Source organism: Python bivittatus, unplaced genomic scaffold (genome assembly GCF_059951505.1).
Source record: "Python bivittatus isolate LINGU-HERP-01145 unplaced genomic scaffold, Pbiv_v1 ctg000700_np1212, whole genome shotgun sequence".
NCBI classification, from domain to species: domain Eukaryota; kingdom Metazoa; phylum Chordata; class Lepidosauria; order Squamata; family Pythonidae; genus Python; species Python bivittatus.
Window position 1 is genome coordinate 16,099,364 of NW_028277098.1, and position 144,179 is coordinate 16,243,542.

The following is a 144,179-nucleotide window of genomic DNA, read 5'->3' on the forward strand; positions in this document are numbered from 1 at the left end:
GACGCCTGGTTCGCCCAAATCGACGCGACCCGGCGAGCGGCGCACGCGGCATTGCAAAGAGCCAAAGCCGACTACAAGAAACACGCGGACCACAAGAGGCTCCCCGAGGAGCAGTGGAAAGTGGGGGACCAGGTGTATCTGTCAACCAAAAACCTAAAAACGCACCAGGCATCGAAAAAACTCAGCCCGAGGTTTGTGGAGCCGTTCCCCATTGCAGAGGTCATCAATCCAGTAACCGTCAGGCTGACGCTCCCGAAAAGCCTCGGAAAGATCCACCCGGTGTTTCATTGCAGCCTGCTAAAGCTGCACCAGCCGGGGAATGCCTGGCACAAGACAGAGGGAGTGCCACCACCCATCATGGTCGGGGGGGAGCAGCATTTCGAGATCAACCAGATACTGGACGCCCGGAGGCACAAGGGGCAGACCCAGCTCCTAGTGCAATGGAAACATTTTCCCAAGTCCCACAGCGAATGGGTGAGTAAAACCCACATAAGGGCACCGGACCTAGTGCGGGACTTTTACAAGAAATACCCCGGGAAGCCGAAATAGAGCCGGGGGGGGAATTGTCTTCAGGGGGGCGGTATGTCAGGTTTGGTCAGCACGGGGCTTCAGGGAAGCACGGGGCTTCAGGGAAGCTCGCAGCCAGACCACGCGGAATCCACCGGCGGTAGCTAGTGGGGAAAAGAGGAACTGAAAGCGCCGCTAATTAACGGGCCACCTGCGCCCAGCCAACCGGAAAACCGCAGCGGAAGCTTTTAACTATAAACTGATAACGGCGCGAGCCAGCAATGAACGGGGCCGCAGGCAGCGAAACAAGATCGCAACGCAGCACAGAACCCGCGGGCTTGCACGTAACGGGGAGGAACCAACCCAGCCGGAGGGGGACTGGCAATCAAGGACAATAGACCCTGACCGATCCTGCCATCATGAACAATCAAGGGGGATTATTGGGGGCCCATAATCCGCAGCTGCAACGTGATCGCGGGGCGGGAAAAAAGCGCAGGAAGGGGGGAATATAACAAGTGATGCAATTGTACCAAGCCAGTCCTGGCTTTGCTTGTGACTACTACGTTACGCATGAGTAAACCTTCTTTGTGAACCACACGTGTCACGAGAGTTTCTCTGTCGAACGGGGCAAACCTTACATGCTGCACCCTTCCCCCAATTAATTTTGTAAACCAGCCTTTGTGTGCCCTTGCTATCTAGGATTGTGGTTGCAGCTGTAATGGCCAGGAATACCAAATGTAATTTTATTAATGTTACTTTCAAATTACTTCTTGATTCATCTAAAAGTCTAACTGAAAGGACAAAACACTTCAGAGCCAGAGACAAAAATCACCATGCAGTCATGGAGATCTTCTAATATATTTAAAATGCTGGATTCCTTATAATGATTTATACGCTAACAACTTTCTTTGGGTGGCAACAGTGTTATTTTTCATCCAATTATAAAATTCGTATGCCATAAAACTAATTTTTTTTTGACATGATAAATATATTTCATTGTGTGTGTGCTTTTTTAAACATGGAAACAAAGGAAAACATTGAAGCACAAACCCATTAATCATCTTTAATCAGCCCATCATTTATTGCCTTTTCAAAACCGAAAATATTTTCCTTACTATGGTGATTTTATTATACTGAGCTTTCAGATGTCTTAGAAAAAGCTAATGATGGAATGTCAGATATAAATATAGCTTATGTCTGCTTACTTACTGTTGTGAATGTAGTAAGTAAACACTGTTGGTTTATAATGAACAAGGAAATTGATAAATTCTCAGCATGCTCTAATGTCTCTGAAACTTACTTCTAGACTGATAATAATTCATTAATAAGGGTAGCTTTCTCATAATGTATTTATTAACAGATTCTTACTGCTCTGCTGAAGTACTTCAGAATGATTGTCATTTAAAAGTTGAAGATTTAAATTATTTTTCCAGTTTTTCTAGGGTTTTTCAATTTTTTGTTGCATGTTCCAGTTGGGTGCTTCAGAAAGTTTTGATGCATGGCAGATAAACAATTCAGAATTCTTTTAAGCAGCTAATGAGTTTCCTACCTATTATTATCTGTGTGGTTCCTCTTCCACCCCAGGATCTTTTATTTCCCATTATACCTATAGTGTGGGTGAGGACATGAACAGGTTTTCTTTATTTTCTTTTCTTGAGCTGCTGCTATTATTATTATTATTATTATTATTATTATTATTATTATTATTATTATTGACAAATTTGCAGCAGTCAGAAAATACCATTTTCTGGGGAAGTTAGTTGAACAATAGATGAATGGCCCTCTTTATTTCAGTTTACCTAGCATATTAAATGATTAAATAAAGTCCATTTAATTTGTAATATCCTTCAGCCTTATATCAGTGTCAGGTTAAAGGTCTAACAATATACCTCTTCTCAGTCCCCACTTGCAGTGATGACTGAGGATCAGGATATTGCATGAGCGAGTCACACAGAAGACAATATGCTTCAGGGTAGAAGCTGTGGGACCTGATGGTTTCCATGTGCTTCAATGTATGGGATAGTTAATGCCCATAGAGAGAAAAGCTATGAGCCAAATGTCATAAGAGAGAAAAAGAATTTTACTACTTCTTTAGGAAAAAGTTGCTAATAGTAATAATAATAATCTTGCACAATATGGCAAACTTTGATTCAACATACCAGTCTCTAGATTCAAAGCCTTAAATTTCAAACTAATCCCAACCAATACTGCATAGGCATAATTTTACCTACTTTAGAGCTCAGCTGGGGGGAAAAGCTGACAAAAACATTACATTCTTTGTGTCGGGCTTCTCTGTTGCCGTCTTATGGGTGAGCCCATGTCCTACATGTGTTTGATGGGAGTTTACATAAAGGTAAACTCTGCAAGGTATACTGTACATGCAGAGACAACTGTGAAAAACAACTTTTGGATGTTTGCCACTATGTAATATGGGGGATCTGTCCAGTATGTGTTTCAAGAGTTTTATTTGTTAACATGGTCAACAAGTTCCCTAAGGACTTCTATCTGAATTGTTACTTAAGGAGGGCTCCCTGATGGGCTTTGTGTCTAAGTTAGAGCTCTGCCTTTTACTGATTTGCTGTCAGAAAGCTCCATAAGGGTTGTGACCAGTACATAGAGATAGGTCTGTTCTAGCCTTCTTTTTCCTGGAAAGCTAGCATTCAGGGCTAGCTGATGCAGTAACCAAATGGCTGATGAAGTGTCTTTTTGGATATGATCTTCTGACGTCAGTACATGACTCTGACTCAAGAACATTGCCTTTCATAGTTCTAGGTGATCAATCAAAGCAGTTTATCAAGTCCCTGATAGGCCAATATACAAGGTGGATGGCCTGTAAGATTTATAGTTGCAAAATGTGGGCTTTGAATTAAAGGATTGCAGAATCTGAGACAGAATATAACATTTTGCCACATGCATTTCTTTTACTGAAAGATTAACTACAAAATCAATACAAAGCTAGATCAAATCAATATTAAATATAAGCAAAAATGTATCTTTTATGCCTAATTTTAAGCTACAGTAACTCCTGAAGTATTCTGTAATAGACTTTACAAATGTGCAATTCAAGGTAGTGGATATTACCTATAAAATCCTGCATGGCTCAGGGCCTGGATATCTCAGAAGCCATCAGTCCCAAAACTATTCTGCCCATCTGTCCCAAATAATAATGAGCAGCTATTAAAGGCTTCCTCCTATCAAGAGTTATGAAGGGAGTAGGCATGAAAGTAGGCATTGTCTCTGTCTCTTTCTCTCTCTTTTAATTTGGTTTATTTATTTTGTTAGTTAGTTTAAAACACAATGAATAATAAAGTCAGTAAAAAGTAAAAAAGAAAGAAAAGATGAAAGATTTACATGCACCATAAAACTGAATAGAAATTTCAAAGTGACTTTAATTTGCTGATTCATATTAAGGTATCTTGTATCAGTTTAAGATTCAAAAGCATTATTAAAATTCAATCTTCAGAAATTGATAAAGGTTGTCAGTATGATATGAATCATAAGTCAATGAAGAATTAACAAAAGTTTCTGTCTAATACAGAAATTCTATTCTAGTTTAACAAAACTAAAAAAAAAAAGCCAATATATTAAGACTTTATGTTAAGAGAAACCCACATTTTGGAAGGCAGGTGTTTTCAGTGGCTGATCCCCTCTTTTGGAACAGCCTCTCCTTGAGGCAAGAATAGCCTCCAATCTCATGGTCTTCCAAGTATAGTTAAAACCCAGCTTTTCCAGAAGGGCTTTGGAGATAAGACTGCTGGAAAAAGATCCATGCCATTGCTTAGAATTTTACTCGTGTTTTATTATATTGTGCTTTGACCTTGTACAGCACCTAAAGCCTCTAAATTGAAGTGGTTTATATGTCTTATAAATAATAAATAATACTGGGTAACTATAAAATTTGAAATTCTGGCATTTCTTTAGCTGTTTAATTTCCTTTTCCTTTTCTCCCCATGTGCATGATGGAAGGGGGCATATGCCTCTGAGGATGCATAAGACTGTCTTAGTGCAACTTCCATTAGATGTTAGAGCTCTTTTTTTTTTAACATGAAGCCACAGATCCAAGGGGGGCACAATATTTTTATTCTTTCCCTGTCATGCTTGATGTACTTCAGTGGTAGTTATTGATTAATGCCAGCGTCAAGAATATTTTAGCATAAGCGTGTTACTTGACAGAATCAAACTTCACAGAAATCGAAGTTGACAGTCTGGAATACATTGCTTGAATGTATTATATAAAGTATAAAGAATTTACCACTTCAGGGATGTACCCCAAAGCACAGTCCTTGTGTAAGCTGCTTTCCTTAACTTCTATGTTTTGTAAGTGATTTGTAAGTAGTAAATACATTCTACAGCAGCTTTTCCCATTCAGTTGTCTCCTGGAGATGTTAGGTTGTCTGTCTGTCTGTCTGTCTGTCTGTCTATCTATCATCCCCAAACCACATGAGCTATGACCATGTTGGTAGGGATAGTGGGGATTATAATCTAATATTTCGAAGGACAAACACCTTCCTTTGATTATATTCCTAGAAATATAGGGGATAAAAAACAGAATATGGAAATATTGTTCTTGAGCTGCATCTGTCTGGGTGGCTGAATCTCAGAAGCTTACCTGGAAGGTATCAGGATATAACAACAGGGAACTTTCACCAGACTCTGCTTACAAAATGAACCTCTGCCACAGAGGGCAGAGGACTGTAGCAGTGACAACTGGAAAGCTTATCAGGCAGAAAACTGCTGCTAGCAGTTCTTGTATCAGGAGTGGTAGCCAGGAAGCTCTGAAAATAAAGCACTTCAAGGCCAGCTCAGAAACACTTTAAAAGTTCAGGATGGAGTGATGCTAGAGGGAGGATACATTTTAAAAAGTTCCTCCAGGGAAAAAGAGGAATAACAGTATCTCCTTTACAGTATATGATGACTGCCCTGAACCCAGCGAGGTTGGGGATAACCATAACTTAGAATGGTTTTGTCCAGAACAACTCTAATTCTGTGAATTTACTCTGTAATAGAAGAAATGCCTGCATACATTTGATTTAAAAATTGACGTTCCAGAGCTGGTGTATAAATTAGTTAGCCTTAGTTATTTGAAGCAAGCATATCTTGCTTTTAATATAATATTCACAGATGTCCTATGTGTAGAAATCTTGACATACAATGATGTAACAGTAGACAACACACACACACACATACACACATACAGATATATACACAGAGAGAAAGATGGGGAGACAGAGTGCTTTGTGTAGGTTTACTACAGTATGTATGTATGAATAAATGTATGTTACAATGTAAAAATTAAATTGAAATCCACAGAGAGAAGTGTCACTTTGAAAGGACTAAACTGACCTTAGGGGAAAGGTTTTATAAATTACTTTTTATATGTTTTCATGTTGCTATAAATATTCTGGTCAGTCATTATTTACTTTTGACAGAAAGCTCGCTTTTGAAATGAGCAACGGTGTTAAAACTGCTAAAGGTTTTGTAAAAAGACATGGAAGTAGAAAGCTGGGGAAATCACAGTTATTCAAATTAAAAGTTAATAACCATGAAGTCTTCTTTATTATTATTTGTGGAAGCCAAGACATCTGTTTTTGTCCTTATGTATTCCTTATTCACAAAGACTTCTTCCTGAATAGATGTTCTGAATGCACTGAAAAATAAATATCCGGAATAGTCTTGTCTCTTTTGTTCTAAAGCTTTGGCCTAGTAGTGGGAGTGAATTCCAATTAAAATCCTTTTCTCCATATCTTAAGATTTTTACCCATTTTCATTACTACTGTAAGATGATCTGATATTGAACTTAAATGACACTCTTGCCAAAGGTCCTACTGTCAGAACATGTGCTGTCCAATTATCATTTTTGCTTCCTTAAAATAACTTTTTGTGGAAGAAAAAAGATAACAAAACATAGGAAGCTTCTAAATGAAAGACACTTAGGTCTGAATCTCTTTAAAAACCGAGTGAATGGAGTAAACAGTGCAAGGCATAATAAAAAGTTCTTCTAGAAGTAGACCAAATCTGACTGTTTAAACTCACCATCATACTTTCCTGTCATTTATTCTGCCCTCCTAATGTCCTGTCACAAGATGAAGCCCTCCATCATCCCAATAAGGAGAATACAAATTAATATTTTAGGCAGTGAAGAAAAGGATGTTAAAGATCTCAATATTCATGCTAACCAAGACATAGACTGCAATACATTTCAAGCATGTTTGTATGTGTGTACACACAAACACGTGTTTGCATGTTTTCATGAAATAATAAGGCAGAAGGAAAGATGAGAAAAAGAAAGGGAGAAACAAGGAACTTGAAAGTGATGATTTCCTGGGAAGAAATGGCGAACGATGGCTCTGCTAGAAGTGAAGCTGAAGACTGCAGTGGAATGAACAGCCAGCGAGCAGACCAGCTCTTCATAATTTCTCTCTGGACAAGGAGAGGACTTGAGTGCTCCAGACAGTTGCTCCTCATGAGGAGACTGCAAGACTAGTACTATTATCATTTTATATGTCTGGTAAGAATTGAAGAAGCAAGAAAGGAAGAGTATTGACACTTTTGAACTTTGGTGTTGGAAAAGACTCCTGAGAATACCATGGACAGCCAAGAAAACAAACCAATGGATCATCGAACAAATCAGTTCAGAGGCTTTTCACTTGAGGCACAAATGACCAGGCTCAAATTATCCTACCTCAGACACATTATACAAAGACTTAGCTCTCTGGAGAAGGCTCTACTGTAGGGAAAGGTGGAAGGAAAGAGAAGAAGAGGATGACTAGCAGCAAGGTGAATAGACTCTGTTACAGCAGCAATGAGTGCACTGTTGGAAGCCCTGAAGGACCAGATTAGGGACAGATCATCATGGAGAAAATCTACTTATGTGGTTGCTAAAGTCAACAACAACTTGATGGCTCATCATCATCATCATCATCATCAAGAATTGAGAAATAAGTATCATTACACAGATTCATCTTGTGCACCAGCTGTGCCCATTCCTAGATTGGGAAGCTTTGCTCAGGGTCACTCATGTCTTGGTCACTCCTGGTTGGACTACTGCAGCCTGCTCTCCATGGGACTGTCCTTGAAGTTACAACTGGTCAAGAATGAGGCAGCATGTGCAGTGTTGTGTGCCTCTTGGTTTGCCATATTGCAAATCTGTTGTGAAAGCTGCAAAGGCTCCCAGTGTCTTTCCGAGTGCAATTCAATGTGCCGGTTATCGTCTTTAAAGGCTTACACAGCAGAGGGCCAGATTATTTTGGAACCACCTCTCCCTGAGGGTATCTGCTTGTTCCATTATGTTGGACAGAGTGGGCATTTCCCTTAAAGGTTGTCATTTAGTGGGACGCAGGAAGTGTGCCTTTTCAGTAGTGGTCCCTGCCCTGTGAGGCACTCTTCCACCTGGGATCTGGCAGGCCACCACCTTCTTACCCTGCTGGAAGACCATAAAGATGAAGCCTGAGAATGGTTGGGTTGGATGCATCAGAGGAGAATGCCACCTTTTGGTTGCTTTGTTTTTATTGTGTTTTGTTTTTTATTGCTGTTGTGAGCTGCTCAGAGTTGTGCTTTCTAAGATGGGCAGCCATATAAATCTTTTAAATAAATAAATTGATCTAATGGTATGGTTAATTAGTAGTCTTATGTGAGCGGGGAATAAAAAAATCATAGCATTTTCACACATCCCTTCTGAAAGTAATCAGTCTGCTCCTGTCTCTTCCAAAAGAGTACAAACTTTGGAAAGCTTGTAGCTTTGACATCTCTGAATGACATAAAATCATTGTTTGCTTGTATTTTGCCTTGTGCACAATGTTTTTTTTTTCTCCTTTGAGATGTATTTGTCAGGAAAGGGCAGAACAAGACACACATCTAGAATAAATGGTTGAATCTTGAAATTAAGGCAAATTATCCTGATCTATAGCTGATTTATATCTACATCTATATCTATATATCACTGATGTCTGAAAAAATATTCTGTGCCTGATGCTAATTAGTTCCATAAAAATGAGTGGCATAGTATCAGTGTAGAGTAACTTTTTCCAAACTGCTACCCCCTAAAATTCCAAAACATCTGAATGGGATCAGGTTAGAGAAGGTCAACAACATCTATGGTGTGTGTGTGTGTGTGGGGGGGGGGGGGGTTAAAACAGGGAAAATGGTGTACATGGCAAGGCAAGCATAGCAAAGGGGTAGGGCTCGCATTGCAAGCCATGTGCACCATCAAGTAAAGGATGGATGTCTAGGACCACCACCTTGCCTAATATAAGGCTGATATAAAGGATTGGAAGACAGAAGAACAATCAACAGAGACAATGTTCCCCCTGAGTGAGCTGTCAGGGTATTAAAACCCATCAAGAATAACAGGATTATGAAATGAATGCAAACAGTGTTTTCCTATTTGCAGAAAAGCAAACATTGTTGCATTCAATTTTCTGCCATTGTTAATTTCTACTGTCTGTTTCTAGGCATGTTCTGGGTTCCGCAGCAGGGGTGTCAAAGCTCTACCCACCGCGTGTGACAGAAATAAATCTCTTCAGAAACTCAGTTCAACTGCGCTCAGGAGCTTGTAGAAAAGGAATCAAGGACAAAGCTTGGATGGAGATAACGTTTATAATTCATCAATCTGCTTAAAATACTTTCAAGTTATTAACAGTAGAATACCTCTAAGTACATAAATCAATCTTGAAGCAATATCCATTTTTACGATATTTGTCTTCCTCCATAAATTCACTGGGATTTTTCACCATTTGTTTATATCAATGTGTGACGGTTCTTTTGGGGAAATGGTGCAGATCACAGACAAGGACTCATTTTTTCCCTCCCTTTGTGGCAGGGCAAGATTTAATATGCAAATATAATGATTCTTTCCAAACAAAATTGAAGATACCCACTTATTTTCTAAATTTTATCCCTCTCTATATGTATCTAACAGATATATTTATATAAATATACAGAGTTTTTAACTACGCCTGTGATTTCTATGTGTTTCTATATTAATTATGAGTCTAAGAATCCTTTATCTATAGTTTCTATGGGTTTCTATTAACTACTCACACCTGTGTTAATTACCAGGGCTTAGTTGGCCCCATCCTTGGCCACTTTCTCATGTGGGGAAACTCCTCAGCCTGAGTTTTAGTCATGCTTTAGCCATCCCAAGTTTGACTATTTTGGCTGCTGGCTGGTATTTATTTATTTATTTGATTTACATGGCCACCCATCCCTCACAGGTCACTCTGGACAGTGTACAAGGACTAAAAAGACAAAAAACCCATGACATTTGTAGCTGAGGTACTGCAGGGACTTTAGTGTCTCGTAGACTCTGACCTGGGAAGGGGAAATTTGTAATCAGCACTAATTTGGCACCCCTGGCTGCTAGGCTCTACCTCTTACTCAGTGTGTAACTGCTCATGCTTCTGAATCAGTGTCCATTTTTTCCCTGCCTCTAGTCACCCACTTCATGCTGGATCCAGGTGTGCATGTCCTAACCCAGCAGACTTTTGGAATCTTTTGTTTTTCTCAGCTCTGCAATACTATCCTTTTCTTCTCTCCAGTACACACAGAGGCAACCTCACCTCCCAATACATCCACTTCCAGGTCAGGAAGGCATTATACTTTTATGGTTGGAGTACAAGTGGGGTCCAGCTAATTCAGCTGCCTTAAAGGACTGGAGAGAAAGAAAAGGAAAAGGGAAGGAAGGGCTTGTGATGACCCATAATGGATCTCATTTTGTTTTGGCTTAACATTTTAGTCAATTCAGCCATTGTGATTTGCAAACTGCATGTTCGGAAATTGCATGTTGTATGAATTCAGCCAATTGTGATTTGTTAACCATGGTTAAACAAATTATGGCTTAGAGCCATGCTCAAACTAGGTTTACAATTCAGTTCTAGATCCAAAAAAGGCAGAACATTGTGGTTTCTTACCATGTAGAAATACTGTAGAGAAGAATTGTTTAACTGGTATAAATTACTTGAAAATATTTTATAATAAAACTTAAATAAAACTCCTCTGTTGACATTTGCTGTGATTTTGCATAAATGACTGTAATTGGAAAGTTCAAAAGAGGCTGTTCAGTAGTTTCATGTTCTGTATCACTTGGAATGTCAGTTTTGTTTATTATATTTTTAAACCAGCCATTGAGCGAAGCACATACATATTAAAAATATAATAAAATAACCTATAGAATGTATTTATTTATTAAATGTTTATTCCACTACAGTTTAAAGACTCTTGTTTCACATAATCAGAAATACAATATTAAAATGCTATATATAATAAACAATAAACCTGCAGCATTAGGCAAAGCAATAAGATCCTCAATAATAACAATAGTGACATAACAGCAGATATAGCTCCCTCAAACTAGCAGTCACTAAATCAATTACAGAAACAGAAAGGTATTTGCCTGATGTCAAAAAGATTATAACGTAGTCAGCAGGTGAACCCCTTTAGGGAAAATCTTTCTCAAATAGGGGATCACTATTAAAGATGTTCTTTCTTTTATCTCTACCTACCTTACCACATTCTCTAGGGCAGAGGTTCTTATCCTGGGATGCCTTGGGGGTCCATGGATAGATTTCAAGGGGTCCATGCACTTGGATGGGGAAAAAATCAGCACTTTATTTTCACTAAGCTCTCACAGAAATTTAGCTTGTTATTGGTTTATTGGATTAATAAATCTCATATATTACTCTATTACATTTTTATTTATTTATATTTCAAATCTACTCACCGCCCATTTCACTCAACAAGTGACTCTGGGCAGTTTACAATAAAATAAGAATAATAACCAATTAAAATTCAATAAAAACGGTAATCAGAAATAAATAATATGATCCAAGGGATAGATGATATAAATAAATTATCAACCTCTGGGAGCATCTTCAGGGTGCTAACCACCCTGGGTTGGGTACCTCTCCTTGAGCCCCACGGGAGCTGGCAGAACCAGGTCTTCATGCCTTTCTGGAAGGCTAGGAGAGTGGGGGCCCTCCTCACCTCTAGGGGGAGAATGTTCCATAAAGCGGGAGCAATGGCAGAAAAGGCTCTCTTCCTGGGACCCACTAAGTGACATTCTTTAATTGACGATGCCCATAACATACCTTCCCTGCCTGTCTGGGTAGGACAGGTCGATGTAATGGGGATGAGATGGTCCCTCAGGTAACCTAGTCCCATGCCATGTAGGGCTTTAAAGGTGCAATAACATATTAGTTATTTTTAATATTTTGATAACTGTGTTTGAACATCATTGGATTCCTTTGTAATACAATCTAGATCTATGTATTTTATGCATTTAAATATGTATTTCTGAGAAGGGATCTGTAGATTTCACCAGACTTTTGAAGGGTCCATGACACAAAAAGATTAAGAACTCCTGGTGTGAGGAACCTGGAGAAGTGACGAAGATCTCACTGTCTGGGTAGAAAAATGTGAGAGGAGATGCTTCTTTGTGTAATCTGGCCCCAAGCCACTTACGTCTTTGTAGGACAGCACAAGTACTTTGGACTGAGCCTGGAACTGTAGTGGAAGCCAGTGGCTGCAATGCACTGGCCTATGATTGCACTGGCCAACCCAGCTAGTCATTCAGCTGCTCTGTTTTGAAGTAATGGAGGTTTTTGAAACCATGTGCAGTCACAATCCCAATTCAGCATATTGCGATAATCCAATTAGAAGTCGTCGGAGTGTTCTGCAAGGCTCTCTCTCTCCAGGTGGAGTTATAGCTGGTGTTGTAGCTGGTGTATCAGTCTAGACTGGTACATAAGCCCTCACAGCCACTGAGACTGCAGTGATGAGTCCAGAAATAAGAACATAAGAATAATCCTGCTGGATCAAGCCAAGGGTCATCTTCGTCCATCACTTTGTTCCTTGTAATGACTAACCAAATACTGCTAGGAGGTAGAGAATATGGCATTTGGAGGAAGGCTGCTTCCAGCCCAGGGGTAACATTGCATGTTAAGACAAGCAGTATCTATGGGAGAGGCAGGTAAGGAAGGGGCAGAATGACCAAAGCAGTGTACATATAAAAGATATGGAGTGATGCTGCACATATGTATGTGCAGCTTGCAGTGCAATGACACATTGTTTCCATCATTTTGATGAATGTAGCAAGATCCTTTGAACACCCATGTTCCAGAAGAACAGATCTCTCCTATAAATGTATCCAATCCCCCTTTGAAAAAATCTATGAGCAAAGCTTGTCTTTAGTGTTGGGAACAAATAGTAGTTCCAGCAATGTGATTTTCACCAGGGAAACAGCATGTGAAGTTAAATCTCCTTGTTTTACACTGCAGTCTGGATCCCCCCCCCCCCCAATCTTTCTGGGTGGTTTCTATTTATAAAAGTTCCAGTAGAGGATTTGGGAAACTCTAGATTTCGCTGAAAAAAAATCTCAGCAATTCTCATAATTGGTTGTGACATCTAATGGAAAATGGAATTCAACATCTAGAGGGCCACAGATTCCTCATTTAAGACAGGATGGAGAAATGCATCTGTGTGTTTCTATTGGCATATGGAAGTAAGGTCCAACAGGCTTGGCTATGAAATGTAGGCATCAGGCAGCAACATCTTTGGGTTGTCTATGACAGCTCCTCGCAGATGAGCCAAAAGCAAAGAAAGGCTTCTTGGAGGGAAAAAAGTGTTATGTAACACGACAAGTACAGTAATAAAGTAAGTGGTCCAATTAGCCAGATGTGCTTCTCATACCAGGTGAAACACTGAAGGAATTAAAAACATGTATCTCTTATTTTGCTAAAATATAACAGTCAACAACACCATAAAGATATAACTTCCTTCTTCAGGTGTTTAATACTAGTCTTCCTTTTTAGCAACTTCGAATTGCAGTCACAGAAAAGGAAATAAACACCGTGGCTATCCCTTGAGAGGGTTATCCGAAAAAACCGCACGGCCAGGTGGCTACAGTCTACGAGTGTGTCCCTGTCAGAGCTGAAACAAAAGTTCAGGCGGACAAGATCTTAACACAAGAACGACTCTTTCCGGGCCTTGAAAAGCTTCTGCTTCCGTCGCTGCCAACCCGGGGCCGGGCGCTGCTATCCCACCGTCGCCCCTCCCCAGACGCCACCCCGGGCCGAGCCAGCGCGCGATTCCCGGGCGTCCCGTGACGCGTCCGCTCTGCTGAGCTTCCCCGACTCCTCCTCCGCGACTCGTCCCCGCTGGCACCCTTCGCCGCTCTTCGGGCGGTAGGTAGCCTCTCCTCGCTTGCAGTTTTCGGAGATGGTGGCAGGGCTTTCTTTGCTCACGTGGTGGCCGCCGGGAGGGAGGGTCTGTTTACTCCTTTTCTTTCTCGCTGGAAAGAGGAGAGAGCAGCTCGCGCGACGCGAGAACCGGCGCACCTTTCCTTCCTTTCTTTTTTTCTTCTCTCTTTCTTCCTTCAGCCCGTGGTGTCGCCAGTCGGCGGCACTCGCAAGAAGGACCCGGACTTCCTGCGACTGCAGCCGGCTGGGACGGTAGCTTGAAAAGAGAGAAAGAGTGCTCGGCGGTTGTTGGGTTTTGGCTTTGCAAGAAAACAAGAGAACAGCCAGCCAATTAATGCTTGGCTAGCTAGTAAGTAAAGTACGCAGACGGGCACCCCCATCTTCCCCAGATTTGTGGGGATGGCATCCGCAACTGACGGCTGGAAGCGGAGGTTTCTTGGTGGGAATGTATCCCCAGTCCGAATTTGGTCCTTGCTCCCATCCTAGTTTTAAGGCAACATGTAGGCCTTACGGCCGCAGACCTACTTCAGTATTTAACCCAGCCTTATCAGGTTGAGGCTAGTAGAGAGATGCGTTTTTCCGAAGAATGTGTTGCCAGGTTTTGCAAACCTAGGTTCATTTATCCAGGAGTGAACCCCACTAAACTCAGTGGGAATTTGACTTATGAATTCTTTGCTGTTTTGAAAGCGTTGTGTTGAGAATACATATTGGATCTTGCAAAGAATTGACAACAAATCCAGAATAGTTTGTGCTTGTCAAAAATGGGGTGGGGTGGGGTGGGGAGACAGAGAAGGAGAATAATGATTTCTTTTGACTTTCGTTAGTTAGATCTCTTACAAAATTCTCAGGCCCTTTACTAAAGGAATTAAAAGGAGATGACATTCATGGTCAAACATCTTGGAGTTTTAAGTTGATCAGTGTGTGTAAACAAGCTGACCTAAACTTGGAGAAACTGACTTCTAAAGGCATTTTCAAGTGAAAGTAGGCAGGCTTCCAAAAGTAAGTTTACAGTGTGCTTAGCCAGAATCTGCTACTTCTCTCTCCCTCCCCCTCCCCTCAAATATATTTTTATTCGGTTTGAATTGAGATATTATGTCGTAGTTAAATACTGGAGAGGTGCACTGGCATTGTTTGAAACTGTGATTCTGGATTAAGTGTTCAAAGCAAGTAAGAAAATGAACTGCTTGCCTAAACTAGTGGTTTGCTGACTCATTGACACTGTAGAGCAGTGTTTCTCAGCCTTGGCAACTTCTCCGCACTAATTGGATGCTGGTCTGGTGGAGATGCCTGGGGTAGGTTCTTGTCCAGTTATCTGGGTACGGTTTGACCCTGATGCTCCTGAAGAAGTGGACAGGGTCCTAGGGAATATGAGCTCAGCCACCTGTGTGTTAGATCCATGTCCCGCCTGGTTTGTGAAAGCCTCCCAGGAGGTGACCTGTGGGTGAATACTGGCGGTGGTTAATGCATCTCTGGAGGAGGGGGTGGTGCCTCAGCCTTTTAAAGAGGCTGTAGTTTGCCCACATCTTAAGAAATCATCCTACCTGATGGACAATTTTCATCCTGTCTCCAACCTTCCCTTTCTGGGGAAAGTTATTGAGGAGGTGGTCATGCTGTAGCTCCAGAGGATCCTGGATTAAACTGATTATCTGGCCCCTTTCAGTCAGGATTCAGGCCTGCATATGGGATGGAAACAGCATTGGTTGTGCTTTTTGATGATCTCTGGCAGGAGCGGGATGGGGTAGTGCATCCATCTTTGCTGTGCTTGACCTCTCTGCAACTTTCAATACCATTGGCCATGGTATCCTTCTGGGTTGGCTTTGGGGGTTGGGAGTGGGCGGCATTGTGTTGTCCTGGTTCACTTCTTCCTCTGAGGCAGTTCTCAGTTGGTGTTGACTGGGGGCAAGAGGTCCAGCCCTCGGCCCCTGCTTTGTGGAGTTCCACAGGGGTCGGTGCTTTCTCCACTCCTGTTCAACATCTGTGTGAAGCCACTGGGTGAGATCATCCGTCACCATGGGTGAGATATCATTAGTATGCAGATGATACTCAGTTGTACATCTCTGCCCATGGTGAGTTAAGCGATGCCATGACCCCCTTTCTCAGTGCCTGAAGGCTGTTGAGGTCTGGATGGGGAACAACAGGCTGAAGCTGAACCCTGGCAAGATGGAGTGACTTTGGGTTCAGGGCTCTTTGGTTTCTGGATAATTACCATCTTTGGTCTTGGTTGGGGTTGCACTGGTCCAGATGGACCCAGTACGTAATCTGGGGGTTCTCCTGGACTAGCGACTCCTGCTCAAGGAGCAGGTGGCAGTTGTGGCCAGGAGGGCCTTTGCGCAACTCCCCCATTCCTGGACCAACCTGCCCTTCTCACAGTCACCCACGCCCTAGTCACCTCCCGCTTGGACTATTGTAACGTGCTCTACATGGGGCTGGCCCTTGTCAGTGGGCCTGGGGACCCCAGGCTGGTTCAGGGCCGATCAAATGGTTAATTTGATTTGTGGCAGCTGGCAGGGGGGATGTGGGGATTTATTGGTTTTTGCACTATGGGTTTTAATTTTGTAAGCTGCCCGGAGTCATTGTGCTTGAGTTGGGCAGCCACGTAAATGTAATAAATAAATAAATAAATTTGAATAAACTTTCTCTCTCTGCCTCCAAAAATCTATATTAATAATGGAATTCTTTTAGATTGCAGAACATTCTGTTCTAAGAGCTGCTCTTTCGGTACCTAAAGTTGAAACAAGGCCTCTCTTTCCCCAGAACACATATTGGTCTAAATCAGTGACAACGATCAGATTTTTGAAAGCATCTGTAACCTCAGGATTCCTTAATACAAAGTTTATATGAGTGGCTGGATAGCATAGTGGTTAGAGTGCCGCCGTTTGATGCTGATAGCAGGTTTGAATCCCAGCTGGTACCTACCTTATCGGTAGGGGTCCTTGGGCAAAGACCCCTAATGCTTCACCTGCCTACCTAGGATATGAGAGTGACATGAACTAAGAGAGTCATGCTGCTTGATGTCACCCAGATTAACAATGTCCACGCCAGATGTTGGGGAACCAGGACAATCTGACAATAAGTGGGCTACTGGAACAAACCATACATGGACAAGACAAGAGAACCTGGAATTGATATAATTCTATATAAATTAGAATTATACATAATTCTATATACAATAGCAGGCCTAATGAGAGGGGATACATAAAACACATGAGGAAACTACAGAAGATCTACATCCACACTAACTGAGAAACAGTTAGTTACCCAGTGCTTCAACATAGTGAAGAGGAAGCTGCTGTCACAACTACACATTACATCCTGGACTCAAGAAGACCTGGAAGAACAACTGGATGTGCACCCAACACCTGAAGCTGGAATGTCACTGCTACCCCCTCCATTACAGAGCACAGCAGCTGATAGGAGGCATAAGATCTTGGATAAACTAGTTACAGTCAACCCTCGAGACCAATTACCAAGGCTCAGTGGAGAAGTGCCATCAGATAGTATGCTAGAAGATGCCAATAGAGCCCTCCAGACAATCCCTACTACCACCATAACTCAAACCAATGAACTGGTATTTGCTATAGCTGCTGTAACCCTGGAGACGCCTAGCTACACGATCAAGAACAGCAGTACAAAATGAGATTGGAAAATGAGATTGGAGGCTAAGATCAACGCAACTTGGAGAAAAGTTAGCTTGTGGAAGTACAGAAAGGTGTGGAGATTAAGGATAAGACTTAGTTACTGAAAAAATACAAGGGCCTGACTCCATCTGAAGCCCTAGAGACTGCTCACAGCACTGGCTACCAAGCTAAGAAGATACACTACAGAAGCAGAGGCCAAGAAGATAAATACCCTGTCCTCCAAAGAACCATCCAAGGTGTACTCCCAACTGCAGTGCAACAACACAGTAACAGCAGAGCCATCAACAGCAGAAACTGAACAGTACTGGAAGAACATATGGGAGGAAGAGAAGACACATAATACCAGTGCAAAGTGGCTGCAGGACCTGAGAGCAGATTACAGCAATCTCCCAGAACAGGAACCAGTCACCATCCCAGTAGCAGACATCCAACAGAGGTCAAGAACATGAAGAGCTGGACAGCACCTGGTCTGGACACCTACTGGCTAAAGAAATTAACAACAGTGCATGAACCCTTAGCAGCACAGATGATCCGGCTGGTAGCAGCAGGCTCCCACGCAGACTGGCTAACACAAGGAAGGACAGTGCTGATCATGAAAAAACCCCACAAGGGAACAGCACTATCCAACTACCGGCCAATAACCTGCCTCCCTACAACATGGAAAGTCCGATCAGGCATCATAGCTGCCAGGCTGCAGGGCCATATGGGCCAGTACGTGAGCACAGCTCAGAAGGCTGAGGTAGCTAACATTGGGAAATCCTACCAGTGGCTGGAAAGGGCTGGACAGCACTGAGGCACTGATGATAGCAGCAGCAGAACAGGCAATAAGCACCAGATTCATAGAAGCAGGGGTCTCCCATACTAGACAGGTCCCAAGGTACAGGTTGTGCAAAGAGGCCTCAGAGACAGTCCAACACATAGTGGCAGGGTGTAAGATGCAGGCAGGAACAGCATGCATGAATGGTACAACCAAGTAGCTGGCATTGTGTACTGGCTAGACCCTCCCAAGTCCAGATGGGAGATTCCACAGAAGGTTGTGGAGAATAATGGGGCTAAGATCCTGTGGGACTTCCAGATCCAGACAGATAGACACCAGTCAACCAGACATTGTGGTAGTAGACAGCAGTGGTGATAGATGTACAGTAGCAGTGCCAAGTGACAGCAACATCAGGAAGAAGGAGTATGAGAAGCTGGAGAAGTACCAGGGCCTGAAGGAAGAACTAGAGAAGATGTGGAAAGTAAAGGCCAAAGTGGCCCAGTGGTGGTAGGAGCACTCGAGGCCGTGACTCCTAAGCTAGGAGAGTGGCTCCAACAGATCCCAGGAACAACATCAGAGCTCTCTGTCCAGAAGAGTGCAAACACTCACAAAGGTCTTAAACGTACAGGCTGTTAAGATGCTTGCTGCTTGCCACAGTGACAATTATTTTGAGATTAAAAGCAGAGGGAAATAACTGCTGTGGAACAGTTTTCCTGTCATATTTCAAGCACAGTGTAAAGGCTTAAGGTCTAGCTATACAGGCCAGCTGTAGAAAAACAGCTGGTTTAAGAATTAAAAGGTGAAAGTAGAGATGTTGCCTAAAAACGTGTAGGAATGATTATTTGTACTGTAGCTTAACTTACATTATTTACAGCACCTTAAAAACGTTAGAAAGGAGTTTTCAATTTTAAAAATGCAGTAAGGCTGTTACGTGTTATTTCTCTGTTGGACAGAGTTTTTCAGTGTTTCTAGGTTAAATATATTTGCGTTTCTGGCTTGCCTTTAATAAGGAGCTGTAGAAATGTATTTTTGTTATTGTTCTTTGAAACAATTTTTTTCATATCCACCATAGTGTTTTCACATTTAATGCTATTTCAGATCTACATGACCTGAGGCAATACTATTGGGAAAAATTATAATTAACAAAATGTACTCATTTTTTTCATTTAACTTGATGCTGACTTTCAATCATAGTTTCTTCCTGAACAAATGGATAATAAGGAGTAATCTTTGTGGGGATATGCAGTGCCTTTTAAAAATAGTCATTTCATATTGCTACTGGGAGAATATTCTTATTGCTTGAACAGAACTCTCACATCTTGCTCCAAAAGCTTCAGATGCCCATTTGGTAACAAGACTGGCAGGATAAAAACATTGTCACTGCCTTTTTTTGATTTGGGAAAAACATTTCCTCTCATTGCTTCCAATGGGAAGAAATATATTTGGACCAACTGTCAAGCTGATCTAAATGTTTATTGCCTTTGGGGCTCTGGAAGTGGGAGAAACTGAAGAAATCCTGTTTCTCTGGGAACCCATCCATATGATTTAATTCTGGGCAAATCTGTATGTACACTTAACCTTTTATTGTTTTATAGTCACATGTCTCAGAAAAAATGCATGCAGATCTACAATCCTATATACCCTTAATTAGAAGTACATCATTGGCAGTACCTACTTGCTCTGCTGGGATTTGCATGAGAGAGTTACACATTTACAGCGGATTTACCTGAGAAAGTTTGTTAAGCAAAATTGTGTGTCTGCTCACCTTTGAGAGGATCCCATTTATTTATTTATGAATGAGAAAGAGTATAATTGAACTCTTATTTCTAATCTGTTTACAGGGCTTCACTGGCAGTAAAAATGTCCTCTGGAACATTTTTTTCCCTATTTCAGTAGGATTTTTTGTGATTAAATGGATTATAGATTACATTTACAGATTTTTTGCTTGGCCCTCAGTTCCTTCGAGAAGTTCGTTTCCTATGGAACAATGTTCCTCCTGAGAGCTGAATGGTCTTGACCTCTTGGCTTTTCATAAGGCATTAAAGACCAGGATGTCCCCTCAGGCATTTGCGCTGGGAAGTTAAGTCATCACTGTTAGTGAATTTGTCTGTTCTGGTCTTTATCAATTGAAATGGAATGATTTTTAGACACCAGGCATATGCTATATTATAACTACTATTTTAAATTAGTAGGTTTTGGATGTTTATTTTTTGTACATGGTTTATTTTTTTGGTTTTAATCCTTTATGTGGCATCCAGAGTCACTGCTGTGAGATGGGTGGCTATATAAATAAAATCAATAAATAATTCATGGGATGCTCTTGCCAGTGGAATGCTGCTAGGCAATGATGATGATTGCCAGTCCTTCTTCCCCTGCTATGCTTTAAATCCAAGCATCTATTCTGGAAGGTATGAGGAAAATCTAAACTATTTTTCACAGGAACTCTGTGCAGGATATATTGGCATTTTTGAAGTTGAAAGATGCTCAAGTGGTATGAAAGCTTTCATGAATTCTCTTATGAGTTGTGAAGCCAGTAACTCTGTAAAAGTTGCTGACTAACTACGCCCAGCATCCTTCTCCATTGGCCATGCTAGCTGAAGCTATTGGAAGTTGTAGCTCATCAATATCTGGAGGTTGGTATATTTCATGTCTTTTTTTTTTTTTTTTAGCACAGTATCTTTGTATTCTGAAACTCCAGGTTGCTTCTCATCCTTTTAAACTGCTTCTGCGATTGCTTGAATGTGAAACTGAAAATGAACTCTGTAGGAAAATTATGAGGCAATTAGAGGAGATGATCAATTACTATGGTGACTTATTTCACTGATTTTTAACATTTGGATTAGGACTTATTTCTTGTACAGGTTAAAGAAACAGCTAAGTATTGTCATATAAGTGACTATGGCAGATGTTGAAAAGTCATGGTCGCATCTTGTTGATTCATTGATGTGGAACGATAAGGAATACCAGGGTTGTGGCTAGACTGGGAAATTAAATATCCCATGAAAAGGCAACAATAAATGATGTCTGTATTCAGAGCTATCCACTGGGGAGGGGTGTGGAGTAGCAGGGGGCAAATGATGAAAGCAGTGTTGCTCTGTTTGACACAACCCCCATTCCTTTTGTGTATATATGTTATAATATGGCATGTACAGTACAATGTTGGTTTAATCATTTTGATGAATCCCTTGGATCCTGCAGATGTCTCTGTAGTTCCAAAAAGATTACATGGATGACATTGTGAGCCACCAGGGCTCAAGCTTTTTATTTTTAGAAAATGAAAAGAAAAGGGCACAGATATTTAAATACATGCTTGGGCTAAAGGTTATATGCAAAAGACCACTTGATGTTTCTTTGGCTGACTGAACCTGCTCTCCCTGTATGTAAACACATTGACTCATTGTCTTCACTTTTATGTAGCTTCCTCTTTTGTCAGTATTAAGATTATAATCCTTTGCTCATGTTAACCCTGTAAAGTGTCTCATAAAAATGCAAGTAAAAATCTGTTTTCATTGTATCCTGTTTTAATACAGGTTATTCAGAAGTAGTGTGATTTGAAGCAATGGATGAACAGTCACAAGGCCTGCCAGGTCCTCCTGTGTCTCAGTTTCAATCACAGGTAAGCTAATCTAATAGAAGCAAGTAGTCAGGAGTACATTAATATTAAAGGAACAGCTGCCACCTGAAAGGTGCTTTGAATGCCAGTTCTATATCTATCTCAGAATCTCTGAAACACTGATTCCCTTCTCTAGAACCAGAGGGGACATGGGTGGGGGGATATGGACAGGGCTGAATGGGGTAATGTAGTATGAAGAACACTGTTGGAAAAAAAGAGCAATGCAAAAGTGAAGCCTTTTATTAATGAGTTAAAAAAATAATTCATCCAAGAACAGAGTTCTTTCGGAGGATTATATAATGAAAACAAATCACAATAAAATTATTGACTTTTGAGATAGTTTTTTTTAAGCCAAATTGAAATAATTCTCCTGAAACTAGCAATCTCATTAACAGAAATTACACAAATTTTGCATTTGCAAGGAGTGTGTATTTATTTCCTTGTCTTAAAATTAAATCTGTAGTGCTATATTCTTTTATTTCTGATTTGGGCAAAAGTTCGGCTATCCAAATTGATAGAAGAGGCTTTGTTAAACTTCTCTGCATATATATGCATCCCAACCTCATTCCTCAGAGAATTGCCCCTTCTACCCCCAATTTTTGCTCTTAGTTCAATACATCATAATGGTGATTTTAAAAGTTTTGGTGGGGGGGTTTTTTTGGGGTGGGTGGGTACGATTTTCCTTTTTTCCCATTTTTAGTGATGTGGTAAAAAGTTTGGTTTAAGCCAATGGTCAGTTTTTTCAAAGAAGGGAATTGAACTGGAGCTCCATAATTTAAGCATATGATTGCAATTAACTGCTTCAGTTTTTTCTTTGGAAATAGTGACCTTATCTATACTGTAGCTCTAACAAAAATTCCCATTGCGTTTAATGTTTGTTTATTTATTCAATTTATATAGCCGCCCATCTCAGACCAGTGACTCTGGGCAGCTAACAATAATAAACGCAATCAAGCACTTAAAACAATACAGAAAATATAAATACAGCCAAGAGATCTTAAAAATGTTGAGGCTCGTGAGGTGGGCTCATGAGGTGGGAACCGGTGATTCTCAGGCAAGAGATAGGCATTCTGTAAATATATCACAATTGTCCAAGGCCATTAAGGGATGTGTCAGATATGTTGTTGTGGGCTGCCCAGAATTGTGTTCTGAGATGGGTGGCCATACAAATATTTTAAATAAATAAGTTTATTTGGAAGGGCAGTAGGAAAAAGTCTCTTGAGAAAATATAAAAGTCCCTTTGCATTACAGTGGGCTATCTGTGTGTGAAAATTCATTCTTGTCTGCAGTAAAAATTCTCATCTAGCTGAGCGTTGTCTGTGAGATTCTGCCAAGTTAAGCTGAGAAGCTGTAATAAGGGTTACATAGCTGGAGATTGGTGATTTACAGCTAAGTCTGGCTGTGAAGCCTAACAATTTATCCCAGGAGGGACCAGGTTATGGAGAAAAGGGATTTTTGCCACAATGGTTTCAATACCACAATTTGTATACCCCGGTCTTATTCTTGGTCTGTCCTCCTTACTTTGGTTGTCTTTTTTGTTTGTTTGTTTGAAAAAACCCTTCAGCATATTCTCTGTAGTGAGATGGGCAGTGACAAATTTAAAATATAAATAAATAAATAAATATTCATATAGCTGAACCTGTTGCCTTTCTGCTGAAGTGGATAGGAATAGATTTTGTTATTTGGCAATAGAATGTGCTCTTGCTCAAAGGTACTTTGGTTTCTACTGATATGTTCTTATATTAGTATTCAGGCAGGTTCCAGAATTGAGCATTGTTTCAAAACGTGGAGACAACTGTTGTATTCTGAGAAGAGTAGAAATGTGCAAGTGGGTTGAAGTTGTTCAGTGCTCAGTGTAATGTAGAGAAAACATCTTGTACCTTCAGTTTGTGCTTGGAAGTGAGTATTTCTGCAGGCTTCATATTGAAAGTGACATAGAAATTTTATTTTTCGGCAACCTAAGCTTCAAAAGTGTATTCTGTTTTGAACAGGACAGTTCTTTAAAGTGCTTCAAGACTGATGAAGATAAATATAATGAAAGAAAAACTAGCTTAAGATACAATTATGATCATAATTTCTGTAGGGGTAGAGTGTGATTAAACATCTGCAAAGGATGATTTGGCCTTCTGACTTTTGCTGCAGAGCATAATGTTAAATCATAATTTTGAAGACTGTCCTTGCTCTCTGATTTGTGACAGGGTTTGTGTCAGACAAATGTTGAAACCTCAGCTGACTGAAAAGAGACATGTAACGTGCATGAATAATACCAGAGATGAAAATAGAGACTGGAATATATAGAATCGGAGCAGCAAAATAGTGTAATGAGGAGAAAGGCAGTGTGTAAGGTGATTTTTTAGATAATGTGCTAATACAGTATAACTGGAATCCCTAGAGCGTTTTTTTCATAGTCCCAAGGGAAAGCTACATGTTAGAACTCTTTTTTATTGTCAGATATTGCCCTAAAAGAGAAAATGTACTATGTTAGGTCCCCAGAATGTTAAGTCAGTGCAAAATAGTGCAGTTATAAATAATTGAAAGAAATGGTTAACAAAGCAAAGTTGCCTCTTGGATTTTGGAAATCATTAGCAAGAATGTGCTTCTCTTAATCTTTTGCAAGCATAATTTTCAAGGAGCCATGAAAGTGTTGTGCCCTGCCATTGTTGGAGTATTGGACCTCCACTGTGGTGGAATTGAACCATTTAATTAAAATGTTGAAAACCTGATCTATAGTTGCAGTTCTTCAGTGAGGAGCGGAAAGGTTTTTGACAGGCACCAAATTTGACAAAGCAGTTGATTTGGACTGGAATCACATTTTACATATTAGTCATGTTTTCCTCCCTATAAAGATAAAGTGAAAATATTCTTGATATGCTGTGCCTGCTTGTTTGATCATTTACACTTTTGATGGCATTTCTGCAACATTTTCTTCTTTTTTATAGAGTTTACATGTAAAAAATGGGCAAATCATGACTGACAAGGGAAAGGAGGAAAGAATTCATGCAAAAGAGGCAAAGAGAGTGGGAGTGTATTCTTGTAGCTCTCTTCTTATCTCATTCACAAACTATGGGTTTATTTTGAACATGGGAGTGAGTTAAAATAGGTCATTTTAGTTCAGCATATGAATTCCTGCTTTCTTTGAAAAAAAAAATGAAAAGCACCTTGTTAGATACTATAGAGGATACTGCCATTAAAAAAAATATGCTGGTTTATTAGTGCAATCTAATCATTACAATATAATATGTTCTCTGACCAACTGATGGCCCTATTATTCATGAGTTTATTCCTTTTCCAAATTCCTTTATGTCTGGGAGGGAGTCCCGCAATACAGTTGGAGATGTGCAGCTATGTTGCTTCTCTTGTCAGGTCTCTGTGTCTGAATTGTATGACAGAACAAGGGAGCAGATGAGACAAGCTGTCAGTCAGCCACACTGCCCTTTGAAGGAAGACCATTGGGGTTGGGGTGGGCAGAGAAGATGCTGCAAATGGGCTGTGAAGTTTACATACAGTGCCCACTGTTAAACAGATTACCTCTAATGAACTGTCTAATGCTCAGGCTATCTCAGTCTAATGCTCAGTGGCAGTTCATCTCTCAACTGCCAAAAAACCCCACCACCCTCTGGCCCTCTCTCGCCACTCTGGCCGCCAAGCACAGAGAGGTGCCCGGTCTTAATAAAGCCAGACAGTGTGTGATCTGACATGCAAATGTAGGTCATTGCATATGTAAATGTGTGATTACAAACCTGCATGCCAAAACACATTAGGGAGACTTTGCTCTCAGCATGCGGCTGTCACACTGCCTTAGTAGTTCATGCTAATGTTTGTCAAGTTGCTGTGCAGACAGAGGATGCAATTCCCTATTCCAATTTTGAAATATATGCTGGTTAAACAACCACAAAAACTCCAAACTTAATGAAGCTACATCCTGTTTCTCTGTAGCCTGAACATTTGAATAATAAGTGAACTCCCCAACTTTCAGTGTTTTTCTCTTAACTGCTAAAGCTAAACTCATTAAACCTGCATAGGCACTTGGAATATAGTTTCCTGAATTGGTACACTGCCATTCCTATCAATGCCACTCGATGTTTGGATTCGGGTTCATCTGGTGAATATTTTTTATTGTGGGGCTGAGTAACTGATGAGACAAAAGTCTAGGTAAATTTTTAGTAGCCACTGAAATTTTAAGAAGAGTATTTGTGTTCCCAAATCATTTTGAATTGCTACTCCTTCTTTTTTGGAAATTCAAACATAAAGTCTGGAAATGAGAAAGTTGTTGTTATTCTCCAAATCTTTATTTTGTTCTTGTTATTTCTATTTGGACTATTATATTTAGTGGAGAAATGTGCAAAACTTTAATATACGGACATACAGGATAACGGAACAGAGTAGAGTCTGCAGTATTATCTTAACTGATTGTCTTGCCCTGTACATTTAAAATGTCAGCTGTATATTAATCAAATGGAGTGTGAATCTGTTTAAAAAGAAAATTGTAAAAAAAACATCAAGAAGGGAAGTGGATGAAAACTGTAGATTCTATTACTGTGCTCAGCTTCTTGATTTGCTTAAAGTAGCATAGTAGTGGCTAGTTAATTTTGATCTCTTCATAACATTTTCACACAGGTTCTGATTGTGGTTCAGTACACATTCCTCCATCTATTTGCATTAGATGCAAATAGATTGCTAAGATTGCATTGCATTGCTTGCATTGCTAAGATAAAATTCTAGTTATTCTCTGGAGTAACTAAATGTTATGCTGTGTTTCATTTCTCTTTCATGTTTTCTGCTTCATCTGCTGTAGACCATAGAAAGCTTTGTTTTCTCTCTAGGAGATATCTTCTGAATGTAAGACCTATATGAACAATATTAAACTGACTGACAGACCAACATAGAATACATATATGTATTCCTCTCAATTTGCACAAGCATGTATGTATAGTCACATGCCATGCTTAAGGCAAAGAATTTGTGGAGCCTCCATTAGATGGAAATATTTAGAAGGAATATTCCAAGCCTGGCACAAGTCTGGCACCCACAGATATTTTGGAGTTCAGCTTCCACCAAGCCCATGCAAAATGGCAAATAGCAAGGAATGGTAACTGAAAAAATTAAGAGGCACCTTCACCTTCCATGGTGTCCTTTCTTGATAGAAGTGTAATCTGTAGCTCTTGAAGGTACATTTTCATTGAATCATAGAGTTGGAAAGGACTTTAGAACCCTCTAGTCAAACCCCTTGCTTAGTGCAGGAACCACAAGGGCAGTTTTTAAACAGATGATGACCCAGCCTCAGTTTGAAGACCTCCAGTGAAGGAGAACTTACTCCTTCGTATGGCAGCCTGTTGTACTGGCTGACAACTCCTACGTTCTTATCACACCCTTGAGCAGCCTTGTGGAATAGTTGGGCTGAGAAAGTGACTGACCTGACGTTACCCAGTAAACTCCATGACTGAGTGGGAACTTATATATCCGTTTTCCTGCATCTATTCAGAACCATAACCCTTGGCTTTTAGGACTTCAAAGGCCAAAGCTAGTAGCTTAAACTGAACCTGGAAGTATGTTGCAACTATCAAACTTTCCATTGCTAATACAGACATGTTTGTCAGTTCGGAGAAGACAGAGGGAGTTGTAGATCTTTAGATATAAAATTACTGACACTTAGAATTCATTATATAAATTAAATATATGCAGACTCTCAAGTTTGGATAATCCCATTTCTCAAGCGAGCATTTCAAACTCAGAACAAACACATGCTTGGTGTTTTTCAAGTAGCCACTTCAGTATAGCTGGCGATAAAGAGTATTTCCTTGTTCCTTCCAACACAACAACTTTCCTTGAATAGCTCCTCCCACATTTATGTTTCTGGAGCTAATATTCTGAACAGCTGGCTCTATTGGCAGAGAGAAAATAATGTTTATTTAATTGTTTGTTTTTGTATCTTGGACTGCAGAAAGCCTTACGACCTGACATGGGCTACAATACTTTAGCCAACTTTCGGATAGAAAAGAAGATTGGCCGTGGACAGTTTAGTGAAGTGTACAGAGCTACGTGCTTGTTGGATGGTGTGCCAGTAGCTTTAAAAAAAGTGCAGGTAAGCATCTGTCAGGCAGTAGGAAGTGAAAAACATCCCTGTCAATTCTGAGATGGTTGCTTAAATGTTATTTCATGTATTAATTTAATTATTCTTTTCAAATCTCACCACTTAGAGTCAGTTCTGATTGAAGAACTACAAATGCTTCATAAATAAATAAATAAATAATGCTAAGTTGCTGGAATACAATATTGTAAAAAGAATAGTGATTATATAAAGTGATTATCAGCAAAGGCTTTCCATTTTTAGGAAGCAGTTGGGTTGTCAGCAATAAATATGTTCAATATAACATTACATTTTATAATGGAATTTACTAAAACTGTGTTGTGCTTTGGAAAAAAATGGAAAATGGGTTCAAAGCATGTGAGAGTGCAAGTGTAACCTGTCTTTAAAAGAGTCTGCATCTCTTTTCCGGGGATCATGTGGTTGCTCTCTGCAGTTGCCACAGAAGAAAAGATGCAGCTGCTTTAAGAAGTTGAAGAAAGGTGCTATGTCTGCACTCCCATTTGTTCAAAGCAAGAATCCAAAGCATTTCAGAGCCTTAGGAATTATATCTCAACTCAACATCATGTACAACCATTGTGGGAAATTCTACCCACAATGAGTGCGTTTTATTATTCCTGTTTTCACTGTAAGGTTGTAGCTGTCTAGTAAACTTGTTTTACCCTCTCTAACATTGTTAAGAAAATCAGATCTAAGAAAAGGCTGTGCATCTCTGTTTACCATTTATTCCTTGGATAGCAATTTCTGTATTGCTTTTAGGTCAGTTTGTAGCAGATAATGTTTGGCACTAAATAGTACTACTAGCTATTGCTGGGGAAATGGTTAGGAAAGAAACTTAAGAGTTCTACAGTCTTCTTACAATAAAGCCAGATTGTGGACTAAAGTAAGAAATTGACCCTTCCACAGTACTGTTTGGCTTTCTGCTGATAACCATTATGTTTTCTGGTCCTAAGGCATCAGTGTCAATATAATTTGTTCCAATGTATTTGCAGTTGCAGACTAAAGCAATTAGGCAAGATTTGTAGAGAATCAAGATTAAGTTCGTTAGAACAGCTTCTTGCACTGCCAAATATGTAGATCAGGGTGTCAGGAAGTAGGCACTCTTGCCCCTTTTCCTAGATAAGAAGATTGCCTGTGTATGTATTTTGAGAGGGTGAGAGAGAACAAAAGCACAATGATCTCTGGTGCGTATTATGTCTCTGTCAACTTCCACTTCCTCCCCACCTCCCCACCCCAACTTTTAGGTTGTTTTTTTCCTCCCTTTCTACTTAATAGTTACAAAGTATTGTCAGTGTTGCTTCATTTTCTTTGTATTAATTTTTTCCAAGTCCCATGTGTGGTAGCATGGTGAGTAACTTTCAAAATGCGTTCTTAGCAGTGGAAAATCCCTGCCCATATTTGTCTTAATGAATCACTCCCTAGTCTTGCTGCCATCCTGTAATCAGGTTAATCCATCCTGTTACCTGTCGAGCCCTACTGTGGCAGATCATGACAGGATTTGGATGGGATGGTTTTATAGTTTAATCTCACTGTTTTATTGGACCAGTTTATTTAAAAAGATTATTCAATTCTTAAATTGAATTGCTAGCCTGCTTCTCATCAGGAAATCTGTAGATCAATAGAACATTACTTAAATATTCTTGGATAGGCCATGTTTAAGTCTCTTCCTTTCTTTTCCTTTTTTAAAGTTACATAACCAACCTAAGTGAACTCTTTTATTGAGGTATAAGAGAAAATGGGTGAAGAGGAGAAAGCAGGGTACAGTGTTGTTAAATCATCACATAAAGGAGTCAAAAAGAGAACTGCCAAAATAAACCCAATGTTGTGCGTTTACTAAACTCTTTTTAAACTTATGAACTTAGCAGGATTGTGCATTGCCCAGTAACAGCAATAAAAAAAAGTTTAAGATGTATTGCTCTCTGTACACTGTGGCGGTTTTTAGTATGCTTGGTCTTTCCAGGAACTTCGCCAGTTTCAAATTGGTACCTGTCTGACAACAGCAGAAGCGTCAGGCCTGTAGGGTCGAACATGATTCTGAGTCCTGACATTAGAATTCTGGTCCAGGCCTGGGCCTTAATACTTGGCACATTAGCTTCAAGCCTCAAGACTGCATTAAGGATTAATTTTGGGGTACTGAACAAAATCCTAAGGAAATTCAATTGCATAGTTTCATAAGCCCTTAGGTTTGTATATGGGCCAATATACCCATATCCTATGTAATAGTTGGGCAACTGTTTTAGTCATAAAAAGTTTGATTGCTGCTGGAATGTAATTTGCCCCTGTTGCCTGTAAAATTTAGTTATTGCTATTATGTTCTTTTGGGCAGTAGAAGTGGCATAATTTACCTGGGCTGTTAATTTCCTAGAGGCCAGAAATATTTTAAGAGGCCCAAGTATTTAAAACATTTGACTTGCTCTAATTCATGGGAATCAACTGTCCACTTGTGCCTTTGTCTTTTGTTGGAAAAAACTAAAACCTTAGATTTATCATAGTTGATTACTAATTGTTCCTCATTACAGTAGGAGGCAACACTTGAATATAGTTTCATTTGTTCAGTTTTTTTAAAATAACTTTTCTCTGCTTCTCAGCTTTTATGAGCATCTCTTAATACCTAAGATACTGTCAGGTTCAGCCCAAAGAACTCCACGAGACAGTACAGATATAGTTCTATAGCCTTCATTAGTTTTCACCTTCAAGACAGAATCTTGCGAGACTGAATTTAAACTTCCCAAGCCAGCAAGCAAACACTGTGAATTTCTTAGGGTGGTGCCAGTCTCATCCTCTTCACCTTCCCACGTTCTTTCTGGGGGCTAAGGAAATGCTTATCTCCCCGAGCGCGGCCTTCACCAAACCAGTCCATCACAGATGCAGTGTATCTATATCAGTCATCGCTAGCTTACGTTCTTAAAACATAGTCTACTGACTGTGACCAAAATCCTAATATCCCAGCAACTAACAAATGATAGATTCTTCACCAGAAACAGGTCTGTTCTCTGTGTGTGTGCTTTGGAGGCAAAATGAACTGCATTTAAACACATGAGAGTAAATATGTCTATTTTTTATTATCACAAATAAAGCCATGGTGGCCTGGAGGAGGCTAATCAGGATCAAAAATGATTTGTGGTCTTGCCAAAGATAATACCCCCGCCCCCCAGCTGCTTGTAGTATAACAGGAGAAACATTCTTTTGTGCTTTTGACTGCTTTTAAATAGCTCTTCTTAGTTCTTAGATGAGCTTTTTCTGCCCATGCTTGCTTGTGGGCTGTTTTGTATTAGTTATCCTAAAGGATGAAGGAGTGTCTCCAACTTTGTGTGAAAGGTCCCTTAGCTGCAGAAGTAAGAGCTCTCAGGTTCACAAAACTGGAATTCTGTAAGATGTTGAAGCTGCTGGAAAAGGCAGAAGCACCTGAAACTGATGAAGAGGGCAAGTCTGGAGGCCAGAATGATAGCCTAAAGTCATAATTGATGTGACAGGTGAATATAGTCATTCTGCAACCTCTAGAGAAGGAACTAGGAAAGAGATCCTCAGGAGAAGTTTCAAACCTTTCCCCTACCCCAGGCTGCTCAACTGAGGCATAAAACTCCCATGCATGAAGCAAAGAAAAGGCAACCCCATCATTTTCTGACAATTCAGCTGTTTTGAGCAAGTAGCTAAAGAAGCAGGTGAAAATGCCAAGTAGACAAGATTTAAACCTCATCTTCCCAAAGTTGTCCGTGCCTGCTGCCAAGCTTTCATTAGGACAGAGATTCTCAACTTTTAGTATCAAAGCTTACAAATTATATGGGTCCTTGCCAGATCCTATCAAGATATAAATAAAACATATTTTTAATGAGAAGGGCACATATTTATACAGGGATTCTGTTCTTACATTTATTAGTTCTGGTAAGTTTTAAGAAGAGAAATGCAATAATGCTGTTAACAATACAACTGGAATTGTAGAACGATGAGTGAAAGATAACTGGGTTTACCACTATGGGAACAGTCTTCCCCTCAATGATTCGAATAATCAGAGGAAGTAAACTTCTTTAGACAGCAAATTTATTTTGGCTCTTAAGCCCAAATCTCTCCAATCCTTGATTCTAGGAAATGCTGAGACCCATTTCCTTAGTAAAGTAGTCAGTTGCATGAAAACTGACATTTGGGGTAGGGCTATGAGGCAGGAGCTATCCTAATTGATAGAGGTCATAGTACATTTGTACATGCAATTTTGCAAATTTGTATGCAAAAGGGCATATATATATTGCTGTTTCTGCAAGTGGAAAGAGAATTGCACACATGGAAGCAGTTCACAGATTCTGCCAGTTAGATCAGAGTGTCCTTAGTTTGCCTCTTTTCTGTGGAACCTAGGATAGTCAAACAACTATTGTAAAATAAGTAAACAAACACATTAAGAGGCTTACAAACCTTCTGACCAACAGGTTTACAATATTCTCTTCTAGCAAAAGAACTGTAACAGGATGACAAAGAACCCAGTGTGCGTCAGTCTGATGGAAACATTATCGCTCAGTAATGATAACCCAGATACTTAGATACAATCTAATATTCTGCATTAGATTATATCTAAGTAAAAGAATATCACTACTGCTTCATAGAATCATACTGGGATTTTTCATGGTTTTTTTTTTTTTTTAATCTGCACTCAGTCGTTACCGACTCTGCAGTGACTGCTTTTGGACAAGTCCTTTGCAGTTTTCAAGGCAAGGTGTTTCGGAAGTGGTTTGCCATGGCCTCCTTCCTAGAGCAGAGCCCAGCTGGTGAGCGCAGGAGGGGGAATTTCCGTTGCTTCGCACCTTTTTCGGTCGAGCGTGGCTTCCGTGCTACCGGCAACTGCTCCCGACTCCTTTTGCAAGGCACCACCAGCATTTTTCCTCCCACCGGAGTGAGAGTACCCATTTATCTACTCACGTAAGTTTTCGAACTGTTGGGTTGACAGGAACTGGGGAGGAAGCAGGAGCTCACTCTGCTGTGGGAAGGCTGGGCTCGAACTGCTGAAGTGTCGACCATTTCTGGCCGGCAACTTTCAACGTCATTAAGCTGCTGCGCCACCGCGTCCCCCTCTTATCATGGGTACTCCCCAAGATATTTTTGCCTTTTTAGTAATTCATCTTTTATGAACTGATTGTGTATAGCTATAGCTTTTAAGTTGATACGGTGAAATTAAGATTGTTGTACTTTGCAGAGAAAAGTCACTTTTTAAAAAGTTTTTTTTTCTGTAATGCATTTGTAAAGTCTGTGATGTATAATTTATACAATATAAGATTTAGATATTAAACCATGTAAAATAATTTGTTCAGTTTATATGAACATTACAATTTTGAAAGGGAGAGGGACGCTGCTGGAGCAAATGCAAGTTCTCTTAAAAACCATGTATTCATTAATACATGATAATTAAATTTTCTTTGATTTCCCATTTTACTTTAATGTTTGATATAATTAAACATTAACATATTAAACATTATTAGATATTGCAAAGCAGGTTCCTGTTTCTTTCTCACTTTCTTTGAGTCTTTGGAATATTATGAACTGTTAATTACTTATTTGGGTGTCCTTCCTTTATAAGGCTGTCATGTGCCTAATTGATTTCTGGATTTTAGGTCAAGTGATACATTATGTTATACATATTAGTTCAAAATGAATCAGGGCTTGCCACTTCTGTTTTCTTCACAAAATGTAGGGTGAGAGTAACTCAGTCCAGATCAAGACCATGGTGTAGAAGGGAGCAGTTTTATATCTCACTAATGCCATTTTTCTGCCAGAAGCTACTGAGAGTTGTCATGAACTTCAGACATTCCATTACTTAGTTTATCGTTGGGACTATTCAGAAGTTGCCTACCAGAGAAAATAAAATTTCAGCTTCAAAGAGCTGTTGGAAGCTTCTCTTACATAGTTCCTCCCATTCAGTCTTCACTGAGTTTATTTGAACTAGTCTGACTCATCTCCCCATTTTTTAAAGCAATGGATCAAGAAGCTAGAGAGATAATGGTATACAAATACATTTGAAAAAGTCAGAAGTGCCAAAGGCAAGGAAATTTCTTTTTGGCAAATAATAGTGGGATGTGCCCATTAGATCTTTTCAGAGACAGTCAGATCTTTGGAACATGAGTATATGTGCCAGATCTTGGGATTGTAATGCCACAGTGCTCTAAGTAAGACAGTGTGTTCTGTATTCTTGTCCTGAGGGCTAAAGTAACTGCAGGTGTTTGCGCACTTATAGACCTGAAGCTGTAAATCTATTCTTCTGTGTTTTCCATCTACATTAGCTTTTTTTACAGTGCTCATTAAAAAAAAAAAAATCTGAATATACTTCCCCCTCCATTTGTCAAGTTTTAATCTTAACATTCCATTAAACTGACATATCCTACTATTGTACTGCTCTGTTACTCAGTCTTCTCCCTGAGTCATAACTTCCAGATTAGAGGAAGTTTATAATGTATGAAGGTGAGAAAACTCAGGGCTGTATTCCTGTTATTTTTTTTTTTTGACAATTAGATGCATTAGTCTGTTGGAGGGAAAAAAGAACGTTGAATATTGAAAGTTGATTATGAGACCTGCATCATCCTAATACCTTTTCAGTAATCAGAAATTTCCTTCTTCTGAAATACAACTTGTTCAGGATTCCTGGAAATTAAAAAGAACATTCTCACTGACATGTTTTGATATGTTGTTAACATTGAGACAGGGTGTTTTCAAAAAGTGTCAGTAAAAGACATCATATATCCTTGTGAATTTGATCTAGTAGGATCTTTAGGCCACACCTTTCTATACTGCTCTTCTTACAATGCTAGTAGGTCTAATCTTATTGTCCTCCTACTGGCTGAAAATGCACTGGCAACTTCTTTATATTGTATCTGTTAGCAGATAGAAATGTTTATCATGCATACTTATGTATTTATTTAATATACTTACATGCTACGTCCTATGCTGAAGCATCTCAAAATACTTTACAATAAAAAAGAGTAATGCAATACGTAGTAAATGATACATTAAAAAGGCATAAAACAATATGTTGATAAATTATGTGCTAGAGTTTGTTACCTCTGAAGGTTAATGATTACTCAGTACTGAATGCAGTCATTCTTGTCCTTTTAATTTGTATTCTTTCTACAGTATTTCATTCCTTTTGTTTTAAGGATTGAATGTGTACACTTGGTAGTGCTTACAGTGTCTTGTAAAATGAAATAAATGGAACTTATTGAGGATAGAAGAATTGGGAATTGAGTCAGAAGGAGAGAATGGTTGGAAGAATACTATCCTTTTATCTAGAGAGGAATCCTTGTCAAGAAAAAATACCGTGTATGGGGAGGGCTAAACTTTTCACTACTATTTTTTTAAAAGAAGATATGGACCCTTAATACCAGTAAATGTTGTTTAGTGCGTTATTGTAGTTTATGCACACACTGAAAAAGTGAAAACGAATTAAGCAGTCTTGTGCAGAAGCTAATTATGAGGATGTTTGGCTTTCTGGATTCTTGATTAAAGCTATGGGGGGAAAAGGAAATATTTGGATATTTTAAAAACTTCAAGGCCTTTTTTTGTTTGTTTCTGGCAGATTAAAAAATGGTATTATGAATATGTCCTAATATTTTCTTTTTAAATGATACATGAGGTAATTAAGATGAGAAGGAAGTTGGTCTATGTTTGGAATACTCACACCAAATCAAATTAACCAGTGAAAGGGTAGAGAGGCTTTTCTTAATATAGACATATTTTACAAAAGAAGTAGAAAATAGTAGTAGAATCAGAAAATAAAATTAATTATACAGTGCTTCATGTGGTAAAAAGTGTATACTGAGCTTTGGTTTACTCCTATCTATTTCCTCTGTCAATTAGTGGTTCCTGTATTTCTTAAAGATATGTCTCTTTGTTTTAATTATGTTGTTTACTGATGTTTTTAACATTAAATTTCTGTGCTTGCTTTTCCTAAAATAGGAAAAATGAAACAATAGTATTTTTCAACAGGTTGTATTTCATTTATAACAAAAAATAAAAAAATATTCAAAGTAAATTCAAGCAATAGGTTTAAAGTTATTATCTGAGCAAAGTGTACTTGTCAATTTATAAAGTGAACATACTTTTTTGAACAAACCAAATTACATGCAACACAGTTAATAATTAAAGTTACAATAATGCTGAAAATGAGCTGCATGTTTGCATTTCCTCCAACATTTCTAGTTTTTTCCTGGATGCTTCAAAATTTATAAAAACTTTGCATTTCTAATCATTACCCTGAGAGGTTAGTTTTAGACTAGGAGTGGGTGAATTATCCTCAGACCTCTCTCAGCAGTTGCAGAAAATTGGCAGCATAATTTCTGCAATTTTGGGTGGCAACACATAAAAAAGTAGTGTAAACCCTAAGTAGTCTTAATGTAGTTTAAAAAACAAACCCAGGAAGTAGAAAAATCATGACTCCACACAGATGTATAAGAATTGACCCTTCCCACTTGGCATCATCATCATGTGTGTAGTGTCTCTTGTTTTCCCCAAAGGTTGTATACACAGCCTCTGGTTTTGATCCTTATTTACAGGGCCACTGTAGAGGCATTAGAATCCCTATGTTAAAAAATTCTCCTTACATGAAATATGTGTATTGAAACCCAGCTGCAGAATTACATCACTACTGTATCTTATAATTCCAAATGCTTTTAGAAAATGAATGTCACACTTCATAATTTTGTACCTGACACTGTGTCTGAAATGTCATGCAGCTGAGATACACTTATTTTCTGAATTAAAATTTCAGGTACTTGTCTTAATGATTTTGGAAAGTTTACACTGACAGTGTATAGAACTTCCTGTGGTAGAATGTAGTTATGAGTTTCTGAACATCTCTCACGAATGGGAGGAGATGATAGAGCGCTGACTCCAGGATTTTCCTTTAAGAACATGAGTTTCTGCTGCATCACTGTGGCTGAATGATCCATTCATTCAGAAATTATTCATGAAGGAGGCAGAGCTGGAACAGCAAATCATGCTGAGGTGCTGCAAAGATTTGTGCTGTCTCATGGATTTATATCTTGGGCTTCCATAAGGCTTTAATTTAATTTGTGTAATGTATACCTCATGGCTCACCATTTGAGAATTTGTTCTTTATGCAGTTGACTGCTTCTATCTTGGACACTTTCAGTTAAAGAGAAAACATTGAAGATGCATATCCTGTAAATATATTATTACTTAGTAATTTTCCCTTTCTTTTCTTTAAAAGATATTTGATTTAATGGATGCAAAAGCTCGTGCCGATTGTATCAAGGAAATAGATCTTCTTAAGGTAATTTTGTCTTTTGTGGTATGAATCAAATATATTTCAGCATTACTGTTTTGATAATAAAAGAAGCAATGAGTTATCAGATACAGGTAATTTTATGCATGTCATTTCATATGAGTAGCAAGGTATATTAACTTAGAGCTTCACTGAATAGTCAGTAGGTCATCTTGAATTAAAATGTTTACATCAGACCCACATAAATCTGTGGAATTCGGAGCAAACTATATCTGGCCAGTGACTTTCTTCCTGGGGAAAGAAAAATGAATCATGAAAAGACACCACAGGTCTTCAGCTTCTTAAAACTATGACTGAACAGGCCTCACCTACTGATCTTACTATACACCTGGTGTCCTTGACAAAGTGAGCTATAATTTAAGAATTTTACACAACAATACATTGATCCACCCTTTAATCCAAAGATCTTTAATCTTTGATCTTTAAAATCAAATTTAAATTTAACCCTGTAATCTTTGTTATTTTTTTGCTACAGACTAATATGGCTCTCTGTTTAGAAATTAATTTAAACATGCACATGTTATCAGTTTTGGGGGCCTCAACCTCCACTTGATAATAGATTATATGCTGTCTTTTAAGTTAAGGTCTAAGAGTCACTTTAAATGGAAATCAGTATTCACCCATGGATTATGGAGTTCTTTTTTTAAAAGATGCTACCTCCTTCTACTGCCTTCCCTTACTTTGAAAGAGAAGTTTGTTTTATGGGTGGTGATAAAGGGTATAAGCTCACTGTTCAAGGAACATAGACATGTTCACAAAAAGAATAAACCTTTGGATTCAATATTAAAATCAAAGTCTAATGTAGCAGAAAAAAGTTGTGATTTGCAATAAGACAAAAACGATGCATATGCATACCCAAATCTTTTGCACTACTTTTAGCTATAAACTGTACAGATACAGGAATGTATAGGGGAGAATATTTATATATATTGTATTATACTTGCACCAATTTCTGTATTTTTTGTTGTCAAACCCTGCAAGGTGATGCGTTCCCATTTTTGTTTTATTTTTAAAATAATGTTTCTAAAACCTGTCGAATAGCAGATATTCTTTGCTAGAGAGAAATAATATCTCTTGCTTGTTTTAAAAGATTTAGACCATGTGATTTGAAAAATACGTTAGGTACGTAACCTGTTTTTAGTTCTTATATTTACAACTTTCATTCCTAAAAGGAACTCAAGGTAACGTACATTAATCTCTCCATAATTTTATCTTTTCAAAAGTTTCTTCTGCAGCAAGCTTGAAATGGTGTATCAAACATCTGTGCTTTACCCTGGAAAAGCTAACCCTTTTAGGTTTTAAATTATTTTATGTTATGCTGTAACATTCCATTAAAAAGAACAGCATTAGTTACAGTTAGTGATTGGAATTGGCCACTGCCAGGAAAAAAGAGAGGAATTTTTAAAAATTGCCCTCAAACACAGCAGCATTGGGCATTGGCAGAGGGTACATTTCAGCATAGAGAAAGCCTACCTCCTAATTGTTACTAAGCAGTTATTTATATGCTGCTGTACAGGCAAAACCTTCCAGGAAGATTGTATACATGTGGGAACTGGTGAAGTTGTTCTCTGAAGTAACATCATCCCAAATACTTCCAGTTTCTGTACAGAGGTCAGCATCTTGAAAGTAGTGCAAGATCTTTTAGCACAGGTATAAGAGCAGTAAAGCACCCCAGTCAGCAACCTAGCTGCTGCATTGAGTTATTATTTCCAAAATTGAGGCTATGAGGACAGTAAAAGAATTGGGGGGGAGGTTGTTGTGGTGCCTTGAGTCAGTCTTAATTCCTCATGATTATTTGGACAAGTCCCTGCAGTTTTCTGGAGAAAAATTTCAGAAGTGGTTTGCCTTTGCCTTCTTCCTATGACTGAGAGAAAGGTCACCAGGTGGCTTAGTGCCTAAAGCAAGACTTAGAACTCAGTCTCCGGTTTCTAGCCTCGTGCCTTTAACCACTATGCTAAACTGGCTCTATAAATAAAATATAATAAATATATGTTATATTTTAAAGACAAAATGCATTTTACTATATTATAACAAATATTTTAAAATATTATACGTATTTAAAATAAAATATATTTTATTATATTATAAAAATATAATAAAAGAATGATTAGATCATTGAAAACTTGAGCTTTGGTTTAGTTCAGCTTCCTTAACAAGGATTGCATTGATTTTTAAGGGGTTCTTTAAAATAGGAGTTCTGTTTTTTAAAATAACTGGTGAGTATGGAAAGAATGAATATGAAAATAATCTTTTAATTATAGAATAGGAAAAGTCCTCTTCCCAACTGGGGAGATTTAAATGGCAGAAGATACAGGTCACCATTTTTACTAGGCTTCTTCAGTCTGTGAATAGTAGTCTGTAGACTGAAATATGTTTGTTTTCCTAGCAATTGAACCACCCAAATGTGATCAAATATTATGCATCATTTATTGAAGACAATGAACTAAACATAGTGCTGGAATTAGCAGATGCTGGAGACCTTTCTAGGATGATCAAGGTATGACTTTTTCTTGTTAGAAGGAGTTACACATAGGTATTTATTTTGATTAATTATAAAAGAGTTTATTTTATCCATTCAATCTAAAAAGAATGAAATAGAAACAATAGCTGCTGCTGTATTTCAGATAATAGGTGTATGTACATCTTATCCAGTGAATTGATACTTCTACATATATAACCAGCTGCCAAAGATTATATCTTATTGTCAAGTAAATTTTATAATTATAAGAAAATATAGATTGAGACAAAAACTTAGAATTATTCCCCAGATTTGACACTTGAACCACAATAAAATAATTGGATTTCTATTATTAATTCTTCCCTTCAAATTTTACCCAGAATTCGGTTATAAAAACTAATTAGAAGTTGAACATGTGATGAATAAGAATGGGTCCATCAGACATATATTTGGGAGCAGTTGTGTCATCTGAATGCACATGCTGCCCCCAAAAAGACGTTTGGATACTTTGCAGTAGTCACTCTCCAGTCTAACATTTGAAAGGTGTTACTTACAAAAATTCTACAAGATTTTTTCTCTGTTGGGAGTGGGGAAAAGAGGAATTGGGAATCACCATGGCAGTCAGTAGAGTGTTTTAGCTGTTTTTGGATCCCCTAAAACAGAATTGGAATCAGCACTAGGCAAGCAATCTATCTCAGGTCCTTGTCTCTTCACCTATATTAATCTACTTTCTTCCCCTCTCCCCACAATTTTCTTTTATTGATTTTTTTCTATAACATTATAAGTGTATAACACTAACTATTAACCTGTGAAGTTTTATCTTACATGTATTGTGCTCCAAAAAAACCATAATTATTTAATGATCATTAAAAGTAGACTATTTATAATGAGCAGGCAAAATGAAACATTTCTTGGCTAAATTTTGTAAATCAATGCAGTATATATTTTATACAACATATAAAAAGGTACTCATCTTTCAGTGTTGTTTACTGGTCAGTGACCAAAATAAATATTATTTATGTTTGTACATGTGTGTGTATACACACACACACATGCACATGTACACACACACACTTTCAGTATTGCTTTTATTCATATCTCTAAGAGATTTTATATTGAAGAGGAAAAGTATATAAGTATATGAGGATTCTGTGAATCCCCAAAGAAATGAATACCAAAGAATCAGTACAGATTGTCCTTGCATATTTGCACTCCTCTGCTGTAAATGACAATCCTTAACATAGTTTTCATATTATTATTATATTTAATTCACATATTTCATTAAAATAAGCTAATTTATGTGGTTTACTTTTGATTCCAAGAATCAGATTAGCAAAATTATAAACAACTAAGTCTTAATATTTTTCCATCAACTTCAACGTTTTCACAAAATGTTCTTATATTTTGGTTCTCAAGAAAGTAGCAAAAGTGAGTAGAAAAATTTCTAAAACCAAGTTCTAAATCAAATTCTGTCTTCCTTAGGGTATACTCATACTCAAGAAGAAATACAATTCTTAGAGAACCATTGTTTACCATTCGTAGCAAAACAAATCATAACCCAGTTCTGCAAACTAGCAATCTATATTCACTGTATAAAGTTCAGAGATAGAAATTGGAATTACTTGGCAGTTGTAGACTGAACACGAATAGTCTATAACCCTACTACCATTTCATGTTACCTCTAATAGAGATTTTCCAGTGAATTCATATATTAACAATATGTAAAATTTACCAGTAAAACAGGTAATTATGGCAACACAAACAACTGTATTCCCAACTTTATAAAATATTTCAGTAACCAGATAGTAAATTTAGAAATAAACATTTGGTGAATGTACAGATAGACAACCTATATGAAATTATATTCTAAGGAAGTCTACTTATCCTTGTTTTTGCTAATTGATATGCTTTTTAAAAAATTACCCCCAAAAGCCAAACATATCATTTTTCCAATTTTTATATTCAAGTGAATAACTACAAGATGAATATATGTAGTGTATATTTCATAATTATGCAATTTCTTTGCTTCATTTCATCCTATATAATTTTTCTTCCACCATAATACATTGTTCTCCAGACTAGTTTAGTTAACAATTAAATACATTGGTGTCTCAAGTTTGTTGAATATAAAAAAATGAAGTATGATTTTATTTAGCTCTTACACTTTGAACATAGAAATTTATTTTGTGTGTTCCTTGGAAGAGAGTACAATAAATTTATTTTTTACTTTGAATAATGTTTCTTGCCAAAATGACAATTTTAAGTTAATTGTGAAGTCCTTGGGGTTGTCTGAGCTTCGTTGTTTTCTTGCAGACGTTTCATTACCCAGCTAGGTAACATCTTCGGTGGTAGAAGAGAGTGGGGTTTGCTCTCTGTTTATATACAGTAGCTTGCCTTGTCAGTGTTGTGGGGGTGTTGTTTTCTCCTTGGTAGTTCCTTAATCGGGCTGTTGTTTACTGCTTGATTGTCTGAGTTGGTAGTTCTTTGATTAGGGTATTGTTTACTGCTTGATTGTTTGTCTGGTGTTGATCCTAATCCCTGCTTATCTGGGTGTTGATTGCTGGTGAGGAGGTGTTCTGGTCTTTTTGTTTCCTTTTATTGCCTCTTTTGAATACTGTGTAAATGTTGTTTATCTCTATGTGTCTGTTGATGGCAGACTTGTCTGAATACCAAGTTTCCAGGAATTCCCTCACATTTTTGGATTTAGCTTGGTCTAAGATGCTGACAGTTTCCCAGTTGAAACTATGGTTAAGTCTGTCCATGTGTTGTGAGATTAAGGAGTTTTCATCGTGTCTTCTGGCTGCTAGTTGGTGTTCATTGATGTGCTCTGCTAGCCTTCTGCTTGTCTGTCCTACATAGTGGCTGTTACAGTCCTTATACTGTATGTTGTAGATGACTCCTGTTTTTTCTTCTTGGGCTACTACTGGGTCTTTTGGTTTACTTAAGATGTTTTGAAGGGCTTTAGTTGGTTTGTGTGCTACAGTGATGCCATGTGGTTGTAATAGTCTCTTGGTTGTTTCTGAGATGTTTCTGATGTATGGCAGTGTTAGCCTTTTTATTGCTTGTGTTGGTTGTGTTGTAGTAGGTTGAGTGGTCAGGCACTTTTTGATAAAGTTGTGTGGGTATCCATTTTGTTGGAAGCTGTTGTATAGGTGGTCTGTTTCCTCTTTCTGGTGTTCTGGGTTGCTGCAGTGCATTTATGCTTATCTGAATAATGTTCTTACACAGCTCCTCTTGTGGGAGGTGGGGTTGTTACTTTGGTAATGGAGCACTTGGTTGGTGTGGGTTGTTTTTCTGATAAACTTGTGTTTCTAATTTGCTGTTATTTCCTCTGCTGATGTGGATATCCAGGAAGGGTAGTGTGTTGTTGTTGTCTTCTTCCTTTCTTAATTTTATTTATTTGAAGATGTTGTTGATTATTTCATGTGTCTTCTCTAGTTGTTCCTTTTTTTATTATGAGAAATGTGTTGTCTACATACCGGATCCTTACTTTTGGTTGTATGCGTGGAGGTGCTATCGTTTCTAGATGCTGCATTACAATATTTGCAATGAGTCCTGAGAGTGGTGATCCCATGGCTGTTCCTCTGATTTGTTGGTATATTTGTCCCTCAAACTGGAAATAGGTAGTGAGGCAGAGGCTGATGAGGTCCATGATCCTGGGTATTTCAATCTTAGTGTATTTGGTTAGGTCAGGTGTGTTGGGTAGTGCTGCTGCCATCGATTCTTTCTCTAGTTCTGGTTCTTTGGATGTGATATGAAATGAAACCATAATTTCATTTTCATCTATTTGTAGGTCTTTGATTTTCTGGAGGCACTATAGTGGGGAGTTGATAGAATATTCGCTCCCCTCTGTGAGATGTCCAAGTTTTTTTGTGAGTTCTTTCACTATGTTGTAAGTTGGTATCCCTAAGCTAATTAAAAATAGGCCACATAGATGGATAATGCTTTGGTAAATTAACCAAACTGAATGCATTTGGTTAAGAAGTAATACTTTTTGACATTTTTCTCTTTTAAATACATAATACATATTAATTTTATTTATTTATTTATTCAGTTTATATAGCTGCCCATCTCAGACCAGTGACTCTGGGCAGCTAACAACAATAAAAACAGTCAACATTTAAAACAGTACAAAAAATTAAATATAAATATAAATACAGCCAAGAGATCTTTAAAAACTGTCAGTATCAGTACAACCATGAAGCAGGGCCCTTTACACGCTCAGGGTCCCAGGCCCGGGCATAGAGCCAGGTCTTCAAGGCTTTCTGAAAAGCCAAAAAGGTCAAGGCCATCCTAATCTCAGGAGGGAGGATGTTCCAAGGGGCAGGCGCCACAGCAGAAAAGGCACATCTCCTGGTCCCCGCCAGCTGACATTCCTTGGCTGATGGGACCCAGCGTATGCCCATCCTGCCGGACCAGATTGGATGGGTAGAAATAACTGGGAAAAGACTGTCCCTAATGTAATCTATCTCCCTGATAGATTTTATTTTGGCCTTTTTGTTTGGCAGAGACAAGGCATTAGGTGGTAACCTTGCTTTTAATTCCCTTGCTTTTAATATATTTAAAATAAATATTCTTTTATTTTGATTGCAGTGATATTTTTGAGGCTATCTAATGATGATTAGCAGTTCCTGATTGAAAAATTAGCTACAGGTATATCCTTTATAAAATAAAAAATTATTTTATATAGTTTTCTAGATTTACAGAATTTTTTTTTTACAGGAGCTTTCCATAATATGGCAATTGCAGGGATGTTAGGCTTCAGTTCCAATTTTTGGAGAGTACCAGAATGAGAATGTTGGTTTACCTTTAGTACTGTTAACTCTTAGGTAGTTATTCATGTTCTGATTATAATCATGTTCTTTTGTAAATCACAGTTTTAACCTATGGCTAGTGAATTTATCAGTTAATACGTTAGTCAACTCTATTAATTTTTTTCTTTGCTGTTTTCATCTAGAGTAGCTCACAGTCAGATTTGATTCCAATTTTTTCCATTCCATTCCATTCCATTCCATTCCATGGTATTTTAAGTTGCCTCTTAACATACACATCATGTTTTATATAGTGAATTCAGATTACCATTTGAAGTTAATGACAGCTTATCTGGCTATGTTTAAATATGCATAAGGTGTCATGGTATAGAAACATTTTCATAGTTCTTGTACTATGAATTTATGTTAGAAATATAGGATGGAGGGAGGGAAGTGCAGTAGATGCATTCCTAGCTACTTTTTAGATGTAGAGCAGAAAGGCTATAACACAATAGAAAAATGATAATGCCTCTGAATGTATGTTGCTTATTATGTGAATAGAGAAAATCAGTAATTATACTCAGGAAGCAGGCTCTTGGAATCCAATCAGGGTATTATGGGCTCCCGTCCCTACTTTCATTAGACTCTTGGTCAATGTTTACCATGGAATTGTGCTATCTTGTAGCGCTATGCATTCTTTGAAAACAGTTGGAGTTCCTGGTGACTGCAGGCATCATACCTCTTAGCTAGTCATTAAAGAGCCCAATCTATGTTAGGCTTCTGGGCAGGCCTGAAAAAAATGGTGCTATGTTTTAAGGCTTGCCTGAGCTATAATGAGTGGATTTCTTAAACCAGTGGCATCTTTTTTTTCAGGCCTTCATAGAAGTCTGGAAAAGATCAGACTCATTTAATGGTCAGCCAAGAGGTGCTGTGCTTTCATGAGGTCAAAACATTCCTTTAAAACACACACACACACATGCACATACACACACATTACAATAAATATTCATTTTGTAATATATATGTAATATTATGTCTATTTAACTAACTATATTATTATTATATATAATATTATATGCTTTAAGAGAAAAACCTCTAATTTATTACAATAATAAGCGATATGGCTTAAAAAAATAACCTTACAGTTCACTACGCAAGCAAAACAAAGAAAGAAACAAACAAAATATTTGGGGAAAAGTCTCATTAAACTGCTAAGCAAACAAAACTAGGAAACACCCTAAATTAGAAGAAAAGATATCCAACAAAAAGGGAAAAAAATATAAAAATCAGTCTATTCAGGTATTTTTTCTATTCATTTTTAAATATTCACAGCCCTCCTACCTTAATGAGCAAAACAAAATATGCTAGATTATATGCTAGGTAGGGTTATGAAAAATGTTCGAAAGAGATGTCTTGCAAAGTGCATTATAAGAATGAAGCACCTCTCTTTGAAGTATTAAAGCAGCTGCATCCTTCGAAGCTCATATGGCTGTTTTGAATGTTGTCCCTGGCTATCTTTGTATGTGTGTGCATGCATAATGCCAGGAAAAGTGTTGGCTGTATATGCATGTACACGCACACATACAAACACAACATTCAGATCACAGCTTTTGTGACAACCACAGAATAGTAACTTCAGATGGCCATTTTGAATGTTCTTTCCCTGGTGCAGCTCTGGATTTTTATGTTTGTCACTGAGTTAACCAATACAACAAATTTTGTTGTTTTTTGCCATGGTAGTGCAGGACGACAATGGTCCAAAGGATTTTGTGGCAAGTCTCATGTTCTGGTTATACAATTCTTGTGAAATTTGGGCTTACTGTGGCAGTGCTGCTCCGCAAGAGCATGATGACCTAATAAGATGGCTCCCTGATGGATTCTGGGTAATATCTGAGAACACTTTGAAAATTTTCTGTCAGCAAAGTTGACTTTCCCACCAGAGTGCTGGTTTAATATGGAAATCAGAAATGACTCGGAGTGATTACTCTGATGCATTTATTGTCACTAAATAGAATTCATTTGGCTCTTAGCATCTAGCAAGCAGTTGGTATGTTGTTGTGACGTAGTAGTAAGATAATAGAATGCAAATGGGGGAAAACTCAAATCAGGTGTGAGGAAACATAACTTAAGAGCTTAGCTTACTTCTGTGTCAATACAAAGAAGAAATATTTTTCCAGTGCTATTGCATCAGCACAGCACAGTCCAGTAAAGCTGTTTTGAGTGCTTGAGGGGTTCCTTTAATTTGATCCCATGGGTTATCTTAGAGAACCTCAAATGCCCGCTGTGAATATTTGCAAAGCACTTTCAGGATAAAATTACTCACACCCATCACAATAATAGGATATAAAAGTAATTCTTTTGTTTCTTTACAGTGAAGACTAGGCAGGCTTTAATCCTCAGAAAGCCTGAGTAAGGTTTGAGGCTGCAGGAGAAACCAGAAAGAGTAGGCATATATTTTAGTTATTTTTTGTGTAAATCCATCTTGATATCTGAACAACTCTGTATTGATGTGAGAGTTGAATAACAGTTTGAAAAGTAGTGCTGCTATAGCTATATTGTGGCTATACTGTCAAACTAAAACTAGCCTCCCTTCCTTCCTCTTCTCATATATGTTGCTCTTTGGCAGCATTTCCAGCTAGATATATACAAAATAAAAGAAAACCTAATTAGAATCTTGTGCATTATCTCATAAATAAATAATAATTCATTTAAACAATTGGGAAAGCAGCTTTATCTGGCACCAAACTGAAGTAGGGCACACTTCACTTAGAAGTGTCTGCCATGAACTTGATGCTACCACTGAAAGGATCCCAGACCTCAGAGTTTGGAAGCACCCGGAGGAGAATTTCTAAAGACAGATTTGGGACCTTGCTTGCTTGATATTTCAGCATTCCATCTGACATACTTGCAGGGCATGTGAAATGTGCAAAGGGAGCTCCTGTTCTCCACTTGTCCAGAAACACTGGAAAGTATAGAACAGGTGTAAGTTATACCTACCTATATTCTGGTGGTGTAACAATTTCTAATGCACTAAGAAGAAAGTGCAGCAACATCTGTTTTTTATGCCTTAAAGACAATGTAAAGAAAAATGTTTCAGTTTGGTTGTAAGTTATGATAGGTATCACAGTAAGCTCAAACGCACCACTAGATCTTCTGAGGATCTGGTAAGATGGTATTGGGGATGAAGATGAAGGGGCTGGAAGTGGGAATTGGTCTCAAGTAACTAATCCCCCTTCCCTAATAATGGCCCACTCCCCATTTCCCACCATATCTCCCTCTGCTTGTCACTACCCTAATTCCTGACTGTTCTTTAACACTCCTGTTCCATCTCCCAATCCCTGCCCCAGTATTGCCTACTAGGGGTTTCCATGTACTCCTCCAAACAACCACCCTTCCCTTCCCTTCCCTTCCCTTCCCTTCCCTTCCCTTCCCTTCAATCCCTATAATGAACAAACTCACTAATCCTCAACTTACATTCTCCTCTAATCCCCTCCAGCTGCACCTGGGAACAATTCTATAATCCTTCTCAAATCACAATTCACACAAACCCCACACCCCCCCAACTCTACTCTTTGATCTCCTTTTTAAAATAATACTTCTTGAGGTGCACCAAGCAGCTATAAAATTAGATGGCAAGATCTCAAGTTGGTGATGATTTTTGTAAGAAAGTTAAAAATAATTCCTCGAACTGTTTACTTGTATATTTGCTGCTAAGAGTTCTAAAGCTATCTCTAATTATTGTCGATTTTTGTGTCTTTATTCGGCCAGCTTTTTTTATTTTGTTTTGTTTTGTTTTAAATAGGCTGCTCTTTCAAAAAGATTTGTGGGGGCAGTAGATAATATACTGTTTCTGTTTACTTGAAGGCCAGTCCTTAACTCATGTACTAAAAGAAACATTTGCCCACCTGTTTGGTGCTCTTAATATAACAACCTTCCTCTTTTGGTCAGAATGGCAATAGTGGTGCTGCAAATGCAAGTTTCACCCTTTCGGAGGTGTCTGTGCAATGTTACAAAGCACACAGAAAAAGAATGGGGCTCATGCCACAATGCTATTCCCAATTTGATCCCCCTTGTCCCCCCTGCACATGCTTCTGGGTTCCAACTAAAGAAAAGCTCAGTTAATGTATGTCTAAAATGCCATATTTTCCCCCCTTTCTTAAGTAAGAAGAACTCTTGTTCTTGTTTAGAACTCTCAGCATATCCTCACTGAAATTGGTTTCTCTAAATTGCCTGCTTTCCTTAGTCCTGATAAACCAGTATTCTGTGATCTGGTATTCTCCAAATAGGAAGCCTCAACACATCTGCAAGGTGTCAGGTTAAAAAAGGCCCCTTAAGTAACCCACAGTGTTCTGGGTTTCCAGCTTGCCTTTCAAAGCTTGTGACAGATGGAATGTACTTCCTGGGATATTCTTGCTTTTCACAAGAATGGTTTACAGTACTTCATTGTCAAGTGCCATTAATATGCTTTCTTCTTCCAAAAGTGTTAGCTTAAAATCAAAGTTACCATTTTTTAATTTATTTATTGGATTTGTTCTAGCTGTCCAACTCCAAAAAGACTCTGGCCAGCACATAAGTTACAAATACACCTAAAAATCACGTAACCTTTATGAGAGGAAACCATATTCTGTTAACAAAAAAGCTGTTTCCAACCAAGCAGAAGAGCACTGAATAAGAAAGCTAACCATATTGAAACAACTTATTCAATTTTGCCAAAATTACCTACTGAAGTATATATTCTGTATTTCTTATTTTCTTAGATTGTAAGAGCATTGGAACCGTACATTCTAGAAGAACACTTCCTCTAGTTTGTGGGAGAGTTCATGGGGCATCACCAACAGAAGTGTCTTCTTCTGCAGTTAGATTCTGAGATTTTTGTTACAGTTCCTAACTATGATACATTGCATGATTTTTAACTATTTTGTTTTAATGTATTTATTAAAAAGTATTTTGTTTATTAGGGTAGCTTTTCTTTTTTCAATACCAAAATGATTCAAATAAATAATATCTAAAAATACACCATGAAGAACTCTTTGGAGTTACCCAAAATCAGAAAGCTAGATTCTTCCTTCTCACATTAGAATCTCTGAGCTAGAACAGATCAATGGCTGTCTAATCCAGGATTCTGTGCCCATAGCAGTCAACCAAATATCTATAGGAAGTCTATAAGCGGGATACAAACATAACAAGCTGCTCTTGTGCCCCTCATGCAAAGGTCAGCACTACGCTTTATGAAAATAGTGTAATCCAATGATGTGCTAGGTCAGGAAGTAACCTACCACCATTTATTCTAAATCTCTGACCACTCAGTTTCCAGCTCCTAGCATTACAAATGGAGCTGTTTTACTATATCGTATCATGTTACTATATCTTAATGACAGAGTTACAACAATTCTCCAATCATTTTCACTGTTCATCATGCTATGGTTGTTTGGTTGTTGTTGTTTTTTTACTTTTTAAAAATTGAAACATTGGAGGTTCTTGAGAGAATCTAGTAGTGTCAAGGATGAATGTTGCTCCCATGATCCCTTTTCCAGCTCTTTCTTGTGAGCAGGAGTCAAACATAACACCATCTGCATACAAAGTATGCCTTCCACTGTTAAACTTCTACTAAACTCTATATAGCACATTATGAGGTCAGACTCTGGATTTTTCTATTGTGGTGCTCTATGCCTATTTGTTTTTATTGGATGCAGTTAATTTTATCTTTAATTAAAACAGAGACAAAGAGAGATTTCATAAAGTCAGTTGGTAAGTTTGTTGTAAATGTTATAAATAAATATTAATTTAAATTTTATGTTGCCTCAGTTAGTGAAGCTAAATTTTCTGTTGTCTCTGCTCAATCAGTTTAGAATTCCTCTTACCTGCATCACTAGTACTGAGTCAAGTTCAAAGAGGGAAATACAGGTAGTCCTCAGTTAATGACCATAATTGGGACTGGGAACTCTGTTGCTAAGTGACACGGTCATAAAGCAAAAAATCACATGTCTGCGCTGACTTACGATGGCAGTTCTGGCAATTCCAGTCATTAAGTGAATCACATGTAGTCATTAAGCATGATGTCATGTGACTGCAACTTGCAACTTCCTGCTGGCTTTCCTATTGACTTGGCTTGTCAGAAGCCAGCAGTGAAGGTCGCAAATGGCAATCACGTGACCGTGGGATGCTGTGACCATTGTAAATGGGCGCTGGTTGCCAAACACCTGAATCGCGACCACATGACTGCGGGGATGCTGCGATGGCCACAACTTTAAGGACCAGCTATAAGTCTCCTTGTTCAGCACCATCACAACTTTGAAGGAGTCACTGAATGAGTGGTGGTAAGCGAGGACTACCTCTACATGCTAATATTGTATGCACTAATGTCCATATTATTTTGCATCACTAAGCTACTCAAATTCTAGTCTCTGCTTCAGGTTAGGAAAAAAGCCCTTTTCCATCCTGCTTTCAAGGAACATGAAATTGCCTCCTTTGGGTCAAATTAATTTTGTCTCCTGATGCAACGGCTACTTTTTGCAGATGAGAGAAGTAGCCATGCAGATCTATTTTTAACATTTTCCATTCAAGTCAGGCAAATGATGACTTGGATATTTGGTTAACCAATGGATATTTGATGTTGTTGTTTTTTGTTATATGACTGGTAAAACAGAGTTACCACAATGGAAATTTACCATAGCAAATTTTGAGTGGTGGTAATAATGGTGATTGCATTCCATGCAGTGTCCCAACCCAAAGAAACGTGAAGCAGAATACAAATACAAAATACAAATAAGTACATACTGTACTATTAAAGATGTAAGCAAAGGATGGGATATCCAGATAGGTAAGCATTTTGTAAGTGGTTGTTATTTTTAGGGAAGTTTGTTTAGAAGTACATGCTGAAATCTTCAGGGATAATTTTAAAAACAAAGAAGTACACTTTATATTCATATACTTGAAGCTGTGTATTCATTCGTATATAAAAAGAATTCTGGTCTCTGTCTTCTTGTCAACATCAAACAATTCTCTGATATGCAAATTTCAGCTATGGGGACAACAGTTCACAGAATTTGTTTGGATTCAATCCAGGTCTCAGCAATGGCACATTCAGGGAACTGGCATTTAATTGCCTCATTTGAGCTTTTAAAAATTGTAAGAGGAAATAATGTTAAAATAAATATAAAATACTTTTAAATATTTTATGCTACTGCCTGTCTTAAGGAAAGTGCAGCCATAATATCACTCTCTTACTCTCTCAAATGGCAATTGAGGGGTGAAAAACAAGTTTCAGGATTGCACCTCCCTGCCTGTTTCCTATTGCATGAAACTTTCTCCCTATTACTCTTTCTGTTATCCACTAATAAATGTTTCATTTGCCACAAGCCAGGCTAACGAGATTCCTTTCAAAAGCTAATTTGGTCAAACTACCAGTAATACCTGTGTCCAGATCTGGATTATGATCAAAGCCTGGTTTATTTAATTGGTTAAGAAAGAAATTGATGGGCAGGAGTGAAAACTCCTTGTTTTTGAAGCAAGAGGGTCCAAAATGCAATTCGTAGATTGCTGATCTCTCCTATTATGATCTGGCCTACACCAGGTGCAGGGACAAGCGAATTATGATGAATAAAAACAGTTCAAGGCTCTTTGTGCTTCTCTCAGTAAATGCCAAAGTCACAGAAAGCAGAGTAGGATAACTTGAATGATGGATGGAGAGCAGCAAAAGGATATGAACATCCAGCCATTCCAAGCAATCAAGTATCCTCATGGTTCTTACAAACTCCTATAAAACTTTTTGGAAACATCACTGAACTCTGGAATAATCTTTGCTGAAATACTGTCACTGAAGGTCCTGAGTAAACCTTAGATCAGATTTATAGTCTTAAATCTCATCCTCCCACTTTCAAATTTTTCTTTGTTGGCATTTTCTTGATAGAAGATTTGAGGAAAATATTTCGCAGATACTCTTCTGTGTCGTTCTGAATTCTGAATCACAAGTAAAGCTTCTGGAGGATTCAGTTTCAGACTGGCCTCCTTTAATAGCCCTATCTTAGCTTAACTTTTTGAGTTAATCTGATCTTTCAGCATTTAGCTGTCTCTGATGCACTTGCTTAATATGTGTACATATGCATATATACATACATGTTGCCAAGCTAGATGTACTTTAAATATTACCTATTGAGAATCCCTTTGGTATTTGTACACGGAGAGTTTCACTTGCAATTTTCTTTCAGCTTATGCTTTCCTCCAGGGTTGTTAAGAGGAAAATACTGGAGCAAACCCATGTATATTTCTTGGAGAAAGGGCAATATAGATTTTAAATGTATATAACAAAGAAGAATTGGGGCAACAAAACTGTGTCATTTCAACCAATTATTATTAAGATTAATTGCAATTTAAGATTCAGAAACAATATTAAATTATGATTAATTAAAAAATTGAAGCAGCGACTTCTTATTTCTTGCATGCAGTTGTACTGAAAGAATGCACCAGGAGGGGAAGGTGTGAGCCTGAAGTTTCCTCTGTCTCATTCATATTATTCTAAACCATGATCTAATATCTAATTATGTTCATTATTAGGAAGAGGGGAGAAGGCAGACCTAACCAAATGAGGGATTATCACTTGTGAAAGTAAGGGTTCAGTTTAAGTTACACATAAGTTTCCAGTCTCATCTTGACCTATCAGTCTTTCCCTTCGTCCAAGCTGTTTTCTTCAACTCTTGTTCTTTTCATGGAAAGCACATCCCTCGGGAACCATCTCTCTCTTTGTTAAACATGGTCCTGCCTCCTCAGTTGTGTTAATGATTTCTGGGTTGAAAAGCTGAAGGCTTGTTCATTTTAATAATCTTCTGCTTCATTACTTGAATAACAAATCCAGATTGCAGTATTATTTTATTTTATTATTTCAAAGCATTTTAAGAAGCAGAAGAGGCTGATCCCGGAAAGGACAGTTTGGAAGTACTTTGTTCAGCTGTGCAGTGCCTTGGAACATATGCATTCCCGGCGTGTCATGCATCGAGGTAACTTAAATTGCATTTCACCCCAACTGCTGTAGTACAGCTGTCGGGACGGAAGTATATATTACATGAACTGCAAAAGAATGTGATGGCCTCTTCCAGTTGTTCTTATTTGTTAAGATAGATAAGTAAGATACATTTTTACGTATGTAATTTAAAAAAAATAATTAACATATTCTCTATTCTCTAGTTACATTTGTTTATTTTTTTATGAGATATATCAGCTGCTCAATCAGTTACGTGTGTGTGTGTGTTTATAATATCATTTGAATTTATCATGTGAATTAAAATGAGTAATCTACATTCATATGCATGCTGTTTTATGTGTGGTAGATGTTTATTTTTATCTTAAAGATTTGTACCCTCCCTTTGATTACATGCTTCTTGGGGGGCCTATACAAAACCGGTAATGCTTCCAAAACGGAAACACTCCAGTCTCTGCAAACATATGCACGCATACAAAATCCAGGAACCCTTTTTACTGTTTCTGTGACTGGTGGATGGAGGCCAGATTATACCTCTTTGGGCTCTGTAGTCCTATTGCAACTGGCAGTTAGATCAAACTTTTCTTCCTTGCAGGAAGAATGGAAGCATGCTACCTCTAGCTGCTCCTTCACTGGCCAGAGATGCAGCAAGCCTTGTCTTTTCCTTGTCATTGGTGCCCTGGATGGTGGCAGAAAACCCAGGCCCAACTTTACCAGTGAGGCATCATGTATAGCAGACTGGCCCATCTCAAGTTTCTTAGAATTGTGTTTTCCAACTAAAAATGTGTAGGAAACAACTTTTCTGTTTATTGGCCTGCCGAATTATGAAGTACAGGAGAACATTTGATAAGTTCTGTGAGGCTAGATTTTAACATTATATCTTGGGCTTATTAAAAATCTTATTATATAGAAATCATCTAAAGTCATGGTGGAGAAATCAACTAAGGACAGTTGTAGCATATTGAGTAATTATACTTTGCTTCAGGAAATCTTATTCCTGGTCAGTCAGTAGGATTTTAATACGACAGTATGACAAACTGAAGTGCAAATATCAGTTACTGCTGGTTGAAAATAAAACTAATTCAATTTTAGAAATCTCTCCGATTTCTTAATTAAGTTATAAAAATTATGCTTGTGTTATTTGAATAATTGAACTTCTTGTCCAAGATCCAAACAGAAGAACCACCTATATGAATTTGGCTCTAAAAACAAAACAAAACAAAATGATATCGACATTTAATGGCCATCCTGAGGAATAGCTGAATGTAATTTAATCATTAGTTATTCACATATGGGTCTACTAAAATTAAAAAATAATAATAAAAAAACCTTGCTTCTGTCTTTTTGAAGGATGTAAGAATCATCCCCTCTTAATAAGGTATATCAGCCTGACTGGTTCTTTCCTAGTGGTCCAGTCAAACCCAGATTGGTAGGGCTCAAGTTCATATTGGTTAGAGGGTGCTTCCTTTCCAAGGTTTGCATTTTTGTAGCATCTCAGTCAATACTCATTTAAAGGTAGCTTATTCATGGATTGCTCTTGTACAGAAATTTCATCTAAGTCAGCATGGGTGTGAGCAATTTTATCCACCAACAGTTTAGCTAACTGTCACCAAGGACAGAAATACGATGAGTGCTAAGTCTAAGTTGTAATAACTCATTTACCTATCTGGAAAGTATGATATAGTCACAGTGATTGAATGAAATAAGATTTCCTCTCCATTCCTAGAATAGGCCTTCAAATGGTAGTTTGTTTTTGTAAAATTTGTTTGAAAATTTTCACCATTTTTGGATTGTAGTTCCTTCTGTTTCTTGGATAACCAAGATGAATATGAGCTCCAGCCTTTGAAATAGGAGTACCTTGTTGCTGAATATATATTAAATATGCATATTCCATCCTTGTTCGTCACTTAAGAGTTCCCATTCCATTTTAAATATTTTTTAAATAGTATAAACATAAGAGCAAATAATTTCTGACAGTGAGATGTGTAGATTATACATATTAGTGAGGTTGAAAGTCACTGGAGTGGATCTAGAACAGGTTAGATAAATTTACTTCTCTCTGACATCAGTAAGATGGCCTCATTATGACTTAAGGTTTTCATATTAAACCAACTTGGTCTAGATCCTGCTTTATCATTAAGGTAGCTGCCAAACAGAAGTCCCGAGAGTTCCATATCTGGACATAAGCAACTATGTTCAGAACGTGACAGAAAAGTGTCTTCTGTTAATCTGAGTGGACAGCTAGAATAATCACAGAGAAGACAATCCTTTGCATAATCTGGTTTCAAAATGGGTTAGGCTGTTATATCAACCCCTATATCAACTCCTTATTCAAACATTCAGCAACATAGCTGGCAGCCCAAAGAAGTTGTAGAAATCTCCCAGAACATTCAGGGAATGGATTATTTTAATAGGTCCAGCAACAAGAATGGCGCAATATGGTTCATGGGGTCACGAAGAGTCGGACACGATTTAACGACTAAACAACAACAAAAAGCAACAAGAAAGTTCTTATAACCACCATGATACTATTTTTTTTTTCAGGTGATAACATGGTTAATAAAGTCATTGTTACCACCCACAGAGCATTATTTTTTCACTATCTATAGAATATACTGTGCAGAACTATCCAATTCAGTGCATATCTTTTCAGAAGCAAGTCCTGCTGAATTCATAGTGTTTATTCCCCAAAAGTGGATAGAGGATTTCAGCCTAAAACTAGTGCAGTCATAAACATATTTATTGTTAATTAGTAACTTGCATGTTGAATTCAGCTGTGCATGAAGTTGGAATACTACTTGTCACAGATAACAGTTCATAATTTTAAAATATTTTTGTTGTATTTTAAAAAAAGGAAACAAAAATTGATCAAACAATAATACTTGATAATGCTGCAAATTGTGGGTTTCTTTTCTGTTAAAAATATAGTACAGTTCTTTGTTTTTTCCTTACAGACATCAAGCCAGCAAATGTATTCATTACTGCTACAGGAGTAGTAAAACTTGGAGATCTTGGATTGGGAAGATTTTTCAGCTCTAAAACCACAGCTGCACATTCTCTAGGTCAGAAAGTTTTCTCTGTGTGTATAATTAAATGTAGAAGTTAATATTATACATATCCAGAGTGTATGCAGCAAACCTTATGTTTGATGTATTTTTTAATTAAAGAATTTCAGTTGTCTGTTGGTATAGATTAAAATATGTTTAATTGTAAATCAAGTTCATTTACTATGGATTGAAAAATGCTCATTCAAAATTAAGCTGTTTTTGTAATGACTGATTGCGATGGCACTCTTGTTGAATGGGATTGTTAATAGATTACTTTACAAAACAATCTAGTTTTTCAAATGTGGCCGTCTTTACTTTTGCTTTTGAGTGCTTGATTAATGCAACATATTGTAGAGACTGTACTGTTTCTACAAGAAATGTGTTTATTGGTGAGGTGGGATCCAAAGCAGGTGGAGATCTCTTCACGTCAAGATTTCCTGCTATTACCCTGTGTACATTCACCATGTAAGGAAACCTATGTGGGTATGTGCTTGGATCATACATTCCTGCATTGATTGTATGGAGACTGGCATGTAAATTGTCATACTGTTAAGATAGAGTAGAGGTATTATTTTTATTTTATTTATTTATATATCAAATTTGTCACCACCCATCTTGTTGAAATGATCCTGGGCAGTTTACAAAACTCTTACAATCAATTAAAATTACAATGTACAATACTCTTAATAAATAGAAAATAGATCCCAGAATAGATATAAAATTGGCAGTCACTCAGGGAGCATCATCAAGGTGCCAGCCACCCCCAGTATTGGGTAAGATATATATCACCCCACACAACCTGGCATAGCCAGGTCTTTAATGCTTTCTGGAAAGCTGGGAGGATAGGGGCCTGCTGCACCTCTGGGGGGAGAATATTCCAAAGGGCGGGGGCAGTGACAGAGAAGGCTCTCCTCCTGGGAGAGGTTTCTCTCAAATATGGTATATCTGAATGAAATGAAAGCAACAATAAAACTTAATTAGAAAAAAAAATCATAACTTCTTAGAGCAGGATGATACATGCCTTACTAAACTTTCCTGTTTTTTATATGTATCTTATATTTCCTCTTTTGTTTCTGTTAACTGCAGTTAATTTTTGTTTTAGTTAAATTTAGTGAATTGGCAAATATTAGAATGATTTAAAAGGTGTTATAGACAGACAGACAGACAGACACACATAACCCATAAACCCATTATTTTAGGAAAAAGACTTTAAAAAATATTTGCTTTAGTAACATGAGGATGCCACTTCCTTTTAAAAGTTTTATTGATTATGATAGAAACAGCATTTTTCTGCTCATTTTAAATAATGTAAAGATGGGATTGGTTGTTGGATATACTTTTAAGACAGGATGTAGATGTAGTAAAATCATGTTAACTAGTTTCATTCAGTGAAGGAAATAAAAATAAATGAGAAACCATTTAGTTATGAAACTAATATTTGTTTTTATTTAACAAAGGCTGCATAGATAAAACATATTAATACAGAATTCCATCAGTCTGTGATTTGCAACATTGATAATATTAATTAATGTAATCTTAAATTGCTAAATTACTAAAAATTGAGTTTATTAATAATTATGGAAAACTTTATTATTACTTAAATGGGTTATCATGAAATTAATTTTATAAAAGAACATTTAAATTATTTGGAATAATTTTTCCATTACTTAAGTTTACCCTTTTGTAATTAAACATTGAATAGTAAATTTTCAAGGCAAATGTTGGTATATACATTATTTAAAGTTGATTTAATTTTTTGTGTATTATGTATTTATATTTGTTGTAGTGGGAACACCTTATTATATGTCTCCAGAGAGAATACATGAAAATGGGTATAACTTCAAATCAGATATCTGGTCTCTAGGATGTCTGTTATATGAGGTAATACTGACAACTTTTAATAAGAATAATTTGTTGATGTGTTTTGTTGATGAAAATGTTTTTCTACTTGTGTTACGATTCTATTGAATTTTCATTCTTTAAATCAGTACTAGCTGAAAGTATGCAGATATGCATGGTGAAAATTGCACATGTGCCTTAGTTCAAAATATAAAGAGAATGTAACACAAATATTTGTAAGAATTTGGGCATATACTTCTCAAAATGCATCACACCTTTCCTTAGAAATGATCTCTTTCAAGGTCTTCATCTTTCAGTATCAAGGATAGCTGCTAAGTTAGCAATTTGAAATTAAAAACTTTATCCCACATGAAATGGAGATACCAGGCTTGTAATAGAACCAACAGTTGTAGTGTCATCTGTTATTTCATTAATTATTAAACTCTTGTTTTGTGAATCTTAAAGTATAGCATCTTTAAACTTTGCTAAGTCTGACTGTAGCTTGGGAAACTGGTATTCTGTCCTTTTTATATGGTATATCAGGGGCTGCCCGTTTGTTTATAGCTGATTAAACACAAAATCATTAATACTTTAATACAGAGCTAAAGGAGCTATAGAAAAATAATACCAGGAACAGATATTCCTTCATTTGGCTTGCAGTATGCTAGTTGGAATTCTAGCCTGTAAAATGTTAATTATACAGAGATCAGTAAGATAACCAAGTTCTACCAAATCCTTCTGGATGTCTCTAACTACCTCTAAAAGTTTTATCTGCTGGCTTGCAAATCTTCTACTCAAATGTGCTCTAGAAAATTGCATTGCGATTCAGCAGAATTCACTAAAGCTCTGTATCAAAAACCCCCCTACAATATTAGGATTTTTTGAGCTGTTTATATACTGTGACAAGCACTTTCTTAAAAAAAAATTCAGTGCTAAAATGATTATCCTCTCTCACACTCATACAAAGTAAGAGACAGAAAGAAAGGACACTTGGTTTAGTTTACCCCTGTATATAATAGCTTATCTCAACTACCACTTGATGATTGAATTCTTAAAATTATACTGTGGTTTCGTTTTAAATAGATTCCTCTGCATTAGGTCCATTAAAGCAACTTTTCTAGCACCTACAGGGAAACCCATTGGAACAAGTTGATATTTAAGATTTCTTTTGTATTGGTATTGTGAATATACATAAAATGCATTTTTAAAACAGTGTGAAGGAGTGTTATAAAAATAACTTTGTCCTAAAGCTTTCATCCTTTTTTGACATAAAATAAATCTAACTGTGTGACATAAGAATTGGTAGAATTTAATAATGAGATAAGGTTTTTACTGAAATGTAATATGGATGCATATTCTGTTTAATGTGTAGTTTGGATTATTTACCAAGACATGTTCAATAATCAAATAAAAACTTAATGAGAGAATTCCTTTGGAGATTTATATATTTTAAATTAGGGGTTTTTTTTAGAAAAATCTCCTTTTTTCTGTGATGCTGCTATTTGTATAACTGCTATTTGTGAAATTAGTAACTAAGATTTGTATTTACATTATTCTTTCCTTTCTTACAGTTATCATGTTGCCTAAGTTTTTGACAGAGAATTATAATTATGTAGTAAGATCATGTTTTAAAGAATTTAATTTTTCTACTTGCCTTAAGAATAGGATGCTGTTCGCTCTTTAGATTTGCAATTTAGCAAGTATCGGGGCATATTAATGGCATATTATGCAGCAAAATGATAAAGAAATGTGATGTTGCATCTTAACTAGTACAATATTAATGTTATTAATGATTATAATTTTATTTTACTCCCTCAGTTTTTACTCACTCAAAATCCATTCAGCTGTTGTATCGGTAAATAGCAGAAACTTGTGGTCCCTTAGTTTTGTAATAAAAATTAAGTAATTGTAGGGTAGTTCACAGAATAGTAAGATTTTATTGTAGTGTAGGTACAATAACATCAGTGGGATAGAAAAGCACGAATATTGCAACTTAATTATGATACAGATTGAATTTTTAAATTTACTCTTGCCTTGCTCAATATGTCCAACATAAAATGCATTTAATGATTTCTAATCAACTTACATTAGTTCCATAGGTTTATATTCTCTTCAAATTAGCAGTAGGAAAATTTGTAGCATGTACATGAGATTTTCCTAAAAGATTACGTAGCTTCCCAGTAAATCATTCTTCAGTTAATGCTTTATTTGAATATTAATATCTGGCAGTTTGGTTGGACTTTAACTGAATCTAAAATGAAATTTACTTTCCATTCACTGCTGTTCTATGGTGTATCACTTCCTCAACCTGCTGCCTTCCAGATGTGTTCAGAATGCAACTCCTGGAGTTGCTGCTTGGGAATTCTGGAAGTTGAAGTCACAACACATCTGGAAGATACCAGATTGGAAAAGGCTGGTTTTACAGTTTGTTAAAAATCGCTCTCTTTCCTTAACTACTTACATTTTTTTGTTGTTGTTGAAGGTTCATTTTACAGTCAGAAAATTAGACTTTCAAATATTCTGGAACTGTTTTTTAGAAAAGCCATCCAAAACACTCTAATCACCCTGTGTTAATTGATATGCAACAAGGTAGACTTTACTAATTAAAACCAACATGCCATGCTTTCACTACATGGACCTTTACATGGAAAAGTAGATATTACACATTTTCTTTATTGTTAGCACAGTAATTGCATCCTTACAGGGTCGTAGGTTGGTGGCTTACAGTTTCCCCCCAAAAAAGAGAGTGAGTGAGAGAGGTGGTGGGGAGAGCATTGCCACCAGCCCTGAAGACAGACAGTGGGCTTTCGTCCCTCAGACACCCCTAGAATACTAATCAGGAAAGTCAGACCCTGGAGGTCAGGGAGCAAGTCAATCATTCTCGTGATCGTCTCAGTGTGGAGGATCAAATTAGCCTGAAAAATTCAGCTGCTGGGAGGAGAGGGCGAGCAGCTGTCAGGGGCAGCAGCAAGATGCACTAATGAACCAGATGAATAGTGCAAAAGCTTGAAAATAAAAACAGGACAGTTGACATTTTTCATCTGTCAAAGCAGGAGATGCATGAAAATATAGTAGTCCTGTTTTAACTCCTTAGGGGACATTCAGCTTTTTCTCTTTTTTTCCTTCATTCCTTCCCTTTTTTTTAAGCATTGAAACAGAAGTACTTTTTAATGAACGTGATTTCTACAGTGCTAAGTATCTCTGTGTTTATTTTGCAATTGTGCATATGCGCTGATTGTATGGTAAAACGTTCTAATTTTGTTTTTGATTGCACTGAAGGACAATATGCTGCATGAGTTATGTTGTTTCGAGATTTAATATTATGGCAATTGGAAAACGTTGTTTTCCTTGAGAGCCTTAACCCCCTGGTTTTCAGCAATTATGATATCCAATTAATGTGTGCAACTCTGATACTCTTTCAATAAAATGAATTTGTTATTTTTCACATTTTCTTTCCTTTATTGATGTACCATTATCAAAATCAGTACCCCTTTTTGGTAGGGAAGGAGTTAATGCTCTGTCTCAAAGACCACAAGACAGATGAGAGCCATTTTCAGCTTGTCCTGTCCCTGCTGAAGCTCACTGAGTAGCTCAGCGTGGACTAGCGTGTTTCACACCCGCTTTGCCTGTCTGGGGAATGTACACATTGTCCTTCCAAAATCAAACTTATTAGCACATGTAGAAAAGGGTGACTGACTTTGGGGCAGTACTGCACTCTGAGCGGTGCTCATGCTGCTGTGGTTCAGAGATTTAAAGGCTTTCAAAGGCAATGTGAACATTTCTGTACAAATTTCTTGAAGCTTAGCAGTATTGTTGCATTTGTTTGCTTTTGAAAAGCTAAGCAATAACATCTTGAAGTAGCAGTGGAGACACTAATGATAATAGTTCCAACATTGTTGAAGTGTTTTTAAAACAATTGTACCAAATATATGGAGTTTGGGGGTCCATGTAAAACCAGGATTTTACAAAATGGGCTGCTCCAATAGATTAAATTTTTTATTAGAAAAACACTAGACATATAACTTGGACATGCACTTGCACTGCATATGTTTAATTTCAGGGGAAATTCGGGGGAATTTCAAGGTAAAGCAAGCAGTTCTTTGCAGAATTGCATCCCCTGCCCCTTGTGAAGAGCAAAGTGCTTTCGAAATAGGGAATTACCTTCTGCCTTAAAGTTAGATGCTATCTTTTTCCATATTCCATTAAGAACTTAGTAAGATGTCTGGAACATTTTCTGTGTTCTTTGTTTGCCAAATGCAAACAAAGAGAGTAGTAAATGTGTAATTTATTTATCATTTATCATGGTGTTTTCAGCTTCTTGGTGGTTCTAGAAAAGTAATTCTTAAATTAATGGATAACTACATACATTCTTAATATATTTCAGTATACATCAGTTGATCACTTTTACAACCTTCAGAAATATCCTTATGAGTTGAAAGCTGACCAAGATTGTAGGCAAAAGATGGGCTACAAACAGAAGGAAGTTGAGCATTCAGTAATATTTATATTTATTCCCACCCCCATTTTAAATAATAAACTTTTTTCATTCATTTTTACTGCTTATTATTGGTTGTATCTTGGATTATAGTTGTATCTCTCATAACTTTTAAAAAAGGATATTTAAATACAATTTAGAGCAAATGCATCCAAGATGCAGAAAACACTTTTTGGTTTTGAATATAATTCTACCTGCCCATTGACAATTTGTAACATAGAATATCTTACTATATCCGAATTGTATTAAAAACTCCTTTCCTGTTAAAAAGTAGTTTTTCTTGCTACAAAGTATGTCAAAGGGGACAGAAAATTTATCAGAGAAAAACAGACTCAGAGCCTTTGTGAACTAGGTAAATTCTACCAAAGTTCCTCTGATTCCTGATTAAAATTTCAAGATATAGGTGTTTGCAAATGGCTCTTGGTTTTTCTATAGGGAAAATATATTTATATAATATATATTTTATAATATAATTATATAATATATAAAATATAATTATATAATATATATTATATAATATATATATATATATATTATTTCACAAAATAAATTTGTGAATAATCTGGGTTCAGAAGAAATTTCAATTAATTTATGCAACAGGGATAAGTGTAATGCTATAGAAACAACCTAATCCAGTATTCTGAGTGTCAAATTTAAGAGAGAGGTGACTCAAATGAATAGGATAGAGAGGAAACAAGTATTTACCTCAAATTTAAACTGGATGTTTTAAAAAACAAAGCCAAGCTTCTGCATTTGTGACCTCTCGGCTACACCAGTGCAAACGTATGTCCTTTCTATCACTCCATACAGATGGCTGCATTGCAAAGCCCCTTCTATGGTGACAAAATGAACTTGTATTCCTTATGTAAAAAGATAGAACAGTGTGACTATCCACCCCTTCCGTCAGATCACTACTCAGAAGAAGTAAGTAACTTCCTTTTGATGGGCTGTTTGAACTTGTGTTACTTTATAACAGCATCCTATTTCTCCTGGGATCTGGCATGCAGTTTCCCACAGCTGGGATATTCTTCCACAGCTCTCATTCATTTCAGGACTTTGCATGAGAGGACGTTCCCATGGTCTCTTCCTGCAAGCAGAACTTTCTTTCAAAAAAATTGTCTACTGTTTAAATATGGCTGCAAATGTGAACTTTAAATGTGCTATAGTTCTGAAATAACTGGTATAATGTTGTACATAGTACTTTTTGTATCTTCTGCTTGTGCCTTCTTTGTAGTTGCAACTCTGTGCAAGGCATTAAAATTCAAGCTATAAGGGGGAAATTGCTTAAACTGAGTGCAGTTAACCCTGAAATCCTCTTTGCTTAGATTGGTTACACCACAGTGAACAACATGAATTTCTGATTTTCAGCTATATGGCATGTCTTCTGAATGATATATCCTGTGGTGTTCTTATTTACCCTTTTGAAAACTTTGTGAAAGAATGAAACTTTCTCTCAGTTTACTATGATCTAAGTGCCAACATGGATGTGAAGAAAATGCAGTTATGCTCTATTCATGAGTAATGACTAGAGCTGTGCAAAGTATTTGAGAAGGGTGCTTTATGAACACCATCAAATGCATTGTTGCAAGCAAGAACTCCTTGAAGCGTTAAAGCAACTGTGTCCTCTGAAAGGCTCAGCATGGAGGTTTCAAAGGCTTACCCTGGTTGTCTCAGTGGGACAGGGACAGTGAACAAAGCAATGCGGCTGTGCATGCAGAGGCATGGGAAGACAATTGAAGTCACTGACTGAAATACTCACATTGGCTGTTTTGCAAAGCAATCTTTGTAGCCCTAATAGCAATTTTGCAGCATGTGTGATCCCTTAACCCACAAAAAGCACATGTACAAAAAAACCTTGGAAACTTCATTTTTATATCACAAATTGTATTCCAGATGCAAGGCACCTTTCCAGCATGGTGTACTTCTTCATGGACTTACGTATAGAGGAATCGCCATAACCCTGTTTACTGTTCTGTTTTCTAAGTGTGCATTGAAAAGATGTACATGGAACTACCACATCAGGCTGCAGCAAAACGGGCACTTATGGTATGCTTTCCATTCCCTCTCTAGCAATTTTGGCTCTTTGGACAAAGCTAACAGAGAATGGAAATGCTCTCCCTTTCTTGGACAATCAAAGCAGTACATGTTTGTATATCCATATGTAACTGCAGAGGAGACAGGAAAAAATGTGCTTCTATTATTTACAAGGATTCTTGTCCAGCAGCATGCTGTGCTTTTGTGAGGAAGAGTCTAGCCTCCAAAGTCATAGGATAAGAATCTACTCTATCCACATCGTGGCATACTTATGATGCTGTTTATTCATTTTGATTTAGATACTGAGCATTTTACACACACACACACACACACACAGAGAGAACAATAAAGAAAGACAGTATTTCTGTTAAGTGATCTAAGTTGGTATGAGATGGACATGTTTATGTCTCTGTGTCTTTAATACATAGATGACTGTGTGTTTGTGTAATTCTAGTATCGTGTATGGAACTATTTTTTGAAATTTAGGACAAAGTAAAATAATAGAACAAGTAAATTAAACTTTACGTAGAAATGCATATAAAATCCTCATATTTTGTAAACAGTAAAACTTTACAGCGTTTACAGAGTTGGGGAATAACGTAACTCCGAACCCTGAATCTCATTGCCTTTCAAGATTTTAGTTATTAATTAAAGACTGCAGTCCATGAAGTTTGGGTCTCTTTAAAAATCCTTGCATGATACTTGCAGTTTTATTACATGGAGACTGTGAAATTCTGTGTGTATGTTTTTAAAGATGATTAGGAAGATGATGAAGCGAATGTGATGGTCTCTGTTGGTGTGTGCAGCATATACTTAATGTAGCTTTTCCAATTAACTGTTTTTTCAGTGGCCATTTTTAATTATGACAATTGTGCAGAATATAAATATGGCACTTCATATAGGCAATTTCAGAACCGGAGGCCTAGAAATACAGTAGGGTGTGAACAATAATGCAAAATGATAGCAAGAATGTCAGGGGCCGTTCTTTGTTGTGTCATTCATGCTGTCTTCCTTTTTCCATGAAGCGCATGAATATTTCACGTACCTGCATCCTCATCCTCTATTCTTCTTGACTAATTTTCAGACTGTCTGAATTTGCATTTCACATGGTAGCTGATTAGGAGATGCCGCGTGCAGCAGTGAAGCCTCAGCAGGCGGTTGCCATGGTGACCTTCAGCAGGATTTTAATGATGATACCACTAGTGGTTCGTTGAAGTCGGCCTGCCTGGAGGGCTACTTCACTGCAGCTAAGTGTGAAGTTGGATATATAGATTCTCAGCCAAGGGGCAGATATCAAAGTTCAGGCCTGATGGAAGCCTTGCTATTCAGAAAGGAAAATAATAATAATAATAATAACAATAACAATAATAATAATAATTATTATTATTATTATTATTATACAGATTGGAGATGGGGTATTGTAAAACAAATAATACTCCATTTTCCCCTCATTCAGAAACAAGGACTTTCTTTTCACAGCCTTTGTTTTAAAAATCCTTTTTCTATACAATAACATTTGGAAGAATGAAAACTCTGATCTATTATAGGTATGGAAGTAATTTCCTCACAAAGTGAAAGGTTCAGTAATAGAGGGTGTACTGTTACTCTGAACAGTTCATTGTTCCAAAATTTTACTTAGAACAAAACTTTAAAAAATGGAGTATAGTTATGATCTTCGTTAACTGTACATTTTAGTGTTCTATGTTTTGCACAGGCTCTGTATTACAGAAGGAGTCATAAGCTGAAGTGTATTGTATTACACTCCCACAACATCCAAAAGACTTCTAGAAAATTTAGACTATAAACTTTTCTCTAGACTGAAAAGTTCACCCAGTTGAGCAACAGAATTGAGGGATCACAGAACAAAGAAACACACACACACAAATATGTGTTTGGTGATGCTATAAATTATTTTGCATCAACCTCTGCCTACTTTGACACAAGGCTTTTAGATAAAGAAAAGAAAAAATTTAACACAAAATCTGTTTTAATGTACTTCCATTGCAGTACAGATTTATTCCATTTGATAGTTTTCAGCATTTGAACCAAGGTATAGGTTAGTTTTCAGCATTTAAACCAATTTATACTTCCTAAGTGAGGATCTAGATTGATAAAACCATTAGTGTCCATTTTTGTTTCTTATCCTCATGTATACTCCTGTTCACACCCTCATTTTCACATGCCAACACAGTATGATGGGATAATGTTACTTCTTTCCTTATCTGAAGCTCTTTCTGTGAACAGTTCCATTGCTTCCTTAGACGCCTTATGCTGACAGCTGCATTTAATTTTCATGTTTCTTTAAATGTCTGAACAGTTGGAGTGCTCCCAGTTGATGAAAAGGGAGGTCTTTTCAGTATACTGAAACTACCTAATAACTGTGTAGGTTTCAAAGACTGCATGTTGTTTTTCACTTTTTGTTGTTAAAAAACTATCTGATTGGAGGATGGAAATTAACAAACCAGTGTTTTACAAATCCGTGTTCTGGGCAGTAATTTTATATATACCCTTTGTCTTTCTGTAATTCTAGTGAGCGCACTGACTGCATTTAAGGCTGGCTTTGACTGCAAATCAATAGATACCATCCAAAAACTAGTATAGGGATATGTGCTAGATCTCAAGGTCAACTCATTAATGAGAATTTCACTAGCAGAGAACTCTGACAGCCTTGTCTTTGGAGCCCTTTTTTATTTTTCCATTAATGATGATAGAGAAGAAAAAAGATGATAGTAAGTTTGCTTCCCCAAAAGTTTGTGTTTTCCTTTATGTTGTTCTTAGGCTGTTACCATATAGGTTGCTTGCTCTTGGTCTTTCTTCTAGCTAGTCTCTAGATTGTCCTTTTTCTGTACATACAGAACAAATCCAATCAAAACATGAATTGTAACTGTCCATCATTTTTATTTCTATCCATGTTTATGGGGCATAGGTGAAACCTAGAATTATTTAAATATCTAGCAAGTCGGGGACAGATCAAGGAATACATGTGTGTATATGAAAGGGGGAGAGAGAAAGAGAAGCACATGAGTGCTAACTTGATATTGGGGACCCTTTTAGGAAATGGTCCATACCACACATATATCATCAAAGAGAGGAAGTTCACAGAAAAGAAACATTTCAGTTTCTTCCAATTGTATGTACCTTTATTTGTAATGACTAAAGATTGGCCTTCTTGCAAATGCTCAGTTGCAAATAGGCTGAAAATTTTGATCTGTGCTTTCTTTGTTCCAGCTTTCCCACAATTGAGATTCATTGGTTAAGTATTACAGTATTATGTAAGACAAATAATAAGCATTCCCTCTACAAAAAGATAAAGAATGGTGAAATAATTTCTGGAGTATTGCCCTTTTTGGTATCTTTTCCAACACCAAACAGTCTGTTTTAAGATATGGCAATCAAAACTGCATATTATATCTCTTACATTGTTAAGTGGAAGTCTATAAACTTTATTTTCAATCCCTTTTATTTTCAATGCCTTTTTAGCATGGAGTTTCCCTCTTCAGCATTGGCTGTATGAATTACAGAGCTCGATTTTCAAAGCAAAATATTATACCTTATGAAATATGAATCAGAATGGAATATACTTAATGTGAAATGACCTACAATAAGGTTTCCCCTGTTATTTAACGCTTACTACCATTCCATCCTGTTGCATTGATCAAGTAGGCAAAAACTTCATTTCCTCTGAGAACATTTTTATATTTTGACTGCAGGTGTATACAGTATTTAAATACAGTTCACAAATAGATTTTTATATGATATCAGCAGTTTTATTTACAATTCCTTTCTCTTTTTTCTTTATTATATTCAAACAGAAAGGGAAAATTGAGACCACAAGAAAGATACATCTCCTTACTAAACAAAACTAGTCTTAGATATGTATTCTTGTAATGTTATACAATTAAATTATTAACATTTAAATCAATGTTTAACAATAAGAAAAATTAAAGATATAAATGTGTGTGGAGGGGTACCTTTGAGTCAGTTTTTGACTCCTGGTGACTGCCTGGACTAGTCTCTGCAGTTTTCTTGGCTCTCATAAATTAGTATATGCAGTCCATATTTCTAAGTAGTCTTTGGAATAGAGGTCCTGGAGGTAAAATACTTCTTCATATACAGTAAGAAATGAGAGAGAAATTTTCTAACATAAATCTCCAAAACAGTGCATTAAATTTCTTAAAATACATCTAATATAAAGGCAAGGCAAGGATTATATAAAATGGCTGTGGCAAAACATTCACTTTAGAAGTGTGATTTCACTTCAGTTACTCCATTTTAGTAAGACTCCTTTATGTAAATCTGTCCAAATCTAATGATAGTATTTTTAAATATAGTTTATATCATTTGAGATATATTTCTAAGGACTTACATATTGCCTCTGGCTGCCATTGAAACCATAGCAAAAAAGCTGATTTTGATAAAACAATAGCTGTCAAAGGCATCGATTCAGAATCGGGCTAATTTCTATTATATCTAGAAAAGAGTCCAAAACCATCAGTGGGAGATTCAGGCTTATCAGTTAAACCAACGTATCACCAGCAAATTTACCCTTCTTTCCTGCATGTGTCAGACCAGAAACCTTACTACAGTTCCTAATAGTACTCACTAAAGGTTTCAAACAAATCCAACAACTAAGGAAAAAGAGGGCAGTGCAGCCTTAGGGGGATTAAAAGAGTTTGATTTGAGTTTTTTTGGAAAAGTAAAAAATATATAACCTTAGGATTTTTATTAAAATTTTAAAATTCAGGAAAAGAAAACAATAGAACTTAAATATACTTAATCATATGGAATTTATCGTTTGTACTGCTTCTGTGCACCGAACTGACATTCTGCACTGTCTACCACACAGCCCTTTCTGGGAGGCTCCTGTCAACCTTCCCAGTATATGTGGGATTCCACGGTTTTCCCACATTGGTCACTTGACAGTGCTGCTACTAAACCCTTTCTTTTCATTTTAATCACTATTTATAGTGAGTAATAAGTTGAGTATGCCCTCACCATAATGAGCACACATGCATTCTTTTTACTTTAACTAGAGTGTTTCACCTGCATAAGAGTTTCCAAATCCTGTTTGCTGGTGTCATGGCTGGGGTGCTTTAGTCCCTTTTTCTCACTTTCTGTCCCCCACTCACTCTCTTGGAGACTGACAAACCTGTTAAAGTAAAAAAAGAAATTTGTCCCACTGCCAGGCTAAGCTTCAGGCAAAATACTGTCACTGAACAAAGTTCACAGAAAAGGTTAAGGGAAATAATCGGCCATCCTGACTTCTCCAGTTCAGCCCAATTCACATTACTGTTTCTGAGGTCTGCCAGATATGAATGATGCCATTTGCTCCATGTTAATAGAATAGCTTCTTGGCAGTTTCTTAGACCAGTTTGGTTTGCTCATCACGCTACTGGACTATTGGACAAGAAGTCATGGTCTTTCCATATGCCTTCTTATTTATTGATCATATTTGTGTAGCTGCCCATCTCGCAAAATGTGTGGTGTACAATGCTCAATTAAAAAGAAAACCAATAAATATATATAAAACAGTCATTATTAAAACTATAAAAACTATTTAAAAAGCACATGGAATAAGAGAGGATGATGCGGGCATTCAGGGAGTACAGTGGGAATGCTTGTATCCTGACAAGGTTTTCAGAAACAATACTTAGATTTAAATCAAATCTACAGGCCATTCTTCCCAATCACAACTGTGAAAATGCATGACATCTACCCAAATTCTACTCCAATTTTAAAGAAATAGTTCAGCCTTTTGTTTCATTTTCAAACCCAGGGTTGATATTCAGAACAGGAACAAACATTAGATTATATCTATTTTCTTTCTTCCGTGCCAGTTAATCAGCATAGATAACATCTTGATCAGAATATAGGATTAAGAGATGTGTGTCTGTATACATACTCATTCCCTTCAACTTTAGCTGAAAGTTTGATTACAGGAGAGGTTGCTGACATACAGTATTTTCATTAGTGAATATTTAATAACTTGTAGATTAAATAATTATTTTGCCTTTTCTCTCTTGCACACATTCACACACTTTTTCATATGGCTGCTTGAGGAGGTCCATAGTGTATATCCTGTTTCTTTAAGCAAAGTCCTATGGAAATTCAGAAAACATTACTAGCTTTCTGGAGCTAGCTCAACCAATTGAGGAACTCACATTATTCTGTAACAACCTAAGCAATAAGTTGACTCCTTTCCTTGCTTGGCTTTGAGAACTAACTGAAAAGCAGAGATTTTTGTCAGTCTTGCTAGACTTACAGAAGTCAGTTCCCAACTTCTCAGTGCTTGAAGAGTTACTGCTAAGAACTTTGTGGACCAATTTAATAGAAATGGTGTTGTGGTATGCATGTTTGTTCTTGATGCACTGGCAACAGTTGTTCACACCCTTGTCACTTTCATGGTTGAACTACTGTAATTCAATCTATGTGGGGTTGTACTTGAAAGCCACTCAGAAGCTACAGCTGCACAGTGCAACTGTCTGTGTGTTTATGGGTGAGAGCCTTTGAGTTTGGATAACATCTTTGATGCTGGAAATACATTGGTTGCAGTTTGCTTCCAGGCACGAGTCAAAAGAATTGGGCAGCATATCAAATTATCATCATCATCTATAAAGCTGTACAAGTCTTGGGTCATAGGTATATCCGGGACTGTCTGCTCCAAGTGTGGACTGGGATGGTATACTGCTGGCCTTGTGTTTACTCTCTAGGAGATACAAAGTGGGTGCCAGAAGTGAGCCTTCTCTGCTAATGGCCTCCTCACTCTGAAATGGTCTACTGCCAAAGTTAGGATCACTGTCTTCTATTGATATTCAAGAGTACTATTAAAATGCTCCTGTATTGTCTGGAGATTTATTGATGTTGCTGAGGGAAACTGTGTTTTATTATTATATTAAAATTTGATCATTCTATTGTATTTTATTATTTTGTAAGCCTACCATGGTCTAGGGCTGAAGTGGCTTGCAAATCCTAGCAGATGAACAATGAAATGAATAAATGCTACTGTCTCTGTATAGTTTGTCTTTTTAAAGTTATTTATTTTTTGAACATGTATTTTAATCATGAGTTGCATACTTTCCTTATTGCTTTATTATATTGAAAACAGAAAAGAGGGAAAAAAGGATTCATTTTGTGGAAATATTTTGTACCATTTTTACATATCTAAAATAAAACTCAAAACTAGATATTATCAACACATATTAGACCAAATAGTTAACAGTGTTTGTGTTGACTTCAGGAGTGTTAGGTATAATAGATTTGTAACCTAAAGTATTTATTTTATGACGTTCACCTAAATCACATATCTGCCCTTTCTGCTTAGCAAGTCTTGAAACCATGAGAATATTTCCATCCTATGCAGGTATTACCCAGTTAGTGTACAGTTCTCCGCAGAGGCACTGAAAAAAGAATTCAGTTTATGTTTCCATGATAGTGTTAAGCAAATTTAAGGTTAGTAAAAATCCATTATGGAATCATCATTAGGTACCCTTCAGTCCAGTATGGCCATTGTATGAATCTTGCACTCAGATGTCATAGGAGATTTGTCCCATTAAATACAGTCTGGAGTCCTGCAAAACTATTGTTGATAGTACTGTGACTAAAAGTATGTAAAGAATTATATAATAAGGAAATGTAGTGTTTAAAGAATATTGTACTTATAAGAAAGCACATCTTTAACAGTTACTGCTGTGCTATTTTACTTTTCCAGCATTTAGAACTTGCAGTAGAACTTGCAGTAGAAAAGGATTCTCATAATTTTGTCTGCAGGTGCATTTTTCTTTTCAATTTAATTCCTTGTTCTTCATATGCTGTTTTTTTTCTTTTTTCTAGCTCCGACAATTAGTTAATATCTGCATCAACCCAGATCCAGAGAAACGACCAGATATAACCTATGTTTATGATGTAGCAAAACGCATGCACGCCCGCACAGCTACCAGCTAAAAGACTTGCCCCATAGGAAGAGCAAAAACAAGTTGGGAAAGTTCAAGCACTGATGGGCTTTCTCCCCATTTTTCTTACTTTTGTCTATTGCTTTAAATTTACTTATGTGCCAAGAATGTGTTCACACTTTTCTTACAGAACTTAAAAGTAAAAGATATTTTTAAGATTTAAAGTATGAAATGGTTTTAAACGTAAGTAAATTATGCTTACAACTTAGGGTAAGCATATTTCATTTATATATTATGTAATTATTGAATAAAGGTCAAACATTTTTATATAGTTTAATTTTTTGTCCAACATACCTGAGTTACAGGTTTGCATATAAACATAACTGTTTAATTCCTACAAGCAAAACTTTAAAATCTGTTCCTTGACTTTTGTAATAACTTATGGATATGGATATGGATATGGATATGATGAATCAGCATAATTACTGAATTTATTATTCATTAGTAAATATATTGTTGGTTTTCTTTATATCCCTCACCCAGGCTATTAATAGAATTTTTAAAAAATAATTGTTATAGTTTTGCTTGTCAAGAAAATGTATATTTATTTGCCACTGAGTTTTAATGCAGTTTTTGAATGTGAAAAGTGGGTTTTTCTTTTTCTGTTTTTTGGCAGATTGTTCAACACTGGGGGGAATAAAGGAGAAGAAATCCTGTCAAACTCTTTGTTATCTAGTCCTGTGCAGTATTGTAACCCCAATCCCTAACCTTGATTTCAACAATTGAGAGAATTTGCACAATGTCTAGGAGTCAGAATCAATCACAAGGTTGGAAGGGACCTTGAGCATCACTTGGTCCAGTTCCCTGGTTGCCTCTGCTCTGTCCCAGACAGATGGCTTAAATGCCTTTCAGAAAGGAGCACTTAACGACTTCCCAAGTCAGCGTGTTCTGCTGCCCTAAGGCTCTTGTTGCTAGGTGGGATCACTCTCCAAATCTGTAGCTACTAAGCTACTTATACAGTTATAAATTAGTTTTTCATGTTTAGATTGCTAAATACATAAAATTAGTGCACTAACAGAGTGCTTAACTTTGGACTGAATAGTTGTGTATGTTAATTGTGTTGGCATAGATGACTCCAAGAATCTAAGAGATTGGGTTTAAAAGAAATTTGCTTTGAAAAACAGTACTTTCTACAACTCAAACACATTGGATGAACCAAGGCCACTCTCCAAGTTGTGAAATGTAGTTTCTTCATAACAACACCCAGCCATTGTTAAAGTGATACAAAACCTGCCCTCATTCCTACTATTTTGGCACTCTGTTGTTTTGATGACTATAGAAGATGTTACAAGTCACAGAAGTTGTTACAGGTGGGTAAATGACCCCAAGATATTTAAAATATAAGGGAGACTTAAATGGCTGTCATTTGGAGGATCCTTCAAATGGCCTGCATATAATAATGTCTCCATATGTTGTGACTTCTAATGCTGAATGGAGGCCATTGTGTGTGTGTGTTTATGTCATTGGAACCTAATGATAGGGGTATATTATGGCTGAGTAGGGTTAAGACTCATGGCAATAGATAATCCACTCCTAGGCAGGATTTGATATGATTTATTTATTACAGTGAAGGCATCTGCTCTGAAAATCCTTTATTAATTTAAAAGACAGTAATGTTTTGCATCTCACTTTATTAGGAAACATTATTTTCTGGAAATAGTTGGCTTGAACTTTAAAAAAACAGTTTTGAATTGGTGAAGTTTGTGTTAGCCTTTAGAATGTCCTAAAATGAAATTGATCAATAAAACAATAAATGGCATGTCATTATGAAAGGGAAGAATATTAATTTATAACTGCGAGTGCTTGTGCAGATAAAGGTCTGATTGTTTAACATTTTGAAGATCATAAAGGAGCCTTCCCTAACATAGTATCCCCCAGATGTTGTGCTATAATTCTCATAAACTACAGCTAGCATGCTGCAGACATTTTGAAATTAGAGAAACATACGGAGTTGATGTGTATAATATTATAAGAAAGTGGTAATGAAGAAAAAGGAAGCCTTGCGATATTTCTTTGTGAATATTAATCTCAACAGATTAGTACCAATTCAACTTTTATTTCAGTCACATTCATAACCATAAAATGATGTGTAGTTTCATGACTACAGCCAGCCCTGATCTGTCTATCTTGCAAGGATCTAAATAAAACATAAGATACATACCCAGTGGTCTCTCAAAGGCTTAGCAGCATTGTCCATCCCTCTGCTCCTGCTGTTCTACCCTAGATGGAAAACTGATTTTTGTATCAAGATTTTTTATACATGATTGGTGAGAATAACTAGGCATCGTGGTCACTAATTGGACAGATACGAAACAGATGTGTTTTGTTGCATCAGCTTATGTTAATGTGACTTAAGTTCTATGTCCAGTAATTTTTGGAGTATAATTAAAACTTTACTACAGTATCTAGTCATATAAGCCATGAGGGAGCAGCTTGAAATTATAACTTCTCCCTTAGCGCATGTCTGACTTCACAGGAAAATTCAAAGGAAAATGAAAAATGTTAATGTCTGTAAGATTCTTTACATATTTTTTTTTGGCTAGGGATGAGGCTAACAATATTTTCTAAAAAACTAAATAAAATAATATCCCAATCCCTTGTTCCCACCTCCACATTCACATTTTACTATGCAAAAATACTTCAGAATTCTTTAAGTCTATATTTTCTCTCTCCCCATTGAAGGGAAGAAGCTGTAGCATTTAACAAAGTAGCATAATTTTCATGTGGCCTTCTGGCATGCTTATTTGAAAAGAAATTTACTGAATTTACTCCCAATACATGGCATTCATTGTAGTGTGTGTGTGTGTGTGTGTGTGTGACTACCTTACACAAAATGCTTTGGGAAAGTTGTTTCTAAAAATAAATGTTGGGAATAATTATGAAGTTAATTCCAATGTAAACCAAAGACATATTTGTAAGAATCTGCCTGATATTTTTAATAAAGATATGTTGAATGAGTATTGAAATTAATTGTCTAAGTACAAAAAAAGTTACAGGTTTCATAGATCTGCTGTTAGCATCAGAAGTAGTGGATAAGTTTAAGCCTTATTAAGAAGAGCAAGCTTGCCCCTGATCCCACTACAGTACTGGCAAAACTATTTGGTATACCACAAAGATCAAGATAATCCTTTCTCCTTCTTAGTACCCTCCTTTTCTCAGGAATCAAGTCACCGTGCAGGGATACAGAAATCCCATTCATGCATTCCAATAAATAGCGAAGGTCATATTCATAGGGCACTAGCTCTATCCAGAACACTCTGGTATAATGAGAAGAGCTATTTCCAAATGTGTTGGATACAACTCCCATTATCCCAGTGGCGATATTGGTTGAGGAATCTGGGGAGGGGAAGCTTCCTAGGCTAGGGAAGCCTCAATAGATGAATTACATATTCAAGACTGTCAATGTAGGAGCTTCCAGTACCATCATTGGATCATGTTCAATGCCTTGCTAAGAGAAGGGCCCATCAAACAGTGCTAGAGCAGTGTAGGAGCCATTAAACTTTATCTCCTTGAACTATTAATGATGCTTTGGAATATAAAATAGATTTCTTAATAATATCTTGATGGGGGGGAGATATGCATTTGTGTGTGGAATGGCAATCATCTGTTTGATCTCACCCAAGTAATGGAGAGTGGTAACTTGAATAAGAACCAAAAAAAAGCCACGTTCCTGATAGCATAAGGTAGGAGGGTGGCAGCTGTGGCATTTCTGCTCCTGGGCCTTCATTCTCACTCAGTTCTGATCAAACACCAACAGGACTCCATACCAAGAACCTAGAGAACAACTTACTCAACTTCTCCATCATTGGGTTACTGCATCTGGGCTGCAAATATCTGGACAATTACCAGATGGCAGCCATGAGCATTTTTCTGTATTGTTCTGCTGCTGTCTAGTAGTCTGGATTTTTACGGTGGAAATAGGGTAGTCCAACTCTGTCCAGGCTAAGCTCTTTTACATACTTAGCAATTGCTAGGTAACAAATGCCTTAATGTTTCTTCTGCACTATAAGAAAATACATATATTTTTAGATTCCATGTATGGATAGATACTGTTAATACATTTGCTGTATTTATTTTAGCCAAACTGCATAAAATTGCTTCTTTGAAATGAATGTATTCTATACTAAACAAAATCAAACAAAATATGCATAATTTGTCTCAGTTTTATATCCAGAGTATTGTAATATTTGTGGCTTTATGAATATTTGTGTGTTGTGTTTGCTTTCTAAATCTACTCTTGCACAAGAATTGTACTCAATGTTTGGAGTTCTATGTTGTACAATATCTTAATATAAAGAATACATAGATTAAATATATGGTAAAATAAACTCACCTAGATTTATTTTCTGTCAAATTGTATTTATTAGAATGCCTGTGTTGATGTGATGATGATGTGAAAATTAAGCATTTTTATTTGCAGTTTTTAGAAAATAGGTTGGCCTTAATGAAGACCAACCCCTTGCACATATAATTTCTGTTTTGATAATCTTAACAGTTGCTGAATATAATGCTGTTTTCCTCTAGTACAAGAAAATAATTTTGCATGTGGTCCTGTGTACTGAAAAATACATACAGTAGAAAAGGGAAGCAAAAGGCTGTGTCATATGTCATATGCATGTATGTTGTCATTCACACGTTATCTTCTACACATTATCCTACTCTGTGGGGTAATGTTTACATGGGTGGCCTATATGTGCTGTAAAATAATCCTTCAGCATTGTAGTTCATAAACTACATCAAAATATTGCTAACTGGTTACACAGTCACGTTATTTATAAATGACTATTGGCTTCTTGCCCCATTAGAAACATTCCAGATACATCTTTTTTTTTTTTGCACATGCTCCATGCTAATGACTTCAACAGAGATGCCTTCATGGATACGACTGAACCCACATTGGTTTCCATCTGAGCCAGAGGTGGGGTGAGGGAAAACTTACAATGCAAGGTCAAACAAGATGGAGTAGGTTGAAATTACCGGAAGCACCAATAGCAGTTTGTAAATGCATAATTTCCAGAATATGGGCAAGATGGTTATTCTAGCCTCTGCTTTCAGTCCCGTTTGGTATCCGGTTGACTTTTAAAATTAGGTCAATAAAGTGTTTTTGAAAAAAAAATCCCTATGGAATTTCAACTAAAATGAATTGGCTTTAGAAAAAAGGCACTTAAAAATACAGCTTAACGGCTAAATTTCCAGTTGCTGAATTGCCATGGGCCATAAATAGCTCTATCTAGTTCTGCAGGAAAGGGAAGTTCACTAATTTTCCTAATATGCATTTGCCAAATGCTGGTCCATGATGGAATTAGAATAACAACATAAAACCGGCCTGCGCTGCATAAATTTGAAGCTCCAACCTTTCTGTCTCCTAGCAGTTACTATTTTTATACCTTTGGGAAATATACTAACAGAAAACCATAATAAACTCACGTTATCGTTTTTAGTATAAAGTGGATATTATTTGGGGACAACTAGATGAAATCAGACTGAGGGGATGGTCACTCCTAAATTAAAGTGTGGATATATAACATTTATAATATAGTTAACATTCTATGTGTCTGTGAGTGAGAAAGGTTCAATGCTCAATTAGACGAGCTTCTCCAAAGGAAGTAAATGAAAACTCTGCTTGTTGCATTTGCTGGGTAAACCTGTACATAATCAGTCTCCTAACTGTTTCCCTGTTTAATTGGTGGTTTTGAAGATGTTCAGGTACTTCCCTTATGCAACTTTATACAATAGCTTTATGCAATTATTTAAATCGGCTGCTGTGTAGGAATCCAAGAAAATTAGTTTCAAAGGATGAAGCAGGGAAACACCCCTTCCAGTATTCTGGAATCTGAAAGAGGTTCAGTGAGGATGTCCTTGGCTGCACAGTGGTTTTGGCTAAGAAAAATAATGTACATACTGATAAAAATATCTTCCTATTGCTTTATCAACATGACTTCGGAAGAACAGCATGGTTACCTTAACAGTTTTACAACCTGCAAATTTTGCTCATACACACTAGCAACCATCTTTATTTTCAACTGGCGGTTTGCTCTGTTCCACTACTATTTTTAAAGATGGGCATATTTCTACATGCACTGTGGTGTGGAATCCCCCTATTCCTGTCTCTGCATGGGATGATGCTTAACCCTTCCTCCCCAATAACTTTGTATAAGTATTCACCACCTGAGGGTTTTTTAAAAAGAAAAAAAAAATATTGAATGGACTGTTGGGTCTGAGAGAAGGGATAAGGCCTTTTCTACCCTGCTTCCGGTTATTCTGATCCAGCTTATTCTCTTACAATTTTTTTTTAATGGAAAGAGATTGTCGAGCAGGATGATTCAGGGCCTTCTATTTTATGAGAAGTTGGGAAGTTAATTAAATTAGAAAGAAGACAACTTTCATCTGCCTGTCCTACCAGATCCAGCAGAGAGGGCATGTTACAGGTTCCATTGCCTAGGGAGATACATTTGGTAGGCCCCAGGTGGTGGGCCTTTTCTGCTGTGGCGCCAGCACTGTGGAATCTTCTCTCCCCTGGGGTGAGACTGGCCTTGTCATTGTTGAACTTCCAGAGGTCCCTTAAGACTTGGTCATGCCAGCAGGCCTGGGGATCCCAGGGGACAGGGGAATTAGTGAGGCAGTTCCCTTATTTTTAGCATCTTTTTATTCTCTTGGTTTTATTTTGCTTTATATATTTTTAATGTATTTATTTATTGTTTTTAGCTTTGTTGTATGCCACCCAGAGTCGCCTGTGGGGGGATGGGCGGCTATATAAATTGATTTAATAAATAAATAAATAGAAAGGAGGCCAAGTTAAGTTTAGAGTTATGTAACAAGAACCAGTAAGATCAGAGCAAGGAAAAATAATAAAGACTGGTGATAGTTACAAATTTTAAATAGGGACTTTATTACACAGATTATTTCCATTATACATTTGTATGAATTATACATTTTATAATTAATTCCTTTGGTTTAGTCTGGGTAGATTCTATTGATGGCCTTTCCAAATTACTTCCAATAGACTTTATGAAGATATTTCATCACATCCAATTATTAGGAGACAGAGTTGTGCCAAAAGCAGCAGAATCATGCTACTTTTGTAATATACAGTTTACTGTAGTTCAAGCTCAGCTGTTGCACTTACATCCATTTTCTGACTCTCCACCATTTTGCAAATAAGCATACAGTATTACATTTTCTTATAGTATGAACATTGGGTTAAGATTACTTTAGTCAGTGATAATTCTGTTAGAAATAGTTATTTAAAAGCAAACAGCAGTAGAGATCTCAAATCCTTGTTAAGAAGATTTGATGTTTTTAACCCATAATCAGATAAATATTAGAATATTCAGAAATTTCCAACAAGTAGCTTAAACTATGAACTGAAACAAATTCTGTTAAGTCTCATATTCCCAATTTTGTCATGTATCATGCAGAAATCAGAGAGGAATGTATCTACAATTCCACTGAAGCTTGAAATGGGGATGTTTGTGTGTGAGATTTTTTAATTTCATTTTTCTTGCAGTGCTAACAGCAGAATTGACTTTGGGTCTTCCAAGCATCATTATTTCTACAGAATGACCTAGACATTATTCCAGTGACTTCTAGATAACAACTATCACACACACACACGGCTGTTCCCACAGACAGCCATCTTCCAACTTCATATGAAAGAGAGTCTTAAATTGAGTATAAATGAGCCATATTTATGGTTCATAAATTCAGCATAACTATAAAATTGTTGGCTATCCGTATGGAAAGTAAAATAGCCAGCTACATCAATTCTTGTCTTTGCACTCTATTTTGCTGTCCTTCAGATGACCTGAGAGTTTCTCCCTAAACTTCTGAGAGTTTGAAGCCCAGTTGTCTTATGCACATTGTACAATATCTTCATAAATCTCTTTGGTAGGAAAAAAAATGAAGCAATTATTTGGATTCAATGGCTGTTTCTATTGGAATTGGTGTTAACTTACAGCTGTTAGCAGACTTATGACACCAGTTCAAGCTTCATTAAGTAGAGTCCTGCTGATAGAGGCTATTGATCCAATAGCTAGCACAGGTGTACTATGTCACAATATGTTCTTCCTCCACTATCCTTTACTTCCCTCTTGGGATAACCAATCGGAAGAATTGACCCACTTGCCCAGAATGTGGAGAAACTAATGTGCAGTTTGATTTCAATTGTCAGCCTGATTGTTAACCTTGTAAATCAAATTCCAATTCTGCAAGGATTATAGCTTCTGCAGTTCTTTGTTACATATAACTAATTTGAAGAGTGGCCGAATTAACAATGGCAGTATCACTAATACTAAATAAGTCAAACGTTCATCTGCTAATGTCCTGTCTGTGTCCTAACTACCATAGGAATAAGAAATGTTCCATATGATCTCCCTAAATATCATGATTTAGAATGACCAGTGGAAAATACATGGTTTCACAATTAACTTTTTCTTTAAAAAAATTTAACATCTTCTAAAAACAAGCATTTACTGTTATGCATATGTAGAGGTAGAGCAGGAAGAACCCAATAAATGAGATACATTTCTATACAGAAGTAAGTTCCAGTGATTCCAATAAATCATAATACCAGGTATGTGAAGATGGGACTGTACGCTTAAGCTCTATAATCAAGATCTTACTTTTCAGTTTATTGAAACCTATTCAAGCAAACAGACATGTGGAGATGAGGCTAATAAAGCTTCATATACATCCACCAATTTACCTCCTTTTAGACCTGTACAATGGCCTGCTAATGGCTTTGAGAGGGATTCAGCTATCTTTTTTTGAAAGTGACCTATTCTTTCATCTAAGCCCCTTCTAAATAGGTTAAGGCAAAATGTTGCATGTGGAATGCCTGTATGAGTGTAACTCCCTGTTATGTACACATTACAAAATAGTGATTAGTCAGCTTAAAATGTGGGAGGGGGACTGGACATACAGTACCTATAAGGCTTGCTTGCTTCAAAAATTACTTGGAAGAGTTTTAGACCATATGTACCTCTGTGTTTTTCACTAAAGCAGACATATCTTTATTCAGACTTCTGTATGAGTTGCTTCCTTAAAGCAATAGTATATTTTCATGCAGAAGTCTGAAAAAAGATGTGGCTGCTTTAATTAGTAGCAGAGAACTGCTGAAGCACTTCTTCCAAATCATTTTTGAAGCAAGAACAGCCTTAGTATCTATAATGATTATAACATGTCCCCATACCCTTTGAGCTATGGCAGATGACTATAGAGGAAAGGTTCTTCAACGTGATGACATGTTGATTATGGGATGCCATTCCCTAATGCCATTTGTTTAGTGCATATTCTATACTTTTAAAAACTCAGTCACTGTGTAGTATAAGTGAGGACGGACAGGTCCCACAGTGATCTGAAAGACAGCAAGATTCCATGCAATTATCCAAGAATTCTGCAATCTGATTTTTTTCAAGTTCAAATCCTAAAATTAAAGTTTAATTAGACAGTTAATTTACAGTTATTTCCATATATCTCTGTGTATGCAATATGTATGTATATGTGTTTACTTTTAATGCTGTATACAGTTCTTTCAGTACAATGCTTAGGCTTTTTGTGATGGCAGTAAAATTGCATTTTTCAGAGATCACAATTATTCCCTTTTTATATTCAGTATAATCTCATACACTAGGAAAGTCAAAATACAGTCTTTGGTTCTTGACATTTAATCTATTAAAGAGTCTTTGGAGATCCATTATTTCTTTCAAAAATTTATGTACATGGTAGGATAACTATTCCTCTTAGAAAACATCTTGGCATTATTTTTACTCTGCAACAGGACATACAAAAGGAATACTGTCTTATTTTAAAACATTCCCAAATAATTGTTAGACAGAGGGAAATATGTCTACAGGAAAATGGTCAGGATTCAAATTAACAAATGCATGGGACATTGTGCTCAGTTTGTATACCAGCTGGAATATTTCATATTGTTTGAAGTTACCCCAGATAATGGTGAGTTTCAGTCCACCATCAGAACTCTTGGCATACATCCCATGTAGTTCTTTGATTCCATAACCAGCTGTTTGGTAGCATCTAGCTCTGTCTTAAGTCTCAGGGCTCAAAGTCTTCAAATTGAGCCTACTATTATTCTTTTATTCTTTTCATCATTTATTCTACTTCATAACCTTACTAACGAAGCTAAACAACAATCTGTTAGGAATGACTTAGCTATTGATTTCTATTTTTAAGGACTGGACTAGATGACTGACTGGCAAAGCAATATCCCCCTCATTACTGGATGTGTTCTTTTGGGAATGGTGACTTCATTCTTCATCCCTGAGAGATTTGTGTCCGAATACAGTAATGTCTGAATGGAAGCTACCACATGTATAAATAATAATTTCAATAATTCAGTAATTTTCTTCTTTATTCCCCATCAAAATAGCATGTCAGAAGGGAAAAAATGTTTCAAATGTCCATACCCAATAAAGTTTTTCAGATAATTCTTACAGATGTGAGAGCCTTGCCAAGTGGGTTTTTGCTATCGCAATAACAGCTGCCTCTATGGATAAGATTTTTCTTGAGAATTCTGCAGTCAACTGACTTTTTTTTTTTTTTTTTTTTGCACTGTTTAAAGCAGGGGAGAGTAACCTGTGCTTCAGGGGCTTATGCAGCCCTCATTTTAATTTCCTTTAATTTCAAAAGCCTTTTGCAAGAGATCAATTCAGATCACTAGTTAATGTGATTCCCTGCAGAGTGGAGCTTTCTGCTTGGGCTTGGCAGGAGGAGAAAGAGAGAGAAGAGGGCATAGGTCTTATAGATCTAGGCTGCAAAATCAGTACATCCACTAAATGGCAGCAAAGTGATATAGACAATTCAGATTTTTTGCTGCCTTTTCATGTTTCAGCAGCAGTCCAGCTATGGTAGGCCTAAGAGAAGAAAGAAAGAAAGAAAGAAAGAAAGAAAGAAAGAAAGAAAGAAAGAAAGAAAGAGGGAGGGAGGGAGGGAGGTGGGAATAATTGAATAAAAAGCTAGTGTCAGAGAAATGAATCTATCCTATGTTAATATATTTTTTCTTAAGTTTTAAGTCAATGGCCCAATAAATAGGAGCATTTATATGTGGGAAAATTGAAAATACCATAATAGCTCCTAGGATTATATTTTAATTTTAACACCTTAGTTTAGTGCTTTGAATTCAGGACATCAATATATCTAATCAAATGTAGAACCATATTTTGGTTCTAAATCCCTCCACATGTGGGGCCTGTGACAGTTATCCATCTAAAAAGAGGCTTAGTTTTCACCCATTTCTGACTCTGCCCCACGTTCTCCTTGTTTAAGGCTTAACCATCTTCTAACAGACTATTTGTGATGGAACCAGGCCTTCAACAGTAAATAGCCTATCCTTTCCTGTTGTAAACTTCTGCAGTCATTCAACCAATCAATGTTTCAAGCTGACGAAGAATATTTACACAGCAACAAGTATCAGCTGATATAGAGGTCCTTCTGAGGAACGCATCTACTTGCAACTGACTTACATTGATTTTATTCTAATTATAAGTAACTTGATCTCGCTAATGAACTACAAGAACGCTAATCTTATCATAAGTCTTTCTTACAGATCCTTATTCACATTTACAGTCTGGAGTTTCAAAAATTCCCTGTGTTGACTTACATCTTTTTAAATAATCTGTCTCCAAGATTTATTTATCCTTTGATTCCTACTGTGTTGTACCTAGAGTCTGAAGTTGGGTCTCGTTAAAATTTGACATATCTTTTAAACACAGACCTCAGGTTTAAACTGGTGGTTGTTATGCAACATTACTATGCCAAGGCATCATAAACCATGCTTTCAAAAAACAAAATAAATCACTCAAAAACACCCACATACAAAGTCTCCTGGATCAAGAGCTACGTGCTAGCATTTCTACTTGATTTCAATATAGCCACTTTGAGCTCACCACTCCCTATGTGAAAGTGGTTCAACTCCATGTTTTTATGTATACCACCTTGAATTGATCAATACAGACTCTTCCATCCCACTACCATTGGCCATTATGAATTCAACCATTTATTTGGCCTTAAAGGCCCATTTCCCTCTAATTATATCTATCCTAAATAATTATGTCACTTGCAAATTGTTCACCCTCTGTTTCCACATCGTTAATGAGTATATTAAACAACACCATCTGTTCAGATTGTCCTTTTCTTAATTATAACTTTAAGCACAGGATTAAGGAATCCCCTGTTCAGCCAATCCTAGTAAAGACTCCCATAGTAAACATTTTATTTCTTGCAGCAGTCAGCTAAGGGTTTGTTTGAATGGCTGGGCCAGACTGGAATGATTTTTTTTTATTTCACAGGTTTGTTTCTATTTGCTGCCAGAACCAGTAAAACTAAATGAATTACAGATCTAATTTAAACATGGTAGCCCTGAGTCCCACATCCAGTTTTAAGAGGTGAAAATTACTTGAGAAGGTCTGTTATGACTGACCAAAAATCCAACCTTGATCTAATGATTCCGCTTCCTTAAACCATGTATTGTAACTCATTAACTTAGAGCTACCACCTCTGAGGTGCAAAAATCTGTGAAATTTCTAGATACATTCTGTCTCTCTTTGCTGCAATCTAGTGGTTATTCAGATTAGACAAAGAGAGGAACTGGGTTTGACCCTGGTAATATCTAAAGAACAGGGGGAAGGTTGCAGTCTCCATTTTGTTTGTTAGGTTTATTTTTTCAACTACATTTCCAGCCCAGATTTCATAGTCCCACAATAAGCTAACTTCTGAATATATTGCCTTCCTTTCTCCTAAGAGCTGCCTGTCATTTAAGTAAGAGATGGAAACTGTGGACCTCTGAATGGCCTTGCTCCATGCTGGTTGGGGATGCTGGGAGAGTCTAACAGGAAACTGGAGGACTACAGGTTGTTTAGCCCAATCTAAATAAAATAATAATTAGGATCAGAACAAGCCAATATTCAGCAACGTCCATTCAAAATGCTAGGTTTCATTCAAAAACTGATACAAGAATATTTCTCCTTATACTGTATAGATGACTGACAGTAATTTTCCAGAGATGTATTGCAGATAAACAGTGTACATTAAAAGTGAATTCATTGTTATATTGCAAGGTGTGGTGCAATTGTAACTTACAGTATAACAAATATTTGTTTTGTTCTGCTGATTCCTACCTGTCGCTTTTGTTTGAAACCTCTCACCTATTCTTATACTGTTTAACAGGCACATCTGTTTTTATCTCTTCACACTCAGTTTAGCTTTTCACTACATAAAAATATTTCTGCTTATTGCAGACCAAAATCAGGGGATAATGAACCAATGACCTGTACAGTATGTCTAGAACAGAAAATGTCTCATGAGATTGAAAAAAGAGAAGCTGGACTCCCAAACCAGAATTTAGAATTTAGCCACTGTGTTTTGGGGCCTAATGCAATTTGTGAACCCAGCCAATTATGGTTTAGTCAACAAACCATGGTCTAAAAACCAGGCTTTGCACAATAGCTGAAATCAATGAGAGTATCACCTCCAATCTGGGACCCTCGAGGTGCACAGGGACAGCACTCTCAGAATTCCTAGGCCAAATTTCCACGTTCCCTGCCAACTCCAGCAAGTAAGGAAGAATACTAATAAGACTGACACAAACTACATGCAATATTTTATTTTCTGAACTTTGTAAGAGTAGGAGGAGAAATGGTCTTGAGCGTTTTGTTGATAGCCATCTAATCCTATATCACTAAGTTCGTTTCTCAGTGTCCTGTTAAGAATCTAATGCTTCTATCACAGAGTAGCGTAAGATTAAAAAAACAGGAAAAACATAAGAAAATGGTGGAAAACCTCCATGGAAAGGATCCTCCTATGTTTCATAATCCATCAGTTTGAATTTAGTCTAAGGAGTCAATAAAACCAATGTTTCCTAGAAGAAAAACACAGGAGATGTATCAGATGCCTTTCATTCTGCAAGGTTGTTTGGTTTGTGGTGACCAAATTATCATTAATGCTATTCTGATCTTTAATTGCTCTCCTGATGTGCAGAACTTACCAGTAAAGAACAAAGCATAGAGACAGGGAAGCACCTGCTCAATGTTTACATGATGATTCTTTTTGACCTGAGCACTGCTGGATCATGCCTCACCACTTTCAGCCTGTATACTGGGTGTTTCGTGATTTACTACATCCTCCATGGCAGCCGTTCTGTGAAAGTTCCCATGGCATGTTCTCAAAATTCCAAATGTGCCTCCTGGCCCTTGCACTAAAACATGTTCAAGTGCTGTATGCAAATTAGAACAGTATGTATGAATGAAAACTAACCCCATACCATCATTAAAATTGCACAGCTTTTATTCATAGAGAGCTCTGAACTATTCCTGCCTAGCTGATCAGCATTTCTCACCTTCTCTTTGCAAAAGATAAAGCTATAACAAGTCAACAGGTGCTGTATTCAAGAAACAAGCCAAAAGCTTACCATCTGAGATAGACACAGCCCTCCTGTTTGAATAACTGCCTTTCCCTCTTCTGCACACCACCACCCAAACCCATTCAACTCCCAAATCAGTGCTATCAAGCACACAGTTATAGAGGCACACATATACCACTCCCTCAATTTGTACGAAGGGGAGCATATTTTATTTACTTATTTACTTATTTACTTATTTATTTATTATTTATTATTTGTTATTTAATTTATATGCTGCCTGACTCCCAATGACTCTGGGCAGCTAAGAGGCGTCTAGGCATCTCCAATCACCCAATGTATGCTAATGAAGGAAATACCCTGAGGGGTCCCAAATGTCACTGAGAGGAGAATGACTTTGTTTTCCAACATTTAGTGATGATTTGGGAGTGAAAGCTCAAATAACGGGCTTGGACACACTGAGATCTTGTGTCCAACAGAAACCTTTCCACGTGTCCTTATCAGACAACCTCGTCCTGGTCATTGTTACTACACTTCTGCTATTTTCTTCTGACATCCTTTCAAACTCTTACCATGGTTTGGCTCTAAAATATTCTGAGCAATGAGAAATCACTTCCTTCTAGGCCTTGCTAATCAGCTGTGACAAGATTTTAAGAAGTTATTATTATGTTGCACTCAGCAGGAAGTTTTTAGCAGAAGCAAGATTATCAATCCAGAAAGCCTAACCAACTTAGAAAACCACCTGTGATGGTTGCCAGTATCTGCATCAGGAAGCGTTAGAGCTTTTTTTCTTTTTTCCTCCCTTCCCCCTCTTGAAATTGATTGCATTAGATATTTCTGGCCAACACATACGCTCCATTTTTCATCAGTATCCCAGAAGGATTATTTTAGAGATTCACGTTAGATTCCACACAGAATAAGTCTTTGATACTGTAATAGCTTTCAAAAAAGAGAAAAGTAGAGTAAAGGGGGAAAAAAGTACTCTTTTGATGTCTGGAGCTGTGTGGAAACCTTTCTTTTGATTAAGAAACGCTTAAATAGATGAAAAAATCCTATCAATGGATAAAAAGAGAGGAAAATGATTGTCAGCTGAGCTTTGCTAGACAAGATTGACAGAAGAGAGACCATATACTATATGCTTGTGTATGTTATTTCCATCTTCTCCTGCGTGGTAATGTTCTGGGGCCTGTTTCTATTATATTACATATTATGTGATCATGATGATGACTGATGATATACTTAATTCTTCCATTGGAGGCAATATTGCTACAATTCTACAATCTTAGCTACACCTATTAGCAGTACTTTTCCGTTGAAGCTAACAGCAGCTTTGATGGCGGAGAAGGTGATTTCCATTCTGACCCGGGTGTTAATCTCCCTTTCTATGCATGGCAGTCCCACTCCTAACCCAATGCCAGCATTATTTTAGGGGGGGAAATGGAATGCAACTTACCCAATGCAAGCTTTGCAAACAGGGGTTGAGGAATTAAAGCAGCGTGTGGACCATACTGCTTTAGTTTGTTCCCATAAATGCTACAGTAGTGTAATGTCATACAGAAGCTTAGGATAGTATTTTCTCCTTTTCCTCTGGTGTATGTATGTATGTTTGTGCATGTGTGTGTACATACGTGGGAAAACACTTTTGAAACCCTCACGGTCTGATATTGTACATCCCAGAGAGGGCATCTTCATCTCCTTATTTTCCAGTAAGAAGGAAAAAGAAAGGTAATGTTGCAGGGAACCATCGGAGGTCTTTCTCTGGCAGCTGTTACACTGGTTTATGCCTAATATTGCAACTTGGATTCCAATCTCATACCAACTACATAAAGGCAGCTATTGACTCAGCCCCAGTCTTGTCTTTTCTGTGTGTCTCAGATAGACTGCCCATCGTTTGACTTTGATTTGATATTTGTTTATTCATCTACTCTGCATCTTATTAGAAGTAGGGAATGTCCCAGCATTTCTTTTTAAGTTGAAATGAAGCTCTGGAGAGTGAACAGTAGAAAGACTGGCTAATGTTCCCATAAGTGCGGCCTGATTGGGTTTTGCCCCAAGCAGATTTTCCTTTGACGCATGCTGCAACTTGCAGAACTGGGGGATGGAGGACTTTGCTAACATGCATTTTTTTTGTGCCATGATAGCAAAGATACATGTACTTTTTTTTCTTCCTGATGAGCAGATCTCATGAACACTGGATTTTATTGTGAATTACTTCCTAAATCACAACCCTTATCCTCAGCTGGATTTGGCTGGAGAGAAATCTGTGGGAGAAAGATGGAATTTGGCATAATAGAATTCAGTGTAAATGGAATGACCAAAATGTGAAAGGTACTAGTTAATTTCTCCTTCTCCCTTTCTTTTAATTTACATATTAGTTTGTTTCTCTCCGGCCACAGTCTCTCTACTGTGAATTTTCAAGGCAGAGCATGAACTTTTTCAGTGGATTTAACACAGAATCAGTTGTTTGATCAGTGCTGTTATTTTATTGATCTACTTCTGTCTGAATTTTAATTGAAGGCAAGGATTTATACTGAGTCCTTAAATTACTGATGGTGCTCTAAAGCTGGTGCGTGTGCAGTGTATAGATGGAAGAGTATGTATACCAATTTGATTTACGGCAATTTATTAATCATCCCCAAGATGTGCTTCAGTGGTTTCAAAATTATAATGTGCGGCCAAATACAGTGCAAAGTTCACTCCACTAAATTTGCAACCAAGTGTCTGTAAATAATTGTGTGGAATATTTATGTTCAACATATGAAAATGTTGGGGGCTTTTTATGGTTATCTGGCTGCTGTGTGTTTTATTTCTTGTTTTATTTTAATATTTGTATATATTTTATTTATTTTTAATGTTGTGAGCCACCCAGAGTCATGTACTTGAGATGGGTGGCTACAGTAAATAAATCGAATAAATAAATACATAAATACATTTAAAAAAAAAACCTGGAATAACCTTTAAATAGAATGGCATATGCAGAAGCAAACAGAAAGAAACAGATTAGAGATATATATTTGCCTAGGTCATCTACTGTTATCTAGAAGTGATCAGAAATTAACTTCTACAGTACAGATTCTGGCCAATTGTATGGTTTATTGGTTATTTAGGGGCTCTAGTTTGCTGTCTACGAAGTCCCAAGAAATATAAGATTTATATGGCAATGATGTTACCTCTCACTTCCAAGTATTTTAGAAATATACATAACTGTCTTATACTGAATCCAACCACTGACATATCTAGCTTGATAGTCAGAGACTGGCAACAGCTTTCCTCAATTTCAGAATGAGAAGTTTTCCAGCCTAAACTGGATTTTTTTTGTTTTTAATGAAGTACCGGTATAATAGTTTGCAATTGGAAATAAGCAGATATTATGCTTAGGGTTTTCTTCTGGTAGGTGGTAGGAAATGTAATGATTTGAGGCAAGCTTGCGCACATTCCCATGTGTTTGATAGCATCTGATTGGTATATATGTGAATGGAACTGGAATTCTTTTCTCAAATGCAATGCTTGGTGCAGCCAGCTACAGGCTAAAAACTGTGCTGAAATCAAAATATATACTGTAGAACTCAGAAGCTTTGTAAAAAGTCACATTTTTTTAACAGCTAAGAGGCAGTACAATAGAAAGATGATAAAGATCTGTTGCTGACCTTTTGTTGCTTTTCTGCTAAAAATAAACGTCACAAAACTCATCAAACCTGAACAATGGAGAATGGTATCTTATACATCCCCTTCACGGATCACTGCCTTGTCGTGGCGAAGGGGCTTGCGTAACTCAGTGAAGCCATGAGCTATACCGTGCAGGGCCACCCAAGACGGACAGGTCATGACAGAGAGTTCTGACAAAATGTGGTCCACTGGAGAAGGAAATGGCAACCCACTCCAGTATCCTTGCCAAGAAAACCCCATGGACAATGTTAAAAGGCTAAAAGATATGACGCCGGAAGATGAGCCCCTCAGGTCGGAAGGTGTCCAATATGCTACTGGGGAAGAGCGGAAGGCAATTCCAAGTAGCTCCAGAAAGAGTGAAGCGGCTGGGCCAAAGCCAAAAGGACATTCAGCTGTGGATGTATCTGGAAGCGAAAAGAAGGTCCGATGCTGTAAAGAACAATATTGCATAGGTACCTGGAATGTAAGATCTATGAACCAAGGCAAGCTGGATGTGGTCAAACATGAGATGACAAGATTGAACATCGACATCTTGGGAATCAGTGAATTGAAATGGACGGGAATGGGTGAATTTAATTCAGGTGACCATTATATCTACTACTGTGGCCAAGAAACCCTTAGAAGAAATGGAGTTGCACTCATAGTCAATAAGAGAGTGGGAAAGGCAGTAATGGGGTACAACCTCAAAAACGACAGAATGATCTCAGTGCGTATCCAAGGCAAACCATTCAACATCACAGTAATCCAAGTCTATGCCCCAACCACTGATGCCGAAGAAGCTGACGTTGACCGGTTCTATGAAGACCTACAACACCTCCTAGAACTAGCACCAAAAAAAGATGTCCTTTTCATCATAGGGGATTGGAATGCTAAAGTAGGAAGTCAAGGAGTAATCAGAATAACAGGCAAGTTTGGCCTTGGAGTACAAAATGAAGCAGGGCAAAGGCTAATAGAGTTCTGTCAAGAGAACAAGCTAGTCATAGCAAACACTCTTTTCCAACAAAACAAGAGACGACTCTACACATGGACATCACCAGATGGTCAATACCGAAACCAGATTGATTACATACTTTGCAGCCAAAGATGGAGAAGCTCTATACAGACAGCAAAAACAAGACCAGGATCTGACTGTGGCTCAGATCATGAGCTTCTTATTGCAAAATTTAGGCTTAAATTGAAGAATGTAGGGAAAACCACTAGACCACTCAGGTATGACTTAGATCATATTCCTTGTGAGTACACAGTGAAGGTGATGAATAGATTTAGAGGATTAGATTTGGTAGATAGAGTGCCTGAAGAACTATGGACGGAGGTCTGTAACATTGTACAGGAGGCAGCAACTAAAACCATCCCAAGGAAAAAGAAATGCAAGAAAGCAAAATGGCTGTCTGATGAGGCATTACAAATAGCTGTGGAAAGAAGGAATGTGAAAAGCAAGGGTGAAAGGGAAAGATATAAGCAACTGAATGCAGACTTCCAGAGAATAGCAAGGAGAGATAAGAAGGCCTTCTTAAATGAACGGTGCAAAGACATTGAGGAAAACAATAGAATGGGGAAGATTAGAGATCTCTTCAAGAAAATTGGAGATATCAAAGGAAAGTTTAGTGCAAAGATGGGCATGATAAAGGACAAAAAAGGCAGGGACCTAACAGAAGCAGAAGAGATTAAGAAGAGGTGGCAAGAATACACAGAAGAACTATACAAGAAAGATCTTAATGTCCCTGATGTCCACGCTGGTGTGGACTGACATTGAGCCAGACATCCTAGAGAGTGAAGTCAAGTGGGCCTTAGGAAGCATTGCTAACAACAAAGCTAGTGGAGATGACAGTATTCCAGCTGAGTTATTTAAAATACTAAAAGATGATGCTGTTAAAGTGCTGCACTCAATATGCCAGCAAGTTTGGAAAACGCAACAGTGGCCACGGGATTGGAAAAGGTCAGTTTACATTCCAATTCCAAAGAAGGGCAATGCCAAAGAATGCTCAAACTATCGCACAATTGCACTCATTTCACATGCTAGCAAGGTTATGCTCAAAATCCTACAAGCTAGGCTTCAGCAGTACGTGAACCGAGAACTACCGGATGTACAAGCTGGGTTTCGAAGAGGCAGAGGAACTAGAGATCAAATTGCCAACATTCGCTGGATCATGGAGAAAGCACGAGAGTTCCAGAAAAACATCTACTTCTGCTTCATTGACTATGCAAAAGCCTTCAATTGTGTGGATCACAACAAACTGTGGCAAATTCTTAAAGAGATGGGGGTACCAGACCATCTTACCTGTCTCCTGAGAAATCTGTATGCGGGCCAAGAAGCAACAGTTAGAACCAGTCACGGAACAACCGATTGGTTCAAAATAGGGAAAGGAGTACGACAAGGCTGTATACTGTCACCCTGCTTATTTAACCTATATGCAGAGTACATCATGAGAAATGCCAGGTTGGAAGAATCACAAGCCGGAATTAAGATTGCAGGGAGAATCATCAATAACCTCAGATATGCAGACGATACCACCCTAATGGCAGAAAGTGAAGAAGAACTAAAGGGCCTCTTGATGAGGGTGAAGGAGGAGAGTGCAAAAGCTGGCTTGAAACTCAACATTAAAAAAAACTAAGATCATGGCATCTGGACCCATCAATTCCTGGCAAATAGAACGGGTAGAAATGGAAGCAGTAATCTTTGGGCTCCAAGATCACCGCAGACGGAGACTGCAGCCATGAAATTAAAAGACGCTTGCTCCTTGGGAGGAAAGCTATGGCAAACCTAGATAGCATATTAAAAAGCAGAGATGTCACCTTGCTGACAAAGATCCGCATAGTCAAAGCTATGGTTTTTCCAGTAGTAATGTATGGCTGTGAGAGCTGGACCATAAAGAAGGCTGAGCGCCGAAGAATTGATGCCTTTGAACTGTGGTGCTGGAGAAGACTCTTAAGAGTCCCCTGGACTGCTAGGAGGTCAAACCAGTCAATCTTAAAGGAAATCAACCCTGATTGCTCATTGGAAGGACTGATAATGAAGCTCAAGCTCAGATACTTTGGTCACCTAATGCGAAGAGAGGAGTCTTTGGAGAAGACCCTGATGCTGGGAAAGATTGAAGGCAAAAGGAGAAGAGGACGGCAGAGGATGAGATGGTTAGATAGCATCACTGAAGCAATGAGCATGAAACTGAGCAAACTCAGGGAGGCAGTGAAGGACAGGAAGGCCTGGCGCAATATGGTTCATGGGGTCATGAAGAGTCGGACACGACTTAATGACTGAACAACAACAACAATCTTATACATGTCTCTCAATGAAGAAAGTTGAAGCTAATTCATTGGGATTGAAGCCTTATTCCAGATCTGGGTCTGTGTGTTTATGTGTATAGTGTTATAGTCCCAGTAAGAACTGAGTAGGTTTATTAGCTAGCAAGTTTATTTATTAGATTTATATCTCGCCTTTTTTGTACAGGAGCTCAAGGCAGGATGTTTTTCCCCATCGCAACAATATTGTGAGCTAGGTTGGGCTGAGAAAGAGCACGACTAGCCCCAAATCACCCAGTGAGCTTCCGTGGCTGAGGGTGGGCTAGAACCTGGTCTCCCAGCTCTGGATCCAACACCTTAACCACTACACCAGTCCCAAATGCAAAATTCACCTCAGCCTTGGTTCACTAGAAAAGCAATATTGTGTCTGTTTACCTGGGATAAGGCTTATATTTTAATATAAATATTTAGAAATGGATATATAACTATTCTCAGAGAAGCCATTTCCTATCATAGTATCCTTTCTGTAAATCCAGAGATAATATTACTGGCCTTGGTTATGGATATATTGTTAAAATTATTGAGACATTGCTAATTTTGAAATACAGTGTCACCCTTGTATATGAGATTTCCCAGCCTTCTAGATTTATCAGAGGATATCTCCCATCACCTGCACTAGTTTGTAACAATAAGATACATAATCCTGTGTCAACCCTACAAGGTAGACCAGACTAAGAAACTAATGTCATATAGGTCAGAATTACTTTTATTGTAACAGCCGTAGCAACAGAATCTGGCAAGTCTGAAAGTGTTTCCCCCATCCCTCCTTTTATCTTTGTGTGAACTAGGGAAGCACTTGTCTGAGACAGTTTTTCAAGTTACTTTCTTAGCCCAGGCTTAAGCCCCTCTTATCTGACCTTTGCCTTGGTAGCAGCTCTTCCTCCTGTCCTTCAAGGCCATTTCCTATGTCCTCTACATCCTGTATGTTTGAAGCATACAGGGTTGGATTATTGTGGTACACTGTATTTGATAAAGCAAAAACGAAATAATTGATAACAACAATAGGAAAAACTAGCTCAAATCCTGTCCTCTGGAGTTTATCAACCTCCCTGGCAACTGTAATGGTCTGTGAGAATGTCCTTGAGAGACAGCAGGCGCAGGAGCAGGGCAGGAGCAACAGACTAGGCAATGATCAGGCAAGAGGCAACTGAGCCCCCAGAAGGAATGGGGGTGTGGCAAACATCTCAGATGGGACCATCCCTAGTTCCTTGGACTATAAAGGCAAGGGGGGAGAGATGTACTTTCAGACTTGCACGATTCTGTTAATGTAATGTAATGTAATAAGGGTAGTGTTAGTATCCATGGTTGGTGCTTCTTGTCTGGACTACCGCTAAGGGCTGACAACAACAGGAACACAAAAGACAAAGCAAGAAAGAAGAAAAAAACAATTATGTTTCAGATACAGTGAATATAAGGTGCTTTGAGCATTGTAACTGAACTGAAACAACTTGCTTTCTGTTATGTGCTTTTTCTCAAGTACTGACAAATGAATCTTCCTCTACCACTTCTGTGGCAAACAGAATCATGCTATTTTCTTACAATGGAAATTAGAGTGGAATTTACGGTGGAGGCAGGGCTAGGAGAGGTTCTGATATTGCTTCCTATAGGAGGAGATAGACCTTTTCTGAGGTGCAGCCCTGCCCTACTTTGTAGAGCATTCAGATCCATAGGTTCCACCAAGCCTTCCCTAAATCCTGATAGATTACCACCACCTCAGAGACTATACAATTTGGGGTGGGGCCAAAAGAGCAGGAAATGCAGTTTTAGGGCTTCCCAATTGGATTGAACTATAAGGGAAAGGGAGAGGGGGAAACACCTCTACTTCTGGGTTTTCCCTCCTCATCTTCAGAGGCATCCTTTTTGGATTATATTCACCAGAAGGCAAGGCCTAGGTTGCCACTGCAGGAAGAAAAGCCAGATATTCAAGCAAAGGAAAAACACCCAGTCCCCACTCCTTATTGTTACAATTCAAGGCACCTCCATGCAGAACCAGTCATACAGAAAAGAAGCGAAGTTGTCCTTGAAGATGAAGACCAACAGATGGCCTCCACATCTGCCAGCCCCCCTTTCAGACTTTCCACAGCTCCTGAGGAAACTCTGCAAGACCTGAGGCCTGAAAGAATCAGAATGATCATTACCCAAAGTTCCCAGAGTCCCTAACAGGCTCACAGTACTTCCTCTGGCTGGCAACCGTGCCCCCGTGTCTCTCCTTTCCTAAAGCATTTAACCAAGTCCTTGAAGCATTTCTTCTAGAATGCCCCGTTTCCACTGTAGAAAAGAGACCTTCCCAGTAACTCCAATGCACTTTATGTTGGTTTTCTTAGGGAACTTTTCTTCCTCTTCCCTCTACTCTGGAATTCTATTGGGTGTTGTGAGTTACATGATTCTGCCATTGGCACTGCGTAGTAATGACATCCCAAACGTTTGTCCACAAGAATATATTTGTTATCTCCCAGCTAATCAAATTGAACAGCAAAGCAGATAAACAAGACTGAAGATTTGTGAGAAAGAGGAAAATGCTGAAAAGAAGAATTAGGTGACAGCAGATCAAAAGTGTGTCAACCACAAAAGAGTACAAATATTAGATATCTATTTCCTCCTCCTTACCCAATCTATTTAATTGCCTTATTTTAATATAAAAATTAGACTTCAGTAGCATAACTGGGCCTCATAGTTCTCAGAATAATGCTAATCATTAGTAATGTTTATTCCTTGCTTCAACAAGGTCTGGTTTGGATGGAAGTGGCATTTTGTCCATGGCACGACTGGGCCAAGTCATCTGATTGCAATGAATTTGAGTGTGATGATATGTTTTAATGATCTGGCTGTTTGCAGTTAGGCCATTAAAATGCTCCATTATTCAGACATTCACAACCAAGGAACAGTGGAGGTTTTGGTCTATATTTTCTTGGTGGGATCTTTTAAGAGTGGATGGAACAAGAAGGGAGAAGAGAGGGGGGCAAGAAAATACTGTCTTCTCATCCATTCAAATGTCTCCTGTATTGATAATCAGTTGACCAAATTCCTGAGGGACAAAACAGTAAAAACAAGAACAGCAAACTATATTGGGGTTCATGGGGATTGGTACTAATGAAGGCTAAACTGCCAGAAATCCTGCTTACCAGCTGGGGGAATGAGAGCTCCCTTGAAAGCTTGCTGAATAAAAATTAGAGATTTTAAGTTAGGGCATTTTTGCCATGGCTTAACTATGCAGGGCTTTTTGGAGGAGGATAATTTGTAGCAAAACAAAAATAATGATGACAGCACCAGACCATTAGTAGATAATGCTTTTTGCTCCCCTTCCTCATTATTGCACCTTGACATCAATGTTCCTACTTTATTTCTGGTTCTTCAGTGAGCCTCCTAGATACCTTTTTTGTTCCATTTTCTGCCCCTACGCTGACGCAGCTCTCTTCCCCTTCCCCTTCCCCTTCCTCCTTTCCTCTGTTGTTTAAGCATGCTGTAAACTTATTCTTTCCCTGAAGGCAAAAACAGCTATCTGAGCAACACTTTGTCAGCATAATACATTTACAGAATGCATATTTATGAACCTTTGAGCTTTTATTGTTCCAAAGGGCAAATAAAAAACATGAAAAGTAGCAATATAGCATTTCAAAGGTCCCTCAAGGAAAACAAAAGTAGCTGGAAATAAATCCATTTTGGGGGGTCGGGTTCTCCAGAAAAGACCTGTGAATTAAAACATGTAAAATACTCATTTTTCCCCTTCTTGGAGCTCATAAATCCAAATATTAGGAAATGTTAAGGTTGTTAATGATTCTAAATTCTGAGGAATGTTGGGTTTGAACAGTAATGAGGCTTTATATTACGTATCACACAATCCCTTCTTTAGGATTCTTACACCTCGATTGGTAGCTGGACCTAAGGGAAGAGCGAGCATTTTCTTCCCCTTACGGAAGAGGGACATTTCATTTTAATGGCTTCTGATTTAGCCATGGGAGGTGTGGGAATGGTAGGTAGGATGAGGTGTTCATCTCTTTTTTCTTTGTTGAGGTTTGGGGTGATTTCTCTGTTTTATGGCTTAATATACCAAAAATGGGGCAACAATGCCATGACAAATAGCTATTTAGGTGTCAGATTTTACCTGTAGACACCTCCACGCCCACCAATATTGGTTGGAGGGATATATATGACTCACAGAGTCACCCTACCCTTGCCCCAGGAGATCTGTTGTTCTCCATTTCTTCTGCACAGAGAAGTCTTACAATGCAAAAAGATTTTTCACCCCACAGGGTAAGAGGTGTTATGCCTTTTCTTAAAAAATCCAAAATGGATATTAAGAAGGTAACAGGTTAAAACAGGCTGCCTTGTACTGTGCTTGAAGTAGGAATGCCTAGAATACTAACTCTTAGTTAAGCTGGTTGAATTGTGATGTAAAACATCTGGAAGTCAGCAGGTTGTCTGTCTGTAGATTATAGAGTAGGCAAAGATCAAGGAGACCTGGCTTCAAATCTCAATTCACCAATATTCATGGATGACTTTTTGTTTATTACACCTCACCTTGTTGTGAAGATTATGAAAAAATGGGAGAGGAGTGGTTTGTATACTGCCCTTTGCTCTTGGAACACAAATATACTAAGTGATAATAATATAAAAACTGAACAGAGCATTCCAGGTCATGCTTCTCCTGGAATGCCAATGTTGAGATTGAGTTGTTGCAAGGCATGTGTGTGTATGGGGGTGGGGTGGGGTGGATGTGTGTGTGTGTTAGTTAATCCTGTTAGAGAAACCTCTGTCTAAAAACCTAGAGATTTGCTGTCAAGCAATGTAGAAGATGTGGTAATGAACTAGATGAGCCAGTGGTCCAGTTCTCTACCTTATTGTTTTCTAAGTTAATATACAGGTAGTCCTCATTTAGTGGACTGCTTCATACAGCAACCATTCACAGTAACAATGGTGATGAAAAAGTAACTTTGCAACCAATTCTCACATTTACGACTTTCACAGGTCTGTAGAGCAAAGGAAAGCTGAAGTAAGATCTTAAGCACAGTTGCAGTTTCAATTAGCAACTGCTTTGCTTAATGACCAAGTTGCTGGTGCCAACTGTTGTCACTAAATGGGGACTACCTATATATGGAATTTCTAAAATTAATTGGTATCTATAGTGCATACAGATTGAAACCTAGTAATAAAAAAATGGAAAAGAGCCTGATTCTTATAGCCAATGATATGGCAAAAAAGTAGTAATCATTTTTAACCTTTTCTTCTAGAAATAAAAGAAAATACTTACAGGTCAATCTAGAAAGGTTTTTATGCAATTTATATAATTCACTGTGTTATTCCTAACCCTTAATATAGACCGCATAATGCAGCATATTATTCAGATATATCTCACACTTACATTATACACAATTATAGTCTGTCCTGGGAGTATCAAAAGTTTGAATTCTTCCAGAGATCAATCATATACTATACATGAAAACTCCTTGCACATTATGTAATAGTGACGTTAATCACTGAGATTTCTTCTTCCTAGGAACAACATATGACTAGAAAATGGATAGTTTGTCTTAGAAGCTGACTGCACTAGGCTTCCAAAATATGAATATGAATAGCAAAACAACTTACAATCTTGTATTTGTGCTAGTTTTGAAATAGGAGATTTCAGCTGGAGAAGATGATACACTGTTTACACTTGTTCTCATACATGTATTGCCAGAACAATCTGTTTTGCCTCTCAGTTCATATTACGTTCATGTATTTATTGTCCTTCATGCAGAGATCATATATTTTAACTCACAAGATTATTGATATACATGGTCTCACATGCATAACTTTTCTCTGATCAAGTGATTCCAACCCAGTGAGGTTTGTTCACATTGAACAAAGCATCAACAGAAAGGATGATCTATAATAAATCTATAGAAGCCATCACTTTTGCACTGTATTTATTTCTTGCTGAGTAGATAAGACTATCATTTTTTGGAAACTTGTTTCCTTATCTTGCATAGAAGCAACAAAGGCTGAAGTGGGGAGATAGATTATGTATGCAGCTGATTTTTTTTAAAGCAATGAAAAAAATAAAAGATAATTAGCAGACAAGCAGGTGTGGGATTGGGTTTTTTAAATATTGTACATATGTCCAAAATCTGGTAAGCTAACAGGCACTCTTCTTATTCTGTTAACTTGGACCCTAGATTTATGTCCCCACATTTTGTCCTGTTGGCATTTTATTTTATTTATTATTTATTAAACCAATTTACATAGCCACCCATCTCACCACAGGCAACTCTGGGCAGTGTACAACAAAACTAAAAACAGTCAAATACATTAAAAATATAAAAAACAAAATAAAACAGAGAATAAAAGGATATTAAAAATAAGGGAGCCGCCTCACTACTCCCCCGTCCCCTGGGTCCCCAGATCTGCTGGCATAACCAAGTCTTAAGGGAGGTCCAGAAGCTCAACAATGACAAGGCCAGTCTCATCTCAGAGGGGAAAAGATTCCACAGCGCAGGTGCCACAGCAGAAAAGGCCCACCACCTGGGGCCTGCCAAATGTAGCTCCCTAGGCAACGGAACCCATAATATGCCCTCTCCGCTGGATTTGGTAGGACGGGCAGATGAAACTGGGGAGAGGCAGTCCCTCAGATAGCCCTGCCCCATGCCATGAAGGGCTTTAAAGGTCAACACCAGCACCTTGAATTGGACCTGGAAACAAACTGGTCACCAATGCAGCTCATGAAGCAGAGGTGTAACATGTGTTCTACTAGAAACACACATAACTGCTCGTGTCGCTGCATTTTGCACCAGCTGAAGTTTCTGGATACTCTTCAAGGGCAGCCCCATGTAGAGTGCATTGCAGGAGTCTAACTGGGAGGTGACCAGGGCATGAGTGACCATGAGTAGGTCCCTCGTTTTACTTAGACCACTAAGTTAATATGGCTTAAACTGCTGATATATGAAAAATACTCCTCAATACTTGGCAATGAGGGTAGCTGTAAATATGAAATGTAGAAATACAATAATTTCTGGTGGAATACAATTTAAAATGACTGTAATAACAGTTGAAAACAATTTTAAAAGATTTGCCATTTGGGAAGATGTTAACAAAATTTGTTTAGCTTTCTTCGGCAGATGCCCGTCACAGTCTATATTTCAGCTCAAATACAATTGTATGCAGTTCTACAAAATGTAGAAAATGTTTTAGTGAAATCAAATCAAAACAACTTTAATATGTCAATCTATTAGAAGTACACAGGCACTTTCACACACAGAAATGGACACACAATAGCTTTATTAATAGCAATATTAGTAGCTATTCAAAGTTTTGAATGGATGGAAGATTTTGTTAAAGAAAACTTGGGTTTTCAGATACTTGGGTATGATAACCTTCCTGGCAGTTTGCCACTGAGACATATTTGGCTCAGAAAAAAAAAAAAATCAATGATAAAAAAAATGCGTAGAGCTTCTAGCAGAAAATTATAATGATGTTGAATGCTATTTATGGATGCCCAGTTGATATGCTTCCCCAATTCCCAAAGGACAAAATTAGACCATTTGAAAGGATATAATAGATGATAGCATGGTTTTATAATACATTTTTGTTACAATAAATACTACTATAGAGTCAAAACATGACAGTCAGTTGTGGAAAAAGCTACTGTATGGAGTTCTTCAGTAGCCAATGTATTTTTTAATCCTGTATGTTATTAACAGCTTTTTGGTCCACTCCAGCTTATGTAGTTTGAAAACCGGTTTGTTGATTGGAGTTCTATCAGCATTCTTTTCAAGCTGATACAAAAAAGTTAGTTGTGTTTGAGCTATGTGCAATTTTCCAGTTATTTCTACTACAACAGAGCACATCTGTGGTGTTATTGGAAGAGACCTGCATGGTGGGTAGCCAAAATGTCAAGATAAGAACATCTGATGGCAATAGAACTTGCTTGAATCACCAGCAATTCATTTTCCTCCCTTCCTATAGTTAAAACAAGCCAGATCAATCCTGGATGCACTTTTAACTGAAATAGAAGATTTCTGATTGTCTAGAAGTTCCTTTATGAAGGGAGAGAATGAGATTGTACTCAACTGATTTTCTTCTTGTCTCCTTATTAATTTGGCTACTCTGCCACCAACATAATTGAGTGGATGGAAGGAAGAAAGGAGACTGCTTTATATGTATACATTTCTTACTTCATTTAGAAGAACCTTCCCAAACATAATGCCTCTTCAATGATAACCATGCTGGATGAGGATTCTATGAGATGTAATCCAACAATTGGAGATACTAAGTTGGAGAAGACTGATTCAGAACTTTCATACTAACCTATTTCAAGAGCTGCATGAAAAGCCTAGATCCTTCACATTTTGTATTCTTGTTTTGCTTCTCTGATGTTGGGTAGTTAAAGTATGCACAGATTTCTGTGACAGCTGGAAGGTAGACTCTGAGGTAGACTCCTCTGAGGTAGATTTCTCTGTTTTGGGAATTGATTGATTGGTGCCATCAAATGGGTGTTGATTGTCAGTGATTGCATAGATAGACCTTTTCCAGGATGAGCTTTGGGAATAGGAGATCCAAAAGAATCCTATGGACTTTAAGATGTGCTGGGAAATTAAGTGTGTCAGCTCCAAGGTTGATATGGCTCTCTCACTTTTCTGTTCTGTAGCTGGAACATAGGAGTGAAGTTGAACCTGTGGATTCACAGCTTTTTCTGGCAGGTCCAGGGCTGTAATTCAGTGCACATTGCTATTGCCAGCAACCTTATACAGGTTTTTGCTATGTCTTATCATCCTTAAATGACCCTCTATCTGCTATATCACTGTGCAACTGAAATTATGTCATACTAGCCTTCTATAACCTGGTAAATCCAACAAAAATGGTAATCTCATTATCACTAGGATAGAGGGAGAAATAATGAGGATACTTCCTCCCTTGTGGCCACCCTTTTCAAGGCTGCTTGGTCCGCATTGCTGAAACAGGATCACCAGGAGGGAGACATGGTTTCCTGCGTCATGCAACAAACTCCTGTATATGTATGTGCAGCCCCTAACCACCTACTATCACATATGATTTGGGTCTAAAAACCTGCCCATTCCTACCACATTTCATGGAACTCAGCTTCATCAGCTTCTTGGGACACCTTTTTGTGTATAAGCATTGATGGAAGTTCCTGGGGCCATAATTCATTAACAAAAATACTCTGTTGTTTTTGTGAATGGACAACTCCTTTGGCAGGAAAATATGAACTAAAGTAATGTGTGAACTAACAGTCTGAGCTAGAATTTCAATGTTTACAAAACAGATACTTTCATCCATGCAATATAAATTATTTGATAGTAACTACCGATTGACAAAGCCAAAAATACTCTCATCCTATTAATTTTGTGATAAAGAGGACCTCCCTTTCTTCTCTGGATTAGAATCCTGGGAAACATTGCCACTGCCTGTGACTTGACCAGCCCAGGTGCTATTTCCTTCCTGTGTAGAATTTCTCCCAGTCTTATTAATGCCTCAGCGTGGCATAGAGCTTCATTCATTATTCATAATAATACAGTCAGAGGGCACCCCAAGACCAGATAAATTCTCACCTAGATGACAACAGCTGACAGGGCCTAGGGTTTTATAGCCCTTTTCCTGCCACAGCAAGGTGCTGTGGGCAAAGGTCCAGAATGATCTTCCACTAATGACTAATGTGATATATGAGCAGCTGCTGATTTCCTGACACAGAGTCTACTCAGTGGAGCACCCAGCCTGGTCTCAGTAAGAAACAGAGAGAGAGAGTTGATAGGCGATATACCTTCTCTTTCTAGCAGGGAGTGAATGAGTTAATTCCAGGCTGGATAACTAAAATCCCAGGAAAGGGATGGGGAGAGAATATATTGAGAGAAATCTGTAAATCCTGACCATGCTGATGGCAAACAAACATGTGATTCTCACCTCTAAAAATCAACTTCCTTTTTTTATCACCTAGGGCTGTGTATAATTATGACCCCAGAAGCCCATCGACTGCGTGATAAAAATCAGTCTTCAGAAACTGAACCATATTTAGAATGTCTTTTTCAATACTATGATAAATAAACAAAAGGACATATTTTTCTGCATAATCACCCTTGATCTTTGCTTCCCACAAAGGAGCTGTGTGTCTGTGTATGTCCCATATGCTTTGTTTCTTATAGATACATAATCTGAAACAGAGAGAAAACAAAAGAAAACAAAAGAAGAAAATATTTGAAGAAAGAAAGTTGGTGCCTCTGAAATGTTGGGTGCCGTGGGAGCCTACTTCTTTATTTAATTGATTTATTCAATTTATATAGCTGCCCGTCTCACATATGTGACTCTGGGTGGCTTACCGAATTAAAAACACACACAAAAAAATACAAAAATAACTAAAGTCATAACAACAAAAGACCATTAAAACATTGACACAATAAAAACTATTAAAACCATTAAAAAAACCATAATCTATGGGAGAGCATAATCAATCTCATTAACAGTACACCCATTTTGCAGGCTCTACACCACCACTACCAGATCCCCTGGCCAGATAGCAAAACCATGTCTTCAGGCCCTTCTGGAAGGTCAACAAGGTCGGGGCCAGTCTGACCTTAGGCGGAAAGATGTTCCAAAGGGCAGGTGCCATGGCAGAAGAGGCTCTCCTCCTGGGTCCCATCAGATGACATTACTTCATGGATGGGACCCACAACATGGATGGGACCCTTTTTGCCAGTCCTGATGGGATAGGTGGACTGGGGAGAGGTAGTCCCTCAAATAACTTACACTCTGTGGGTCATATAAGAGACTGCATCTTCCACAGTTGTTTCCAGACAACTATGCATTTATTTATTGTTTTTAAATGTATTTACTAAATTGATGTTGTGCCTTTCTTTACAAGCTCAAGTGAACTTGAACCTTGGTTTCCCCAGTCCTAATCAAACACTTTAACTACTACATCACACTGATGGGGATTAAGAATGCACATACATCATTCCAGCTTCAGTCCTATGTCAACTTACTCTGCAATAAGCCCCACTGAAGTTACTAGAATTTACTTTTGAGAAAACAGTTGTAGGATTGTGCTAGAAGAGCATCTCTACTTATATACTGGCTTCTTGGCTGCTTATATATTTGATTGTTGAATTTATAGCCCACTTCAGTTAATGAGCTGAAGTCAGCATGTGTTATACTCCTGTGACAATTTTTGGGGGGCAAAATTTGAGGAAGGTTAGGCTGTGATGTGATGTGATTTGTTTGGTTCTAGATTAGCATGATGTACAAACTCAACCATGGCTTGTGGCTTAGAATTATGTCTGAGTCCAGCCCCTGGACTAGAAACTTCCCAGACCTAGGCAGGGGCCTTGCTGATATCTAGAGTCATCCAACCATAGATGTGCTGATATAACAGTAACAAGGACAGGTTATACTATATAGCCTCAAGAATGGGTGGGTGATGCTAGGAGATGGTATAAATTATTCCCAGGGAAATTGCCTTAACCCAACCCTTTAATCACTACACTGCACTGTCTCACTTGTCTGACCAAGCTGCTATCTGAACCTTACCAACTAGCACAGCTTGTATTTTGTCTTTATGGCTATTGCGCTGCCCTTCTCATGAAATGCAGGGTGAAAGGCCCAGGGCTTCTTCAATCCTGGCTCTGCCCTGGCTCTGCCTCATGCTGTAGAAGGGTTGCTGCGTGTCAGGATGCTGTGGTAGGGCAACTGGGAGTTTTGGTTCAGCACTCCTGAAGGGTTCTAGGAGGTGGATGATAGCAAGAGTTCCTGCCAATCAAGCCCCTGTGATCTCAGCATCTGAAAATCCCAGTTAGAAAAGTTGTGACTTGACGTTTGGGGCAGTTAAGTCAGAAGATTCAGCTGCCGAAAGAGTACAGACTATGATGCCAACCTGGGAGAGGTGCCAAAGAGCTTGATGGCTGCTGGACTGGGGAAAATATGGCAACAATCCTGACAAATCAGCAGAGCCAGGCTCTAAAAAAGCCTCTGCCACATTGAGATGGAGGGTGTCTTTGTGTGTTCTGACACCAGGTGTGTGTGGAGGGGTGAACACAGGAGGATGTCTTTGCAAAATGCTCAGCCTGTTATCCCGCTTCAGATATTGTTGAATGGTCAAGGTTTCTAAGCAAAGAAACAAACATTAAACGACAGCAAAAGTAATTCTGGGAGGTATGGTTTCCAACCTAGGCAGCAGATTGGAAAAGCTAATCTAGAATGGTGACAGAAATGCAAGTGGGGGTGGGATGGGGGAGACCCTTTTCCCAGGTCATATATAATCATACATTCTCTACCTCCCTTTCCTTAACTATCTTAAAAGTCTGAATAATTTTTGTTTTCCCACAGGAAGGTACTCTGGAAATTTACTTCTTTATTTGTCCAATTTCTAGGCCACCCAACTCCCAGAACAACTTTGGGTGGCTTCAGAAGAAAGAATATGAGTGAATAGTCTTACCACTGTGATTTTTATTCAGTTCTCCCCACCCCAGTTTCCTTTTTCTTCCATGACAGCTCTTGTTGAGAAGCATAACAAAAGCAGGAGAAAGATACAGCATTCCCCCTCAAAACTGGAAAAATAACACTTCAATCATCTGCAAATGTTTATTTGATAAAACTCAACATGTATACAACTATAAAGCTCCTTTTTAGTACTACTGCATATACCAGCTATCCTGCACAGATGTATCTTCAAATAAAAGCTGCAGCCCTTCTCAAAGATAATGGTTGTTTTTCTGATGCTATGTTTCTCTTTTTTGTTCTTTTGCAACCAGAATATTGAAGATGCTGTACCAACATAGCTATATCAACCCTTCATGGGACTGGCCCCTTAATCTTTAATTCCTATTTCTGTATTTACCCATGTGAAAACTGTTAGTGCCATTTTACAGAAAGACTGATCAGAGTCATATTTATTCAGAAGATAGTCTTTCTGAGTTCAGAGGAAATGGGGCTTGATTAAGCTTGTTTATTCATGAGATGTCTCCAATAATGTGTTTCTGGGTTGTCACAGCAAGTTTGATGGGTTGATGGGTTGTCCATCAAGGATCCAAGAATGAATTGGGAAATGCAGTAAAATGGATGACTTAAAGCTGTTCATATGGTATTAACTTGCTCAGTCTGCAAGTGGGAGTCTGAACTCAATGACTGAGTTTTTCAAGGTGCACAGAGGTGGTAGTCATAGAACAGAGACTTAAGGGAATGAATGGAAATATGACTAGCTGAGTATTATGGAAGGCCAAAGGGAGAGAAACATACCCTACCGATAATGGCCTCTTTTAGGAAATGCTTGCAGTTTCTCAGATATGCCCGTGAGGCCTAGCAACTTCCCTAGCAACTCTAAATGAAGTCAGCTCACACAATTGTCTCAAGTTGTAGTAAACACATTGCTTCCCCGCCATGCCTCTCAACAACACTTCTCTGAAGTGGTAAGTTTCACACCTTGGGGCAATTAAATTATCATATGATAAGGTGGACCCTTCTGACTACTCCAAGGGAAAAGGAGAAAAAAAGAAAAACTGGTATGACTGACCACCATTATATCAGGTTTTAGCCAACTTTTCTCACGACTGTTCAGAAAATGGGAATAGATTCTTATGGTATATTTAGCTTCTTTTTTTGGGGTAGCCTTTACCACACTAGGAGGGAAGTTTTGAGTCAGGTTTCAAGCCCTTATCTTAATCATCCTGCAATTGGCCTTAAAAATAGAGATCTCGCAAAAATAGAGCAATCTGTTAAGTGCTGCATAATGTATGCCAATTGTTCATGCAAAATGATGAAGGAAAGGTACCAGTTCTATTTCCTTGCCTCCTCCAGCTGATGATACATCCCTTAAGAACTGCTGTAGCCATTGGAAATGGCTGATAATATCTGGATAACATTTTGTGGAAAGGATATAATGGTGATGCTCTCCTCCTTTGTTTCTCTGCTTTGTTTAGCTCTGTCACTTCTTCCTGCGCATGTTTAGGGTGGATATTGTCCTTATAACCTCAAGATAACAAGTTATCTTAAAACTGAAATCCAACCTGTAATGCCTTTAACAACAGGCCATGATAACCCTTCTTGTTTTGCCTGTCCTCACTTGTGTGGTCTTAGTCACTCTGCAAAGTGTCCCCAGTCTTTGGCTTTGGGCTAATGGTTTGCAAGAAACTCAGGCTATAAACCAGTGTTTCTTAACCTTGGCATGCTGCCCGGGGAATTTGGGAGATGAACTCCACGTATCTTCAAGTTGCCAAAGTTGAGAAAAACTCTTCTAAACCAGCAGATATAAATGGATAAAGGAATCTCATAAATTACACAGATAGAAATATTTGCCCCTAGCTCTTGAGTCTCGGTGCACTATGCACACTTATCAAGTAACTACTAAGGTGGGTTTGCAGTCAACTATTCATTGATCTACTTGGCGGCCATTTGCTTTCACAAGCACGACTGAGGATGTGCTCTTTAAAGGAACCTGGTATAGAACAGTTTAGTGCTGATGCTGGTTTTGGGATACTTCAATGTACGCAATGTTATTATCTAGCCTTGGAAACCTTTTTGAGACAGTAAAGCATGCTGTACATGGAGAGATTAGTTGTATCTTTATCAGTTGTAGTGCAGATCTGAAAATAGTTACATTGTTCTGAATTTTGAAATATTTGTTGACGCCTCAGAAATATTCATAATGTATTAGAATCAGGGTATCCATAGGGTATGGTCCAAAAACTCAAGATGACGGTTGTGGTGGTACAATAAAAACTCTGCATGTTTTTTAATGTGCTTTTTAAAAAAATGCCATACAATTCTTTGTTACTTGTTCTATGTCAGTCTAGCACTGACCATTCTCTAGAACTGCCAAATATTTGATGCTTCTATCTGACATAATATTTGTTGTTGACAATGATAAACACTAAATACAAATACTGAGTATTATTACTGCCAATTATTAAACTTTCAGTAGTTGGCATAAAATGTAAATGCATTACTGAACCACCCTCAAAACAGTATTTATACTTGGTAACAGACACTTAACAGTATTAGTATCTCACTGTTGTGTGATATAAAATGCAAGCATATTAGTAATTGACACTGACAGTTAACAGCTTTTGAGATTTCATGTTTGATACGTGTCAAACTCTAAAAGAAAGGACAATGGATCTGAAACTCCTTGAATTTTAAGATAAAATGTTCCATTAAAAATTGAGTACCCAAATGTGAGATGTCAATTACTTGTAAAATTTCAGTTCTCCAGATACCATATCAAGATCTTTCATTTCTTAGGCATCTGGTTTTATTTTATTCCTGAGAGAGTTGGCCGACTCTGATTATTTTATATCTGACACCTGAAAAGTGCTAACCTTGGATGAACTGTGTCCAGGTGAAAGGGAAGGTTATGTGTAGCAGAATTAGGTGACAAAGCATTCGCACAAGGATTCTTAGAACTTCTCCCCAAGCCAAAGCATTCACTACTGGATGTTTTGCTTGCAGTTCCAAACATTCCACCTCCCCCCAACGGGGGATTAGGGTTAGGGGGGAGCACTTACACCTTCACATTAGGTGGAACGCATATTTCAGTACATTTCCCCAATGCTTTGTTTTTTTGTTTGGAAAGACTGACCACTCATCATGTCTCATCTCACTTTTTATAGCCTTTCAACCAGTAGTAACAAGCTCCCAAATTCATTTGCAGTCCACAATTGGTGATGACAAAGAAGGTTGAGTTACAATGCACTGGAAATGGCTTGCAAATCTAATAGGTTACAGTGTGGTAGGGATTACAAAACTTGTGGTTTCTGTTGATCACTTGATACTGTAATGAATCTGAAACCATGGACTTCATTTTCCAACAGCTTCTGTTGTAACTGGTGTCTCTTCCAGGACAAAGGAAAAGTAGAGGGAGAGGAAAAGATATGGTTAGAGGCTGGGAGCAAATTATGAGGGTTGGTGATTCTTATCTCCCATTCTGAGGCCTTGTAAATTTGGGGGTTTTGCTATAGCAACTGACTGGAAAAAACTCTAGGAAAGGGAAAATTACTGTTGACGTTTTGCAGGCCCACTGCTTAATAGGCCAACACGTAAATATGAACCAATAGATTTTAAAATCCTGTTCTTTGGTGTGTCAACTTCCATGCACCTGCAAAAACTTCCTTGGGTACTTACTCAATTAAAGCAACTGTTATTTGTTAAAACACATCTCTGGGCAATTGTTGGAACGCACTAGGGTTAGTGTAGAGGATGCAAATGCTGAGGGCCCTTTTACCACTCATCCTAATTATCCTAATTATCCTAATTGGCTTGCTACCAATGCATATGTTTAATATACCAAGAGGAAGGTTGTGTTCAAATGTTTCATTTTAACTGGCTAATACTTTAGTTGTATATTTAGATGAGAATGCAGGCAACTGTAACAACCCTAATTATCTCTTGAGCCTGTTGAATTAACAACCTGAAAGAAAGATAACATAAGCTTTAATCAAGAAAAAGCTAGTATATGATAGATAGTGCTCTCAGGTATTCCCTGTTTTAGGTTTTCCCTTCTCTCTTCTAGGAGCCATGACTGCAGGGTGTAGGGAACACAGCCCTCCATGGACTGTCTCCTTCCCCTTCCCAAAGCATTTCACAGCATTCCCAGAGTTTTAAAGAGTTGGATTCTTGGGAAATTGGAATTCCTTTCAAATTCTTGGTTGTGGTGGCAAATTTCCTTGAAAAGGCTTGTGATGACTGAAGTCTGGCTTAACAGTGGCAGAACTACCTAGAAGCAGTGGATTTCTTATGTGCCAGCCTTGTTAATCCTTATCTTTCTCATCACAACACCTTGTTATTTGAAATTGAAAAGTTGATCACAATCAAAGGACTCAAGAACAAACTTAACAACAAAGAAAGAAAATAGCATACATTTTGACATTTCATGGGCAACAAATAATTCAGGAAATAGTTTTCTTCCTACATCTAATCACAGCAGCCGAATATTTGGCTACCACGAGAGTCGCGTTGGGCCTTTTTTTTTTTTTATCTGCGCTCAGTCATTACTGACCCTGCAGTGACTGCTTGGACAAGTCCTTGCAGTTTTCAAGGCAATTGTTTTGGAAGTGGTTTGCCAGAGCCTCCTTCCTAGAGCAGAGCCCAGCTGGCGAGCGCAGGAGGCGGGGTTTCCGTTGCTTCCCGCCCTTTTCGGGCGAGTGCGGTTTCACGCTTACCGGCAGCTGCTCCCGACTCCCGTGCAAGCGCCGCCAGCATTTTTTCTCCCACCGGAGTGAGAGTACCCATTTGTCTACTCACGTGAGTTTTTGACCTGTTGGGTTGACAGGAACTGGGGAGGAAACAGGAGCTCACTCTGTTTAGCGCGAAGGCTGGACTCGAACCGCCGAAGCGTCAGCCATTTCTGGCCAGCAACTTTCAGCGTCATTAAGCCGCTGCGCCACCGCGTCCCCCGCGTCCAATTCAGGAAATAGTTTTCTTCCTACATCTAATCACAGCAGCCAAATATTTGGCTACCACGAGAGTCGCGTTGGGCCTAAAGTCAAGTAAAAGAAAATTTGCATGTACATGGTTTAAACTGCCTGGCTGAAAAATCAATAAAGGGGAAATAAAGGTTTGTCTCAGTATATAATTCATAAATTAAAAATATGTGCTCCACCAATTCTACTTTTGACTTATTGCAAGGGAAGAGATATACCCTGGAATCTTCCCAACAGGACCTGTGATGGAAGGTCTTTGCAAATGCAATCTGATAAGTACTATGACTTAGACTGGTTAAATATGAGGCTGTATGCTAATGGTTTTGATAATAAAGATCTCAATGAATAAGTGGATTGGAAGAAGATGGACGTGGCTTTAAAACTGGAGGAAGAAACAGCAATAACCTGTGCTACGCTGATGACACTACTCTGATAGCTGAAAATGGAAAAGATCTGTCAGCCCTCATACTAAAAGTCAAAGAACACAGTGAAAAAATGGGACCAAAATTAAATATAACAATGACCAAGCTAATGACAACAGGTAGAACAACCAGCCTTAGAATTGACACTGAAGATATCAAAGCTTCTGCCTTTTAGGATCAACCATCAACAGTAAAGCAATCAAGAAATACGCTGCAGATCAGCACTTGGTCAAGCAGCTATGGAGGCCTTGGGAAAAGATATTCAAATGCTGTGATGTGCCTATACTTACAAAGATCAGAATTGCACAAGCCATGGGATTCCCTGTGACACTCTAGAGTAGTAAAAGTTGGACTTTAAAGAAGCAGGGTAGGAAAAGTATTAACACCTTTGAATTTTGGCATTGGAGATGATTCCTGAGAATACCATGGACAGCCAAGAAAACAAACTGATGGGTCATCAAACGAATCATCCCAGAGTTCTCACTCAAGGCACAAATGACCAGGCTCAAATTATTCTACTTCAGACACATTATGTGAAGACCCAGCTCTCTGGAAAATGCTCTAATACTGGGAAATGCGGAGGGAAAGAGGAGAAGAAGATGACAAGCAGCAAGGTGGATGGACTGAGTTACAGTGGCAATGTGTTGGGAGACTTGAAAGAACAGGTTAAGGATAGGTCATCATGGAGAAATCTAGGAGTTAAAAATAACTTGATGGCACATAATCAATAAAAAAAAAAAAAGAACTGGAGAACAGGGCAAGTTAGTTTTACTAATCAACTCCTGCCAGTTTATATCCCAGCATCTTTGCCTAATTAACAAAAATGCTGAAGTAGGTGATCTGGAGAGAAGCCAATTTGACGAATTTTCTGAGCTGTAATTTTAAAACAGGAACTAATAAATGGCTTGACAAGAAGGTAAGAAAGTAATCTTGAAGCGGAATGGAACACATACTTTTTGAACCAGAGTTTAGTTGCAGCTTACCATTCCTTGGCTTCCAGTGAGCTTTGTCCTGTTGCTAAAAGGAATACGGCATTTGGTATACAGCACGGTAGTGTTAAGAGGGCTCTCAAAAAGCTGACCTGAGTATTACAGAGCCCTTGAAATGTGATAGTTATCCACACAGAAGCCCTGTATAGGAGCTGTGATTGAAAGCTTTAGTTGTGATTGGCATGTAGCATCTATCTTTCGAATGGAAAAAAAGGCAGAAGTGCCAATAAAGGGGCACCTAAAAGCAGTGGATTTCTTATGTGCCAGCCTTGCCAAACCTTGCTTTTCTCATCCAGGCACCTGGTTACCTTGAAGCAATTTCTTCCTTGGGAGGCTACTGAGGGGGTAGGCTTTGGGCTTTTCTAGGGCCAAGTTTTCATCGCTAGTTGCAAAGCCTCCTATTTGCACTACAGAAGCTTGACGCAAAAACTCCATTGGACTATTGTGGCTAGGAGGGTATGGGGAGGAGGAGAGTTAAAGGGTCAGGAGGCAGGGAGTAACAAGTGTCCCCAACCATGGCAAAATGGCTCATCTCCAACTTTTTGCAGAGCTCCAGGGTTGCAATGTGTGTAATGGAACTTTTGCAAGTTTTGTTGAGCTGCGGATGTATTGGCAAAAAGCTCCTTGTGTGACCCTGCTTTTAGATACAGTAAAAGGTTCTTGCCTGCTCTTTTTGCCTTATGTCCTATTTGGTTTTACGGTTAACTCCTAAAACCTTGGAAGATGTTTTTCCTTATAAATGTAATTATAACATCTGTTTAACCATTGCATTTCAAAAACTAAATTACTGGTTTTCGTTTGTTCTGATGCTTTGATCTTTTGCTCATACTAATTGTTTTACTGCAAAATCCACTGTAGAGAGTTTGTGGGTTAGTAACCAAACCACAAAGGATAGGGGGAGACGGAGCAAAAATAAAGTCATTGTCTTCTTTGTAGTCAAGGAGGGAAGGTTAAATAGGAGATAAAGTGGATTGCTCCCTTCTACTGCAGGTTACATGTCACTCTATGAACAAATTCCATAAACTCTAATAATTTTAAAGGCAACAGCATTGTGACACAAGGAAATGTATTACAACAAAAGTTTTCATGGTTTACCGTCCACTTTATCAGATGTGGTTTAAGTTGAAAAGAGACCAAGAAAGGTACTTCCATAATTAGTTCTATAATGATTTCTTCATCTTGAAGGTGCTGTTTGACTGTCTTTGCTGAAACTGACAACACAGCTAACCATCTGAAACTTGATTTATTTAATTGAACATTATTAGGTCTTGTCCAAATTCACCAAGGTATAGGGAATGAGGAACCAAAAGAGGAATAAAAAAATCATTTGGATAGTCAAAGGCCAAACTGCAGCACGCCTTATTGCTAAGATGCTGAGGATGAACATTATTTGCAGCTTAATTAGAATTAGACTGGGTCTGATGCAAATGCCCCAAGTATTTAAGCATAGCTAATATGATATACTCCATCTTTAGTTCTTTGCTACTTCAACCCAGCCTGCAACTAGGATGTTTTGTGTGTTGCTGTATATTTTCTGCTCTTGCCAGAGGCCTTGGAAAATCCAAGATAATGAAAATCTCTATTCAATACTGCCTGCTGGGCATTTAACAAGGGTTCTTGTAAGAGGGCCTGGTACAAGTGCGTACATGAATGGAAAGTGCAGGGGCCAATGCAGCATCACAGGCTGCCAAGTAGCCAACTGAAAGTAGCCTGTGACAAACAAGAACAAGTAGACAATGACTTCTAGCGCCTGAAGGCATTGCTTCAAAAGGTGTCAACACCAATTAAATTGTAAAAGCACTGTCAGCTTCTGAAAACTTACCCCGACAGGGACAAGACAGAACAGAATCAAAGCATGGTTTTGTGTATTTCACAGTACATGAACGTTTGTGATCCAGATGGGATCTTCTAAAAACTGGAGCTGCCTTTCAGTGTCTATGAGAAAACTGAGGCTAAATCGCGAGAAAGACAGATTTTTCTGAATGAAAACTTGGTAGAACTTTTCCTCAAAATCAGAAGCTTAATTATATGTGGGTCAATATCCACATGGGAATGCTAACCACCCCAGGCTAATAGTTATGAAAAACTCATGTTCCAGAGAGCTACAGTGAAAAATACTGACCAATATTGAAGTGCATTCAGCATCCTTCTTAAGTGTTTTTTTTTTTTTTAAGTTCAAAAACTTTTCAGACATCCCCAACGTTCCTCTGGGATAGTCTTTAATGAATGAATGTCGCTATTCTCCATATGCCGAACGTTTACTCTTGCTGATACTTTCTTAGACATAAAAAAAAACCCCAAAAACCCTGCTTTCCTTTGCTTTATCATACATTCAGTTACAGATTTTATTTGGGGCATGTCTCCTTCTAGCTTTCTTACCAATGACAGATGTCTTGCCCTCCATTAATGTATCTTCTGTCCGGTTAAAGCTCAGCACTCTTTGTAAATTCTGAAAACATGATGGATAGCCAGCTTGCTTCATGCTAAGGTTGGCAATCTTCTGAGCACTGCAAAGAAAATTTATGTATTTATTTAGATTTAGGCCCCGCCCAACTCCAAAATGTTTTCTGTAGACAGCCATGTTGCACTGTCTCATGCTCCCTTTTTAGAAGTAGACAAAAGGTTGCATGATCTAAGTTCCAGAATGAGAATTGAAAATTGATTAAATAAATACGTAACAGTTACTTTTGGATCTGTTTTTATTAAGTCAGGTTTATTTCATTTAAAGTGTAAGAAAAAGCTAATCCACCCCTAATTGTTCCATTTTGGGGGAGGATCTAGGGAAGCTTCTTCCACCCATTATTCAAGTTCCAATTTCCAGTTCTTTGCAAAATGTGTTCCTTTCTGTTCTAATCTCTCAGACATTCAGATACATGCAGTAGGTATTATCCATTGATTGTTCATGCCAGAAGGTCAGCTCAAAAAGTGAATCTTCCACTCTATCCTGGATGATACCTATGTAAAAACAGTTGTACCTGTTGCAACTGAAGAGGGTCTCTCCTCTGTCCATCCTTTGATCCCCTTATTAAGTAGGCCACAAAGCACAGCATTGAAACCCTCAGATACATCTGCCACCATAACTTTTTCCTGATCATAGAATGGGGAAAGCTCTACAACTACAAACTGACTGAGGGGGCACTCTTGCCTTCTTCCATTCAAACTTAGCTCAACGCAGCTAATATTTTCAAACTATCCGGGGATATAAGAGGAATAATTACTTAAATGTGACAATAAATCCATATTAGCCTACTAACCCAATAATATGTACAAGGATAAATAAAAGTAGAGATGGAGGAGAAAGGTAGTGTTGTAAAATTATAAAAGTAAATAAAATCCTACACCAGGAAGTTGTCTAGTTAGATCACAGTACTAAAATAAACCTTTGTTGTTCAGTTGTGCAATTGCTTCTGAGTCTCTGTGACTGATGGGACATACTTTTGTCATGATTGTCAGCCAGTAACTGCTTTTTTGAGCTCTTGTAAGCTTCTGCCTGTGTTGCCATACTTGTTATAGTATCTGGTCACTTTCTCTTCTCTCAGACTCTTTGTCAATTGCCTTTGATTTTTCCAAGCATCAAGATCTCTAATGACTCTTATCTTTATATTTTTTGGACAAAATGTTTAGCTTTAGGCTTAAAAAATATTTCCTGTGAGCAGTGTGTTTTTACTTCTTCTAGCACTGAATGATTTAGTCTTCTTACGGTCCAAGATGCTGTCCACAAGTTCCTCCAGCACACATTTCAAAGGCAACAATTATTTATGGTTCAACCTTTCTGACTGTCCAGCTTTTACTACCATATGTTAGAACAGCATAACCCATGGCCTTGACAATATGTACCTTTTTTGTCAGTGTGATGTTTCTGTACCTTAATATTTTCTCTAAATCTGTCATAGACTTTCTCACAAGTACCAGATATCTCTTTATTTCATAGCTATAGTTGGCATCTCTATGATTTTTTGAGCCTAGGAAGATAAAGTCCTTTATTACTTCAATTTCTTCTCTGACTATTTGTATTGGGTTGACAATGCCCACTGATGTAATCTTTGGTGATGATGATGATGGCACTCCAGTCTGCTTTTTGCATTCTCTTCTTTCACCTTCAACAAGAGACAAAATTACACTTCCTTTTAAAAAATATTAAAGGAGCCTAACATCAAACTCCCTGCACATATTGTCCTGAAATTTGGTACTCAACTTATCAGAAGAGTTTTATATGCCTTGGAAGTTCATCCAATTGTTTTTTAAAATGAAAAAAAGCTTATAACCATGTGTGGATTTCCAAATATAGAATGGAAAGTAAATTTTGCATTTTGAATCCTACTTCAGATTCAGCTCTAAATCAAATTATTAGCTTCTGAATTGGCCTCACTCAAATTAGATTGTTTTTCCAAATATTTTTTCTGAGGCCTAACATGAAACAGTCCAAGTTTAAATAAATTCAGTCTCAGACATTTAACACTTATGTGGTATTTTGGAGCAATGTTTCATAACCTGGTTCACTTTAGATGTTTGGGATTGTAATTCCATCAACCTTAATAACTGGCCCTGATAACTGAGGCTGATGTGAGCTGATAATCCAATGCAACTCATTTAAAAGACATCATTTTCTCAGAAACATTTACAACACCTGTCCAAGGGAGATAAGCATTATAAAACTTCTAAAAGGTGCAATAATTCTGCTTTTCTCTAATTTTACATTTTTGGGGAATCTCAAATACTTCATCAAAGCTGTAATTCTTACCCTATTTAGAATCTTAGAGGCATACCACTATATGATTGATTGATTGATTATTACATTTGTATGCCACCCATCTCCCCCCAACGGGTGACTCTGGGAATTAATTATATATGTACTAATTCCTTCTGAGTTTAAGTATAAGCAAGTCTTTCAGTCATTCACCATGGCATTCTCTTTTGACAGAAAGCTTTTTTACATAATGTATAGTATGTTCATTTTATTCTGCTAATAGGTCTTTTTAAACCTGAACTTGAAAGTTCTGTATTTAAAAGCACTTTCCCTCTCTGTTAGGATTGTGATGACAAAAATTAAATCCTGCTTTTCTTTTATTCCCAAATAGAGATCTTCTAGAATATACTTCATTGACTTTCTCCTTTCCCATACATAGCAATCTCATTCCTGATCAACTGCAGAAAGCATGCTATTAAATCCTGTGTTTAATATCACATTCAGTTTCTCCCTAGATGTCTAAACTAAAATGAATTTGAGATGTAAAACAAACTTGTGAGGTAATGTGTGAAGTAAAATATAACTTGTGAAGCAAGCTCCTGAAGTAAACCAAACTTGTGAAGGAACATAGCCTTTTGGACTAAAGTAACATAGACTCCTGAGAGGCTGCACAGTTCAAATGTTAAGTGTGAATGTCTATAGGGAAAAGGCTACTCACATTAGAAATTAATACTTGCACACTAAGGAGTTAGTACATTGAGTCAGGCTGTATATGGAAGCCTAGGCCTTGACAAACAAGTCCATTTTAATTAATTTTAAAATAATAGAATGGAGAAGGCAGAATAAGAGTTTCATTATAGAATCTAGATGGGTTTAAGAGTGAGTGGACTATTATAAAGTTGACAAACATATCAAATCATGTAAAGCAAAACCATATTAATCACTGATGTAGACATATTGGAAATACAAAGGAGACAACAGCATGTTTCAGAACATTCCAGCTGGCCCGAGAAGGACCAATCAGGAACCAGGGAAGTTGGTTGGCTGTGAAAGATGACCAATCAGAAAAGGAATGGAACCTAGCAACTTGGACCTCTGAGGCTATAAAAGGTCTGGATTTTGTGGACCAGAATTTCAGAGGGTCTCTGGTAATTGCTTGACCTCTTGCTGTGCTGATTTGCATTTTTGCTGTATTCAACAAGATAATTAATTGAACTGACCATTCAGTTAAGAATCTGCAACTTGGTAAACATTTTCTTTTTATGTGAATACATATATTAACTGATTTCAAATTTGTATAGCTGCCCATCTCACAGAAAAGCAACTCTGGGCAGCTTACAACAATCCAATAAAAACAGCACATAGATAAACAATCAGTATAAGAATATAAAAATCAATATTAAAAGATACATATGATAAAAAAAAACAAATATACAAACCCTAGGCAAAAGACAATAAGGATCGCTAACTCAGCAATGGAGCCATCTACGCACATCCTACTCTTCCACACATGCTCTGAAAAATTGCCATGTTTATTATTTTACACATTGTACAATTTAATGCATCTTAATTTTTCTAACTCTTTTCTCTCGCAGCAACAGAGAAAGAATTCCAGCCTACTCTTCTTGTAATCTGAATGTGGAAATGCATAGCAAAATATACTTATTTTCTAGGTGATCTCTAGATTCACAAAATGCCCTCTTAGATCAACAGAAAAAATTGAAGCTAGGCATTATGTGAAAAGCACAAAGCATGACCCTTTGCCTACTTTCCAACATTTCCCTTTCTCACCTCCAGAGGTACATTTAAGTTGTTTGAATATTTTGCTCATAGAGAAGGGAAAAGAGGAGCAGAAGACATGGGTTCTGTTCTCACCATACAGAAAAATATTTTCACAGATTATTCTATTTTTTTCTGCTTTTAATCAAATATGATCCCCCCCCCGTTGTAATCATGTAAGGGAAACATTGTTCTAATATAGCAATGCTTTTTAATAGCCAATATGGCTATGTCTCATATAAATATAGAGAAGCAAATGTCATTAAAAAGAAAATGGGAAAGCTTAGTCTCTTACTGGGCTGAGACTTGCTATGGTGATCTGTCATTCAAAGAGATCCAATAGCCATTGATTTAATTAATGTTAATTCAATGGCTATTTGGACTATGGGGACAGGCTGTGAATGAAGTTTTGGATACTGGCATTTTTGGTGGAATTCTGCAATCATCAAGCTATAGTTAATGTAAAGAAGCAGTCGTGAAACCACTGCAGAAGCTGTAATTGATCACCTGTTTTGAAATTCTTTATTATCCTCATTTCTACCTTGCCACAGTGATCAACACAGAAAATACAAAATGAAGGTAAAAAGGAATTTAAGACCTGCAGAAATGTTCTCTCTCTCTCTCTCTCTCTCTCTCTCTCTCTCTCTGTGTGTGTGTGTGTCTCTGTGTGCCTTCAAGTCAGTCTTGGCCCTGGTGACTGCCGGACCAGTCCCTGAAGTTTTCTTGGCAAGATTTTTCAAAAGTGGTTTGCCATTGCCTGCTTCTTCCTAGGGCTGAGAGAGAGTGACTGGCCCAAGGTCACCCAGCTGGCATGGTGCCTAAAATGAGACAAGTACTCAAGGCCCCTCGGTTTCTGGCTGGATGCCTTAACCACTACACCAAACTGGCTCTTTCACAGAAATGCTGAGGTCATCGTAGAACTGTTGAAAAGTAAAACAGTAACGAAGATCTATCTTAGCTCCTTTTCTGAAAGGTGGAGAATTCAAGGCCAAAGCTAACTCCTGAGAGATTGTGTGCCATTGTTTCTGAGGGAGTAAGGAGAAAGCCTTCTTCCACTGGCCTGACATTTACAGCATTGGCTTTCCTACATATGAGGAGTATGAGGAGAGATTCATAACAGGAGAAGAAGTCAGATCTGAAGGCAGGGATAAAAAATGGATAATCGGTGTAGATTTTTTGATATGGGCGTAATAGAATCAGGGCCTTGTATACTAGTTAGCTGCTTGGCTGCTGGAAGCTTTCCTATATCTAAGTAGCCCTTGCTTAGAATGATTGGAGTAGTCTAGTCCAGTGTTTCTCAACCTTGGCAGCTTTCAGATAGGTGGACTTCAACTCTTCAATTCTTCACCTAAGAATCACTGCAAATCAGATCCATCAGAGAACCCTGTACAATGGCTGATGGTATTAAAACCTGCCAAGAGGGCGAAGAGAGGTTAAAGCATCACAGTGCTCACATATGCAAGCACAGCAATCAGCTTTGTTTCCTTCTTGCATTTTCCCAGGTTTGACTCCCTAATTTCTGCTGCAGGTATTGTTATAAGAGTGTAGTGGTTACATAATTTGCCTACCTCCAGAAGGTTAATTGGCAGAAAAAAAAATTTAATTACTATTTTTCCTTCCCAGATCCGCCCACTTTTTGCTGTTCGTTTTTTAAAAATCGTCCTCTGGTGCATTCTTTCATCATTTTTGTTGTCATTTGCTACATAAAATTTTCATCCTAGCTTCCCAATAGGTCAAACTAATAAGAGGAAGGAAGGAAGGAAGGAAGGAAGGAAGGAAGGAAGGAAGGAAGGAAGGAAGGAAGGAAGGAAGGAAGGAAGGAAGGAAGGAAGGAAGGAAGGAAGGGAGATTCTAGTATTTTAAGAGTGTACCAGTGGACTGATAAAAAAAAAAAAGTATAATTCAGGGAAAGAAAATTAATCATTAAAAATCATTTCTGCTGGTTTCAAACAGTAGCTCTCTGCATGTTAAGCCTATGTTGCAACCATGAACTACTGGAACATTAACAATCATGTTAGCTACAGCAGGCATTACAGTGTCACATTTGGAAAATGGAAGAAAGGATTTTCTTTTAAGGTGATTGCTATGTGTGTGTGTGCATGTTGTTGCTTTACGTTTGTAAGCAGCAATCACCTTTAACAGTATATATAAATAACAAAGAAGCAATAATAAACCCCAGGAAGGTATTTGTGAATGAGGCATCCAGTTCAGCAGGTCCAGATAAAATGGCTGTAGAGGGTAGCAATCAGGGATTGGAGGGAAGGGAACATTCCTGCCACTGCACCCAGGAGTCAATCAAAGTACAGGAGTTTACCTAAAACAGTGTTGTCCAAACTTGGCCACTTTAAGATGAGTGGACTTCAACTCCCAGAATTCCCTAGCCAGCCATGCTGCCTGGGGAATTCTGGGAGTTGAAGTCCACTCATCTTAAAATGGCCAAGTTTCGACAACACTGGCCTAAAAGATAGTCAATTACAGCAAGCAATCTGGTCAGCACAAGCCAGCATAAAACTCTACTGCACGGAGGAGGAAAGCATGGGTGGAGAAGGGCTTTCTTTTTCTTTTTTTGTAATAATGTTTATTAAAGTTTAAAGACACAAAGATAAAAATTTAATACCAACTAAGAAAAATATTAAAAAGTAAAAAGAAAAAATAAAGTGTGCAAAGAAAAAAAGAAAAATGTTTTGTGATGTGGTACTGGATCAACATTTTCCTTAACATGATGAATGACTACTGTTCAAGGATCTATGAAGGGAGAGAGAAAAACCAAACCAAACCAAACCAAACCAAACCAAACCAAACCAAACCAAACCAAACCAAACCAAACCAAACCAATTCTTATTGTAGAAAATAGGGTAATAACAGTTCTTTGATCCAATGACTAGGAAATATATTTTATAGAGGATTTTACAGAGAATCATGAAGACATCATTGGAAATGAAAGATTTATGGAATATATTTTAACCAGGCCTTAGATATGTACAAATGGGTGAATTCAGGATACTTTCCTCTCCCCATTTTTATAACCCTTTAATAAAAGAAACAATGTCTTCAGCTGCTGGTTTTGTATAGGAAAATTCAAAAACTCCAGTGCCAATAAGTGTTAAAAATCCATGGATTCCATCTTTTACATGTTTCCAAGTTACAGGCACAGCATTGTCCTCTAGTCGTTTTTTATAGAGCAGTCCATCGTCCCGAAGTATGTCATATTCACAGGTCAAAATGTATGTCTCAGGGAGTTGTTTTATAATGACATCCTCATCAAGAATTGGTGACAGCAGTGTCTCGTCATTCAGTCTGGTTGCTTCATAAAGTTCTTTTGAAAATGGAGCTGGCGGTGGGGGTTCATAACCTCGGGCTTTAAATTCTCTGGGGATAAGATCTGCGCTAATCCATTTCTTGAATTTCAGCTTCATGTCTTCAGGAACGTGCGCATTCCTTGCAACTTGTTCTAGGTCTACACCTTCCACCTTTACATATTTTAAAGCAAGGGTTAAAGCCAACTTCCTGGTTAAAAAAGGACCCTGACAGTTTTGAAGATAGGATGGCAGCAGTAGATCCAATATCTGCAAGAAAGGATATATCAAGATCTGTGCTCGGATCTTTGGCTGGTTCCCTTTTTTGACCAGTTCTCGAGAAACAGCAGCAGTCAGTGCTCCTCCACTGCTGTCCCCAGCAAGGAGAATGCAATTTGGATCTACTCCATAGTCTTTGGCGTGTTTCATAAAATACAGAGTGGCGGCTAGGCAGTCTGACAACTGGACAGGATGTTGGTGTTCAGGACCTAAACGAAACCTGTAAGAACAATCAGACTTTGTCAGACCTTGAAATCTTCTTGGGAGGAATTAGGCACCCTGAGACAGCCCCCTGAAGGCAATATATTGCTGGGTTCCACTAAAGGGTAGCACCTTACAATTGTTTAGCTTGTTAGTACATTTTTACCATTCTGATAAGGAGATGCCAGTTGCTACTTGAATGTCTTTCACTATTGATAGGATACAGCAATTCCCTTCTCCATGGCTGTCTTTCTCTGCTATTTCTCCTAGTGCTTTTGAAAAGCATATTTGCTCCAGACATTCCTTCCACCTGTTTGTTTCAGTGCAAAGGAAGGATGGGTAGAATAGGGCTATAGAGCTACATACAAAACATAAAGTGGAAAATATTACAGATGGTCCTCACTTACTGAATGTCATATGACCACACTAACTTATGACATTGGTTCTGCTGAGTTGTTAAGGGAATCACACATGGTGGTTAAGCAAGACATCATGTGACTGTGACTTGCAACTTTCTGCTGGCTTCCCCATTGACTTTGCTTGTCAGAAGCTGGCTGTGAAGGTCACAAATGGTGATCACGTGACTGTGGGGAGACTGCGATGGCCGCAATTTTGAGGAATGGTTGTAAGTCTCCTTTTTCAGCGTTGTCGTAATTTTGAACAGTCACTGAATGAGTGGACAGTAAGTGAGGACTACCTGAATTGTATTATTATATCATCAGCCCAGTGGCCAAAATAAGCAGGAAAAAAAAAGTAGAAGAGACTCTCATGATGGGATGGTGTTTGCAACTATTTGAGGTCAATTTCTGTCACTAAGTACATCTGCTTCCTTAATTTCTTTCTCAAGGATAGCATCTCAAGGATAGCATTTCTCTGCCACCAGGGGGCACAATAAGGGAAAATCCTCATTACTTAACTATAATTTGTGTAATTCTTTCCAAAGAGTTCTTGAAAAAGATTCTTATTCTGACAAGGTTCTGAGCTGCAAAGTGAATTTGGATTTGTGAGCCTGATTTGCACAAGGAGAAGGAGGTTCAATCATATGGCAGGTTTGGCAAAAGTACATAATGTGGGGTATTTTGTTCTGCAGATCCTTAAAGTACTTTGCTAATTTACTTTGCTTCTCTTTGTAGAGAAAGTCCAAGGAAGGGAGCCCTTCCCTTTTCTCTGGCTCAGCTGGGAAAGAGGCAGAAATAGCCATTTTTTACCTCTCCTTTCCCGCTTTACTCTTACAACTGGAGGTGAGGGGGAAAACATGAATGCCAGCTCCAGGGCTGACAGTCCTGCCTAGGAGTTTTTGAAGAATAGAAAAACTGCGGCCTGTGCAGATCCAAATGTTCCCCAACCTGCTCCAATTATGCTGCTTTGCCTTTCCCGATGTTGAAACACCACTGATGGAGACTAAAAAACTACTGATGATTCTTGGGAGAGCTGGTTGGAGAGAGAACTGGGAAATGGAATTTCTCACTGAGGCTGAAAATACATTCTGTGGTTCCTGGGATGATCTTCCAGGGACACAGAACTGCAGCCAAACTTCTTATTAATTATGATCTGTAATACATTTTTACTCCATCTTTCCATCAAGTAGTGCCCAAGCCTAACAACTGTAAAATACAAAATAAAATGAAAAAATATTATAGATGCATGAAAATAAGGTAGACAAAGCATATAAATAAAACCACTTACTCTACATGTACAACCACTGAATCACTTTCTTGAGCAAGATGGCAACATAGTGGTTCATAAGTTTCTAGGAAAAAAAAGGATTACTGTTCAGGTAGTTCCTCATTGTAAACATGTCATTGATATTGTTTTGTTTCAGAAAGTAAACACTTATTTAGTCTGTATTTTTCTTATTTTTTTAAAGGTTTAATGATGGATAAATTTAGAGGACAATCAATTTGAAATCAGTGAACAGTAATACCTGTTATTATAAATTTCTAAATGTTGTGAATTCAGCAAGCTCTGACTATGCAACATGAATTTTTATGCATGCCCTTTTTCTACTTTTTGGATGTAGACTAGAAGGTCCCAGCTGTCAGATTTAGGTGACTATTTGTGTTGGGCATAGAGAAACATCTTCAAAATTATTTTAAGGTAAGTTCCAAAGACATATTACTTTGAATTAAATATTGTTTACTGAAATTGGGTATTTTGCTTTAGAATGAAATTTCCCCTGCAACAGAAAATCTACTGGTGGGGTTAAAATGATAAATTAGGCACACGATTTCATTCATGTATCTGTCTTCAAGACAGAGTTGAAGATACATCTTCATATAGCCTGCACTGCAGGAAAGGGTTTAAATTCAATCTATTAATTTCACAGGTAGGGATGTGCAAACCGAGCATGAAATGGTTGTTTCTGGTGTCTGAACTCCATGTCACAACTTCCATGTTTTGGAAGAAGGGGCAAGGTGAAAGTAGGCAAGAGGACCTCAACTGATACCAGGTTGCTTTTGGTAGAACCCAGAGGTAGGCTGGACCTATTGCTGAAGCTGTTGTTGTGAGTGCAAGGCTGCTGAAAAGGAGCTCTGACTCCCGGAGCAAATTCTGGCAGCAATTCAGCTTTGGGTGTGCTTCCAGACTACATTCCTGCACTGCCTGGACAAGGTGATAGCTGGCTTGAAACAGCAATTATTATGTTTGTGGTCTTTTGGATTTCTGCTTCCTAGAGAGGAATACAGAAATTGATTGCTCCCCATTAGGTAAAGTTTATTGCGGTTTTAAAATTCTTTTCAATGGGGAAGTTAGAATTCATGGATTGTAAGATGATGTTGTTATCCCAATTTGTTCTCTGTATTGTGTTTTCTTTTTTGGACAGGTCATCACACTGAAACTCAGGGTACTTACCAACTTGAGTTTTTAAGAGCACTTTGATTATTGTGTGAAAAAAGGTGTATGTAAGAACTACTTAATGAATTTTCGGTTGTAGGCCATTTGGAAAATACAGACAGAAACATGTGCTTTCATGATATGTTGAGAGCTGCTCTTTTTGGAAGCAGGTTGACAAGTGCAAAAATTATGTATTATACATTTGTATTAGGAAGAAGCCTTAAACCACCAGCCAGATAAATTATTTTCGTGCTTTCTACTGTAGCATTTGAAGCATCAGTGGGTCAATTAGAACAATATAGGTATTTCTAAGCTCAGAAGAAAGGGGTTAGTTCTAGTCCTAACCGGTTTAGAATCTGTCTATCTGGCATGGTATCTGACTGGTTATGAACTCATCCTGATCCTAGGATCTTCAGGAGCAGACCTTCTGAAGATGTCTTTGCTTGTGAAAACAACTTTTGAAACAGATGGAAAAGGATCTTTTCCTGGGCATAAAATTAGATTTGCAGGGTAGCCTATTTCTATAATTGTTTATACATTCCAGTTTCTGTTGATTAGTTAAGCCTCTTGTACTTAAATTGTTTGGACATCCAGAAAATATGGATGTAGCATGATGGTTTAAGTGCATAGCTATGCACATTCCTAATTCTGGGAGATCCATCTTTTTTTCTTCTTCCTCCTTCACTTCTTCCACAGTAATATTGATTACAAATACATTCCATCTATTAAGGAAAAGTTAATATTATATGAAATCTCTTACTGCTGGATCCAAATACGCAACTTCCTCCATGTAGGTAGAGTACTCCTTTTTTTAGCCCAGGATTTAGCTTTTTTGGCTGGTAAATCCTCACTGGTACATGTTCAAACTTTTCATCGGTAATGGAGATTTTTGATTTCTTCACAAGTGGTGTAAAATTAAGTATAAATCTTAGAAACTGGATTTGAGTGCAAATGCCTAATTTCTCAAAAATCGTCCCCTGTTTTAGAATGAGGAAAGAGTGGTAAATTAGAAATTATGAATAAAATTTTAATTTATGAATATATTTTTTTCCACTTGTTGCACAATATAAAAAAACTTCAACAGGCATAAAATGGCAGTTTAAGCCATGATTCGTGGTAACTAAACTGGTACAATGCAAGTTTCTTTTTAGTATTTATAATAACTAAACCTTTTTGTAAGAATAGCCTCAGAACATAAGAGAACATTTAAAAAATCCACCCATGAAGTTTCTGTGTAAATCAGAGTTTCTCAAACTCGGGGGCGGGGGGACCAGGGGTGGGGTGAACAAATCTGAGAGAAAGCACACTCACTCTTGCTCTACCTGGATGTGGGTAGCCTTCACTGACTTGTTGCTGATAGACTGGGATTGCAGGAAGTGTTGATGTGAGTCCAAAGCCATTAAAGGGAGCCCTAGCCCTGGAAGCAGTGATCCAGCTTTGGGTGTGCTGCTCAACTACACTCCTGCTCTGCCTGGAGAAGTTGACAGCTGGATTGTCCAGGGGAGTGGGTGCCTTGCACAGTCTAGTGAACACAGTCTGATGTTATTATTTACGAATTAATTTAGGGGCTCATGGATCACAAAGTTTGAAAACCATTCGTGTAAATGATTGTAGTCAGATCTGCCATGTTCAAGAGAGTCTAGGCTATTGCAATTGAAATACCCACTGAAGTCAATTAGAGGCAGACATTCTTGGTGACTGCTGCTACATGAGCATCAATAATCAGCACTGGAGAAAGCTGTAAACCTACGTCTTCAAGGGAAGGTAACCCATTCAAGACAGATTGTAATTACTAAGATTGGGTCAGCTGGGACAGGGTAATTAGCGTGCACAAGATTAAATTCTAAATTTAACTAAATGTTATACTCTAGGATTTAACATACAAACATTTAATTTATACACCACTTTTACAGAAAAAAATGTGGCTCATAATATACAGGTGGAAACAAGAAACAGTATTGTGTTAAAAATGATAATGAGTAGGCATTTCAGTTACCACACTGACATTCATTCATTCATTCAAAATATTTATACAGAGCCAATTTGGTATAGTGGTTAAGGCATCAGGCTAGAAACCGGGAGAACATGAGTTCTAGTCCTGACTAGGCACAAAACCATCTGGGTGACCTTGGCCAGTCACTTTCTCTCAGTCCTAGAAAGGAGGCAATGGCAAACCACTTCTGAAAAACCTTGCCAGGAAAACTGCAAGGACTTGTCCAGGCAGTCTCTGAGAATTGGACACGATTGAATGGATTTAAAAAAAAAACAAAAAAATCTTATACAATATAATTCTGGGTAGTTAACAACCACAGCATAACAAAATACCCCCCCCCCCGCCTCCCTGGCCAAGTTAAAACCTTCATACACAAGCAAGATGCTGTAGCACTCCTATACCAAGTACACAGGTGCTGGCTTCAACTCTCATCCTGGCCCAATGTCTGGGGAAAGGCCAGGTCTTCACAGCCTTCAGGAATTATGTATTTCCAGACATATTATTTTAATATTTCAGTAACATTCATGGAAAAAAATAAAAATAAATTTGGTATACTAAAAAGTATTATCAGCAATAATCAGAGTTTTTTTTAATGTTATCACACTGGTTTGACAAGCTTCATCTCAGATTGGCTCACCCCATTTCTTTCCTCGGGCAGTCTTTCATATCGTGCCTCAACTCACATTAAGTGCATTAACCAATTACTCTCACTGAAAGCTGCCTTCTCTTCTGGAACTTCATTTATGGTCCACTGTCTTGAGGAGTGGTCCTAAGGTAGATATGGTGGCTCCTGTAAGTTTAGCTTTTGAACTTAGTGGAAGGATATGGATCTTGGCTTCTAACAAAAACAGATTCAGAGACTTCAGGGGAAAACTATTTCCCTAGAAGCAGATTTATCAATCATGTATTGTTCTTAAGGACCCCAAATCACCTACAAGGAAGGAAGGAAGGAAGGATCTTCTTACCACATAAAATATCCATAGCGTCGTCACATGAAACAGCCAGACTTTGACAGGCTCTTTGTCACCGAGAGGAATATCTATTTTCCAGAATGCAAAATAAGGAGTCAAAAAATATTTCCAGAACAAATCCAGAAGAAGTGAACAACCAGTGAACAACTGCATGTTCGGTGGCGAAGAAGGACCGAACTGAATTACGGCTTTTTGGGCAAGTGCTACTTGAGAACTCTTGTAGCAATTACTGCAGTGTAAGCAAGCTTTCACCTACAGCCAGTTAAGAATGAGTAAGGTTTTGGAAAGGAGGCATTTATAGTGACTGGAGGTGGAATATATGCATCAGATGATCATCCTTTATTAATGAGTAAGTTACCTCAGAATGTCATCACAACTAGGAGAGGATTGCAACAGAACAAGCTAATTTACCTGGGTATTATTTAGCCCCTGTTGGGAACACCTTCAAGTAAAGACACTTTTTCTTGGGATCATGTGTCCACCATGAAGGGCAGTGCCCTGGGTCTGACCCATTTTTTTCTTTTCAATGCCAGAAAGGCATTGATGTCCTCTGAGCTTGGTTGTTTTCTTGCAGACATTTTGTGACCTGACTAGGTAACATCTTCAGTGTTAGAAGGGAGTGGGGTTTGCTCTCTGTTTATATACAGTAGCTTGCCTTGTCAGGGTTGGTGGGGGTGTTGTTTTTCTCCTTGGTAGTTTCTTGATTAGGCTATTGTTTACTACTTGATTGTTTGTCTGGTGTTAATCCCTGCTGATCTGGGTGTTGATTGCCAGGAAGGAAGTGTTCTGGACTTTTCATTTCCTTTTTGGCTTTTTAAATGTCTCTTTTGAATGGTGTGTAAAACTGCTTTATCTCTATGAGCCTGTTGATGGCTGAGTTGTTTGAATACCAAGCTTCCAGGAATTCCTTCATGTTTTTGGATTTAGCTTGGTCTAAGATGCTGACAGTTCCCCAGTTGAAACTATGGTTGAATCTGTCCATGTCTTGTGAGATTAAGGAGTTTTCATCATGTCTTGACTGCTAGTTGGTGATCATGGATGCGCTCTGCTAGTCTTCTGCCTGTCTGCCCTATATAGTGGCTGTTACAGTCCTTATACTGTATGTTGTAGATGACTCCTGTTTTTTGTTCTTGGGCTACTGGGCCTTTTGGTTTACGTAAGATGTTTTGGAGGGCTTTAGTTGGTTTGTGTGCTACAGTGATGCCATGTGGTTGTAACAGTCTGTTGGTTGTTTCTGATATTTTCCTGATGAATGGCAATGTTATCCTTTTCATAGCTAGTGTTGGTTGTGCTGTAGTGGGTTGAGTGATCAGGCACTTGATAAAGTTGCGTGGGTATCCATTTTGTTGGAAGATGTAGTATAGGTGGTCTGTTTCCTTTTTCTGATGTTCTGGGTTGCTGCAGTGCATTTGTGCTCATCTGAATAATGTTCTTACACAGATCCTCTTGTGGGAGGTGGGGTTGTTACTTTCATAATGGAGCACTTGGTTAGTGTGGGTTGTTTTTTGATAAACTTGTGTTTCTAATTTGCCGTTATTTCGTCTGCTGATGTGGATATCCAGGAAGGGTAGTGCGTTGTTTTCTTCTTCCCTTGTGAATTTTATTTCTTTAAAGATCTTGTTGATAGTTTCATGTGTCTTCTCTAGTTGTTCCTTTTTTATTATGACAAAGATGTCATCTACATACTGGATCCATATTTTTGGTTGTATGTGTGGGATTGCTATAGTTTCTACATGCTACATTACAGCCTCTGCTATGGGTCCTGAGAATGGTGACCCTATAGGTATTCCTCTGATTTGTTGGTATATTTGTCCCTCAAACTGGAAATAGGTAGTGAGGCAGAGGTTGATGAGGTCCATGATACTGGGTATTTCGATCTTAGTGTATTTGGTTAGGTCGGGTGTGTTGTGTAGTGCTGCTGCCATGGATTCTTTCGCTACTTCTGGATCTGTGGATGTGACATGAAATGAAACCATAATTTCTTCATCTATTTTTAAGTCTGTGATTTTCTGGAAGCCCTCTAGTGGGGAGTTGATAGGATATTTGCTCCGTTCTGTGAGATGTCCAGCCATCAACAGGCACATAGAGGTAAACAATATTTATACCCCATTCAAAAGAGACAATAACAAAAGCTAAAAAGGAAACAAAAAGACCAGAACATCAATGTGGCTAGAGTGGAGGGAGAGGTTGAATTCAGGAAAAGGATTTGGGGAGCTTGCTTCTTTCTCAGGGAGTTCAGGTATGGGAGCCATGCTGCTTAAGGCTGCAAGGCAGAACACCCTCCATTCAAGGTGGTCATTCACTAGCACAAGTTGAAATGCTGCTGTCATGCCAATTAAAGGCCTAATTCAAAGTACTGCTTTTGGCCTTTAAAACCTTAGACAGCTTGGGAGAAAAGTTTTTAAGGCAAGGTATAAAACTCTTTATTTTTATATACAGGTAGTCCTTGTTTAGTGACCACAACTGGGACTGGCAACTTGGTCATTTAGTGAAGCAGTCGCTGAATGAAACCATGACTGTGCTCATGATCTTACTTCAGCTTTCCTTTGCCTTACAGACCTGCGAAGGTCATAAATGCAAGGATTGGTCACAAAGTTACTTTTTTATCACCACTGTAACTGCCAACAGTTGCTAAACAGGGTAGTCGCTAAATGCAAACTACCTGTATTGCATATTCTATTTAGTATTTAAGTATTTTCTTATCAATTTATTCTAAATTTCATTGTGCCTGTTCTAGATTTTGCATTTTTATTGTTAGGTGCAACAACAGAGAATTTCTTTATTGGGATGATTAAAAATATAATAAATAATGTAAAGTGAATTTTTTTTTAATATAAATGTAGATGATAATTAAGCAAATGAGTTCACCTGTTGGTGCACTAATGAGGAATTTTTTTCAACGGAAGTAACATTTTCAGACGAGTTTTTTTTTCAGGACTACAATTGGGAAGAAAATATTTAATATTCTCTCTGTGTGTTTGCTACAGTTCAGGTAATTATCAGCCTACTCTTCTCAGCTGCTACTGTTTACTTTTTCAAAGTATGCATGTTAAATGCATAATAAATACAAAGAAGCATATATAACCTTATCCACTTTGACCTTGAATGCAAATCTGTCACTGTCAGTGAATTAAGTATGGAAGAAAATTATTTCATTTTCATTTAATTCCATCATAAACAAGTGGTGTTAATTTTTGTTATGGTACCTAACTATATTTGATATTTTGTCAGTGTGAATTTTCCTTTTTGTTATTATTTACTAACCTTTCTTGATCCAATCTTGTAATATGTGCTTGCTCACAGCTTACGTGTCTTCAAAATGGCCTGTGTTCTACATAAACAGCAATAATGATCTATTATGCACAAGAAATTATAGATCATATTTTGTTTCAAATATCAAAACTGGTATAATTCACCCCACCCCAGCATTCAGCTTGACTCAGTGGGCATTGTATTCACGGATTTTTTTTTTTTTTTTAAAGCCTCAATCAGTGTTCTGTGGTTGTTATGGAAACGTATTTCTGGCATAATGTATGTCTTTCTTCTGTGAGGTCCTCTTCCTTGGCACACACTTCTCTTCTTGTGGGGAGAGTTGGACATCGTTTTGCCACACCTCTCAGCTGTAGAGCAGCTTCTGCTGTTTGGCATAGCCATGGACGCTAGCAATAGATGGTTGTGGGCACTTAAAAAATACACAAAACTTACAAATAACTCCAGTTTCTCAGCAAATCAGTTTATTAAGCTGATTCAATTCATTGTGGCTTATTTCTAGTGGAATCCTGTGTGCTAGCGCTGCATCCTAAGACTGTTGCTAAAGCAGCCAGGTTATCTCTTTATCCAGGCCATGAAAATGCAGGGTTCACAAGCAGATTAGGTTTGGGATGTGTGTACCTTTTAATTTCTGTGCTGACATTCATAATACTACATTCTATCCATTTTGGGGAGTGGGTGGGAGATAGAATTATGGAATAATTGGTGATTAGCTTAACCAATTAGTAATGGCTGTGCTGCCCTCCAAGTTGTTCTATAGATGATTATCCCCATCCCACATTTGCAGGTCCTTCCTCTCAAGCATGCATGAGGGACTGGGACCACCTCCCCTCCTTCACACTAAAATAAAAATAAAGAATTGTCCTGGTCCTCTCCCTACCCATCCTTAATCTACTTATATGTATCCTATTAACACAATGCATCACCTTTGGAAGCTGGCTAGGCAGATTACAGGTAGTTCTTGTTTAACGACTCCCTCATACAGCATTTGCAGTTTGCAGTTACAGTGGTGATGAAAAAATAACTGTGACCAATCCTCACATTTATGACCTTTGCAGGTCTGTAAAGGAAAGGAAAGCTAAAGTAAGATCATGAGCACAGTTGCAGTTTCACTTAGTGACCACTTCACTTAATGACCGAGTTGCCATTTCCAGTTGTGGTTGCTAAATGACGATTACCTGTATTGAAGGAGTGCCTGAACAGCAGCATTCCTTACAGGGCAGAAACTGTGAGGACTCAGGAAACTATGGAGACTGGAAACCATAACTGATGGCTGATTTTCTTAGAATGGATTGTTCATACTGACCTCCAAGTTGGCCAATTAACACAAGTCCCTTCCTTGATGATTGTGCAATCACACATATTGCTGAAAAGCAGGGATCAAACACACTGAAAATATTGCGACGTCTTGTTTAAGGCAACCAGGATGTCTTAATAACTGTTATAGGAGACTGAGATATCAAAGCAATTACAGTACACCAATCTTTGGAACAAGATGAAAGTCAGATATTGTTATTATTATTTTAATCGTTTTGTCATTTTAATTGCTGTTGCTCAACTGTTGGAAGTTGTAAGGATTTGATGTTCTACTGCAAGCCAGTAGGAGATTGTTGACTAGATCCTGACTGAGCTTCTGCTCACCTCTGGCTTAAAAGAATACTAGGGAAGCTGTGTGGCATAGAGACCTCTTGGCAGATATACTGTAGTCCTTCAGCATCTGCTGCTTGAGTGATTGTCTCATGCTACTTAATAACAGAGTCACCCTGTTGGTGAATGCATAGCTAAATAATAGAACCCTGAGTCACAAGCCTATTCAGTGAAGGACCGGAGATAAAGAGTAAAATGCTTCTTCCCACCCTCACCACCACCCACCCCTGCCTCCTTCAAGAATTTCTTGCTCCATGCAACGTAGTGAACAGGCGTGGATTCTCATCTTAGTGTTAAGCAAAAGAGGACTGATATTAATCAATAGCTTTTTTTAAAGTGCTTTTTAGTGAAGATTTCTAACAATAATAAAAGCTAATACAAAACTGCAATTCAAGAAAGAAAGAGAATAGAGGAAAACGAAATATAAAGAAAAGATAGAAAGTGCAGAAAATAAAAGAAAAGGAAAAGACAAAAAGAAAAAAATATTTAAAGAAGTGACTTCCAATCTTCTTTACAGCAGGTACAAGCAAACTTGATATCTCTTCTCCCCTTCTGAAATTACGTTACATATATAATTTCTTCCTGTATCCCAACCCATTTCAATTTGCAAATCCAAAAATCAGTGACAGTTCTTTCCAGTTTCAGCAAAAAGTCCATAAAGGGCTTCCGTTATTTTATAAAAGTACTTATTATTTTTTATCAAGTCAATATTATATTCTTTGCTCTTACATAGTATTCTGACATTGTTATCCTTAACCTGACATGGAAATACTGCTGTACGACTTGACCTCCATCAGTATCTTCTTCTGCCCATCCTAAAAATTTTTTTGAGGCTTCCACAGCCCTCTCCTTAGTATTTTCACCGAGTTGTTCTGTAAATCCTCCTTTCTCTTGTAAGTCCAATAGTAGTCCATTATCCATCATTTTTCATGTCTTAATGTTGGTATCTCCCCTCTATTATCTCTGTTTTGTCTTCCAATATTTCTGTTTTGTTTTCCAAAATTTCCACCTTGACTTCACTTTGAATTACTTCTTCACTCAGTTGTCCTGTAAATTCTTCAAAATTATTTTTCATCTCTACTTTTATCTCCTCTTTCTGATCTCTTTTCAATGATACATTCACATAGGCAGTTATTGATGCTGTTATTGTAGCTATAAAATTGTTTCCAATTCCTCAAAGATCTTTTGAAATGTTTCAGGTGTGATCCTTTCTTTTGGTCATTTCTATAGGTTTCACTACTTTTCTAAGAACAGCCATTTCATCAGGTACAAAAGTAAAAGTAAAAATAAAAGTGAGACTTCTCCCCCCCCCCCCCCCGACCCGTTTCTCTAGTCCTTAAGTCTTTGATCCCTTCTGGCACTCTGTAATTCTATGGTCACATGGTTTGTCTCAGATTTTTTTTACCTCTTTGGTGTGCAAAATCCACCATCCTCTTTCCACTAGAACTCTAAACTAAACAGTCTGAATTCCCACAAAGGTATAATTCTATTTATTTAATTATTTTAAAAATACCTTAGTAAAAATCCTAATATTTCAAATTTAATTGGCCTCTTAATCTGTTGTAAATTTTCGTAGGTTAAGTTCTTGTTAAGCTTTTTTTCACTGATCTTAAATTCTTTAAATTCTTATTTTACTCTTTTCTTTAATCCAGAATGTAGTGTCACCAGAAGGTGTGTTTTTTTTAATCGCTGTTATGAAGACCTCTTTCAGCTTTGAAATAATTGTAATTCAAACGCGCTTTAAAAAGTGAGGTTTTAGCAAACCCAGGGTCCTTACAGGCGCCACTGTGATAGTGAGCTTGATGTGTTTTCTGCAGCTCCCGCATTCTGACTCATGAGTTGACCTCAATCCTGTGGTCACCTTGCAAGGAATAGCCATCCGGAGCACAAGTGGGTGATCTCTTGGCCTCTCCTTCTCCGGAGAGGCTCCATTGGCTCAGGCCTATCGACCAGCCATCAGTCTCCCCTGCAATGTCATCTCCACTCCCTCAGAGATGTCTTAGTCTGCCATTATCCTCACTTGGAAGTCCAATATTAATCAATATCTCAGAAATGTGCATGCACACATATGCACTCACACACATGACTTCTATACTGAGTATTAGTTGCGTATGTATTTCATAACTAAGAAAAACAATGCTAGATCTATGCAAGAGAAATTGTGTGGCATTCTGGGGTCAGGGCAGAATGGGGATTTTGCCTCTATCTCAAAAGTCCATGCATTAACAGCTGTTATTCAACCTGCTATATAAAATGATATATATATATATTTTAAAAATAAATTTGGCTACAGCTGCTTCTTGAGATGGAGGCTCTGCATTTCATTCTGGATCTGAGTGGAAGGTTAGGCCTTAGATAGGACAATCTCCAGCAGAGCTGAGCAATGTCGAGTAATGTTGTGTGGAGATCATGTGGTAGATGAACTGACATTCTTTTCATTGTTTGGCTTAATCATGCATGGAAAGAAGCTCCTCATTTATTGGCACTCAGCTGAGGACAAAAATATGAAAGGAGATGCTATCTCTTTAGTACAGGTTGGGCAAGATGTTTTTTTAACTCCCAGGCCTTCTGGAACTTAACAGTATTAGCTGATTTTTTCGCTGAATATAGTGTTTGTAATACTATGGATTTGTTTTGTAAGCCCTCTGCTGACGAATAATTAAACCAATTCATCACAATTTCTCATACTCCTTTCTGGAACAGAAGGTAGGCAATTCTGGACTCATCTCTACTTAGTCCAAAAATGTTGGCCCTGCTGCTTCTACCAAGGACTTATCCGTGATCTCTGTGCCAGCTGGAGGCCAAAAAAGAATGTTTAAACTATTTTTTAAAGGTGCAGCTTCCAGCTGTAAAAAGATTGCTTGTTTCCGCTCTAGTCACAGCAATCCAAATCAGTCACAACAGCTTAATTTATAAGTAACTTGGAGTAGTTACTTGGGAGTAACTTGGAGATTGCTAATTGCACCAAAGAGTTGCACAAAAACACTTTACAAACTTCCCTGGCAGTATTGCACTCTGCATACCTGGTTCCTTTCAACCTCACAACTTGCCTGTTACTAAAATTATTCAATTAGTATTGAAATCAAAAGAGTGTTAAGTGTCCTTCCCTCCCTCCCCCCAAAATACGGCAGTGCTTTTTGTTAATCAACTCCCTCTAAAGAAAATCCTGAAAACCAATTTTCAGTTTTCTCCCCACCCCTCACCCCCTGCTCTGTCACACTGTTAGTAACAGTTGGGACCTGGGTTGCAGAAAGATGACCACCAACACCATGGGCTTCCAAATCGGAATAGCAATAAAACACTTTTTAAAAATGCATTTCACAGTTTATTCTTTGTGAGAATTGCTTCTTTCGCCATGAACTTGCTTCTCCTGGGGAAAAGAGATCAAGGGCAGTTACCCAAAAGGGTTTTCTCTGTTGGTGCAAAGAAGGGTCTCCTAATAGAGGAAGTCCAGCCTGTTCTGTGAACTCCACCAAAAGTGAAAATGGAGTCCTAATAAGGATGCCTGGCCTCTGACTTCTTTCTGAACAAAACCACAAATATGGTATATTTATTCCTGTTCAGCATCATCTCATTGTAAGAATCTGATGACATGTTATACACACATCACCTTCTTTAACACACCTGGTAAAACTCCACTTGTTTCTTTAGGGCATCAAATGGCAGCCTATCACATAATTACACAGCAGTTGAGTCCAGTGGAGCCTGACATATATGAAAAAAAAAAAATGCTTGCATTCTCCTCACTTGAAAAGCTAAGCTTTTGGCAACTGGCAGATTCTGGGCCAATCTGCCCAGCAAAAACAAATGTATTTTGCCCATCTGCCTGTGTGGAATTGGTACTGCCTCCATGGTGGGACTGTAATTTGTTTTTCAGTGACAGAAACCTTTTGCTTCCAACCTTTAGCAGAGGAGGAGGAAGTTTGTCTTCCTCAAGGAGGAAGAGGGAGTGCAAGTCAGTTTTCTCCTACACTGTAATGGTATGTGGGAATGACCCTAGGAGACAAGAGGAAGAGCCGTACACTGGACAACTGGCATGTAAAATATTTCTCAGCCCACAGAAGGAGAGGGGGCTTGGGAAGTATTTCAGAAGGGACCCTCTCTAGTTTTCTGGACAGTAAAAGGGAAGGAGGGGGGAAATACTTTCAGTTTTGCAAGATTCTGTTAAAGTAACCTTACAATAAAGGTAGAGTTAGTACTCATGGTTATGCTTCTTGTCTGGACTACCTCAAAGGGCTAACATACATGTGATGAGAAAGGAAGCTGAAAACATTTTTACAGCTTTCATCTTTGGTGTAATAAGCAATAGGCATTATTACAAGATGGTCCTGGTGGAATGTGATAACCATTTCATCTATAAAAGGAATTCACTGTGTAGGTGTGCTTGTTTTTATAAAGAACACAGAAGCCAGAAAAGTCAACAGAGTTGATTGCCAGAGGTTTGTATGTGTTAACAGAATACTGGGTTTGCTGAGAGAAAAGAAGGATATCTACAAGTGGAGCTCCTGCTATTCAGAAAGGTGACCCATCTTTCATAAGCCCTGTGTGAGCTATTCTCCTGGTGCTGGTTTCTTCCAATGCACACATTCCCCACAGCATGTGCTCGAGCCACTCAACTGGAAGTCCTCTGGTGAACACAGCTAGGGCTCTGCAAGGGTAGACTAAGAAGGACCCTGAAACAGAGAGCAGTGAAATGACACGGTCACATTGTTTTGCTGTTAGAAGCAAGTGGGCCATGTTGCTTCATGAAGCAGCTTTGTAGGGTTGTTCAGTTCAAACTTCGCAGAAGCAAAGCACCCTTTCAAGGCTTTACACAGCCTTGTTGTGTTGGTGCCCCGGTGGCCAGTCAGGAGCCAGTAGATTCTTTAGGATTCAAAAGCAATAGCCTCAAACCAGGGTGATATGCCAAAAAGATGTTATTGAATAAATATGAAGAGTTAACACAGAAGGAAAGATATACCAATCCGCATCTCTTCAGCATGTCAGGAATCCTAAGAATGGCAGCAGATGGACCCTCTGGAGCCAATAGTTGGTTCAATACCCTCCCAGGACTTTTGGTCTATGCTGAGGTTCCAACTACCTAGGGACATTGCCACCTTTCTATACTTTTCTCAAGAGACAGGGAGCATAAACAATAACACCTGGGGATGGTTTGGTAGCATGTCTTATCAAGAACTTGATCATAATGTTAGACAGTAGAACCTCTGCCAAGAATATTTTTAGGGAAGACCGGGTCTGTAGCAGACAGAACCTGTAAATGGTCTGCTTACATATTTGGTCAATACCTTGGGAACAATGAAAACAATGCTTTTAAGCATTTATTGTTCCTCCTTCCCTTGGCAGGTGTTAGATTAGGGAGGTGGTGTGGTCCTCTTATTCTAATAGTTACAAGTAAGAATACAGATAAGGGGCAAGCAAGACTGATTAACAATAACAAGGATACAACCTACCAAGCTCTTGAGTAATTTCTTCTAAGCACATGTGTGGAGGAATTTGCTAGACACAAATTGCCTCAGCTGACTAAATACCTTTCTGCACAGGTATTTCTTGTATGTGCAAAGGAAAAAAGAGGTCCACCCCACTAACAACTTGCCAGTCTTCCATGATACCAATACACCTCTCCAGCAGTAGAAGAGGACTTTTGTATTAACCAGGAAGTGCTTTGGTGAATATGGCTACCTAAGTAAATTGAGTGGATTACTAACAATGGTATAACAACTATTTTAACACGAAAATTGTCCTGAGTTTGAGAAGCTGAATCCCCCAAGATCTCTCAGGCAGGACCTCTCTAGCTCTTTTGCAATGCACTTTAAATAAAGCCTGGGGTGAGGAGCTTTAAGGGAAAATGTCCCTCTCCCCCTCCTGGTTATACATAAGTCTCTGGTTATGAATGAACAAGAACAGCTTTACTGGTATAATTAAGAAACAGAATATAAACATACAAGCAGTACCACAAAGATGTAAGAGAAACAGTAAACAATACTACTTTGAATTCAACGGAAGTCCTGCTGAGAGGGCTTGCTGACAAATTAGCAATGGTTCCTTTCTCAGAGACATATTCACATGAGACTAAGCAGCCTCCTTAAAGATGCACTCCATTTCAAAAGCACAGTACATATTTAAACAGACGATCTCTCCTCTCTTGCAAAATGTTTAAGGCAACAGGTGAGCTAGGGAGAAGTTTTCTTATTCTGCTCTGCCTGTCTGCTTGATCCCAGCTTGGGATCCATTAGCTTAGTAGTCCTAACCATGCCTCTTTATTCCTTTGCACCCCCAAGCTGTCCCTCTCTTTTGCAAGTCACAGGGAGTAGATTATGATTTATTTGTTTGTTTATTCATTCAATTTAGGCACCACCCAACTCCAAATGGACTCTGAACAGTTCACAATATAATAAACAACAGCATCATAGTACAAAACAAAAACAAGATGTGATCTGGTCACTCAATACAAAAATATGTACCAAAATACCAAAAAACAAACAAACAAGCAAAAAACGAACAACCTCACATCCAACAAGAGGCTCCATCCTAGCCCAAGGCCTGGGATAACAATGAGATCTTCAGGCTTTGTGAAATGTCAGTTGGGTGGGAGCCACAGGAATCTCAGGGGGATCTTATTCCAGAAGACAAGCCTCACGAGAGAGAAGGCATGCTTCCTGGGTCCTGATAGATGGCACTGTTTAATTGAAGGCATACAGCATGTGCCAACTTTGCTGGCATCTGCCAACTTGGCAGAAACCGGGGGGATAGAAAGTTCCTCAAATAACCTGGCTCTATGCCACGTAGGGCTTTATAGGTGATAACCAGCACCTTAAATTACACCTAAAGCATATTGGCAACAAGTGCAGTTCATGAAGCAGTGGTGTCACACATGGGCATTTTGAAGCATGCTTATCATTGCTTGCACTGCTGCATTCTGGACCAATTGAAGCTTCAGGTGGTCTTCAAAGGCAGCCCCATGTAGAGCTGTAGCATTGCAGTAGTTGAGCTATGAAATGACTAGGGTATGAGTGACTGTCTGAAGGGCCTTCCGATCCAGGAAGGGGCACAACTGGTACAACAGATAAAGCTGTGCAAAGGGCCTCAGGTTGCACACCATTCTTCCATGGGGAAGTGCTATCCCATCCAAGAATATAGAAGGAAAATCACCAGATCCAGGGGGGGCTAATATCCATAGCCATTCTTGGTAGGATTGAGTTGATTCCTTCCCATCCAGGCCCACATAATAGCCTCTAGGTGCCTGGACAGGAACTCAACTGAGTCATTTGACTGACCTGGTGTTGAAAGACATAATTGGGTATCATCAGTATATTGACGCTACCAAACCCCAAACTGGCAGGTGACCTCATCCAGCAGCTTCCCGTAGAAGTTAAACAGGAGGAAAGAGAGTGTTGAACCCTCTGATACCCCACATAAGAGAGGCCTAGGGAATGATCTCTTCCCTCCTGACAACACTGACTGGAACCGGTTCTCAAGGAAGAGAACCACCACAAAACAGTGCCCCCAATCCCCATAGCTGGTCCAGAAAGATACCGTAGTCAACAGTAGTGAAGGTCGCTGAGAGATTAAGGACCATGAGGATTGATGCTCTCTCCTGGCTCTGCCACAGGTCATAACAGGTGTGACCAAAGCTGTCTTTGTACTGAATCCTGGCCTAAAACCTGACTGAAATGGGCCTAGATACTCTGCTTCCTCCAGGGTCCTCTGCAACTGCAGTCCAGTCACCTTTTTTATAACCTTTCCTAAAAGGAAAGGTTGGAGATGGGATGGTAGTTGTCTAAAATTGTTGAGTCAAAACTGATCTCTGGAGGAGAGGGAGCACTACCACTTTCTTCAATGCTGAGAGCACCACCCCCTCTCTCAGTGAGGCTGATTCTTCAGCATGGACCCAACTAAGGTCACTTCCCTGACCATCTTAACAACTCAGGAGGGACCTGGGTCCAATAGATGCCTGAACTAATGGTGCAGAGAAGCCTGTACACTTCCTCAGGAGTCACCAACTTGAACTCATCTCAGATCACATGTCAAGATTAAGCTCCAGGAACCTTGGCCAAACCTGCCCAGTTGGAGTACAACCTGGAGAAGATCTGAATGACCTTATCTGCCAAATAGCAAGGATATTCTTCACAGTGTCCCTGCAGATGATCAGATGGGCCATCCCTCCCCAACAGGGATGGGTCACTGTAAAAGGGGCAGTTGGACCACTATCAGAAGTTGCAATAAAGGTGGAGATATACTGACATTTTGCTGCCCTTATTGCTTCAAGGTAATTCCAAATATGGGCATTTACCTATGTTTGGTCACATTTGCTTTCTTCCTCCAACAGCACTCCAGGCATCTCTTCTGGTGCTTCATCTCCTGGAGCTCCTCAGTAAACCAAGATGTACTTGGGATCAGTGCACAAGAAGATGCTGCATAGAGGTGATATGGTCCAAGGCTCAGCCATCCACACTTTCCAAACTGCGAGTAAGGCTTCAGCTGAGCTGGCCATCACATCCTTATGGAAAACACCAAGCTCCCTCTGGAATCCCACCGAGCCCATCAGTCTCCTGGGTCACTTGAATGGGGCCTATGTAAGCTGGGTAGAAGACAGCAGAGAGAAAAACCTCTTGGGCTTTTTCCCTTTCTCTCTTGCATTAAAACTTTGTTATTCCATTTTCTCTTAGGCTGCCCTCTCTAAGACATTTTTCCTTTCCTTTCCCCCCCCCACCTGCTCCAGACTAAACTTCTTCTGCATCACTCATTCTTCCTGGGTTTTGTTTCTGCCTCTCTGCCCCTTAGTGTCACCCCTCTCATGTCCAGATGTCCAAACTCTAATTTCCTTTATTGGCTCCAAGGTGTGTAACAGCAGCCATTTGTTTTTTCCTTGACCATAACCTCTCTGGAGGTACTTATTCACATCTGATTCTAATTTCTAGTTACAGACCTAAAAGTTGGTACCCAAGCCAAGCAGACTATATAGATAATAAAGTACAAGGTTCTATCCTGCAATGTTCACAGAACACCTACACAGAGTGAACCATTAATTATGGCACCCTACTGGATAAACCTGGGAAGAAGCTAATCACTGACCTTTGTGAATTTAAAGGCTGATACTGTTTGGTTGTCATCAACTATTTTTCTAGATACGGAGAGATTCTGTGCCCAGTGTTACTTGCTATAGTGTGCTTGTACAATTAAAGAATACCTTTGCCAGGTTTGAGATCTCAGAAGTGCTCATGATGCATTATGCTGACCATTTCATGGCAGCAGAATTCATTTTATAACTTCCACCACATTGTTGGTCTTCAGTATTTTCAAGGAAATGGGAAAGCTGAAAAAGTGGTGCAAATGACCAAGATTTTGTGGCAGCATGACCCATATACCACCCTTCTGAGTCACAGATCAATACTGGTAATTGCTGATAGATATAATCCTGTGTAATGATTAATACAACAATACCAGGTGTCCCTCTTAAGTCTTGAGACAAATCTGAATCTATAGTAGTCCAGTCTGTAAAAGGTCAAATCTACACACTATAGAATTGAAAAGGATTTTTGTTTTTATAATCTATGCCTGTTGGAGGCAAAATCTAACACAAAGTGGAAGGGAGAGAAAATATGAGATTCCAACTACAGTTAAACGGTACAGGGAAATATCCAAATTGTATTCACCCAAGATGTAAGGGGGAATAACTAATGGAAATTGAAGCCATCTTCTCAGTCTCCCTGCCTAAGCACCCTTAAGATGCCAGAGTTTGTGTGCGTGTGTGCCTTCAAGTCATGACTGCCTGGACAAGTCCCCTGACGTTTTCTTGGCAAGATATTCAGCAAGTTTTGCCATTGCCTTCTTCTTCCTAGGGCTGAGAGAGAGTGACTGGCCAAAACCCACCCAACTGGCTTCATACCTATGGCAGGGCTAGAACTCACAGTCTCCCAATTTCTGGCCTGGTGCCTTAACCACTGCACCAAACAGGCTCTCAGGACACGAGAGTAGCTATGAAGAATTAAGTATATATGGATATAGATACTACATTGGACTCAGCTAGCCAAACTCACAAAAACATAAATATCCAGATTACCACAAATAAGTGATGGAGTGATTGGAGGCCATTGAGAGACAGAATTGAGTAATTTCTACACAGAACAGCCATATATTAAATATGGTGTGGAGTTCTGAACATGATGGATCAGTAGAGAGTGCTACAGGATTTGGAAAGTAGCTTCTTGATTGAAAATAAAGAAGATTAAGCACATTTTAATGGCATTTTAAATAAAAAATCTAAGTATCTTTTAATGAAATTGTGGTGCAGTTTTATCCAATGATTCCACAACATTATTAACAGTGCTCTGTTTAACACATTATTAACAAAGTGCTCTGGAATTCCAGCAAAAATTAATTTGGGCTGAAAAGACTACCTAGCCATGATTTAGAGCAGTGCTTCTCAAACTTTCATATCTTAAGTTCCACCATCACGGAACTGGTCT

The 144,179-nt window shown here is 38.1% G+C and overlaps 2 protein-coding genes across 5 annotated transcripts; one reads left to right on the forward strand and one right to left on the reverse strand.

Annotated features, from left to right (window-relative positions):
• The first annotated feature begins 13,533 nt into the window (after positions 1-13,533).
• NEK7 (NIMA related kinase 7) lies at positions 13,534-76,949 on the forward strand. Of its 4 annotated transcripts, none has more exons than XM_088153091.1 (11): positions 13,670-13,685; positions 20,535-20,728; positions 21,626-21,711; positions 27,650-27,790; positions 36,996-37,058; positions 39,457-39,567; positions 53,164-53,272; positions 56,208-56,315; positions 58,087-58,181; positions 63,445-63,558; positions 72,499-76,949. In XM_088153091.1, exons 3-11 carry the CDS (start codon positions 21,655-21,657, stop codon positions 72,607-72,609), a joined length of 909 nt encoding a protein of 302 aa, XP_088009217.1. In that variant the 5' UTR covers positions 13,670-13,685; positions 20,535-20,728; positions 21,626-21,654; the 3' UTR covers positions 72,610-76,949. The 4 variants fall into 4 exon arrangements, with proteins under 4 accessions (XP_088009216.1, XP_088009217.1, XP_088009214.1 ...); XM_088153088.1 differs by lacking the exon at positions 13,670-13,685 and adding an exon at positions 13,713-14,049; XM_088153090.1 differs by lacking the exon at positions 20,535-20,728 and having other exon boundaries at positions 13,534-13,685.
• Positions 76,950-122,244: 45,295 nt separating this feature from the next.
• LOC107326016 (arylacetamide deacetylase-like 4) lies at positions 122,245-128,949 on the reverse strand. The gene is made up of 4 exons (XM_015890377.3): positions 128,791-128,949; positions 126,593-126,809; positions 124,687-124,750; positions 122,245-123,019 (listed from the first exon to the last, which is right to left on the reverse strand). Exons 1-4 carry the CDS (start codon positions 128,947-128,949, stop codon positions 122,245-122,247), a joined length of 1,215 nt encoding a protein of 404 aa, XP_015745863.3.
• Positions 128,950-144,179: the final 15,230 nt, after the last annotated feature.

Bases quoted from the DNA above. Each gene is read 5' to 3' on its own strand.
- NEK7 (XM_088153090.1), top strand. From the start codon at position 21,655: ATGGATGAACAGTCACAAGGCCTGCCAGGTCCTCCTGTGTCTCAGTTT. The intron at 37,059-39,456 runs GTAATTTTGTCT...TTGTTTTCCTAG, and splicing joins AGGAAATAGATCTTCTTAAG to CAATTGAACCACCCAAATGT. The intron at 53,273-56,207 runs GTAACTTAAATT...TTTTCCTTACAG, and splicing joins CCGGCGTGTCATGCATCGAG to ACATCAAGCCAGCAAATGTA.
- LOC107326016 (XM_015890377.3), bottom strand. From the start codon at position 128,949: ATGCAGTTGTTCACTGGTTGTTCACTTCTTCTGGATTTGTTCTGGAAA. The intron at 126,810-128,790 runs GTAAGAAGATCC...ATTCTAAAACAG, and splicing joins CGCTATGGATATTTTATGTG to GGGACGATTTTTGAGAAATT. The intron at 124,751-126,592 runs GTAAGAGATTTC...TTTTTTTCCTAG, and splicing joins TTGCGTATTTGGATCCAGCA to AAACTTATGAACCACTATGT.